This window comes from Hippocampus guttulatus, chromosome 12, assembly GCF_054856545.1.
Source record: "Hippocampus guttulatus isolate MCC_2025c chromosome 12, RoL_Hgut_1.0, whole genome shotgun sequence".
In the NCBI taxonomy this organism is placed as follows: domain Eukaryota; kingdom Metazoa; phylum Chordata; class Actinopteri; order Syngnathiformes; family Syngnathidae; genus Hippocampus; species Hippocampus guttulatus.
In genome coordinates this window covers 5,970,114-6,092,156 of record NC_141272.1, presented here as the reverse complement: position 1 = coordinate 6,092,156, position 122,043 = coordinate 5,970,114, and the positions used below count along the sequence as shown (strand labels likewise).

Below are 122,043 nucleotides of genomic sequence, written 5' to 3'. Positions count from 1 at the left end.
TTCTTTTCTTTGTATTTACAGTATGTGAACCATCCATTCTCACAGCTGAGCAGCTACCAGGCAACAAGGAGATAAAGCGTTTCTATTTTTTTTCTTTTGCATGTAGAATGTAAAATTGGGAAATTGGGAATTTCTCCATTGTGAGAAGAATAAAGGTTTTCTTATTCTTATTATTCTTAAAAGTTGTTTAAATATCAATGGTGATTGACTCAATATTCCAGGACAACATATTGGGATTTGAAAAAAATTATGTTTAGACCACATGTATCTCAAATGTTGTGGTTGTGCTGTTGTTGGATAAAACATCCACTATGACTCTCCTGCTTGCCGTGTATGTATAGTTTGTAGTTTGGATATAGAGATTCCAAGAGCGGAGATGAAAGTATGCATGCGGGGCGAAAGGAAGGAGTGAGAGAGGCAGCCGGAAAGTGAAAGATAGGAGAGCCCTTGCATAACAGGAAGTTAAGGAAGAGGTGAAGCCACACTGGAAGCGCAATTTTGGGAATATTGAACTCTCATCATTCTCTCACTGTGCATGTTGCACAGTGAGAAAATGATGAGAGTTCAAATGTTTACTTAAAATCCTCATTAGTTTTGATCAAATACTTTGCAAATAAACAACCATAACACATTTCCAAATGTTTGATAATAAAGTAATCAGCAGGTATATTCCTCCTCTCTCCGGAATAGAATTCTGTATAACACAATGCCATGCTGTTCCATCTCCAGGCTTTCGGTGGATTTTTTTCTCATCCATTTTTTCTGTCCCACCATCGTCAATCTATTACATTTTCCATTGTACTCCATCCACCCAACTCAGTATGCATGCACTAAACACTCGTCCTGTCACGAGGCTAAATACATTTTGAAACGCCACACCTGACTTCAACTTTTCCTTGACAAACTTTTTTATCGACCAAATTCAAATATCAGTGGGCCATTCGCCCACACCCCCACCCCACCCCACCACACCACCACCCTCTCACTCACTCACACACACACACACTCAAGCATACATAAGTCCACGCAGGGTAGCAGCTGTTGATAATTAAACATCTTCCTCCTGATGATTCTCACTGACATAAATGTTTGCTTCCTTTATTGGCAACAGTGCTTTGATTCTTTCAGAAAGGGACAAAAATGTCATAATAAAATTTTACCAAGGGTGACAAACATTCTTCATGATTTAGATTTTTTATCACTCACTTCATACCGGACACTAAGAGGTGCTTAGAAGACAGCGTAATGCCTCATTGAGAACTGGACTTTTCCATTTAACATGATGTCAGATTGTGATTGGATTCAGCTTTAAGGACTGGCTCATTTCAGGAAATAAGAAAACAATACATTTTTGTCTCTAATCATGTTCACAAAACTGCATTCCTGCTTTCATCATTCGTGCTGCACTTTTCTTTATGCCGGAGGAGCTGTCTAAAATGCTCAAAACAAATCTTGAAAATCGTGACCAAAGCACTCCCAGTTAGTTGTTATACATATAATACATGGAAAACACTTCTGCTCGCAATTCCCCGAGCATCCAACAGTCTCTGGCTAAAAAAAAAAAAAAAAAAAAGAAAGACCATTGCGAGATTGGAGCCACGTGCCTACTCACCTGACCTAGATTGTAGTAATTTTCTTTCCCAAGCTGAAGAGGCTCATCAATCAAGGGAACCTATTTTGAGGATATGCACGACATTAAGATGGCCATGATGACGTAGACGCGGAGGATCCCGGAAGAATCCCTTCAGGAGTACAAAAGGGAATGACAGAGAAGGTCACGAAAAGTGTGGGAGACTCCACGGGGCTTTCTTTGATGGAGGGAAAAAACTTCAAGGTATTAGTCATGACACCGGTGCGCAAACTTTTCCAACACCGCTGATACAACAAATGCTTTGCGTTACCTGACACGTTTGCCAAGGCAGAACTGAAAACGCTCATTTACCAGTAAAAAGAGACACTTACTTCGGCTTCCATGTACTCACTGACTCCATGCTGTATATTCAATTTGTCAAGCTAATCAGTTGATGAGCTTCCGCCTGCTTTGGTTGGGTTTGGGTTGCAATTGCCATGCCATGTTGATCCATTTATTGTATGTGCTACCCTATGCATATGGATGTCTATGATTGCATGAAAGGCTGCGAATGTGAATGCGAATGTGGGCATACTTGATTAGGTTTTCTCAATAAGATGCTTCTTTTAAATACGGTAGATTGGATTGGCTATGCCCTGTTATAAAAGAAGAACCTTGTAGCAGGGAAACCTTATGGGAGCCATTGTCTGTTTTCATGAAAAATCACCATTTCTGTTGCATTTTTTTTTTCTGCCGACGACCATTTCATTTTTCAGCAGTCAGACTAAAAAGATCATGTTTGCAGAAGTTTGTTTGAGTCCTCCCAAATCTCACTGTCACGAAAATAATTGACAGAACACCACTTCTTAATACATCTGTACTGTTCTTGGCCCCTGTTTCAAAAAAATACTAATAAATGTTGCATTTTTAAACTTGGGACAATACACTTGGAAAACACCCGTAGGGGAGGCCAGCACTAATTACCGGTATCACGTGGTGCTAAAATGACCCAGACACAATGAAATGTCGAGCTTTGTCATAAGTTATATGGCTCCTTCTTGTGACTGGCTCAGAGTCAGCACTTTCGATGAGCCAGAAGCTCTAAAAATTGCACAGTTCAATGAACAATGCGCTGTGATAATGTTTTGTGTTGACGTTTCATCAATGTTTACACGAGCAGACAAATTCAACCTGCTGCCTCTCATATTGCCTGCACTTCGCTGGCACTGTTTTGCACGCTATTTTACACCTGCCTTCGGATAGATGTGAGATTTTAATATAAAATAGCAGCCAATAAAATGTGTCTCAGGTTTCAGATTGCACGAGCTGAATTTACCAATTTGCATATACTGTGCTACTCTCGCAACATCCAAATTGAACTGCGTGGCAATTTATAGCATTTGGCAGACAGACGCCAGGTTGTGACTGATTTTTAGATCAGCTTCCCCATCTGTCAGCTTCTACTGTGGACCCACAACAGACATGCTTTGACCTATAATTATCATACTTATACCCCTGTTTGGAAATTGTGATTAGAGGATGAAGAAACAGAGGTGTCGGAGGACTACCCCATCCTTTGAGCGAAATGCAATTGACACCAAATAAATCATGGTCAGTACAGACCAGCCATAATTATAGTAATGCTGCTTAAGGATGTACAGAGAAAAGGAAACGGAGCAGCATTCAGGAAAACAAAATCAGAAGTGGGTGTCAAGACATGGCACGACTGCATGACCTTTCTCCACCGGATGGGTGAATGGACGATAAGATGACACCATTTGAATATGAATCACTTTATTAGTTCTACAATGTGATGGAAAACTAGTGTTATAAAGGTTACTTTTCATGTGAATTGACTCTGATGTCACATTTCATCATTGTTGGTTAACATATCGCAGTGATAGTTGAGAGGGAGTGATTTTTCCATAAGACTCAGGCTGAATGTCATGTCTCTGTGAGTCATGTTTCGTTTGCTATATGCACGTGCATTAAGAACCACGCACAGAGAAGGACTACCTCCAATAGATGAATATGGTGCTCTAACTCTGGATAAATATTCACACTTTGAATTGGCCTAGCAGCTCCAAAAGCAGCACTTTTGAGCTGCTTCAATGGAGCAAGGTTAACTGACTTCATGAAGGGAATAATTGAACATGTAAGCTCAATACTAAGACCCAGGAAGGGATACGGCTGGAAGCAAAAGTCAACCTTTCACTCACAGGAAACAATAGAGGAATGGGAAGAGGGCGAAAATGGAACTTGAGCTCGAAAAACATGCATTTGACTGATGGCAGCCAGGTAGAGTTGAAAGATGTGACCCGGCAGAAACCTCCATAGCTTCAGAGACTGGCACAACTTCACTAATGATGGGTGAAATGTTTTATCTTTTTTGCACCTCCCACATTGCAAACACTGTCTCTTCCTATCGGTCTTATCACGTTTCATTACTTTCTTCCCAGGCCCCTCATGCTCTCCGTTGTCAAATTCCGCCCCCAAACACACACACACACACACAATCTGTCCTCCCGTCCCTGTAATGCCTCTTTCCACCTAGTGTGGTCTTCCGTGCTGTCATGCCTCATATGACAGTCTCGGAAATGACTTAAAGATCCAACGTTGTCGGTCGAAAAGAATGATCTGTGAGAATGAGAGGGGATGAAGGAGTTCTGTCTTGGAGTTTTGCATGCACGAATAGAGATGACTGAATGATCCACTTAAAAAGTCCAAAGGACTGGCCAGGGCGGCCCGGTAGTCCAGTGGTTAGCACGTCGGCTTCACAGTGCAGAGGTACCGGGTTCAATTCCAGCTCCAGCCTCCCTGTGTGGAGTTTGCATGTTCTCCCCGGGCCTGCGTGGGTTTTCTCCGGGTGCTCCGGTTTCCTCCCACATTCCAAAAAAAACCATGCATGGCAGGCTGATTGGACGCTCTAAATTGTCCCTAGGTGTGAGTGTGGGTGTGAATGGTTGTTCGTCTCTGTGTGCCCTGCGATTGGCTGGCAACTGATTCAGGGTGTCCCCGCCTACTGCCCGAAGACGGCTGGGATAGGCTCCAGCACCCCCCCGCGACCCTAGTGAGGATCAAGCGGTTCGGAAAATGGATGGATGGATGGAAGGACTGGCCAAGTCTAATGCAAGGCAATGCCATGACTTCGACCCAGCTGTTGACAGCTTGGCATGCATAGACCATGTTACATGTATTTTAACAATAATAAAGCCGTTTGGTAAGTTCAATAGGTGTTCCGTCAGTGTATTCTACGGCCTATTGCAGTGTTGGAAGTATAATGTGCATAACATGTAACCGATAAGTACGGTGCTCTGAGTTTGCCATTGCGATAGCAAATTGGCAAATGTTCTCTTTTATCCACCGTCTCATCTTTTCTCTCGTGAGTACTTGAATTTTCATTTGGCACCGTATTGTTTGGCCGTGTACTTTCTTAGAGCAGGTTCTTTGCATCTTGAAATGCACGCCGAATGAACACAGCATCCCTCTCTCTCTTTCTACATCTCTTGCTCCCATTCCCACTTTCTCCGTGGGGAGTCTTTTATTATTTATTTCCACTCTTTTGTCCAGCTGCTCCGTGTTGTCGTGTAGTGCGTAGTCAGACAGAAAAATATAGCTATATCTGGTGCCGCCTACCCCCCCCCCCCCCGCCATCTCGCATGCACTATTTTAGTGGAAGGCAGGAGACAAAGCTGTATTCGCATTATCTTTGGGATCGACCGACATCAGATTTCTATTACAGAGGGCCGGATTAACCGAATGACCTCAGAAGCAGGTAAACAACAAAAGGAATTGCCTGAGGGATGTCCACCAATCAAATTACATCCATAAATACTAATGGAATTAAACAAAACTAGAGCAAAGTCTTTATTATTTCAATTAAAATGTGCAAAACGTAGCCGAATAAAGTCCAGTCAGGTCAGATGGGCTCTAGTTCACCCGCTACCCTTGTGAGAGGATAAGTGGTGCAAAGAACGGATGGATGGATGTGTCAACCATCCCAGCCATTGAAATGAGTAGGACATTTTTGGAGCGCTGAAATATTCAAAGATTTGCGTTCCAAGATTGGTGTTTGTCTAATTACATTTGAAATGACGCCTGTGTGAATAAACGCCACAGTTAGTTTTAACTATCAGGAGAAAAGAAGAGCTTGCTGGGCATCACAAGACAGGATGGTTAAATGCTCACCATGCTTGTTGTTTTCAATAATCAAGGGCTTCATTGTGTTTATAATTGAGATTTCTACTCGGTGAAGATGCAAAATGCATCCACACTTTAAACCTTTTTAAACAGCAACAAAATCTTACTTTAATGATACACTGAATTGACGGTGAATAATTTATTCAGGGCTCTTAACTCATTCAGTACCAGCCAATTCTGGACCAAATCTGGAAAGCCGTTTAAAAACGTCTTTGGGAGTGAATGAGTTAACTGACATGCCTTTAAAACCACAGTAAAAATTGGTCATTGTGACATGAAATGAATCCAAACACTTGTGTTGTAGTTCTCGAGATCGGTCTTGGTCTCTCTTTGGACACGTGACATATTTTGAGTTAAACATCTCTTCCGCTTCCCTTCCTCGGCGAGCCCTATCAAACTGCGCATAAAACCAGCAAGCATTCCAAAACCTTCTTCCGCCTTGCCATTAAGTCAAGTCGAATGTATTTATCTCGCCCTTAATTACAAAAGAGTCTGAACGGGCTTGACAAAGGGTTGACAAATACTGCGAGGAAAACAAAAAAAACCCAAAACATAATATAATATCATACTTAATACAACATCATAAATAATGGCTTTGGCATGCTGCCTTTTTGCATAACAGTTGTTGATCACTATTCGCACCGCCGGACACATTAACGTGCTCAAGGACTCTGTACATTATTTGCACAATCGACATTGTATCATAATGAATCCCCTACTGCTCACTTTCAACCGCATCATCTGCACAATTTTCATTGGATCATAATTAGTGCACTACTCATCACTTCATTATGTCCTTGACCCTCCGCATCATTTGCATAGCTGTCATTGTTCAGTCCTACCGCACAACTTGGTATTCTTTCATTGCTCAACACTCTGTACCTGTATGCATGTCATCTGCGTTTTAAATGTTCTGTGAAGTGCTTTGTTACAGCTGCGGCGGTTGTGAAAACTCTAGATAAATAAAGCTGTATTGTATTTCCTTTAGGCATAGCTCCATTTTGTGGATGCATAATGCACCCTCAGCTACGATTGTAGCTTCTATTCTAAGCTCCTTATAATGCGGTGCACCCTATATACTGTATGAAAACAATTTTAAAATCGGCCATTCAATGAAGGTGTGCCTTATAATGCGGAAAATACAGTAATCAATGCTTCATCTTTATCTTAGTATCCCATAACGCATAATATATCAGATATTGTTTGACGTAATAAAGATTCATAGTTGAAAAATACATTACAAAAGGACCTTGAAAAGAAATCGTAAATGAAATGGCAATTATGTGGAAAGAAAATTGCAATTACCGGTAGATTGTTTTTCATGACTGTGATATATAGAGGGGGCACCGTGAGCAGTCACAAATTTGCAAAACAGTGCACCACAAACTGGGATGTCAAATGCACTGTAATTTTTGATGAAAGTGTCACATACATGCCATTAAAACTTCTGCGAACCGCTTTGAATTGTCCAAAAAAAAAAAGTCTCCCATAAAATGCAAATTAATACCTCTCTCGGGTAAAAAAACAAGTAATATTGTAGATGTAATTACCCTCAGTTTACAGATGCTGTCATTCACACACAGATGTGAAAGAGTCGAATGTCATTAACCCATTTGAAGTACGGCATTGTAGCAGCACTAACTTAATAAGATTAAAGGCTGGAAATTTACCGGCTGCCACTTGCATCCTGTAAATGAGTTCTTCGTTAAAAATGACCTTCGAGTGTAAAGAGTTTCAATACCTGCGATTAACATTCCAATAGACACTAATGTTGTGCATCGTATTTATGTTCTGGGGAGCTATGGGTTTTTTAGCGAAGTTGCTCCCACTGTGCATTGGTTCTTGCCGCTCACGCCTTTCTATTATGCAAACATCATTATTTAATGGTGAAAAAAAGGATAATCTGTGATTTTTATCCTAAAAATGTGGATGCACAAAAAAAAAAGGCCTCTTCATTCCCTCCCTGCTATTGTGTGAGGTGATGTTAAGCCCCTTTTCCACTCGGCGATACAGTTGAATTATGTTTGCCTTGGTTTGGAACAGTAAATACTTATCAGGCCTGCGTCTCCACCATGTGTAGGCGGGATGCCGCTTCAGTATGTGCTACCAAAAATACTGTGTAATCATAGCAGCAACACTGAACTTGCCAATGGATTAAGAGCATGAATGTGTCATGGTGCAGTCGATACCGATATATTTCAGAAACAGGTGGAAGAAATTCATTTCATTTGTCCCTCGTTCATCATCTGACATTTTTCTTCACGTGGTATTCTTCACCAGTTTCATCAGTATTATTCCCCAGTAAATTCCTCCCACACTCTCTGTTGTTTGTCAGATCTTGCTTATTGCAGGATTATTAGGAGTTAGAATAGTTTTCCCGGCCCTGAACAGTCTTGACCGATACAGACAATGGCGTCACATACAGACGCCGCACAACCTGTGTGTGACGTAGGACCGGGAAGTCAATTCTTGACGCAGCTTGGCTGTCACTGGCGACTCTGACGGAGTGGGCTGGCCTGAAATACTGACGGAAACTCATTGACAGACTCACCGAACTGATGATGCTCATCTAAGATCCCTACTCACAGTAATGTGTGCAGGGAGATGAAGTTTATTCAAGCCGGTGTTGAGAGAGATTTGTTTTGATTCCAACCGCCTGCTTTTGGAGGGTCAGCCCAGTTTCTGTCAGTCCGCACCTCTATTGCGTAACCTTCTAGTGATAAGATTAAGATCTGACCGCACTCTTTTTCTGGCAGCTCCCATTCTAATGATCTGGTGAACTTGTTACTCATCTAAAACGTGTGTGCGCGCTGTGATTTGCTCGGGGCCTGACCAGGGTAAATCTTTCCTCTTGTCGGAGATACAGGTAAACCTAAATTGATCTGTCAACAAAATGAGGCAGATAAAGCAGGAATGTGCTCAGAAGATGGTCCAAATCTTCCTGCTCTGCCGTCGGTACAAAATGAATTGTTATTGAAGCACTTTGAGTCAGGAAATTCAGATGCCAAATAAGTCATTAATATTTTAAAATGCTTGCCAAAAATGCTTGATATAATGAATTTTAAAAACAGTCTCCACCAGTAGAGAGTCAGCAGGAGCAGCTTTAATTGTATATGGATGTCTTTTGTGTGTGTGTGTGTGTGTGTGTGTGTGTGTGTGTGTGTGTGTGTGTGTGTGTGCCGATGCAGAGGAAATGTTCAGGGAAAACTGATAAAAATGTATTTGGTGGTGTGTGAAGATGAAATAGAATGAACAAGAGAGTCAGCGATTGATGAATGTCATGTCTAATAAAAGATATATTAATTGGACGTATAAATAGATTGATTCGTTTCAAATTGTCTTGAGTGCGTGACTGTGCAGCACGTTAAAAAAAATAAGCGATGGGGGATTAGAAGGATGGCATATAATGTATGCAACCCACACTCCACACTACATTCACGCATGCTTCTTCCTGAAGCAGTGAATTCAGAATGTATTCGTATAAGAGTCTACCTGAAATACTTAATTGATTAGACATGCGTTTGGAGGGCTGCGAAAGCACCTCAGAATGAAAAATGAGCCATGTGATCAATAGAACAGACACAGGATTAAAACAAGGCATCTTAATGGATAAAGGTACAAAAAAAAATGAACCCCCCCCCCCACCACAAGAAAAAAACCCTCACATTTGCGATGACAAATCGATAAGCAGAACCATCAGAGAAGAAAACATGAAACACCGGTAAACAGTTACCCTGCAAAACTTCCCATTTCTAATGACATACTGACGTACCTCCATTCACAGCACTTCAGTCACAGTTTTCATTTTAAGGGCTGACTCTCGGCATATATGGAAGGGAGGGTTACACTAGCAGGTTACATTTTACAGGGCTAAAACGTTTGATTACATTAATACCTGTATGAATTTGTCAATATTAACATTTTTAGCACAATTTAGTCTCTCAAGTACCGGTACTTAAAATGTCCTCCATGAATAATGCAACATTTCTCAAACCTCTCCAGCACATTATAACCCACAACACGACCTGTCATCCTACTTTTGGATAATCCTGTTGCCTTTGGCACAACTGCGATTTAATTTCTAATGAAATACAAGTTATTTTGGCGGGTATTTTTCTAACTCCCGAAGTAAAGCGCCTGGCTCACTAAAACCCCTCATCTCCTTGTGTGGTTTTCATGATGTGGTTTCTAAAGCTAGCTGCTACGTGCACCACTTACGAAACAGTAAATTCGTATTAAAGATGAAAAAACATATTGCGGAGCCAAAATCCAAAGGTCATGTAAAGTATTCTAAATACAACGAAAATATAAATGCAAAACTTGATACGAAGCCACACTTTACATTGACAAAAGTCAGGAGCCATGATTTGTCTTGCCACAACTTTCATCTTTTCTCGCGCGCTAAATGAGGAACATGGCACAGAATCGCTTTGTAGACACCCTGGTTGCTCTTCTGGTCCACGTTGGAAGGGAAAACCTGTAGTGAAGGTTTGAAATTAGTGCTGTCAAACGATTAAAATATCTCAACTTAAATGTATAAATGTCATAGTTAACTCATAATTAATCACACATTTTTATCTATTCTAAATTTCCTTTGATTTCTTTTTGTCCTATTTTTTTCCCATTTTAATGCTGTCACCAACATGGAATCGTGGATCAGTTTTCTTTGTGCAAAATGCAAATATTTACTGAAACAACAATTTCGATTTTCAATTTTACGCTAACATTTTTCACTTGGAGCAGTTATTCAAACTTGGAGCAAATTTGATTACTTTAGAGCAATGTAACATCCGCTGTGAAGTGAAGCCGCATTAATTTCGCGATAAAAAAATCTATCCAGTTCAAATTTATTGAAATGAATGCCGATAATAACGCGTTAAACTGACAGCACTATTTGAAATAGATCTTTTTTGTTTAGTACAGCTCAAAAGTCAATGTGTTTCATGGCTCGCTAACAAGAGAGTCAAACTGTCTTGAGAGTGAGGCCTTGTTGACCTGTAATAAAACCACTTTTCATCGATGGTTCTTAATCTGACATCTCTTCGGAATCTGACCAAAACCTTTCATACCAAGCTTCATTCTCATCCTCCAGTCATCCACACGCTTCATCAGCTTTCTAATAGATTTTTACAAGTGAAAATCGACCTACCCTGAACAAATGAACTCAATTGAAATTCAACAAGTATATTCTATTCCATGCCGTTTGTTTGACCGCTGGCTTGTTGTTGTAGAATCTAACCAGTTTGTGACGTTTTGATTGATAATTCAGTCACGAGAATAAGGCTGAAAGGACATGAATCCACAGGCAGTACATTTCAATCAACTCCCCACTGCCATGTCTAATCTCATCCCTGATGAGAATGATGTAATCTTCCTCAATGATTATGATCAGAATGTTGAACTTTGATGAAATTTAAAAAAAAGAAAAAAAAACGGCCTTCTCTCTACTTTGGTAAAGTCATTGTATGTTGTATGTGTTGCTTTTAAATCATTTATTTAATTTATGTAGAGATTTATATATATATATTTATATATATATATATAATATACATACACACACACACTGTGGGTAAAGGCACCAAAATTATATATTTAAATTTAGGCAATGGCTGAGTCTACTTCTGGCTTCTATTTGAACAATTGAAGCAAAATCTTTTACGGGCATAGAGTTCTGTTTTCTAAACATCATATCCGCTCTCTCTCATCATCAATTGTCGTCCAATTTACTTATTTCAGTCAGTAGCGCTTTCAAAGTGCAATACGTGTGCTCAACTGATTAAAACTTAAAGTGAACTGTTTATCAGTTGAGCACATGGGTATGGAGAGAAAACACCACGGTTGGGATCGTTGCATGTGCATCACTTAAACGTGGGAGGAAATTAATTCATTGCCCCAAGTGTCCCCCTTCACATAGCACCTGTCATCAAGTTGCAGGATGCTTTTAGCTCACTCACCCACTGAACATCTGCACACCGAGATAAAGCAGACATTTAAGTTGGTGCTGTAGTTGAATTCAGCTACCGTGCAACATTACAGCTTCTCAGTTCTGTTAAGAAGAAACAGGAAAAGGAACCAGGTCGACAGAAAATCTCGGCTTGTCTGTCATCACCCTCTGCCAGTTAATTTGGACCGTGAAGATGAATGATGTCAAGATAATACATTTCCATGGCCCCAAACTATTATCCATTTGTTTTAGGAGAAAAATCACGTCAATTTAAGGCATAGGTGTCAAACTCAGGTCCTGGTGGGCCGCTGTCCTGCATGTTTTCCAAGTCTCCCTGTTGCAACACACCTGATTCAAATGATCAGATCATCAGCAAGCTCTGCGCAAGCCTGACATTGAACCTGCTCATTTGAATCAGGTGTGTTGCAACAGGGAGACTTGGAAAACATGCAGGACAGCGGCCCACCAGGACCTGAGCTTGACGCCTATGATTTAAGGTATTAAATCTCGATTCCTCCTCTTCATCCTGATCCCATTTAGTTAATTTGATCTTCCAAAACCCAATTCCAATGAAGTTGTCTATTGTGTAAAATGTAAATAAAAACGGAATACAATGATTTGTGAATACACTACAAAGTCAAGATTTTTTACTTTTTTTCCCCCCACGTATTCACCCATTTTGAATTTGATGCCTGCCACATTCAAAACAAGTTGAGACAGGCACATTTTTACCGCTGTGTTAAATCACCTTTTCTTTTAACAACACTCACTAAGTGTGTGGGAACTGTGGACGCGTATTTTTCCCCATTCTTGCTTGATGTACAGTTTACGTTTTATTTACACACACACACATGAGAGAGATAGAGAGAGAAGTATGTGTGTGTGTTTCAGCATAAGACGTGCTTTCACAGATGTTGAAGTTACCACGACAGGGGCACTAATCCCAAACCATCACAGATACTGGCTTTTGAACTTGCTGATAGCAATCCTTTTCCAAATCCATGATTTCCCAGAGCAATCTGAAATATGGGCTTGTCAGACCAGAGCACACATTTCCACTTTGTTTGAGTTCATCTCGGTTCTTGAACTAGAGCCCTGAGAAACAGGCGATGTTTATGGATGTTGTTGATGTGTAGCTTAATAGTGTTTTCTGGAAATGGTTTTCTTTTTTTGCACCATGGACTGGTTCAAATAAGTATAGGCCTGAAAACCATTCGCAGATGTGGGTGAGTGTTGGTGGTTTTGGCCTATAAAAAAACAAAACAATAACAAACAAACAAAAAAAAGTGATTATTATGACAGCATCTTGTCATTTTTGAATTGTAATTTTTTAAATAGACGCACAGTCTTGAAAAATGTATCCGGCCCCAGATGATTTTATTTTGTGCAACCACTTGATGATGTCACTTTGATTAAAATCAACAAAAAACTTTGTTCAGTGTATGTTTGGCTTGTTATAGGGTTGAAAAAGTCATTCTGCACGCATCAAATTATTTAGCTTATCACATACTGGTATGTGATAGCAAACATTACCAGTAGCCATTGTGCAAAAGGCCAAGTTACTCGGATGCGTTCGTTCATATCTGCTTATCTGATTCTGAAAAAGTTCTATCTATTGAATCATGCGGAGAAACTATTTTATTGAGCCTTGTTAATGGTCTGATTATACCGTATGTAACTTTGTCTGGTTGATTTCTATCTTCTGAAATAAACTCAGTCTGTGATGACAAGTAGAAAGTAGGTCACTTCATTAAATATTTGACTGATACCCAGATTGTGTTCGGGAAGTGAAGTTAAAATTTTACTTTCTAATAACATTCTGTGCACCTCCACTAGTCTTAACACTGCATTGTAATTATTTTTGCATTTGTGCAACAGGTATTTTTCTCCATCTCAGGGGGTTGTAATCGCACTGTCGATTGAAAATGACATCATAGTGGCTAAGGGCGCAGGAAATGGCCCGTCATGTTGAGCTCACTGCTTTCTGGTTTGGATCATGTGACATTTGTTCAGCCCTTAGGCACTGATATCGTTTTCAGTCGACAGCAAGCGGCGGTACAACGCAAAATGGCCACCCTCTGAGATAAATAAAAACATTTCTTTTCTCCTCAATTCATATTCCACAAACGCAATAACCAGACCATTAGGGGCGCATAGAACATTGGAAAGACTTTTTTTTAAAATTTGACTTCTCCTTGAATCTTTCTTTGCAGGTTTGTGCTTGAACAAATCAAATGATTCATTATAAGGATCATTCAAACCAAGGACATTGTAGAACCATGTTTAGAGTGTTAACTACAACTCTTTGTGTTTTATCTTTCATTCTCATTAAATACTTCGATGAAAAGTAACCGACAAAACCTGAAGCCTTTTGCGGCTGGTACCCAGTTCAGTGTTTGTCATATCACCCCCAAGAGCATTGATTTTTCACTGCACTGTGCTGTCACTGTCGTATTTACGTTTTTCTGCCTCCTCCATAGAAATTAACCTCATTCCGGACTTCCTGCCAACCCTTGTGGCGGCTAGCTTCCGTTTTCCCACGAGTATCATTATACACAATAAAGCATCCACCGTGGAGCACAGGTGTCAAACTCCAAGCCTGGTGTTTGCATTCCTCCATCCCCCAACTAATTTACCATCCTATTTTTCGTCCCATCTGCTGAATATTCAATATCTAATAACTGCCTTCACCTCGTTTTGTCAGATTATGCACATTAACCGCTGCCTATTTGGATTGTCAACATTGGTTTAGAAATGATACTTGATGACTGGAGGCAGTGCCGAGGGCAAAACGAAAGTACCCTTACTGTTAGTTTAAATACGGAAAAAAAGTTGGGGGGGGGGGGGATGAAGGAAATTAAAGGAGGCAAATGTGGCAGAGAGCTGATCTATTTTTGGCAGGCAGCCATAAACTTAAGAGCAGTGAGGAAAGGAGCAGATAGGAGCTGCGTATTGTCACATTGACGGTGTATTCAACTTGTGAAGAAAACAAAGGGGGGTGGGGGTGAGAAATGCAAAAGAGGCTGAGTGGAATTGATGAGGAGGGGAAGATAATAGGAGCAGAGGGGGAGGTAGCTGTTGTCGAGGCGATGTTCACAGTAGTCATTAGCACCTGTGAAGAAGATAATGAGGAACACACATGACTCGGCATCATGTTCAATCAAGATGGAATACCTACAGTGCCAACTTTGGCAAAGAAACGATAAATTGAGGTTCATATTTTATGACCAATCTTTGCATTGTGAGTTTGACTGCTCTTTCCGCCCCTTATTTCTTGTCTTGTCTTGCTTTTTCAGTCCCATTGAAGTATATCTGAAGTTGAAATTGTTTTTTTTTCTTCTTAATAGTAAGTAAGTTTTATATACTTTATGCTACTGTAATTGACTCAAACATTTGCGAGGGCAATACGATTCTCTATCTAAATGTTTCTTTGCAGCAGGGCATACGAACAAAAAACCAAAAAAAGAAAAAGAAAAAGGCAATCAGCCCCTAAATTGCAAAGTCCACCCATTTTTTTTATTAAAATATTCACACAAATTACATGTACAAAACTATAACATTTCAAATTGATTTATATACACATACAAAATATAAAGACCAAAGCAGAAAAAAAGGGCACACGTACTGTAAGGGAGGTGTGTTGGTAAGAGTGGAGACTTTTTGTGTGAGTCTCTTCAACAAGCGCTTAAAAGAATCAAGGTTGTTCCTCTGGAGCAAGATATTCTTCCAAATGATCTGTGATGATGATGATGATGAAGCGAGTGACCATGATTTCAATGGAGACAGACTTGAGGAGTACATATCAGAGACAGTACTTATTGATCATAAATTCCACCTGCACGAGGAGGATGAAAGAGATGCTCGTGACGGTCATGCATCAAAATGCTCAAATGGAAATCTCTCCCGGAGAAATCAAATGAAACTCATGATTAGACTTCAGATCATTCATTATGGGCGCACACGCCAATCTATGGGAACAATAATGATTTGATTTCCATGTTAATGGAGCCCAGGCCACCGAAAACAATGCCACATACAAATGGCAATCATAAACATTTGTCCCGCACTTGAAAAGATTCAACAGCAGTGAATGACAGTAGGGCTCGGGCTTAAAAAGAAAGATGATACAGCTTTCTTTCATTTTTTTTTTAAAACTGTGTTTTTATCTTCAGACATGACTGATGATTTGGGCCTGAAAAGAGAAAAATAAGATGAATTAATATTGCGCTTTCGTTTAATCCAGAGTACATTTTTTGCTCTCGCAAATTTTTTTTGAATAGTAATGTGAAAGATAACTTGACACATGTTTTGTGTGTGTACTGGGGTCTGTGTGTGCGTGTGTGTATATACACAAGAGACAGCATGGAAAAATGAACAAAGTCATATTCATCGATTGATTCATACAAACTAAGTGGACAAAATATGTACAACATCAACATTCCATTTACATCAGATGTATGTAAATGTCCGCGACAAACATAATTCGAAACTGTGTTTTTTGCATTTAGAAATTGATGTCTGCCATTAAATCAAGTTCCCTGACATCTATGTTCCGGACAGTGGTTAAATGTTACCCTCTGTGCAGCCCGGTGAACCTTCGCTGATTAGCATTCTTACCGTCGCCGCAAAAAGTCTGCATTGCATTGCTGCCATAACATTGCAGAGTTGCTTCGCTGCTCACAATCTCTTCAATCACGTCACAACGTTGGGATTCACATTTCCCATTGCTTTGAATCCTTTTCTAAGAGCTCGGTTCATCTTGACTCATCTCGTCTTGCCAGACAATATCTATGTTTTTTTTTTCCAGTAATCCTGACAGAATCTGTCTGGCTCTTTCATTACTTCTCAACATTTGGAGTCTGTATATTGTCTCCTTTTACGTGTCCAGTTTCTTTCTCACCCGAGATCTATCCTAAGGTTGTCTTTGCAATCTCTCCCTCTCACCGCTGACATCTTCATGTCTTTCTCGTTTTCAGCCTTACTGGCCTTTCCTGTGTCAGCAGCAGGGGGATGTTGTCAAGATGGTTTCATTTCCGAGCTATCTTGACATCATCACGCTTGACACCAGTCTAATTCTTGAAAGGTCTCACCGCGTCTTTGATAGGGCCCCCCAAAAATTGACACTAACAAGAAAAGGTAACCTAATTTCCCGATTGTCCAATTCAGCCTGGCATTTTACATTAGACTCAAACTCAGCTTTACTATATATGCTCTAAAATTGCCACAACAGTCGGAGGCTCGAGAACTCTAACGCTCCATTTTCAAATGCTGCACACTGCATGGCCATTTCATCCCGCTCATCAGCAAATGCAGTGCGTCTGCATAAATACTGACCTTCTAATTACAGAATCGCGGGGATCAGTAGTACGCCATAACATTGCACCTGAACAATAATAGAATTACCACTAAAATTGAAAATAAACTAAATGCTGACAACATTCACTCCAATCAGGTGTCTATAAAAAAAGAGAGAGAAGGTCTTTGAAATAGTTGCAGTGAGTAGGACGTGATGCAAACAGGTATTCCTCATAACAAATCCCAAAGGTGCTGAAATGTTTGCATGGTTAGAAAATACCGCCATTTAAAATTCAGCAGTTCAAATCAATTTATTTCTTAATACTGGCAGAAAATTTGCATTTCTTTCAAGGTCGCTTTTGGTCAGCGGTTTCAAACTCATGCCCTGGGGGGCATTTGCATTTTTGTTTCGTTTTCTTTTGCCCTGGGTCGTGTGTGTATGTTTGTGTGTGTGTGTGTTTTATCACTTCTAGATCAGGCTCATGACAGCTTTTGGTGAAATGTAATTCTGAAGTGATACCAAGAGGAAGGAAACGATATCCTGTCAGCCAGTCATGTTTTTTTAAACATTTATTTTAAACCTGCAATGAAAAGAAAGGTTGGGGCTTATTACAGCGAATTTCAAGAAAAACAAGCGATGGAATGTGATTTTATTTATTTATTTTTGGAGCACAGGGGGAGCCCGGCGTTTCTTGAACACACAGAGAAAGTTGATCAGATGACATGACTCAACAAGACATGCTGAGGAGTCTGCGAAAAGAGACGAGAGGGAGGGCTGGGCCACCAATTTTGTTCAGGTTCTGAAGAACCATGAAAGTTCTGAACTCTTGTTCATAAGGATTGACAAGATTAGATGAGTTGTATTTTTATTTACTTATTTTTCCTCGGACCAGAGAATCTCAAGCGACAACTTCATGAATTGAGTTTGAGAACCCTACTTGGGGGTTATTATAAATTCACAGCTTTGCGGATGTTCTTTTTGTCATGGTTTTGATTTTTGTTTTGTTGTTTCGGTTTCTGGACAGTCTTTTTTTTTTTTTTCTTCTGTGACTGGTCATTTGTTTTTCAGTGAAACTATTGACATACATAGTGTGGATATAGAGTCTAAAAATGGAACGCAAGACTATACATGGTGTAACAACATGTACAGTGCGTATTATGTCCGTATGCTTCCAGATCAGGATGTATCTCACATCCGAACATAACTAGGCACATTAGTCCTCACCTCAACAGAGCCACTCCGCTTTCTTCCAATTTCCGCAGCTTTATCTTACTCCTCGTTAATTATCCTTTGCTTCTTATTTCTTGTCCTCCTCCCCGTTTTTATAATCTTCTTCTTTCTTCCTCTCTTTCCTCAATTTCCATGAAATAAAGCTGCTTATCATGTTTAGCTTTCCTTCTATATTCTACTCCGCAGCAACATGGTTGAATCCATAAAGCCACGTTTCATGATAAGCTATCAGTGGAACATACCGTATGTACAGTGTAATACATTGATGTAGTACCAGGGGGCCATATCGATCTATAATGAGCAAGTTTGTGTACATACAGTCGTTTGTAGATGAACCTCAATCAATCTTTTGTAAACATGATTTCCATTTTCCCTGTTTTTGCCTTCCAACCGAACTTCCGGCATCGTTCGTGTCATTATGTTGAGGTGTGATATCAATTCAGGTTGGATCGTTGCTGATGGGCACATGCATGGAAAACGGTGTGTTCCACTGTGAGCCACAGAGCGCAATGTCATTTGCACATTTGTCCAAGCAAGAGCCGATGCAAGAGACTAAGGCACCTGTTTGTGGAAAAACTCACTCGTGTTTGCACAGCCACGGGATGCATCATGTCGTATGGTATTGCCAATCAGACCATATGCAGGGAGAGCACTCCCCGACATTTAGGTTGCGATAGCAATGCATGTCTCCGTTGCTCTCAACAACAACGGAGACGATAAGGGGGTGTTTTGTATGTTGTAGTTCACACTACTGCGTACGTAAGTCAAGTACGGAGGGCAGACAACGGTGGGAGCTCCCGACACAGTTTTGAAAGAAGGGCAAAGCTTCCAAAAAAATTCAACAATGACTGATTGATTACTAAATAAATTGTCAATGACTGCGATCGTCAACGTAATCAGGACAAGTCGCCCAATCTTGGGATTTCAATTTGAAATACAACCTGCCAAAGTGGCGAATGGGCGTTGCGCTGTCATCTACCACAGTTGAAATTCACCCGCATTTGATGGGTGTTCATATCAAGCCCTGATTGTGACTACCTCTGAATACCAAATGCCGTTTATGAGAAGCAAAAAGAATTGATGTTTATTTATGACAAAATAGTCACTGATTTTACTCAAGCACGTCCAAAGTCCGGTCCAGTGGCCAATTGCGGCCACTGGACTCTGGCATAAAGTTAATAATGTTGACCACAACATTGACCAAGCTATTTCATAATTCACTAGAAGACCCGTGGCCACGCTCGTAGGTGCTTTTTTTTCTCAGAGTGGGTTCTGCTTCTCCGAAGATAACACTCTCAGAGTCACGTTGGACGTCAGAGTGAATTTAGGAACATACCTGTTTCTCTTGCTGTATGACCCTCGTGTGAGTCTTTCCAGCCCATTTCCAAAATGGAGACTGCTGCAAAGAAAAGGAAAATTGATAGAGAGGACCGTCACTTCCAGGACTCGTAGAAATTGGCACGTTTTTTTCCCCACTGAAATACAAAACGACTGTGACTGTCTAATTCGCCAACAGGCTGCGGCTGTTTTCAAGGAATTCAATATCAAGAGGCACGACCAGATGAAATATGGAAACTATGACAAGGTGGCTGGAAACAAACACCGAGAACAATAAAAGTAACTGGAAGCTAGAACGACAGTTCTACACGGCAGTCATCGAATCAATCCTGTGTTCTTCCATCACGGTTTGGTTTGGGGCCGCCACAAAAAAGGACAAAATCCGACTTCAACGGACAGTTAGGACGGCGGAAAAAATCGTTGGCACCGCCCTACCCACTCTTGAGGACTTGCACACTGCAAGAATCAAGACAAGGGCACGGAAAATCCTCCTGGATCCCCCGCACCCTGCCCACCACCTTTTCCAGCTACTCCCCTCAGGCAGACGCTACAGATCCATGCGCACCAAATCCAGTAGACACTTAAACAGCTTCTTCCCTCTAGCCATTAACTCCTTAAACAGTCACTGACGTAGTCACTCTTCTTGTACTACAAATACTGCTACTGGTTACTCTAAAATGGTTCAATGATTTGTTGTTTACGATGATACTAATGCAGCGTGTTATACCGGAGACAAATTCCTTGTGTGTTCTACATACTTGGCCAATAAAGATGATTCTGATTCTGATTCTGATTCTGATGGTCGCCCCCCCCCAAACATTTTCACCCCACCAAATCTGACCCACTTTGCAAAAATTTTGGAGACCTCTGATTTAAACGAAGACAATGGAACATGGTAGTTCAATACATGAATGGTTTGTGTAAAAACAGCTCTGGTGTCTGAAATATAAATCTTAAATTGTTGTATTTGTTCAGATCCACTTTAATTGGAAAGTAATACAAAGGGGAAAAAATATTAAGTGTTTATTGAGCATACACTGTTTCAGAGGTCTTTTCACAAGACTCTGTTCTCGTACTGTGCGGCCATATCTGCTGTAGCCCGTCTTACCGTCAGTGTGTCACAATTTGTTTCTGTGACCACAAATATGCAGCCGGTACTTTTTGCACTGACACATTTACAAGAGAGGAGCTAGACTTTCAGCCTCAAATCCTCAGCTACTGTTGTGTGCGAGACAAAAATATATTCAAGAGTGAGACATCTGATGGACAAGAATCACGGAGACAGAGAAGAGAGTGTGAAATCCACATGAGTCAGACACCATAACAGCCAAACAATAGGGAGTAACGCATTTTTTTGCCACGTGTTGAGAAATTGTCAGGGAAGCGTAGTAACACAACACTTCGTTGAGCAAGAATGATTCCCTTTGTTGTCTATCTGACAGTAATTAGAGGGCATTTAAATAGCAACCGTCCAGTCACTGTCGCAGGACACAACGGCAAGTGTTGCCGTGTTTTGGAATGCGAGCCACAGGTGGTGCATGGACAGGGTGACTGTCAGTGGGTCACTGCATGAAACACAAATTAAGCCTGCGTCTTTGGGTGACACAACCTCTCAGTTGTACGCTTGGATTAATGGGCTGATTTGAATATTACTCACCTGGATTAAAGAGGACCCTGAAACAGGGGGGCAGGGGAGCTTTTGAGGTTTTACAGTTCCTTGAAGGTCCAATCCAGTGGAAATCGGCAGGGCCAGATCAAAATATTTTTGACTGGCACAAAAGATGTTCTGCTTGGCGTAGTCCTGTTGAGTTTGTGCCAGATTAGTGACAGGACAGTTCCCATACACATCCACGATACAGGCAAAGCTCCTCTTTTCTCTGAGAGTCAATTCTTCATTCTGGAAGTATGAATTGTCCGGAATGAACAACTGGATACACGGGCTGCGTCAAAGTTGAAATCCATCTGACAGCAGCACATCGGCCTTTCGCAAAGTTGCGTTTAGGGAGAAGGAATAAATGTTGATTTTGCATCTGTCAGTGCTCCTCATGTCAGTTGCAATCTGGGTTATTAATGTATGAGCAGTTTTTACATCCAAAATACCAGTGGTCAGCATATGTAAGTCGATCCGAGTTGAAGGGGATTCTCAACGCTGCCAGTCTACTTTCATCATCTGCTTGGTACTTGTCCAATCGGGGGGAGAAGATCATTTACAGGATATTCAATACGTATTTTATGTCAAGACATCATTTGTTGCCACCGTTTTCAGTTGTTGCTTTTTTTTTTTTTTTTTTGGAATCATCCAGTGTAGTCTGCAGCATTCGCTTTGACTCTATCTTGTATCTTCGCTTAAATAAGGTGGATTCAGCATTTATGAGTGCACAATGTGTTCCATTTGAACTGATAAAGACGATCCTGCCAAGAAGTGGACCTTGCAGGAAGTGGTCAATCACCATTGGCACAAGCACAACTATGGTAATCGAATCCAGAAATGACACAACAACGAGTACAGGAAACAAGATAAAGAGGACAGGGGTGGTTTCTTCTTCTTGGCTTTCTCTCATGTCTGCTCTTCATTTCAACGACTCAGAGCTGAAACTTCAGGGTCCTAGAAAACAGAGAAGAAAAGACAACCATGTGATTTGAAATCAGAAGTGAAGTCATCTGATTGTATAAAGATTGGGATCACAAGAGGACAAGGAATCTCAAAGGATGCCACAAGTACCTTGAAATGAAAATGTTTGGATTAAAGGGAATGGGAAGTCAAGGATTTGGAATACAGTAACAGAGCAAAGGTAGAGTTTGCTGAATTTGCGATACTTAGAATTTTGAGTCATTGTAGGATGTGGTCCATACAGAGAACTAAATGAGATATGATACACTTTAAACATTTGGTTCTTGTTCACTGAGGCCATGGTGGTCAAACTCATTTTTGTTGTAGGCCACGTTGGAGTTAAGTCTTCCCTCGGAGGGCACTTATGGCAGTGAAACTACACAAATGTTTAATCGTCTCATCGCATTACTACAGGTACACAAAAATGAATGGATTACTAGTTTTGAGATCCATCCATCCATCCATCCATTTTCCGAACCGCTTGATCCTCACTAGGGTCGCGGTGGGTGCTGGAGCCTATCCCAGCCGTCTTCGGGCAGTAGGCGGGGGACACCCTGAATCAGTTGCCAGCCAATCGCAGGGCACACAGAGACGAACAACCATCCACGCCCACACTCACACCTAGGGACAATTTAGAGCGTCCAATCAACCTGCCATGCATGTTGTTGGAATGTGGGAGGAAACCGGAGCACCCGGAGAAAACCCACGCAGGCCCGGGGAGAACATGCAAACTCCACACAGGGAGGCCAGAGCTGGAATCGAACCCGGTACCTCTGCACTGTGAAGCCGACGTGCTAACCACTGGACTACCGGGCCTCCAGTTTTGAGATCAGTTAACTATATTAATTTGTTCAGTTATTGCTCAAGGGAATGGCAACAGGGTCACTAAATAACTGCACCATCTCAAGGTTATTTATTACAGATGACAATTTCAACATTTTGGTATAGATTGTAGCAAGGCTCATGGAAGTTGACACGTATGATTTGCTTTCGCGGGCCACATATAATGACGTGGCGGGCCGGATCTGGCCCGAGTTTGACTTAAGGCATTTTCTCCTCATCGTATCATTTTTACGTGCCTGAATTTGCACACATCAACAAACGTTTCACCGTCCAGGCTTGATGAATGAACGCGGAAACACCAAGGATTCATTGACAAATGAGGCTAGCTTCAAACATGGCAACAGGGGGGCCTTTCCTGAGACTTTTGTTTAACACTAATAACAATGTGGGCAATGTGTGTGACAATGAGATGGATGGAAAGGGCAAATTTAATGCAGAGGGCAAGAAGTAATACAGGATTTAGGCATTAAGTAATAACGTGGCGCAAGGGAAAATGTTCAACAGGTAGAAGGTTGTGAACCGAAAACAGGAGCAATTAACAAAATGTTGGAAAGAAAGGCACCTGGGGAAGAGCAGGGGACAAAGCGGGAATGAACAGTCTAAAGAAAAGGCTGCAGGCAGAGGGAGCATGACAGGGGCAATTCATTCAGACATGACCCTCGAGTTTTATCTTTTTTGTTCATTTTGATTTGGGCAGGCTTGAAGGCATCTGACACCTTGCCTAAGATTACTCAAACTAAAATAATCTCATGAATCGCCGAGTCATTTCCGACCAAAATTACGATTTCAAGAAAAAAAAAATCCCTCACTTGAAATATTTTTGCAGCAAAAATAGTACTTGGATGATGAAATCACATTTAATTTTGACAAATGAAAAAAAAAATCTCGATACTCAAAAGACCTCGTCATTTAGAAGAGGAGAAACAGAAACATGTTAGTTAGCCTTATTCTGACATGCAATATAGTTCAGCCCGGTACTGTAAATTTTGTCTTGCCTGTCCATTTTCAAAAATTGAGATGATTAACTGCTTCATAGAATTTTTTGGCTTTTTGGCAACCCTCCGCAGACAATCATGTTACCTTAAACCAGGCATGTCCAGCTCCGGGCCTGGAGGGCCACTGTCCTGCCTGTTTTCCAGCTTTCCCGGCTGCAACACACCTGATTCAGATGATCAGCTCATCAGCCAGCTCTGAAGCAGCATTACAACGATCTTGATTATTGGAATCAGGTGTGTTGCTCCTGGGAGAGCTAGAAAACGGGCAGGACAGCGGCCCTTGAGGACCGACTTTGGACACGCCTGCCTTAAACGCAAGGTGGTAGGTGCATGGAACTCTGCCGAATGGGCGACAGAAAACCAACATTTTCCATGCAAATATTAGAACAGAGTGCGATAAGCCCCAACAAAATCTCCTCCAAGTGAGGAATGTTTACATGTGAATATCAGTCACATTCCAATAAGTGCGTGCAATTCTACATTATCAATATTCCACCGTTTCTTTATGACATTCTATGATTTAGGGTTTAAATTTATTAGTCACAGTTTTTCACATTATTTACCATCCTGACACAGCTATCACAACCATACATGGTGGCAATCAACTACATCGCCATTTACTCTGAACCGCAGAGGGATTTACACGCGGAGTGATAAGCTCAAAACCTGATCACATCGTATCTAAATTAGATGTGAAAAATACCCATTTGCAAAAGAGCAAGATACAAACTTTTGGGTCAGAGGCAGACAGTATACTACAACCATTGGATGTCAATCATTACTCTTTTGAGTCATCTCATTCTGAGCTCCAGGAGACTGTCAGATCTTAAAATTTCTCCACTCGCCCCTACGAGGCTGTCCTTCATCTGCTGGCAGAGGCATTGGAGACACGGAGAAGGAGAGAAAGAATCAGCAGCAGAGACAACAAACTAGAAAACAGTGAAACATCCAGACAGAGGGAAATCAAGAGTGAATAGCAGAGGGAGAATGAGAAACACAGCAGGAGGGGCATAGAGGGAGACGCATTCACCGACACAGATGGCAGGAAAGAATGAAGCCAGGCATGAGGCTCGATAGAAAAATAGTGATGGTATTTTAAGGCACGGAGGAAGGACAGGTTACAAGGTTATGGTGGGGCCACGGGGATAGCGCACATGGCTTTTCACAAATACTTAAACACATCCTTGTGTGGAAATGAACTGTTTTCCAATTTTGGCTAACCTTGTGGGAGGCTGCACTGTTGCCCTTGCTTAAGGCGGTTCAACCTCGCACATTATATCTCTCAAATGCATTCACGGTCCTGCAGGCTTTTGGGAACTGGCCCTGAGTTTTTATCTATTTATTTATTATTTTTTTCGGGTGCGCACACAGATTCACAGATTTCCACTCCACTTATAAGAACATTACATTGACCTCCCAGGGGGAACTTTTAACCCCTTTAACATGAGGGACTACACAGAGCAAGCTGTTCATTGGCCCCCCATTGGAGATTTGGTCAAAGGATTGCTGTCCGACAATTCAACACATTTAAATCATACTCTGAACAGATGTCCCATTGGGTTGACTGGTCTTAAATGCCAAACAATTAACTCAATTAATTGTGTGACAAAAAGCTTTTACTGTAATCTCTGATCCACACATTATAATATACAGGCAGATTTTAATGCTGATTTATAATACTGTGTGTACACACACACACACACACACACATACATATCCATCCATTTTCTAATCCGCTTATCCTCACGACGGTCGTGGGCATGCTGGTGCCTATCTCAGCTGTCTTCAGGCAGTAGGCGGGGGGCACCCTGAACAGGTTGCCAGGCAGATTTTTTCGGTTCATGGACCAAATCACCAATTATTTTACCAAAACAATCAAGGGACTTAACAGCATGAAATGAAGATTCTAAAGATAATTTTCCCTTTGTATTGAGTCAGTCAAAGTCCGACTCAGTCATTCAAGCTCTTGATAATAATTATCACAAGACCTACCTTAGAATAAAAAGAGAAAACAAGACACAATGCTTACGTTCCCTAAACAGCAAAACGATACCAATTTATGGAAACCAAAACTAACTAAAATACCACAATAGATGTATTCTCAATGCTAGCTCTCGTTTCTGACAACTGAGGCCCTGTAATGGGGTTTCACTTCTTATCTGTCACATGCTGTGTTCCTCAGCCACTCTCACTCTGAAGCTCCTTCTGATCAGATCAATGTTTCCTGTCTCTGCAATGCAGCAAGCAGTGAAATGTATCACAGGCTCATTTTATACCCCGAGAAACCTAAATGTCTCCCTTCAGACACATTTAAGCGCCATTCCTCCATATGGTTTGCCCTAGAAGTGCCAAAGAGTGAATGTGGCAGCAAAGCAAATCAAGGTACGCAAAGGGGCACCTGTCACTTGTTTGAGGTGCAGAAAATAATCAAATAATTATTGTACTCGTCTCCAGTGCGCAGACGGCTCACTGGATGTTAGTTAGAATGAAAGTATTCAGCCAAGTTTGCGTTAGAAGAGGCTGTGCAGTTACTCCATAAAATGGGATTAGGGTTTCTTTCTTTTTTTAACAATGGTCTTTTTTTTTTTTTTAATGACGAGACAATCTCATCACAGTGCGAACTCAATGAAACATCTTCCTGAAATTCTAGCCTAGCCTGATGTATTTGTTATGAACACCCAAGGCCAATTTACTTGTGCAGACTTCCCTGTGCATGGTTTCAAATGTGAAAAAGATAACAGTTTTAGGTTGCCATCCAATTAGTTAAAAAAAAAAAAGGGGGGGGCGGTGCATAATTTCTCATGATATAATCCCAGACCGCATGACTGTATATAAGGGTGTCTCGGTCAATTAACTGTTCTAATTGAGAGAGCTCATGAAGGTCAAAACTTTCCCTGAGCTCGATGGCTATAGCGTTATCTCCCCTCTGCCCTGTGTTAGTATCATCGGCTCAATGACACTTCATTTCCACCCACTCATAGAAGCTAATTGAATGACTAACCAGACCCTGATAGCAGATTTCAACTTCAGCTTTTGAAGCCTGACGTGTGAAATGGTGTGTCCGTTTATTCGTTCTAATTTCCTGAGCAGATTGCAGTTGCAGTGCAAGTCTACCGGAGCGAGTTGAGTTCAGTGAAATTCTGCTTTTGTGAATTTCTTTCTTTTTTTTTTTTTTTTCCCTAGAAGATACAAATGATCAAATTTACAGGAAGATACGCGCTGAGTGCTTATTTCAGATTTTGTTGTTTGAGGATGTGCATCCTGGGAATAAGTCAGTCATCATAAAAGTTTTATTAGCTTTAGAATAGCCTGTTCTCCCCATGATTAAGTTGCTTAATAGAATAGTAGTATTCGTCTTGCACAGGGCTGTTATCAAGGACACATTTTTAACGGTGGCCCAGAGGCAAGATGAGAGGTTTTTTTTTTTTCTTCTTCTTAACCTCTGACACAATCATTTGTGTTCTGCGATCCAAATTGACGCAGTTTAAGTTTGCAAAAAAAAACATTATAAGCTTTACAAAATGTGACTCAAACACTTCACAATCTTCATATCATGAAAATTAAACTTTCAATCGATGAAAGAGGTATAAGCGTGACCAACTGAACCATTATTGCATTGTATATCAGAATCTATCTGTGCAATTTTGGACTCATTCTGCTATGGCGGGTCACTTATGTTTCGCCAAAAACATTCATGTGGCTATGTTGACTTGCATACGAACTTCGGTGACATCCCACTTGTGATGTTGGCCGACATTTTGCAGCCATAATAGCGTGATTTTTGAGATCACACACTGATGTTGGACAAGCAGGCGATTGCCAGATGGAAAAGAGTGATTAGTCACCCCAGGGAACGGGTGTCCCTCCTCTCGAGTCCGGTGGCGCCGTGCTTGACACAACAGTCAACGTTGCGCATCGCACTTGGTGATGTATGGCTTGGACGCAGCTGCTCAACCATGGAAACCCATTCCATGAAGCCCCCTATGCGTTGCATAAGTCTTTTTACTGTCAAGTAAAAAGACTTCTAGAACTCTGTGGCAGAAAGTTGGCAACCTCTGCACACTATGCATCATTAGCCTTTAGTCATTTGTACGCCATGGAACATTTTCCTTTTGATGATATGCGACAACATACCGGCGATTTGAATATCTCAGTTTACGTGAGGCATGGCTGAGTCAAACATCTTGTCCAAGACCTTTTTTTCGTTCATGTGACTCACTGTCACAATCGTGCCTTTCCGCTCCGCTCTTTTAAATGAACATACTTCATTCATATCACAGTAAATGCGTTTCTTGTTGTCCTTGTTGCATGGCTGTTTTTAGTTTCACCAAAGCCAGCCAGCTTTTTAATCGCTATAGTTTAAATCCCACCACCACCGTTTTCAGCTAGCTACTATCTATCACTCATAGCAGATTTCCCTTTCGCATTGTTTGTGTGGCGTATTCCACATTGGTTACAGTGTTTCTGCTCCTATTATACATTATTACCCTGGAGAGGTTCACTTAGACTCTGACTGATTCTAAGGAAAATAGGCCACATTTATACAGCAATCACTTGAGGGAGCGGAACCCAAACCGAAATTGTCATCAAAACGCGCGCATAGACAGGCTGAAACTTGAGCAGCGTATTTGCCTCGTTATTTCCAGCGGTTACAGTAAAAAAGTAAATATTATTACTTTTGAATCAGTGTATAGTTTGTTTATTTCTTTCTCCAAATAAAATGGGGGGGGGGGGATAGACTCATTTTCTGATTTCGGATTTTGTGCTTTGAACATTTCACTACCTTTGGATATTGTCATCGGCCGCAAGTTGCTGAACTTGGCGTCTTGTGAGGAAGAAGGAAATGGCTGTACCTGATGCCAAGTATTATATAAAATGACGGCAAAAGTATTTTCCAAACCCATTTTTTTCCGTCATAGCCCCACTCGATAAATATTGGAGATTATTGGCGCACATAGAGTAAGGGACATTTTTTCTTCTTCGTTTTTGGGCTTGGTCTCTCATCGGGAAATGCTGCGACAGCTTCGAGATATTGCCTATATGGCGAGGTGCGGCATGTGGGTCATGACGTGACTTCGAGGTGACTCCACATGGCACACACACACACACACACACACACACCAACAAAACGGGGGTATAATACATGAGTACAGAAAAAAGAAAACCAACTGCTTTTGAAGGGCGCTGATTGTGAGTGGTGGAGGTCAGGAAGTGTTTTTTTTTAATTTTACACAGCTTTGTGTACTACTGCGCATGCGTACTTTTGCACCCACTGACGATTTCGTAGGTAGCATGAATTTAACATATAATAGAGAAGTATAATGTAATTCATAACAATCTAATTAATATGTAAACCACCTGGAGAATTTGCACAAAATAATTGATCAGGAAATGCTTGCTCTACCAAAGATTACAATCTATGACCGTGAATGTACTCATCAAATTGTGTCTTTCTTTCCTCGAAACTCCCTTCTTTCAATATGGCTTATGTCGATCATTCTCTTTCACACTCGCTCGGCTTCTACTATTCCCTTTGGCTTGCTAAGCATTTCACACTCTCAAAAATATCTTATTTTTGCCCCCACTCTCCATTTCTTCCTGTCAGACTCTTTCTCCTTTCTTTATCCTATATCCATTCTTTCCCTGTGAACTGCTTTTTGCCAATTTTGCCCGCAGCTGCTTGCCTCCCCTCGCGATGCTCCTTGTCCGTTGGCTCTCTACCTGCCAGTTCCTTGGGGGAAGTGGGTTCTTTGACGACAGATGGCGGTCTGTTTTTCATCTCAATGGCCACCCTGGAGGCGAAGCGGGCTTTGTTGGGTGAAAGCGACTCCTCACCGGCCGTAAAGTCAGTCCGTGTTTTTATGTTCCGCCCACCGGCGTCCTCCACAACCAATGCAACAGTGTCTCTCAGGGTGTTGCTCGGTGACAGGGCCCCAGAAGGACCCACCGCTTCTTCGTCCTGACTGTCGGTCACTTTTGATGCAGAGCGAGGCAGGACTTGGGCCTGACCTCCACCCCCTTGACCATTGCTCTGCTGTCTTGGCACGGTTGTAGAAATGGCTGATTTTCCATGAGCTGTCCCTTGCTGGCTATAAACCTTGTATCTTATCATCAGGATAATAATAAAAACCAAAACGGACGCCACGATAATTCCGCCGATGATGATGATCATAGTTCCTCCCAAGAAGTGACTGTGTAATGCCTGACACTGGCTGAATTCCGTGTCTGTCGTGAATGACAAGCAGCCCAGAGGACGTGTTGCAGTCAGCGAGGTGACAACATCGTCAAACACGGCAAGGACGCACAGGTCATAGCTTCTCCCGACAGCAAGGTCACGAACCAGGAAGTCATTAGTGCTGGAGGGAATCATCCTAGAAAAGCAGAGACATCACAGGAAAAACAAAAACATGAGCGTAAGGCACGAAACAAGCAGACGTCGTTGAACACCAACGGTATTTCAAAACAGCCTTTGTTGTTGAAACCCAATCATCACAGCTTCATTTAAAGTCTGTTTTCTCTGAGCTAAAAATTTCAATATAACAGAGTGAAAAATGTCTTGTCGATCGAGCTTGGCCCGGAACAAAAGTGATACATTCATCGCATACAGTACATTTTTTATAAAATACAATCTGCAATATGTATTCCTGGAATGCCGAATTATGGATGAACGTTTTACCCACATCATCATCTAACACAGGGTAGTTTTGCAAGAGGACCTCAAAGGAAGTGGAACAGTGTGAGGAAGAAAAAAAAATGCATTAATAATTTCAGCGATGTTGAAAACAAATAGATTGTTTTAAATCACGCCCGAAAAATAAGACATTAAGATAATGTTTACTTGAATTGGTTTCCTGTGTTCTGTATGTTTGCGGAAATAACAATCTTTTATTGTCTATGCAAGCCATTTTCTCCGGTAATCAAGTCGCCTGTGGCATCTAATAAATACGTAGACTGGAATTACTTTCCAGCCAGTGCATGAACTTCTCTCACTTTCATTCATCACCAGTTTCTAAATCAAAAAGAAACACAAATGGTATTTTAAAAGTTCTATTCACAATTTACTGACAACTCATGTCTGAAAATTGAACACCCATCAAGACTCCGACCCGTTCCAGTGGGCTTCTGACCAGCAAATTTGTAGCATTGTCTGTCCTGGTCTTTTGTCTCGTAATTGAGAACTGTACTGCAACTGTTTAATTGTCTGATTCATGAAGTTGACCTATTCAGTTCTTATTTCTGTCATTGTGGTTCTATGTGCCTCACTGTGCCATTTTAGAAACCTGCTTTGGGACTATGGCTGAAAACTAGCATTTCCGCTAATTCGGCGCTTTTAGACTGTTTATTCTTGTGTTGATTTATGTGCACTGTTCCAATAAAATAAATAAATATAAATATATTTCCTTTTAATACAAAATTCTTTGTGGGCATTTATAGCTCACGAGCCACTGATTAATCCACCATTTGCCAACACTCAGACAATGGATGCATATACGATATACGATTTTTGTAGCGCGCGTGTGTGCGAGTGTGTGTGTGTGTGTGTGTATGTGTGTGTGTATGCATATACAACAGGAGTGCAGTTGTTCTGAGTTGTCTGTGGTCACAAATGACATCAACAGATGCTAATCAGGCATCAGTGCTCTTACTCTGATCGCGCATCATTATTGTCTTGCAAGAAGAGCGACAGGTTCGTTATGCATCCTCGTTATTAACGCAGTATCACAGGGCCAAATCCTGTGTGCATTTTCCGGTGGAGAGAGTGACTGACATTTCCCTTCTGTCCATGAGCTTGACCTTTTCAGGCTATCTGCATTCAGTCAGGTTGGTTGATGGGAAGAAGCATTGTTAGTTAGTACTGTCCGTCAATCAACTGTAGGGCACTCAAAATGCTGACACGTGCACGCACACACACACACACACACACACCACATGTCATGCTGCTACATTCAGAGCCCCGGGTTGTGACTGTTGATCTAAAAAGAACGTCAAGTGAATATTTATATTAATGCACTCTGGCTGTTTTTAAAATATTAATGTGCCAATTATTCATCAAGCGCAAGCAGGCCAGGACAGCGAAGGGTAAAGGTGCGATGGCAAAGTCACCACAGCAGACAAACATTGTGCATTCAGCTCCACACGCTGCACCATTTGAGCAAAAATAAATGAATAAAACCTTGAAACCAGATGTCAGAAACCAGAAGAAAATGATTTTTGTTATTCTACATCATTAAATACTTTAAAAAAACTGGAACAAATAGCGCAAGATCATTGTCAGGTCAGTGTTGATTGTGCAGTATCCACAGAGATGCAAGCTTTACTGCAGAAAACATGAATCTTGTAATTAATAATTCAGTGTAGTCATCTTGACATGGAGGAATGTCCCCCTTCCTTTTGGGCTCTATCCAAAGCCCTGGAAGAAAAGTCTCAGCACTTGGAAACTAAGGAGGGACATTTTTGGAAAGTTATTTAGGGCGCAGCGAGCAAAACAACTCTTGGTGGTTGAGGGTACTGTATATAAATGACATGCAAAAAAGTTAATTTGGATATAAACCCTAGCCTGCCAAAAAGACTTGAGAAAACCAAAAAGACATAAACACATTAAAAAAAATGCTGGAGGAGAAAAATGCTACAAACAGAAACAAAGCGAAAGCACAAACTTACAAGTGAATGAAGTGCAGCATATTTTATTGCCATGAATTGTACAATGATGATATTTTATATGAAGTTAATGAATGAATCAGACAAACATTTCTTACTCCGCTGTGTTTTTCATGAGAAAAACACACACGTTGTGCTCTGCTTTTCTTCTTTGATAAATACACTGGGATGGAAATGCTGAAGAAGAAATGATCACACGTCTGCCTTGTTATTTATTGAACATCTTTGTCAGTGAACAAAAAACTACTCCTCTGCCCCAAAAAAAAATCGCTTAAAAGATTGTTGACTTTTTAATGATTTAAAAAAAAAAAAAAAAGCTATTAAATCTGGGGCAAAAAAAAGTGCTCGCCCAAAATTCTGACAACCCCTAATAAATAAATAAAAAATGTTGAATAAAATGAATGCATCCTGTTCCGGGCTGGCATGGAATTGGCTGGCATCAAACACATTTGGTAAATGTAACATTTTCTTCCCAAAATCCAAAGTCTTGAAAAATGCTTGCTCGCTTTGACGATGCAATATTAATGCTTGAATTGTCTGATTCTTTCATATGTGTTCCAATATTGATAATTGTGTGAACGGTAGCTTTTGTTTGAAGGTAATTCTCATATGACAGTTCAAAGTCTTTTCACTGCTTCAAAATAATGAGTGCAATGACAACCTTCCATTTTAGGAATCTAAATATGTAGATATTTATATACATTTTTTATTTTAAGGATGTCATGAAAAAAATAGCAAGAGGTCGAGCAGATTTTCATGACAATCCTATAATGAGGCAGGGGAATGGTTGTATGTGTCCTTTCTGGAGCAAGGAAATAACATCTCAACTCTGTGTTAGACTGTGGTCAAAAATGACATGAAGGCGGACAACGGGGGACAGAGACGGCTGCCATAAAAGCATATTTCATATTGCCTGGGTGGCAGGATGTAATGGAGATGGACAAATTGGATTAATTAAATTAAACTAATTTCCAAAATCTACAAATATCATCATGAGGGAAAAGGGCATAGCTAAATTTTCAACACTGCACATGTGAAGATAAGATAAGCAGGAATCAGGAAAAAAAAAGGAATACAGCCCTATGGTATATGATTTAGAAATGCATGACTCACACTTACCCTCACTGAGGGTAAGGACAAATTTGATTTGATTGTCGGAATGAGATCAAGTCAGCACTAATCCCTACTGTTAATAATGTCTTCAACAACAAGCCTTAACGTTTAACATTCACAGATGGATATATAAGTAATCCGGTCTAATAATAAGAGCGATACCGGATTTATAATGCCTTATCCTTGTGACTGAGTCACCCCCCCCCCTCTTGTGAAGGAAAAATAAAAAAAATCAAACACAGTATTTGGTTTAATGCTATCATGGAGGCAGCACGAGGATGGATTGTTATTGACTTCTGGGAAATGTTTGTATTAAAAAAATCATCACTCATTCACTTTTTTCACAATTTGAGGCAATGTGTATATATATATATACTGTACTGACAAAATGGATTAATGGTGAGGGGGCATGGTGGCCAGTGGTTAGAATGTCCGCCTCACCATGCAGAGGTGCAGGGTTTGATTCCGGCTCCGGCCTTCCAGTATGGAGTTTGCATGTGTGGGTTTTCTCTGGGTACTCTGGTTTCCTCCCACATTCCAAAAACATGCCTGGCAGGTTAATGGAACACTCTAACTTGTCCCATGGTGTGATTTTGAGTGTGAATGATTGTTCGTCTATGTGTGACCTGTGATTGTCTGGCAACCGGTTTAGGGTGTACCCCCGCCTACTGCCGCTCCAGCACACCCGTGACCCGTGTGAGGATATGTGCATTAAAAATGGATAGATGGATTAATGGTGAGTATACGTATATATCGTTGGTGTCAGGAGGAATCCATGTTCTTCCAAAATCAGCATTTTTCAGAAGACCCCAAAAATGACATTGTGTTTGGCAAATTCCACTATTTTCTGTGCAGTTCACAATTTTTCCACTTTGGTGGATGTCCGCACTCCACTGAGTGACCAATGGTTTGTTTGCTGCAGGGCATTACTACCAGGCTTCGTCAATGTTCTGCCCCCTTTCACTGTCATAAAGTGTGTCTGTGGGGAAATAAATAACGACGAGGATTCGAATTGCTCTCTCTTCCCTCTCCCTCAGTATTCCCTTCCATTCCTTACCCGAGCAAACAGAAACAGATAATCTGGTCAGAGATTATTGTGAGATTAGTTGGGTCTGAGGTAGGTTCTGTGTTCACACTGTCATGTGGCGAGAGCCAGAATGTGATGCATGAGAATTGGGAGGTTCGAGGGGGTTACAGTGACTGACTGTCGGATGACAAACGAACAGTTGGCCAGTTCAAGTCAACTACAAAGAAATAGACTGACAGATGAGACAAACACAATCACAAATGGGGGGGGGGGGGGGGGGGGCACAGAATGACATGCGGCCTGATCTGCACATGGCTGAGAGGTTGTTGAGCAGTCTGACTAATATTTATCTACAGACTGCAATTGAAAAAGCTCCTGCATTGGTTATCTATCATGTTTTCTATAACTCAAAGAGCTCTCTGTCATTTTTCAGGTTGTGCTTCATGTGAAAACGCAAGACACAAGCATTTAGCTTCCATTTCTTCTATGCATTTTTAAAGAGAATGCGCCATTTTGTAAAAACGGTATGTTTCATATTTAATGATTTGATTTTTTATGATGGCATACAAGACTCAACAAACCAACCATGCTAAACATTTAAGATGAGCTGAGACGAGGAGGCCAGGAAAACATTTGAAAGATTGTGCGGGATGATAAAATAAGATGCTGGTTTGGGAATGTGTGTGTGTTTGTGTGTGTGCGTGCGTGTTTGCACGCACATGTGTGTTTACGTCAACGTCACTCTCTTATGGTTTGGAAAGAAAGCCTCGATTGCTTCGAGTGTCTCAAGTGGAGTGAAAGCAATACATCAGCTGCTGATGCGAAATGAAATAAAAATGATGTAGGAGCTGTTAGAAGTGCATTGGTAGACAGCACCACAACAATTGATCAAGGCAAACTAAAAGTATATTTTTGGAACAAATGCATATTTTATTGAAGATGTGTCACAGAGATTGTCAGGTTTCCCGAGAGTTATTTCTTGCACTCCTGAAATTTGCATCGATTCCTGATACAAACTTGCAACCCACATAGTGAGTTGGAAAGTTGATACCTTGTTAAATATCAAAGTATTTTACTGACCAAAATGAACCAGCTTGGCATTAGATCAGTGAAAATGAGCCATTGACTCATCCAAAGCCTTCCAAATGACACCACAATGCGTCATATCCGCAATCGTCATTCCCCCATGTGCTCTAATTTCTAAAATGGTCTGAGTGCCTATGTAATGCGAAAAAAAAAATTCCACTTTGCTTCTACGTGACATTCAGTTTGTTTCAACCTTCTTTCTTGCTACAGCAGGTGCTCTGCTTCAAACAGCAGACAGGTTTAGCATATACAGTATTGGCTTATTAAGATACTGGTGTGCATTTATCACAAGGTCAAAAAAAAAAAATCACAAGATAAGAATCTTGGAGTCTTGCAGCTCTGCTTCAAGTGGATGTGTAAATGCACATCTGTTCCCTGCAAATTCTGCCCAGTTAGCTTTAAGGGTTGACAATGTGCCCAGGAATTACCAATAAATTTGTCACTGCTATGGTGGTGATTCCAGGGATGTTGTCGATTTGTGTTGGTTCGTGTGAGAAGTCTAATTTCCATGATAAATGCTTCAAGATTCAGAAAGAATTACACACACACAAGCGCGCGCACACGCACACACACGCGCGAAAGAACATCCCAACGTACACTAGCAGACAAAAACGCACACACGCGCGAAAGAACATCCCAACGTACACTAGCAGACAAAAATACAGAATGGTTCATTACTGAAAAGAGGCGAAGCACAAAACCTGCTATAAAGGGACTCATGGTCTTTTTTTTTCCAGTTGATTTCAGCCGCCAGTGGTCTCACAGAGGTTTTACATGGCTCCAAGTATATAATGGGCAGGGAGCACACATACACACACACACACACACACACATTTTGTGGCAGACATAACCACACAGGGGAAAATGTCAGTCTCTGTCAAGCAGAACAGTCTGACAGAATCAATTAGTAAGCTGGGATAATGGGGAATATGGCATTAAATTAAAGTGACAGTTTTCCCCATAGGCACAGTGCTCTCGAGGACATTAAACAACTAAACCAAGAGAGAGTGTGTGTGTGTGTGTGTGTGTGTGTGTGTGTGCGTGTGTGCGCGTGTGTGCGTGGATACACGATCTGGACGTGTTTACATTTTTCTGCGCGTGCATGTGTGAGATTCGGGATTTTAACTGACAGTGGCATGGATTACTCAAATCAAATCAGCACGCTCTAACCTTTGTCTCATTCTTGGAATTAAGATGTCATTATCGAAGCCAACCCAACCAAAACAATGCCGTGCATTATGCGATGTGTAACAATTGTGTTCAATCACCTGGCATTGTTGTGAAAACACTCCTGAACAACAATGGACAATGGTTGTTTTAGTTGCTCTTGCCTTTTCGCCCACACATACCTGTCATGTTTCGGTTTGTGACCAACAGGTGGCACTGTGGGGCTTTTCTCTGCAGCTGCACACCTGTTGGTCGTTAGATAATTAGCGGCTTTAAAAGGACTCCCAGCCCGAACACTCAGTGTCGGGTCATTGTTTGCTCTTGGCTTCTGTCATGTTTGTTTCAGTCATGTTTAGTTCATTGTTATGTTTTAGCTTCAGTCATGTTTTGGTCATGTTTTTGTTATGAGAGTTTTTAGTTTCTGCCATGGTGTTTGTTTTTTACTTTGGATTCGTTTTGTTTTAATGACTTTGTTTTGGATTTAGTTTTCTGTGTTTTATCAATACACTTCTTCAAATACACCCTGCTCCTCCCTCCTGCCTGCTTTTTGGGGTCCACCACCACCTTGCTACGTGACAATACCGTCCACATGACAACCCAACTTCTTGAAGAGATTTTGAAGACGTTAGGAAAAAAAATTACATATATATATATATATATATTTTAAATCTAGCAAACCCGCATTGCACAACTGCTTCAAATATGCTCTTAAATTTATTAACATTTTAACTGCGTTGTTTGATCTTGGCATTGTTGACACATAACATGACGTGCACTTTTCAAATATTTTTGGCTGCACCAATTGTCAATAATCTGAACATCTTCATAGCCTTGCTGCACGATTTCATCTCCCGAGGGATTTGTGAGATTTTAATACCAGTACCAAATCCCCGCGGTCTGGTACCGGACTGCAGACCGGCGGTTGGGGATTATTGCTATAAAGGAAATGATATCAGTCATGAATTTGTTGCATTTAGGTATCTTTTTGTGCCATCTTTATTACTCTGTTGGCTGTCAGCTTTCACACCAAATCAGCTTGCCATAAAACAAAGACTTTGTACCACTGCTTGGAATATACAGGTATAATGTTCACTATCAAGTTCTGATAAATGATTTACGGATCAAGATCAATTTATCCATCTGTGTCTGGAAGCTTCTTACAACAATCTGAATTACAGTGTACACAATTTGTCGTCAGAATATTCTCTTCCAAAACCAAAGTTTCATTTAAAAACATTGGAGCGGTTCATTGAGAACAGTGTATCTTGTATACTGCATGTGCACTATTTTTACTTCACCAGTGAACCAGGAGATTAGTGGGATTAATGTCACTGCGCTGGAACAAATTGTTTACGATAGCTTTTTGTGAATAGCTTTAACTCTGCAGTGGGAACACTTATCCATTTGCCTTTCTGGACAAATCAAACCCGAGTCCCCTATCCAATCCAGAGCTGAGCCAAATTATGGCAGGAATAAGATTTGAATGAGATTGATATTGGATATCAGTCCGATATCAGACTAAAAGAAAGTGATCGGTCTACATCCAAAATCTCTGATATTAGCACTCATATGCAAGCAGTCTATCGTATCGCTCCTGCTGATATCGTATCAGATTGATATCAGTATCAGACAGTAGTGTAGGTTGCCATATTGGTATTGTATCAGAGGTGACACCACTAACATGAATGGCCAAAAGGCCCGACTCAGAATCAGTTACCGGTAAAATAGTAATTGTGTAGGTTGCAATCTACTGCAGTGAATATGAGGTGTGTTTTGTGCAGCAATTTGCCTTAGCATAGATCTGAACCGATCGACAATGGAGTACATTGTTTGGTGTAAATTATTCTGTTTGTCAATTCTGCGTGTAGAGAATGGAGAACAAACATCTGCTCGTATCTCTGTCTGCCTCTTCTGGTATTCAACTCTACTTATAATGTAGACTGGCAGGGAGAAGGTATAAATTTATGAACGGAAACATTCCAGAAATCAAGCAATTGTAGAAGCTAATTTTTTTTCAGGAATTAAATGTGAATGTGAGGCACATAATGCTTTATTTATTTAATTATTTGCGAAAAATGATTTCACAAGCTTCCAGACTTATGTTGGCTTTAGCAAATCTGTAAATAATAATATAATCTCTCTGTAAATATTTGAAATCAATTGCATATATAAACAATGCAATGCTGCACCACTTGAATCCAAAAATCACACGCCACATAAATCCTGTCCCAATAGTCTGCCTGGTATGCAAATTCAGTTTTTTAAACAAACTGCAATCACAAAACCAGGTATTAATTTAACCCTGTTCAGCCATCAGGGTTGTTGAGAGATGGTGCAATGAGTGCCGGAGCATCCGGCTCTATCCCGTTAATGCCTAAAATATGTGTGTGAGCGTGAGTAAAAGCCTGTAGGTGGCCTTTCAACCTGATTGAAATGAAATCTTACCCATCTTTGACTTAAGTGAGTGTGTGACAGGGATACTCTAGTTTTCGTTACAGCATTTTTATTCAGTTTTCTGTATTGTTTTTTTTTTAAATTTAGTTTGTTTTAATTAGTTCTCATGGCAGGCTTGTGTTTTGTATTTTGTTTTTCCGGTGTTTCCCTGCAAGTGTTTTTTTGTTAATACGGTACATTTTGTTCAGTACTCCCTGGGTCCACTACCACCGCACACACACGACAGATTTGCTTAACAAACAGATCAGTTTGGAACCACAACTACTTTGTGGCCGCAAATTAGTATGCCGTGGCCACGAATTAGCAAATTGTTCTATAATGTGGGCACAATTCGTTTATCTTCCCCCGTATCATGTCAGGGGTTCTTTCTCTTATGTTTGGAAATAAGTCAGCAGCAAGCAGATCATTTCACCTCATACAAAGTATAGAGTGTAATGCGTTTTACAGTTATGATTTTTTTAGCTCGGGTGTTTCATATTCTTCTTCCTTGTGCCACTTTTAAATTGAAGCGACTGCCCCTCCAAAAAGGTCTCTGCACATTCCAGCCATCAAGTCCAGTGTCCCTGACCTTATAAACAGATTAGACTGTATAAGAGCCAGACAGGACAATTTTCTCCCTGCCTTAGGTTGTCAAAGTAGCGCGTCATGCCTATCTAATCACATGCCAAGAAAGTGTGCATGCAAAAAAGAACAGTTGTCAACAATATTGAACCGAAAAGAACGGTTAGCAATTCAAATTTCATTCATCCGGGTTATGAAAATCCACAGAAGGTGAATTGAAGGCCAAAGCAAGAAGTGAAGAGCATTTGATTCCATTTTTGTTGTGACTTCATCATTGAAATTTAAGTGCCATAATGGAATTAGACTGGAACCCTATCAAGTTTTGCTTTTGAAGCCTGGACACTTGATTGCTTAGATTTCACATTGTTGTGCATAAACCACACTCAGGACATCCAATACAGAAGACACGGTATCATAAAACAGATTGCAGCAGGGCCACCTTGATGCCTCAGTTGCAACCAACACTGAGGCACTGTCTGCTCCTCTACCTCAGTTGGTTTGTGGCCTCTGCATGTCCACTTCACTCAGTGAGTAATTTTTCCCGCAGCCCGCTTTAAGAAACACTAAGGCGCATTGCTAATTCGGCGACCTTGAAAAACCAGACGGCAGAAGTGAGTTTCTTGTAAATAGGAAAACTGTAACTTTTTGTTACCACATCACTCCCCTCACTTTAAATGCATGGATAAATCACATTAATAACGGTAATTTAAATTAAGAATAATCAAATAGCCAATCTGTATGATGATCACAGGGCAACGGTACTCACAGAACCTGGTGCTATAGCTCCTCGACCCCACAGCTGTGCAGCCAAATACGACTCCCCATTTCTCCAAACGAACGCATACTGTATTTGTATCTGTTCACACCTGTCGGTGTGTCATTTTTGTCAACAGGAGTGGACGCTCCCTAAACCAAATTTGGGTTATATTTTCAAAAGTATTTGCCAGATTTACTCCCCATTCATCAACGCAGTCGATCCGCAAATTGTCGTGGCTCATCAAGCGCAGGATGTAGAGGGCAGTTCCAAAGAGAGAAAGAGATGACCAAGAGAGACAGAGAGAGAAAGAAAGATGGGAATGGATTGATTTAAAATGAGGCGTGGAACGTGGGGGGAATGTGTTAAATAGACTTTAAGAGAGAATGTGGACTGAAATATCGAGCATTAGAGTGACAAAAAGATTGGAAATGGATGCAGTGGATGACATTTTGGGGAATGAGCTGCGCTGACAGTGTATTTAGTTCCAATGGTGGATTAAAGCCTAATTTTACATCAATCTAAGTGGGCCATAGGGGGAGAGAGTGAGGCTGAGGCCGACGCTTGTTCATGGCTTAAACGTCTTGTACAGGTCGCAAAGGCTGTTTGATTTCAAATTGTATTCGATATACAGTGCAGGTTTTGAAGAGCTCAAGAAAAGCACGTTTCATTCAATACTGTCAAGTAGTTTCAACGGGCATGTTTAAAATTCTACTTGGAATGCATCTCCAGTCATGCCGCTGTAACTCAATACAGTACATTTGTGGAATCATTTTCTGTTGCTGTGTATTACTTTACATTGCCTTTAAAGCATCATGCGTTATCATCAGTTGATACAAATAGTGTGGTTGGTATCATTTTTGTTCAAATCTTTACAGTCTTTAATTACTGAACCCTTCTAAACCATCGCGTATAAGGGCATTTTTGTTCTGTTTGTGTTTGGCTAATCTGGGTCAAGCAGGGTTTCGTTTATGGCCCAGTATGGCCCTGCAGTAAAATGAGAAAGTAGGATTAGAGACTGGCTAATCTTACATTTCCGAGCAATAGTGCTACAGCCTGGGATTTCACTGGCATATTTTTCAAGATATTGAGACAGAGTGACTGTCAGTTAATTGTATTAGCTGATTTAGTTACTTTAAATAGTAAATGTGAGCTTTCCACATGCACACGCTGGGAGATTAAGAAGTGCATTTCTAAAGTTAGAGATTCCTCACACTTTTCAGATTTGAGAGACGTGCATTAAAATCGGATTAATTTAAAAACACGATACCTTATACGAACGTGGTGGCGAAAAATACACGTGTTGAATAGTACAGAAATAAATGAACATGTGGATATAAACTGGAGTCCTAGAGAGTATATATATGATCACAATGTAGAAAAAGAGGTATAAGAGTTATAAATGCAATTATTCTTGGACTTTCACCATGATTTGAGTTATGTCCAATCAGAAGGCTTTTCTTGCATTTTTGTCTTTGGAGGGTGACTTCACAAGGGGATGAACATGTCATATTTAAATGCCATTGACCCATCCAGCCATCCATTTTCCGAACCGCTTTATCCTCACGTGGGTCGCGGGGGGTGCTGGAGCCTATCCCAGCTGTCTTCGGGCAGTAGGCGGGGGACACCCTGAACCGGCCGCCAGCCAATCGCAGTAAATGCCATTGATTTGAAGTGCAATAGGTGCAGTACATAACATTACTTCTAAAGTTAAATTGGTTGCATCATAATCCATTAATACAGTAAAAGCATTCATGAGACAGCTGGAGGAAGTGTGTTTTTTTTTTCAATATACATAGCCTTGCACACACACACACACACACATAGCCAGCTTCTTATCTAGACTTTCAGATTTATGGGTGTTTATTCTCCTTGAGAGGTAGTGACTGTATTCCACTGCATTACAAAAATGACCAGAACATGCATTGACACCATTAACAGAAAACAATGACAAGTAAAGAAATGAAAGTAACTTCCCAAAATAACGAAAAGAGAAAATCATTTCAAATTGCTTCCAGATGAGGGGATATCAATCTATTCTGGTGGGAGGGATGTGTGGGAGATGGTGTTTGATTGTGGGCTTGTTTCGCCTTCAGAGTCGAGCCAGACTCTCGTCTTATCAGTTGTATAAACATGCCCTTTGTTTTGGGATGGTGGCACACTTTGGGGAATTTTGGCAGTCAGTAATTTCATCCACTGCTTATTAAAATTAATCCCATCGCTTTGAAAAATATAGGTATTTACAAACGTATTAAAATAGACTTATAGTGCTGGAAAAGGCAGCAGGCAATAGATGAACGTGTTGAAACTTTGAGGTACCACTTGAGATATCACGGTATTTAATTTTTGGCGTTATTATCACTGCCTGTAGTATTTTTTTGTTTAGTTTTTTTTGAGCATTCACTAAAATTGTTTTCCTTTCAGAACTCAGGCAACGATTGAAGTCAAGATGAATGAAGCGTGGCGATTTTCATCTTGGGAAGTTGGTGCCTCGCTCATGTCTTAAAAGCTCATTTACTGGTCCGAGACCCTTTGTGAGGACTCTCAACAGCAGCTTCTCTCCATGGAGCTGAGCAAGAGTTTTTTTTCCTTCTTGCCCTTTTCCCATTACTCCCTCACCCTCGTTTCATCTTGGCTTTTGCCCTTCAACACTCCTTCACTCTTTCCCCAACTTCTTCTGCTTATATCCCACCTTCACTCGTGGACTTCACCCACTACTTTTGCATCTTCTTATCCCCGCAGCTCAGCACCTATATATTATGGAACTTATAAGGAATGGACGCACTGTGCCGTCCTGAAGTAAGCGCCACTTGTAATGATGGGGCAAGGGCCAAATGATTAAAAGATGTGTTTTCTTTTTTTTTTTTTGCAAATTTAACAAAAAGAAGCGCAAGAAGAATCATAGCATCTGGTGATCATCCTGTGGGTATATTTCCTTCAAGTCATTTTCTTTTCTTTTCTTTTTTTTTGAAATATATTTAATTGTTGTGGTGGATAGTGCTGGATGACAACTTTATCTAATGAATCTTGTTCTTTGCAGTTTAAGGCTTATAGTCAGTTTGCCGAATAAACTGTGAACAAGCCTTATGACAGCATGCCCGCGACACTTGTGGGTAATAATGGATGCATGGTTTTTTTTTTGTATTGCATTACAATATGATAAGAACACTGAGTTGGTTTAAGGAGCAACATTCATTTCTCTTGGTCTATGTGTATGATTTGGCTGTCTGTTTAACTTCATTCATTCATCTTCCGAACCGCTTCATCCTCATTAGGGTCGCGGGAGGTGCTGGAGCCTATCCCAGCTGTCTTCGGGCAGTAGGCGGGGGCCACTCCGAATTGGTTGCCAGCCAATCGCAGGGCACACAGAGACAAACAACCATGCACGCCCGCACTCACACCTAGGGACAATTTAGAGTGTTCAATCAGCCTGCCATGCATGTTTTTGGAATGTGGGAGGAAACCGGAGCACCCGGAGAAAACCCACGCAGGCCCGGGGAGAACATGCAAATTCCACACAGGGAGGCCGGAGCTGGAATCGAACCCGGTACCTCTGCACTGTGAAGTCGATGCGCTAACCAGCGGACTACCGGGCCGCCCAACTTAACTTCAACCCTTAGCAAAGACAGCCTAAATATATTAAAAAAAAAAAAAAAGACAATTGACACGCTACTGAAAGACTGGAAAAGGTAAAAGCTTTTAACAGACAAAATGAAACGTCGATGTAAAAACTCCCACTGATTGAAAACCCATAATGCTAACCCCATTAAAAGAAAACCATGACAATATAATTTGCGATTGTGCATAAAGGCTTCCATATGTGTATTTTTAGAGTGGTTCTTGGAATAAAAGACACAGAAAAGAAACCAGAGAATGGATTTGGAGCACAAGCGCATGAATAATAGAGCGATCAAACAAAGGGAGTGACAGTGAATGTTAAAAAAAGATAGAAAGGGACACAGAGAGAAGCAGTGCAACCAGTGCTAGGTTTCATATCTAAACCAACAGGAACAGAATCCATCTTTTCCATGACATACAACCCTTTTCTCAAAGCCCATTATCAATACTGTTGTATGCTACAAGTTAAAAAAAAATACATGAAAGAGGTCATACTTGCTTATGTTTTTTTGAGAGTTGTGGGAGGAGCTAAGAGAGATCATCTTTTATCCTTATTTACCATGCAAATCCTCTTTAATTCCTGATACCCATACTAATGTGTCATCTTCTCCTCCCCTTGTACGCTCTTTAAGATACATCATCTTCCCTTTCGTCCTCTCTCTATCTACTCTCTTTTTCTTCCTTTCCTTCTCTCCTCCATTTTTGGCACCCGCATGCGATGCTCAGATTCATGAACTATTTTCTAATCCATCCATGAGGGTGTGACGGCCGGGTAGTTAATGGACAGATGAGTAGGGAGCTGAAGGGTTACAGTAGCGGCGGTCATGTCACTGGATAATTCAACATCGATTTGGGACGATGATGAATACAGAGGCAAGGTGCAAAACAAGCGGATTATGCCTTTCTGCTGCGTTCAGCAATCCTCCAAGAGCAGAGAGGAAATGTGAATGCAGGACAAGGGAGATGAAAGACCAAACAGATGAGAAGCCATGAAACATGACTGAAAAGTATGGAAAGCCAACCGCCAAATGAAAGGAGTACACACAGGGAGAACAAGATGTGTGAGGTGGGAAAACTGTTTGAGAGGAAACGTCTTCTAGGCAGGGAGTGGAAGACACAATGAGCGCAGTAAAACACACACAGCGTGCAAAGTAGCCAAAAATACAACACTGTGTGTCCACGTTGGTTTGTGCATGTGTTCCTTATTTTGGCTTAGGTGAGCATGAAGTGAGTCATGCTGCTACATACCAGGAGAATTCAAGAAGTACATGTGATTTGTGTGTCTGTGTGAATGGATCTCAGTCGTCCTCATGAATCTGCAAAATGGACAAAATATCGGACTACCCATTTAACATGGCTAAATGTTTCCTGACAGTCTTTAAACATGAATGAAAATGGGCTGTAACTCATATCCCCCGCTCATTAATATAAGTCAAGAATACTACATGCAACTCCCTACTGTACACTGACAGAAACATTTTCTCTTCCCCCCCACACATACACGCAGACAAACCACAACGCACATCCTCTACTTCATCGCCAGCTCCAACGTTATCCCCTTAGAGACTAAGTTATCACCCACCAGCACACACGCATACACACTCACATACAGATGTCACTCGTTTTAATTAACATCACCACTTTGGGCAATGCAATGCGGGTGGATTTCATGGAAGACTGCTCTCAGCAGCGCCTGCAATGTGCACAATCTACCACCGGGAAGTAATGTGAGCAGTCCGGATGAAGCCCCTTGTGGTGTTGTCGGTAATAAGTTTTGAACATGCTTGCAAAGCAGATGAAAGAAGATACCTTGACCTATTTGATGCCGTGCCTGTTCAGTTTAAGAGTCATTAAGCTTTGGTCATTAATCAGGAAACTTTGCATTCTCTCCTATCAAAGAAGTTGCCAAAATAGAACATATCTGATACATTTCATTATATCGAACCCTACTTCATTAGGAGTTGGATTATAACTGGTTCATATTCATCATATAGAATTTATCATAACATAAGTACTCGTGCAGTAATAGGGGTTCATTTCACCTTCATCAATTCAGCTTCCTTTACTAATTTGTCGCGCCTCTACCTGTTTGGGAGTCGCTGTTGGTCATGGCTGTAACAACCTACAAGCATTTTTTTTTTTCATCTCAGACTGACATTTGCATGAATTGTGAAGAGTAACGGGTAGAGTGTTGCTGGATGCCACAAATGTGATGTGACTGATGTGACTGGACTACTCATCTCAAAATGTATACATTTATATTTTTATTCATATGTTCATATACTGGAGTGACACAGAGTTTAATAGGCCTTATTAAAATGTATCTGTTGATTTCAAACTCCGGTTTTAACTTCACAAATTGCATAAAAGACGACTCATGCAGTGGATTGCTGTCACTGGAGGCATTGAGAATATCATGGTTCAGCCTGTTAGTATGGCTTGTCACATTTCTTATTTACACTAGATTGGTGATACCACACGACCACACACACACACACACACACACACACACACACACACACACGTACACACACACGCACACACACAGCTCTATCTCTTTAAATGGAATGGATTTTTTTTTCAAGGAAGGAGAGTTAGAAAAAGCCTATCCACAAAATAACATTCTTTCAACAAACAGTTTACATGTCAATTTAGACAAATGCACAATGGTTATAGTAACGCTGTCCTTTTACAAACATTCTGAGAAAGAAGAGATTATATCATGACGTCTGACTGTATTTATTTCAGCAGACAAATAAACCACTGGACTCATGAGTAGTCTCTGTTTTGAACACCAAAATACGATATCCATGTTTTCATGTCCTCTCCCCTCCATGACACTTTTGTTCCCTGCCATCTTTTCATCATTCTGCTAATGGATATTGAGCAAAGACAGACTCCAAAAAGGCTTCCATCCTCTAATGCAGTGGTCCCCAACCAATGTTCCGCGGACTGGTACCGGGCCTCGGCCCGTTTGGGACCGAGCCGCACAGAGACAGACCTGCGAGCTGTGAGCAAAATTACTCCATCATACGTGACGTGGGAAATGTGCGCGACTCTAGCCAATCAGATGGCACCTTGGTTGGAAAGTTGAAATAAACAGAATCCACCAATAAATGAAAGAAGAAGCAGTAAACAGAAAATAAGAGTAAAATAATTGACCAAACGTACATTGAAACGCGGTTTTAGCAGTTTCATCAATTGCTATAAATGTGTACTCAGCTCAGTGAAATCAAGGCAATTTTTGCCTTGAGCCGCGGGTTGCCGACCCCCGCATTAAGACCTGATATGCCCAGACATTTAGACATGCAGACAGACTAACCTGTACACCAGTGTGTCATCCCCTGAGCTGTTGTACTGGACCTGGAACATCCTGACGCCTGATATAGTTGTTTGACTACTCCATCTAATGAGGGCAGAGTTTCCCGTCAGCTCCACCAAGGAAACCCTGCGATCTCCTGCTCGGGTCTCATTGTTTGGCATTAAGACTTTTGATGAGGTTAGAATGTCAGAAGGAGCAGGCTCTCTGGTCTCCGATGGGTCTCTGCTACGGCTTGTGCTGTTTGCCAGATGGGGCATTGGTGTAACGAGCAGTTCCACTCGTCCTGTTGATTCGCCCGCCGCGTTAGAGGCAATGCAGGTGAAGTTCCCTGCATCCTTCAGAGAGGTGACGTTGATCTCCAAGCTTCCATTTGGGAAAACCAATGTTCTGAAAGAAATCATGAAGAAATATTCAAATGTTTGTCCTCCTCCATGCGTAACGGTTTGTGAAGAAGGAGGGAACAAAAGTTCATCTTTCATTCATATTTGCAAGCAGCCAATCATTTCCAGACCTTCAAAAAAGAAAGGAGGGGCACATTACCCGTGACAGCCAGTCTTCACGGTTATTCAAAGCCTGACTTTTTAAAAGCAAGGTAAACCCTGTAATTTGCCCATGCCTCAGTCTATCTCAGCTAACATTTAGTGAAAAGCATTAATTAACATACTGAATACTGTTTAGTTTACAGGGCGCATCCTCTATGTCAGTGTTTTTCAAACACACGGCACACCTGAGATATTTTCAGGTGTGCTGTGGGAAATTATCCAATTGGTATGCGTGTGCGGTCTATCGCCTGGCAGAGTAATCATGCAGTTCTCTTCCATACCGGTAGGTAGCAGCAGTAGCTAGCGAATGGCCTTGTGCTTCGAGACAAGCGAAGTTTCTGGCGCTAGGCAATACAACGAAAGCTATCTTTCATTTGGATTTACTTTTACCAGAGATGCAATCGGAAATGAAGAAGAAATGAATGACTGCGGACCATCTATAACCTTATGAACCTCATGCAAATACCTTGTGCCATTCGAGATAAGTCGCCCTTCAGGACTGATCCAGTGGACGTCTGGTTCTGGATCCCCATTTGCTTTACATTTGAGACTGGCTGGCTGGCCCTCCATAGTCACAGTCTGAGGTGACTTGCGAGTTAACACTGGCGGATCACAAATAAATTCCTAATGGGGGAGAAAGCAGAGTATTTTAATCATATATTCTCCAATTTATTTTTGAATATTTAATTTATTTATTTACGGACTACAATCTCACCTCTTCAGATATTGTCCAGAAGTATTTGGCACTCAGGTCTGGTGGCGAAGCGCACGTCTCCAAGTCATCCTCTCGGGTCAGCCTCCTCAACCACAGAAGTTCACAATTGCAATGGAGAGGGTTTCCACCAAAACTCAAAACTAAGGATGACAAGGGGCTGCCTTTGGATTTTGCATAGACTGGGATTCTCAGGAACAGAGGGTCGGGAGGAATTTTTTTCAGTTTGTTGGATGTCATGTCCAGCCTGTAAAAATGGTTTGATGGTCAGAGATAAAGAGGACAGAGATCGTCACTGGTCCAAAGTAATTTATTCTTTCAATCCCGCCACAATATTTGCTATGAGAATGGGAACCTTAAAGTATCTTACTACTACATTTATACGTAGTGATTTTTTTTTTAATTATATTTTTTTTTACCTGGCAAGTTTGTGTAGATTGGTGAAAACTCCTTGGGGAACATTGTCAATGAGGTTATGATCCATATTTAAGGTATTGACATTTGTTAGGCGTCCAATTGTGTCCCAAGGAACTTGTGCAAGGTTATTGTAGCTGAGGTCCAAATCCTCTAGTGTGGACAGGAAGTCATCAAAAGCATGGGGAGATATGGAGTGAAGCTGGTTATTGGCCAAAATTAGATGGCGAAGGTTGGTGAGGCCGTTGAAATGATCATCCTAAAAGAGGCAAAAATAGATGATACAAAAAGTCTTCAATATGTTTTTATTTCAAACGTGTCCAAAAAAATAATACGCGCATGAATAGATTTATTAGAGTTTGTAAAGCCCTCAATTTGCATGTTCCTGCTTCGGGTTAGGTTTTAATGCTGCGCTTGAGTGGCACTTGACTCCAAAGGCTGTGGTCACTTCAGTTCAAACAAACTTGTTCAAAGTCGATCGAGCATTACTGGTAACTTTCTATTTTCTGAACACTGGCTTCAGTCCATTTGTAAGCAAAAATTGGATGGTTTAATTTGGCTCTCAAGTGCGAAAGCTGCATTGACCAGCATTTTAATGACACCAAGATCCATCCATCCATTCATCCATCCATCCATTTTCAATGCTATATGCGAAGATGTATGCACAATGAAAAAAAAATGTCAGCTGGTAAAAATAGCAAAATAAGCAGATTACCACAGAGGGCAGAATTCTGTTGTGAGACTCAAAAGTCATTTGGTCTGGATCAGACTACCTAACTTCAAGTGCAAGCACAGCCTAAGATTACTTCGTAGATCAACTTTTGACCTATTATGACCATTTTCACCTCTCTTCCCGAGCATTTGCACCCACTTTCAGCTCGTGATACACACTCCTCCAATATATCCTGAGCCAATGATCCCGATCAAATGCTTATAAATCCAATCCCAAAATTAGATTAACGAACTGTGAAGGAAACTAAAACAAGCACTCAACATGTATATGGACTGTTAATCTTGTTCAGTTATCGGTATAACTACCCAATTACATTTTTGTGTGCAACTTCAAGATTCCGAATCTAATATCTTAACTCAAACAAAATTAAGCCATCCATTGAGTTTACCTTAATAACGGTTAATCTATTCGAGTCTAAATGGAGCGCTCTTAATCGCCGCAGGTCACTGAAAGCTGAAGGAAGGATCTGACTGATGGTGTTTCTGGACAGCGTCAAGTGTAACAGGCTGGTCATGTTGGCAAAGTCCTTCCTTCTGACAGCTGGAAAATAGCAGACACAAAAATAGTGAATTTACAGCGCCTTAAAGTCATAAAAGAAAATAAATGGGTTTTTAATTGCTTGTTTACAATTAGTTTCGTCTCTGGAGTGCATTCCCTTCAAGTGTAAACAACCAAGTAAATATTTGGTTCTCCGGCAATTGACAAAATTTGTCTGTGTGGGAGGTGTTCTGAATTTCACCACATGCAGAGATTTTCTGATAATGACTTGGTAACTAGGCTGGTCAAAGATCTGCCACTTCTGAAACACTCTATCAAAGCCCAAAGGTCAGTAGTGCTGCGGTGAGTGTTGCTGAGATTACTGCTCTGACTATTTGCTTTTAATAAGAAACACATTGTTGTTCGGTGAAGTTGTCGCCGTAGTAGGGAGGCATGGGGGTAATCTTTGTGTACGTTAATGTCTCTACTGCAAGCATCTGCAAACTAAATTTCAGTCATGTTGTTTATTTTCAGTCGATAGTACGTCTGCAGCATTGTAAGCAATGACATCTGGTGATTCATTGTAAAGTGAAGGAAATAATGACTCTTGAAGTGGGTCAGCTTTTGACCATCCTGTTTGACACACACTTTCTGAGCTCCGCCCATCTACATGTATGTAGTGATGGATAGTGAGTGATACTTTCCAGTATGAAGCAAGAAAGATACTGAGCGTCATTTTAGTCACCAATGTCATCAGCTACTATCAAGGAACAGGCCAAACTACGTTTCTTTGGCTACTGTACTGCGTGTACTAAAACAATCAGTTGACTTTGTACACTCCTAATACAGCTACTGCTCATTATGCCGGTGTTTGAGCAACAATGCATCCCCTAATATAATGACTGAATTGTACGAATGAAATAATGTTGCCACACTACCTGTGATGAAGTTCTCTTGAAGCCGAAGCTCCACGGTACGTCGGTCGATAGCAAGAGGAACAAATAGCAAGCCTGTTTTCGAGCAGAGGATAGCGAGCGATGGCGACAGACTCTGGCACATACAACGTTTCGGACACTGTTGTCCCTTGCATGCTGCTGCCAGCAACAGCAAAGACAACCACAGCCGTTCCATGATCATCCACATGAAAAACGGGGACTGGAAGAAAGAATGAAATAAGGATACAACATTTTTATGTGCAGATCACTTCAGGAAATCCAACACATCTGTTTATAATGTACGGTGCTTCTCGCCCTTAAATTTGCAAAGGTGACCCTGACAATAGTGAGTGGTAGAGAAAGTGGATGGATGGACCTACAAATAGAATTTTAAAGCCGACAGTTCAGAATTTGAACTTCTTTTACTCCCCATTTAAGTCATAATGAAATAATTCCCCCAATCCATACTTACGAGGAAGTCAGGAAGTTGGTAACTCGGCATGACGAAGATCCTTGTCTTTTTTTATTTTTATTTTTTTTTTTGCTTCTGTGTGGCTTAACAATGCAGTTAATTGCAGAATGTGGCTGGATACAATGTAGGAGAATCCCCCAATAAGTCCCACCAACCCAATTTTGTTCAAACTCAGAGGTCTCTGATAACTAACGGAACACAGAGTAGACCAATGGATTGATGATTGGAAATGGGGCAGGTAGAAAAAAAGATTTGGCTCTTAGTTGTGAGAACACACAGTTGGAAAATGAGTGCACATGTGTGTGTGTGTGTGTGTGTGTGTGGGTGTGGGTGTTTTGGGGGTCTGCCTTATGGTGTGTATTGTGCTTCCCTAGAGTACTTTACATCCCACAATGGAGACAGATTACCCTGTCAGCCTCCACTGGTATTCACCACCGTGTCCTGTGTTGTGTGTGTGTGTGTGTGTGTGTGCGTGTGTGTGTGTGTGTCTTTAATTTCCCTGTATGTGAACTAAAGCATAAAAATACTCGTGTCGCTTAGCATGCACACACTGAGTGCCACCTCATACATGTATGCATAAATATGCAACGTACAGACCGCGTACTCCAACTTTCATCTAATTTATTTCAACATTTTTCGCCCCCCCCCGCCCAAAAAAAATCTAAATGTATAGTTTTTGACGATCACACTGCTGATTGCATTTTGCATTTCGTCAAATTAAATCAGTTGTTTGTTCCTCAATCTTCCATTCAATGTAATCCATTATGGGTAATGTGTTGGTGAAGATATGAAAAGGGATGCGGCAGTGAGCGAGTGAGCCAACATGGCAGCAACTAAATGAGTACCTGTTGTAGACATTGGCAAATTCAGAAAAAAAGGGATCCTACAGAAAGGGGTCGCTGTCAAAACCATTGGTGGAAAAAAAAAAAAACTTGGTGGAGGCCTGTATCTTAGCAACAGTCGATGACACATGGATGGTAACAGTGAGGAGGTGGGAAGAGTATGCGTTATGGTTGTGGGGGTGTTGTGACTGTGTATAAGGGGGGCTGTGAGAAAGCACAAGATTGGGTTGGAAATCTGATAAGTTGTGAGTCTGTGTTGTCGTCATAAGGTTATGGGGTGAACTGTTTCCTCATTGCAGAGTGCAACTCGTAAGTACACTCATGCCGGGTAAAGAATGCTGTTACGCTACATAGTAGGATTTATTTTTGTCCAAGGCCACTGGCCTCGCTCTTTCCAATCACAAAACACACACACACACACACATTCCGTCACACAACAAACATGCATTCCTTCTGTCCGCGTCTCATTGTTAAATTAAAAAAAAAAGAAAAGAAAACAACTGACACTTGTTTTTATTGAAACATTCTGCAATTGATGCAGAAGATTTCACCACGGACCACATTTTTGGATTAATGGAATGCATGTGGCAGTGAAAAGGTAAAGTTGACCGCATTTGGGAATTTCTCCATTGTGAGACAAATAAAGGTTTTCTTATCTTACCTTCGAACTGTATTTATTGCTGTCGCCATCCTTCATTTTTACTCGGCCGATACTGAAGCCCTCAGTGCCAGGTTTTCTTGTGACAGTACATACTAACACAGTATGTGGTCAATGTGTGAGGACAAAAGCTCACAGTTAGCTAGCTTCTTGTGCCGACTGTGCATTGTGCCAAGAATAAACGTACCTCATCGCTACATTGAAGCGCTAACTCGAAATAGAGTATACATACAGTAATGGCTCTATAGTTGTAGACATGCAAGTGTATAAACTGGTGGGTACTGATTTTTGTGCAAGCCTCGATGGGCTTGTTCGTGAATTTGGTTCATCTCTCGGCACCATACCGATTCTGATGGCATTTCCTTTGACGTGCGACCGGAGCACCTGACAGGTTGGTTCATATCTTGATTTTCTAGCTCTTTGTTGGCGGTGATTTCTGTTTGTATTTTGTGGGTCCATCGATTTTCTCAAAATAAACATTTGCGTTACGCATTTTATCTGTGTCAACATTTCTGGGATCCAAACATCATCTGGTTTGTTCACAAACCTCGTCACAGCTGATACAGTGATGATTAATAGCAGCATACCCCCAAATTTTATTAACTTTTTTCTGATTTTACTTAATGTGTTTCTTATGTTTTGAATTTGTAAAAAGCCATATTTTTGTTTTTCACTAATGAAGTGTTCGGTGAATGTGCATAAGGACTGGTTGGGTTCGGTACCTCTAACAAAGCTAAGAACCACTGGTCTACATAAAATGTGTATGAGAGTGTTTGCTTGTGTGTGCGTATTACACAGAAATACAAACCATTTAGTCCAGTCTATTGGGCCGGTTTTAAGTCACAGAATGTCACATTTTCCCAGAATTACTTTAATGGATGTTGGCACCTATTGCTTTGTTTGTTCATAGTTTTGGCTCAGGGAACTATTATGTTGAGTAAGGGGTCATGGTTCTTGCACATTTCCACTGCTATCCAAATCCCATACCAGCTGGGTGACCAAACTGACAGCCCTGAGATACACGCACACGCACACACACGCACGCACGCACGCACGCACGCACACACACACACGCACACAATGGTTCAAACAAATCCCCATGTAAACGCGCAGGGGCTGATAAACAGAGTTGTTCACACAACCCTTCACCTTGACTGTAAAAGACATCCAAACCAAACAAACATGATCTTGCACTACACTACTCTTGTTGTTTCACTCTGTACCTTCCAAAATAGTGGGTGACTTTTTGTGCGATTTCCATCCAACACTGTTGTCAGTGCATCATCTTTCTAAAATAGCCCTGCCAGTACAGTACATAATGAGGTGATGCCAGGACACTGCAACAATGCTTGCCAGTCCATGTTCTGTTGCCGAGGTCTCGATCCTTTTATCTTCTGTGAGCTACTTTTACACATGGTGAAAGTGCCACAGAGCAGCTCATGTTTAGCAATGTGTGTAAACATTATAAAGTTCTAAAGCATGTGAGTGAATATGCTACACATGCTTTATTTTTTGCACATATGACACATTCAAAAATGATACTATCGGTCTCATAATGTGTACTTTGAATTCCCCCAAAATATTGACTCCAATGATGAGTTTTTCAAGATAAGAGCTGTCATTCAAACTTTTTTTTCCTTGCTTTGATTTGCGAGCGCAGACTTGATATATGGCTGCTGTATGGTGGCATGAACTCCACTCAACTAACTTCATAGAACGCATCAATTATTGAATAATTCTCCCCCCCCGCCCCCAAAAAAGAGACATCAGTCTGTTTATTGCCACTCCCAGCTGGAGTTTACGATCAAACTAAACATAAAACAAAGAGAATTACACCTCGTGTCTGCTTGCTTGAATTCTAATGCTCAATAGGATCTATGTTGCAGTGTGATGATGGTTTCCAGCATAACCACAGTTGTCATTTGTTTGCACTATGAACCGAGGAGAAATGTCGAAGCTGTATTCACTGTCACTCCTGAAAATTCAAAAGAATTTGTAACTGCTTTTCGTTCCTGTATGAACTTTTTATTTGCAGTATTTTTCAAGAAATTGCGTCCTTGAGGTTTACAAACTAGTGACCGTGAAGCATACTGATGTCTATCTTTCAAAGATTATTTTCCTTATCACATAAATGCTCGAAAAGCGATGAATTAGCTATGAGGTTTTTGTGTACTGGGCTGTGTAATCTCCAACTTTCCATCCCTATGAACATTCACGCAAACTATCTGAGTATTCCTTGGAGCACGGAGAGCAAAATCACACGTGCACATGGTGGCCAAACCTGTATCACTGCTGTCCAAGAGCTGAGATCATAATAACTAAGTTACATGATGTAGAAAAAAAAGATATCAAACCACCTAAATATCAAAAGTGAAGATGTCATTGAATAGAAATTCGTACTATGAATAAAATGAGCACACAGGGGATCAAGCCTTTTGCGTTGCTCTTTGGAATGACCTCCCACTGAACGATTGGTAAGCTGCCCATCTTTAAAACTCATCTCAAAACTCATTTTTATTCATTGGCGTTTGACTCGGCATGAAACTTGATTTTTTGTTTGTTTGTTTTATTGTGTTTGTGCTTTGTTATTAATTGATTGTTTTATTGTTTGTTGATGTATGAATTCATTTTGCTCCATGTACATCACTTTGTATGCAGCGGTGGCTGTTTTAAAGTGCTCTCGATACACAGTTGAGTTGAATGGCCCCGCATTGACTTGAATTATTCAGAAAGTAAATCGGAATTTTGTAAGAATCACAATTTTTAAAATAAATGATGGCTTCAATTTTTGCTATTTCATAATACAAAATACACAAAGTGAAGAGTGACGATTTACATAAACGATATATGTTTCTAAAATGGGATAGGAATATTGGTACAGGGCCTGGGTCCTCCTTTGCTGGAGTTTGCATGTTCTTCCTTGTTATCACCAGCTTTTCCAGCATCCTCCCATGTTGTGTCTGCTCGATTAACTGTCGGCCAGTCTGGGGATGTACCCTATCTCCTGCCCAAATTTAGCTGGGAACACCGTTGACAACTGGTGCTCCAGAAAACGCACTTTGAAGGATGAGGAAAACACAATTTTTAACAACAATGAAAATACGTGACATTTTATGCAGATTTGGGTTCATCAGCATGTAGAAAAAATCGTTTTTCAGGTTATTATAGTCTGACCACTTGATTGTTTCAGTACAGGCCTACTTTTTCCACTCTTGGACAGCTAGCTGTACTTGATTGTCTCCTCTTGACCCTCTTGGGTCTGCGTATTCACCGAGTGTTTAAAAGGTTGAGGTGTGATTGATGTGTTTAATTTTGCATAGAGCAATTGTGAGCTCTTCAGTGATTATGGCGATTAGGGAGGAATGATAACATCTAAAAATGAAAAGGGGGTGTAATAAACGTAAAAGTGGATATAGAATATGGAAAAGGGCACCAGTGAAAAGGACAACCTGTAACGAGAGCATAGAGAACTCGAAAAGCGAAAGCCACAAGAGGGGGAAAACAGGTTAGATAACGATGCCGCTTGGCAGTCATCACGTTAAGATTTCTCCATTCAGGGACTCTGTTTGCAGGTGACGCTGTAGAGAATTGATCTCACACTCCATCCAAGTTAAAAGACCACATGATCATTCATTCTGTCACACAGACACATGCACAAAACAACACGTGCTTGGGCTTTGCTTGAAATGGATCCCAATGTAAAAGCGTACAGACAGTTGGCTCATGAGGTATTCAATGGCCTTCATATGCTAAAATGCTTTTATTGCCGTGAAAAAAAATGGATATGATGGTTTTCGGTGAGAATTATATGGCTTCTTTGGTCTACTTTTTTAAAAAAAATTTGCTGTTCATGTTGGGTAATTGAAAACCATTGAAGCGATTTACCTTTCTAATAACACGCAATGACATTTTTGTTTATCCAAACATGCGAGCATTCACGGAGGCAAGCTGCACGGCACTAGTTTAAATCCCATCATGTGGCTGTAGTCACTTCCATCACAACACATGGGAACAGAAATCGGGATAAAATGACCATTCCAGGATAGCACAAAACTGCCGAACGGCAAACAAAGATTAAGTACAAGAAATTATTTTGTGCATGTTTTCACAAAAATCCACTCACATTTAATATTGAGGTTCTGATTTGTCCTGCGTGATATTCTGCAAAATAAATAAATACATTTGGGTATATTTGGTTTTTATTTCTTCCGGATTTTTTTGTTTTGTTCACATTTAGCTGTATACTGAATGTTTATCATTATTTTCTGAAGAAGTGTTTGGTTTTGTCCAAAAAGAGAAAATTATATATAAAATTAATAATTATATAAAAACCAGTTTGAAGGACATGGTAAGACAATGTCCGTGAAAGGACACAAACAATCGAAATGCACGTTTCTTCTAAAATAAATGGTGATTAGATACCAAACCTTGATCAATCGACTTTAAATTGAATTATAAATAAATGATGTTCAAAGCGTATTTATCAGCAAAACTATCCATCCTGTATTTGTCTTTGGTGGGAATTTGACCGTCATGAACTTAATCTTTGAAATGTGCGGTGCAAACCATTGCTTGTTGTACTGTTGCAAGACAATCTGTTTACAAAGAATGTCTCATTTGCTTGAACGGTCCCACTCGAAAGCTGTGTAATGACATTTTGAAAGTGAAGCTATTTGGGGATGAAATCTGTGGTGTAACATCACTGACAGGCACATTTCTCATCCAAGCAGGTGTGCCTGTTTGATAAATATCTCCAAGTATATAATCATTGAGAGCAGGGCATCGAGTAAATTTAAACCACATTTGCATGCGAGTGTATGCATGTTATTATTATCACAAAATTCCGTTTTTATGTTGAAATATGATAGCTGCGCCAGAAGGAAAATGTCTTGGGCATAATTCCCCTTCAGTGAATATGCATGATATGGTAAGTGACACCCCAAGTATTGGCATGATTTTCGATGACATAACAAATGAGAACATGTTTTGGGTTCAAAAGTTAGGGATGGAAAAAGGGTACCATCGGAGTTATATCAAGTCAATTTAACTCAGCGAAACTTGTGCGGATGTGTTGTGAGTTGGTTCTGGATATGTGTGATTTTTTTTGATGGAACCATGGTGAGCTTGGTTCGATACAGAATCGGTATTCCAAGTAGGTCAATGTGCATTTTATTAGCTTCAGGCTTGAAACAATTTTGGCAAAAGGAAAGATAAATATATTTTGTCTTGCCATCAATAAATAGGCACCTTGAACACGAGCTTGATGACCAGAGAAAATTGAAAATGATTTTTTAAAAAAATCCATTTGAAAACAATCACGAGCACTTTGTAAAAGGTCAAAGCCCTTTTGAATTGGGTCGTAAGTTCTGTTGCGGAGACGTTGGTATTTAAGTGATATTCCTACTGGAACTACAACATTGATCCATATCTTGATGAAGAGTAAATCTTGGAGGAAAGTGCTGAGTAAGGTGAAAGTCACCGGTGTAATGGTTTTCTCGACTGACTTCCGCATAGGCAGCGTGGATCCATTTGCCACTCAGTAACAATATGAATGAAAGCTTTTCTGTCTTTATATGTGCCCTATGATTGACCACCAGTTCACGGTGTCGCCCGCATTTTGCTTGAAGTCATCCGACAAATGACTCGCGACCAATGCTCCTGATATCTCGAGATTTCATAGAATCCCGTCCAGGTTCAAGACACACAGTGCCAGATGTAACAAAGTGGAAACAGAACATGACAGAGCCTCCTCCATGCTTCATAGGATACAACAGTTGACGTACATTAAGCCATTAATACATGAGTTTGGCCAAGAGGGAAATAAAAAAACAGTGACAAGAACTTGTCTGTTAGGTTTACTTACCTCTATGAAGTGTGTTGTGCTTTAATTAGGGTCAACATGAAGAACATCTGTAGTCAGATGGGTACTGTAGGTTAGGATGGGCAGCCTGCGGGGAGGGAACCCAACCTGAATAAAAGAGCAAAGACACAATTGGTTATTTACAGTCGAAGGCTACTAATGTATGTTGGGAAGACACACTGACACATATGATTGGGGTGGAAGGCCGTCTCAAATGCTTGTGCTTAATGTACAACAGGGGTGCCCATTACGCCAATCGCAAATGACCAGTTGTTCGCCAAGAGTGTGTGGTTCGATCGCAGCCCACCCAGTTTTACGTTATTGATATAGCTGCCTGTCAATGGCCTATTATCCAATGTGAAATGTGTCACTTGATTGATGTAGCAAAACTAAAGCAAATTAGCAGTTGCCTGTTAGCCTCCAATTTATTTCACCTACTCTAAACTTAATAATGAAATATAAAAGTGATTAGAGGACCAAGTAAGCCCAGTGCTTCCAAAGAGAGTGAGAGGAGGATTTTTTTTTTCAGATGTTTCCAAAGTACGAGTGATGAGGCAATGCACTCGCGTATGCGCTCGCGGTCTCCTGGGCGCCTGTGCCTATTTTGCAATGTCATTTCCACACGATGTAAGTTTTCAATGCAATGCCACCTGAGGGCTCAAAGGTCACAGGGATTCGATGTTGGTGTTTGGCCTTGTCCCATACTTGCAGATATTTCTCCAAATTCTCTGGTCGTTAGATGATGAATTCACAAAATTTCTTTCAATCGTATGTTTAGAAATGTTGGACTATTTCTTCACACGGTTGTTGATAAAGTCAAGGAAAATAAATACTGCCTATGACTCACAAAAACCGATGACTACCCCACCCCTACCTGCCCCTAACACACACACACACACACACACACATTCACACTCCAGCACAAAAATGGTGTCACTATTCTTCTATCACAGGCTGGAAGGAAAACAAAAAACAAAATGCAGTTATTTAATTCCTCTCTTTTCAGGATGCAATACAATACAATACAATACATGCTGATTTATGTAGCGCTTTCACAACAGCGGCAGCTGTAACAAAGCACTTAACAAAACAGTTAACATGGTTAAGAGTAGGCTCAAAATTAAGCACCCTTTGACATATAAATACGTCAATTAGCGCATAGCCGTTCCCTCCCCATGACGTATTAATACGTCAATCACGTGTTTTCATGGGGGAGGGTGCAAGAGAGTCCGATGCAACTTCTCACCACAGGATTGGGTTGACGGCAATGTTAAATAGCAAAAAAATGGCCATCGGGTGGCAGTGGTGCAAAAATCAACCAGGATCACGCCGCAGAAGTAGTAGAAAGGGCGTACAGTGAAGGAGGGGCGTATGTGGATAGTGGATTGGAACATTAGCAACTCGCAACGATGGAGAAAAGGAAATAACTAACTAAAAATGATTTTTTTTTTCGGTATAAAAGTGTCCTCGAAACAAAACAACAAAGGAGATGGTGTTTGTGTGGAAGAGAAAATGACGCTTCGGTCACTAATCGAAAGCGGCACCCGTCAAACGAACGTCGGCCTGCACAAACATGGCGTGCTACACGCGGCCCGCATAGCTCACGCCGAGTTTCGAGTTCATCTGATGAAGATGAACTTGCTCCACGTCAGCGATCATCGCTTGGCAGAGCATTTTGTGCCTCCCGATGCCCCACATCGCCCACAAATCGTCTCCCCGGTGACTTCCAGCGATGACGGCAAAGAGGCTGCATTGCTTCGCATGGCCGACGCCGGGCACACGTCAGCGATTCGTTGGAATCATCTCGTAAAGACGACGGCGAAAACGATGAATTGGAGAGCGATTTGGATCCCGATATGTCGGACGAATATGTCCCTTCGGACATAACGGAAAGCAGCTGAGAGTCCTCGCCAGAGCCGCTGGAACGAGGAGGTAACTGCTGACTAGCTTGCAAGTTCCCATTCAAAACTTCATCACTTCTTATGCCTCCTCAGTCACTTTTATGTACCGCTACATTCCCCGCTAGACTATGAAGTTGCCAGTAACACTAATCATTTATGTACGGTTGATGCGTCTCGTAGATGTGGATGAAAATATGCGCTGACTTGCATGTCGCCATAGGTTTAAAAAAAAAAAAACAGGACACATTTGGTCCGCTCAGCTCTGCTAAAACCACTAGTGTTAAATTCATATTTCATTTCATTTCAAATTGGATGCTGAGCAACGTGGAATGAATGGTGTAAATAGCAGTGTGCGAGCATGTGTGTGTGTGTGTGTGTGTGTGTGAGAGATGTTGAAATGTAAGTGGAAAGCAACAATAAAAAAAATAGAAAAATAAAAGTGTGGTAATTGTACATACTTCTATACATTACAGATTGTCCAACCAGAAGCCAAAAGATGACGACTCCTCGCTTTGGTGGTGGAAAGAAAGGTAAATAAAATTATTGTACCTCACTCTGCAGCAAGATATATTTGCAACTTTTTATGTTTCTATAATTTATAGGTCGTGCATCTGGACGTGGTGGGGTGAATCGATGGTGACAAACTGGATGGAAGCCAAAAACCATCTTCTCCACAGCTGCACTTTTGTTCATAGTTCAATAGTTTTGTTGTGTGCAAATAAATTATTTTGCTACAAAAACATTATTTGTAATGTTCTTTTGTAGGAGGAACACATTATTGAGGTATTTGAGCTGCCACAAAAGCAAAAAATAGTGTAAAACTTGAAATGATGCTTGAAATGCATGCTTTTACAAAAAGCTCATTTTCTCTGGATTTCTGCAGAAAATCTGCCTTTTCCATAAAACTTAGCAGTTTTCTAATGCTGATTGCCAACGAACGGAGAAAGATAGAAACAAACTTTTTTTTCTGCTGAAAGAAGAGAGTCTCACCTTTCTTTTGACAGGTTGCATGTATATATAGCCATAGAACAGAATATTCTGTGGGCCTTGCAAATCAGTCGAAATTCAGTAAAATGTGAGGGATTGAGGGGGTTGCTCCAGCGAAAAGGGGTGGTATTGAATGAGTTAATTAACGTCCACCTACAGAACAAAATAATTTGCCTTCAATTTAGCCACTTTTACGTGGATATGTACGTGCTTTTGTGAACAAGGAACTCAACGACGACCCACTTCCTCAGCATAGGCTGAACAATAGCAAATCACAAGAGAAGTGGTACTTAAGAAACCAAAGCCAATCATGGGCTGGTCACACTAAAAGCCTGTGTCATGTTTCAAGGGACAACAGAGTGAGTGGGAGAGGAGGCAGCCGCAGAGTGGCAGAGTGACTGACTGAGGTAAGATGTTTGTGCAAAAACTCTGAGAAAAGGGTGGGTGTTACAAAACACACAATCCCCGCGGCTGCGTCTGTGCAACGCTGATTTGTCACGGCACTTTTAAGACCAGTACCCGCAAACCTTGATATGAACCAACCAGGTCTTTTGGGTTAAAACCCTGTGGGATGACCAGAAACCCAGGCACCCAGCCATAATAGTCACTCCCATTAGTATAGTCAGTCATGTCCATCAATATACCTCCTCCTGGAGTCCCTCCCATGTCCCACATAGACATAAACATCCTCTCCCACCAATGCATTTCAATGGGCATCAGTTACATGCAGATTTTTGCTATTCTGGGACTGTCCCGATACCCCATCCCTTCGAATAGCGGGGGTCCACTGTAAATTTGATTGGTGTAATATCACCCTTCACCACTAGACATTCCTGGTAAGAAAGTGTGTGGTACTATCTAGCCCCCCATTACTGCAGATGAAAAATTGTGGCCTGCTCCATCATTTAAGTTTCCCATCCTTGGTATAGAGGTAGGGGAATGGATGTCAGTTTTACCACTACTCCTCATATGCACCATTTTTAGGGAAATTGTTTGAATGGGGCTATTTCATATCTGCCCACCTGTAAAGGAATAGAGTCTTTCAAGAAAAGGTCTGAAAAATAGCTCCACTCGAGAATATGTTTGTGTGAAAATCATCAGACTTTTCCTCCAGTAAGTATCTTCAAAAGTCAGTCAAATTGCAAAGAATTGTTTTTTCCCACATGGACAGACAGGTTCATTTGAGGGTATTTTATTGCAAATGTACCTCACTGGAATTCTAATTCTGTTTCTTTGATCTGTGCAGCAAATGTAGACTAACCACATTGAAATTATGATAAGCAATTCCACTGTACTGATGGATAAAAAGGATTGACTAATTTGTGGAATGAGACCTGTTAGTCAGTCAGTAAAGGTCTCCTGAAAAGGCCCGAAAGTTGGCACTTATGCTGCAGTTCTGGACTTTAAAATAAAATGTCCGCAGTAATAATTCAGTCAAAATTAATGGGGATGTCTCTACTCCTCTCGTCTGTTCTCTCCTTAATTTACCGAGGTGGTTAAAAAGCTCCTCATAGCAAAGTTCTCAAAGTCCCTAACCTCAGCAAATTGTGAGCAGATCACAGTTCAAAACATGTACAGTACTCAACATTTGTATGCACACCCACACACAAAGACTTTGCAACAGTTCCTCTCATTTAAAACGGTTTACTTCATACTATTTCTCCACTTCATAACCACTGAGGGCATGTTCTCCCAGTAGCTTGTTGACATAACTGTCTGCATGCGCATCTTTTCATGGATATGTGTTTTTGTCATGCACTGTCTTGAATTGATAGGATGGGTTATGATAGGTCTTGAGGAGACGGCCAGACAACAGTTGACACTGACCTCTCTCTTGCCCCTGGACTTCCGTCTGAACACTTCCCTTCGCCTCTGCCTGTGTTCCAACTTCATTATTTGACTCACTCCTCTGACACAATTCGTGCTCCATTCTTATCCCAATCGTGAACGAGACCCCAAGATATCTACTTTGCAGGTTGAGTACCATTGCGTCAGGTTTGAAGTTTTTGATTGTCATGCCAAATTGAAGATTGAGGCTTGATTATGAATTTTCTACAGATGCAAAATAACTTAAACATCATTTCTTCTGCAAAATTGATATTTTTTGTTACTGTAAATGTTAAAGGACAATTGGTGTGTTTCAAAACATCCTCCAGTTACTGCCATAAAGTCCCCCAACCCAATACCTTTATTCTGTTGCATGCATAGTATGATTATGTGTTGAGATTTTATTGTATGTATTTTCCGCAATATAAGGCGCTTCCACTTTCAATGAATTTTAAAAGTGTTTTCATATAAAAGGCGAACCGCATTAGAAGGCGCGTAGAATAGAGGCTCCAATAGTGGCTGAGGTTGCATTATGCATCCACTAGATGGCGCTATGCTAAAGGAATACAATACGTACTTATTTCTATTGCGCTTTCACAACCGCTGCAGCTGTAACAAAGCGCTTTAAAGATTTAAAATACTACATCCAAAAAATCTGAATATTGACCTGTATAAAAGGCGCATCGGATTGATTATAAGGCGCACTGTCAGCTTTTGAGAAAATGGAATGCTTTTAGGTGCGTCTTATAGTGCAGAAAATATGGACGGTACTACTTCCACTTTGCGGCTTATATAGGCTGTTTAAAGGAAAAACAGCAGCTGATGCTCCATCATCCTCTTCTTATCATGTCCTACCGCCTGCCATTCCTTCTGTTTTATTTTGCAGAATGCCCTTCATTTGGTCATCTCTGCTTCCATCTGTTTCCTCCCCCTGCACTCGTCATTCTTTCACTCATCCCTCTCTATAAAACTGCCCTCCATCTCTAAGACACCCTTGCTTGTACACCCACTGTTCCAAATGTGTCCACCAATTGCTGTTTTACAATCAAAGACTTCATATCTCATTAATTTAATGGTCATCATCTATTTTTTCTGGGATGGCTTTAATACCGCTCTTCTTCCTTCCCCCTTTTGATTGCCTCCTCTGTCTGAGCCCCTCCTCTTTCCCCATATGCTTCTCATGGCTCTTCTCCATTAAATATTGGTCAGCAATCATCCATTCATCTGTTAGTCCACCTGATGCTTGTTTGCATGCATTGACAATAACTCGGCTTGGTGACTGAAACTACACAATATGGCCCTTAACAATGCTCCCTGTAATTTTCCATGCATCTGAGCATTCACACAAACTCACTTGAGCATTCATTAGGCAACATCACATGTGCACACGGGAGCCAAACCAGTATGGACTGCTACTGTTATAACTATGATAAGGCCAAATGGCTGAGTTGAGTGGCCTTTCAGATGTTCCAGCTTGAAGAGAATGTTGGGATCACTTACTGTGATACTGTGTAGATGACAGATTTTCAATTTGTTAAATTTGACCTTTCTGTCTCAGACATTTGGCTGAGTCGTTAGAGAAAAGATGAAGTAAAAAAAATACAATCTTTGACATTGCACACTTACAATGTGATATTTTAAAATCTATGTGTGTGATGTCACATAGGCATAGGATATTTTTCATCCATCCAGAATATCATTGTGTTTTGTTTTTTTCTTCGTCTATGAGAATGATCTAGTCAAAGATAATCAGTGGAAAACTCAAATTGAATTGGATTTCCACCAAGTTTGCTGCATAGAAATGTCCAAAAAGATTCAGTGGTACATGGTTGGATGTCAAGACACACACAAGGGGCCCCATTTCGTAGGGGACAAACTTGCGCATCTTCATTTTCATGGCGGGGCAAGTCTAGTTTACTGTGTTAGGGAAATTGGCTGACTGCGTTACGTCTTCTTGGCCACTCGGGCAGATCGAGCACCTGACAATTTGGTGACAGAAAGTCGACTAAACTTAAGACCGGGTGAAACCAAGTCTGCTATATATTCCAGTGTGAATCAAGCCATCTGAATTGTTGTATCAATTTGCTGAATGGATTTCTTAGTTATGATTTTTAATTTATTATTAAAAGCACACCCATTAAATACTGTTATCATCTGTCATGTATTTTTAAAAGATCCAACCTGACCATGCCACAACCGGTGTGTGTGTGTGTGTGTGTGTGTGTGTGTGTGTGTGTGTTGTCACAAATGCAAGTAACTAATGTCAAAGACAAAAAGGTTGAACAATGAAACAAACATAATTTGGCTTTACTGAGTGTAGTTGTGTTAAAGAATGATTTTTCTGTGTCTGCATGATAATTTGATTTAATTAGTCGCCTTAGAATTTCTAAGACGGTGGAGCTGCGCTTTTTTTTTCAGTATGGGAAGAGAGATTTGTTGTGTTATGGTGCATTAGCTGTTGTGTGGTGTGTCGGACAACAGCTACCAGCATGTATTAAAGGAACAGTGTGCTTTCTACTACCCGAAGTGGCCACAATTCCGACCCCTGGCAAAATGCAAAAGGTGAATAATAAAATAAATGCAACTCCCCAAAGAAAGAAACCATTAACCAAAGTGTTCAGCAGAAAAGAACAATTTTGACAAATATCGCATTGAAGCAATGATTAACGTTAAAACTACAATGACTCCAAAATGGAATTATGGCTGTGTTGTGAGTCAACTCAACAAGCGCAGAGTCACAGACGGTCGAGTGACCGCTCATAGAAGTTCAAGTGTGAGGGATTGAGAGTTAAGTGGTGGGTGGATGGAAATTTAACTCGTCTATCAGCTTGCAACAAAAAGGTACAAGACCTGCGATATGTTGTAGGTGCACCATCAGCCATATTTCAGGGATGGGACAACTAAAACTGAACATTTTTAGTGAGAACTGAAAGAATTAGAGCACCGAGTGAATGTTTTCATCCCATCCCCTCATCTTAATCAGAGGATACGCATTCACACAAACATCAACCCTTTCTCCTTTCCTTTGTGCCTGTTCCGTTGTCACCTTTCCATCTCTCTCTTAAGAACCCCGCATCTCCACTTGTTTCAGATTCCAACTGCCATTTCCTCATGGCCCCTATTTATGTTTTCCACGTGTTCTTTTTGTTACTCACAGTTCTTTCACGGGTGTATGACAATTCAATAACACAACCAGTGGCTCTCTGGTGTGGTTATCTTCAGAAGTAGAAAAGAGACAAAACACAAAAGTCTATTTGTGCAGTCCATGAGGATTTGGTGGGTGTGTTGAATGTGTGTGTTAACTAAATGCCAGTTGGCCTGTGGTGCCGCAAGCTGTCCTAATGAAGTGATCTTTTCAGCCCTCCAACGAATGGATGTGTCCACCAGGAATTAGAATAATTAGGTTAACCAAAGAGAAAACTCATCTATACAGCGAACATTCTGTTTGAAGACTCCTGTGATACCACAATCAAAACTACCGGTAATATAAGACATAGCTTGGAATTTCATCTATTGGTGGACCGTTTCGGCAGTACGTTGGCCAACTGGTGAGCACGCCAGCCTTGTCTCGTGTCCGACGAGGGAGGCGGAAGTAGTTTCCACGCTCTCGACCATCCAACCAACCATCGACCAATTGTGACTGCGTAAACAAGTTGCCACGTAGCTGTAGATGAGTCCAACGGTAATCAGCTCTTTTCACGACGATCTTACTACAGATCATCAGTGGAATTTTGCTTTTCTGGAGAGTAGGCCGCAGAGAAAAAAAATTGCAATTTTGGAATCAGTGTGCCAATTTTCATTTTAGTTAGCATAAAAATCGAACTCAACAAACGGAAGGTTTTTTTTCCCCAACTGTTCCCGAGTGTCACAGTCGATAGACTGTGACAATATTTAAATCTCTCGATATTCACGATGACCCTGCAGTATACTATCAGTAATGCAGCAGTCACTTCATATTTTTTTTCCAAAATATTATCCATATGGGTGGTTTGCCTCAATGACTTCAAGACAAGATTATTCACAGTTTTGCACCTTTGACAAAAGTATTAATGATGACGATTATCAGGCTCATCCCAACAACTCATGACAAACCTTTTGTAGCTCCACTGATTCACACTTGTCGGTATCACTAAAGAAAACTGCATCAAACACAATCATTGCTTGAGAGTTTGTTTGTCCGTTTGTTTGAAATATGAACAATTTAATCTCGTGCTTCTGATGATTGACCTAGCTAAACCCAGTGGATTTGTTTCATTGCACCCACTGGACATAATACATCCAAGCAGTAACCTAACACCAAAGTCGTTGTGAACATTAAAAAAAAAAAAGTCTGAAAACAATAATCTGAACCAAGATCTAACATCCTGCTACCAACATTGACAGCTGCTCTCCAAGGATTCTCCGCACTTGAACATCACCACAAGCTCTCAAGTACGTCTCACATTTGTACGCACCCCCCTCCCCCAGCGTACACTGCAAGTCACTTCCTTTTCTTCAAGGAAAGACAAAGCTGTAATTTAACTTCTATATCTGTCTGCAGGGGGTGTTTATTCCTGCACGATGTGTTTACTGTATCTCTGAAATGTGCAGATAAAGCACTTTCTCCGGAGTTTGTATCGTACAGTACAGTGATTTACATCACTTGAGAAGCTCAATGTACTCCATTGAGATAGGGTTTCCTCTTTAATTATTATTATTAAAAATTATTGTCATGAAATCGAAGCCATGATATTGCAACCAGACAACTGACATTTTACACAAAGGTTTTCATGTTTTGCTTTCCATGGTGGACATGTTGCTCTGTGTATTTACACAATGTGCAAGAAATGTATACTCTATGTCACTCCAATAGCTTTCAAAAACAAGGTGTCAGCATCTCCTCAACAACTACCTACATTTACTTTTGTCCCGAGGGACAGCCAAATTGTCACCTCCCGTTTTCCTAAGTTCTTAGGAGGAGCTAATGCTGTGCGCCGCCCCCTCCCCCCCAACAAAAAAAAATGTCGCCATCTAGGATGCAACAGCGGGGTAAATATTCCGTAATGATAATTTAGTGCTACAGATTGTGACAAAACTAATGTTATTTCACGCACATTTAGATTGATGTTTTGTTTTGATATTTTAATGTCATTTTAATCCCCCGTGTCTCCATCCGTGTCTTCAGTTTTGTTGTTCGGATGATTTCTGCTGATACGGGCTTGCTTTTCTCGTGCTGCATGTTTCATGAAGATCGATTGCTCTGCCATGTACTTGTGTAACAAGGGCTAATGATTTTTTTGTAAATGATTATTTGTCAGTGTGTTTTGCTAATTAGGTAGATAAGTGAGAGTGCAGAAGCGCATTCATAGGTGGAGATATATTGTGCAATACTGCAAACACTCTCGGTGATTTGGCAGGACTTGCATTCATAAGGGGTTGGAAGAAAACATTAACGGGATTATAAACCTGACAAACACAAAATAAATAGCCCACAAGCCATAAATCAATTTACTATATCACAGTATTAGTGTGAGATATGTAATGTTCCGATTACTATTTTACAGTTAGCACTGTTGTGCAGCCAATTAGAGGTCTACATTTCTCCTTAATATTATTCTGAAGCATACCTGTGTGTGTGTGTGTGTGTGTGTGTGTGTGTGTGTGTGTATATATATATCAGAATCAGAATCGCCTTTATTGTCATTGTATAGCATACAACAAAATTTGGGTGCCACTCCTTAGTGCATTTCGAAAATAAAATAAATACAAAACTCATATATGTAAATATATATATATATATATATATATATATATTAAGACAGGTATACTACATGGTTTATGTTCCATTCCTGCGACATCAATGTAACTCTGATTTATTTGCTGAAACGTGCTGAAGCTTATTATTATGCAAACACAATAGTGAAGTCATTACCAAAATCACATGTTTGATTAATTAGACCAATGACCATTTAAAACCTATGCTCATCAGACCGTCATAAATTGAAGACCCCCTCAAGTAAATGTCAAGTGAATTAATCACCTCATGGACAATGCTACTGGAAAAACTGTGATATTGCAATTTATTCTTCAAGCCCCTGGTATATCAAAAGTGTAAGTGGTCATTGTTTTTAATGGATTTTTACTTCACTGTAATGCGAAGAGGAGCCGAGGAGACTTTGGCTCATTGTATCTGCGCCAGAGAGCCCTGGTGTAGCCTAGCAGTGGGTTAGGTGGGTTGGTCAAGGTGGCCTGCCAGGCCTGTATAGCACTGAGAGAAACCCAGAAAAAATATATGTTACTTAGATTCTCTCTCTATTGTGGATTTACAGGTATTGCAGGTGGGTCTGTAACATATTTTATATTTAGAAACCAATTTGTGGTTTCAAGAGAGCAATATAAAGCTGTAGCCATGCATTATAGGTGGGTACAATGCAATCTGCACTAGCATTGTTGGATGACCTTGCAGGTGCCACTATAGGGCAAGAACTAGCTGGATAATTGTTGATTATTCATTCCTCTATTTTGCATTGATTCCAATTATTTTTCTTTCCTTATGCCACGTTCTTAAAATCAGCCATTTCACATCGTTGGAAGCAGGCTCATAAATTGCTGCAGTTTCAATAGAGCTTATTGTGTAAGTGTTTGTACATGCCCAGTTTTCTGTTTCTGAATGCTGCAGATGAGGATCACCCATAAGAGAAGTAATAAGATGAGGTAAGGAGCGCATTGGTCACTGCTCCCCATCTCTATTTGCTCATAGCACATATCCTTTCATCTCCTATCCCAGAAAGACTCCCTTTTTGTCTGGCTCCCCGTTCAGCCGCATCTCTCCTTCCATTCACAAAATGATGTGATAGGATTCATTAACCAACAGTGAGACGTTATATTGCATTGGAGCCCAAATGGATGCCCTCCATCAGCCATTCGTATACTTGTCCATATATTTTGTCTCAGGGCTACACTTTGAACACTGCTCTAATGAGCGAAACACAAAGTGAGCGTTGTTGTCTCTCACTCCCTCTCTCAAACACACACACACACACACACACAAAACACACATACACGTGATGCACAAAACATATACAGTTGAACCTCTTTTCAATGTACCCCATTTGCATTTTCACCCCTATAACATTCACATTTCAAAGTTTCACATAATTCACATAATTTCACATAATTCATTTTCCATTTGCCGATTTTGCTTCCAACGAACACCTTTACAACGTAAACTTCATTATAAGGACCAGATTTCCGCCATAAAATAATGAAAAGGCCTTCGTTGCAACAAAGTGTGAGAAGGTAACTGCCGCCACCGCGACCTTGCTTCGAAACAAAATGTACAGAGCGGGATTCCCCTTCGTTTGTGAACAACGCTGCTGATCGACTCGTACATTGTTGGACTTCCGGAGGCAAACAAAGAGACAGAACTAACACCTCAGATCTAATGGTGATTTGAAACATTTGGACGGTGTTGTTTTTTAAATCTGTCCATCTGTGCATCTCATGGGGGTCAAGCCCATGAAACCAAGTCATGCTCAATAACAGCCATATATGTCAAGGAACTGTGTGTGTGTGTGTGTGTGTGTGTGTGTGTGTGTGTGTGTGTGTGTGTGTGTGTGTGTGTGTGTGTGTGTGTGTGTGTGTGTGTGTGCATGTGCCCCCTTTACACGATACAAAAACATTTTCAAATAAAAGCATGGAAGGAAACCTTGTAGGTGTGAGGAAGATGGTAGGTGGGAAGTGTTTTCATGGTGATCCACATGGGGCTATGGTGGTGTAGGAAGTACTGACGAAAAACATTGAGAGAATGAGTGATACACAGCAGAGAGAGAATCTGGGGAGCAACTTTTTGGTACAAATCAGTTTTGTACAAACATACTGGAAGATGGACACAAATGAGGATGTCAGTGCAGGTTATTGAGCTCCAGAGCACAAGATACAGAGTGTTTTGGTGCACTTATTACACTGTCAGGTTTTCTCAGGATCACTTCAGAATCATCTGTCGTTAAACTGTGGAATATAGCAGCAACATTATCATTTCATTATTGACACTGTTAGATGTACCAGCTCATATGATTGTCTCAGGCCTCACAGCAAATGAACATGTAACAAAGCCGAAGTACTGTATTTCTGTGATGCATACTTTGTGGTGTATGTCGTCATTATGTCATATGATCAATATGTTTTCATTTAGTTTTGTTAACTTAAAGTCAAGGTTTAATTACAAATCCGCGCATGACCGCAGTCTCTATCCATCTGCACATGAGTCTTATTAACACTGCATAGGACCTAATTTTTAATCACAGCATATTGGAATATGTGTGCTTCTGTGACAGCATCGATGTGTGTGTGTGTGTGTGTGTGTGTGTGTGTGTGTGTGTGTGTGTGTGTGTGTGTGTGTATGTGCGTGTGTTTTAATAAAATTGTTTGAAGGAAGTTACGATCAATGACACTTCCTTCAATGATTTCAAGCATGTCTATCTCACCATGAATTTGTGCCTCACTCTATGGCACACATTTAAATCCGGAATTGTGTTTCTTAATTTAAAAAACAAACAAACAAACAAACAAACAACAACAACTCAATTGCACACAGTAATTTGGTTTTTGTTTGATTTTGAATGTGAAGGCATAAAAATGCTGTTGCAAACAAGAATTAAAAGGCTTTATGACCCCCCACAACAACCAATTAACAAACCTTCAGATTAAAGTGGTGATTAGTGACAACCCCCTACACACTTCCTCCCAATATGGTATTGCTCTCATCTTAAACATTGAAACTGATTTAGTTGATGGTTGGATTAGAAATTAAATTAACAAATGAATGAATTGGGGTTATTTGGGTTTCGTAAATCACTTCTTTGCTGGAACAATACTTGTTGACAGTAAATCTTACACCGAAAGAAAGCCTATTCATTTCCCTTTCGCAACACTGGTAAGGAACATGCATTTGTGGAATGAGCAGCTGAGCTGAGTAGGTGTGGAGCCCACAAAAATATTGCCAAATCGTTGCGAAAGTCAAAAAGATGATTTTGCTGTTCCCATTGAATTACGTTTTAAGATTCTGCCTGCGGCAGTTAGATCATACGATAAAGGTGTGCAGGAGACACAAATAATGCCATGCTGATTTCTGCGTTGATAAAGCAGCATCTTTTGGTGGAGGTAGTGTGATGTTTTGAGGCAACATACCCCCCAGTGGAAAAAAGAGCTTGTCATCATTGGAGGCAATCTCAGTGGAGAGAGATACCAAGATGAGATTCTTCAACCTGTGGCTTTGCAACCTCACCGGCACAAGATTTATTGCCAACAACCATTGTCACAACAAAGGAATAATCTTCCAAAAACAAGTTTCCTTACTTATTCACATCGTTACTTATTGTGCTGTGTTTTGTCTCATTTTAATTGATGCACACACAGTTCTGTCCAGTTAGTGTTGCGTAAAGCCCAAATATGGCACCATTTACGTAAGAGGGGTGCTCCAGCTCTCTCTTGGCTTTGCTAAGCTCCAACTGCACAAGGTCACTGGAATCACGGGTCACTCAATCAAGCAGCCTGTTTTACCTCTCATCCATCCGAAATCTGTTAAGTACATACTTAATCCGTACTGTACATGGCCTAAGGGAAAAAATGTTGGCCATAAAGTGATCTTCCTGCAGTGCATCTCGAACCTATTGGCAATGTGTGATTTTCAGTCTGCGATTTCAAAACAGTGCATTGAAAATGATGGAAAACCTTTGACCTAGTCAGGCATTGTGTGAATCCACTGAAATGGAAACCGGAGACTTCGACACACGCGAGTCCTACTCAATTCAGTGCAGTCTTTGGATGCTAATGCAAAACACCTTTAGTATTTCACCTCTGTATGACGTTATAGTGGCATATAATGTGTTGAAGACTGTAAACGTCTGTAATCTCAAGACGTATCAGCCTACAGACGGGCATGAACAAATATTGAAAGAACTCACAGCCTAAGTAATCTTTGTGGGTTTACTTTGGAACATGTTTCTGTGGATTAGTACGCACCCACAACGTTTGCACAAATCTGCATCACGTTGGCTCCTCCAATGTCACACAGAAGACAAATGCAAAACGAAAAGTGGCGTTACCAATTTGTTTATAAACAGTAAAACTGCCTCACTCTCATGGATCATATGCGGACAGAGAGAGAAGCGAAAGACAAGGAGCACGAGAAGACAGCTTAAAAGCCCAGCAGTTTAATGCGCCACTTATCATTGGTAATGTTATGAGTATGTTTGCAACCATCTCGATCGGCCATAAAACCACTTACCCCGGTATGTATACACGGCGGCGCAACTCTTTTCATCGAATGTGTGTCTTATGTGTGCGTGCACTTGGGCAAGTGTAATTGGCTCTCCACTAAGTCCTGCTAAGCCTGACATTATTGAGAGCTGACACTTTTGGATAAATCACTCCACAGCACAACACGGATACTTAGGGAGTAACTGAGAGATAAATGAACGGGAGAGGAAACGCTGAGTAAAAGCTCATAAAATCTTGGCCTTCATGGGAATAGATGTTAAAAATACTGAAGAGTGCCTATTACCATACTGCGGTGAGAGGAGGACAGTAGTGAGCATTAAGCCTTTACTTCCTGACGTGCTCTCTCATTTACCATAAAAGCAGTTGAATGTTACAAGATACTGTGGAATATAATCAACTTTATAGATTGTTGGCAATTGTGTTGTAATTACCGACTATTTTGATTATCCAGAACTTTGCAGGTCTAAGGTCATGTAGTCTTGACCCAGCATTAGATGTGTTGATTTAGCTAGGCTGTAATTTGATCACAATGTCAGTCAGTAGAGTGCAGACCTCCACCAAGACCAAACTAATACCAAAAGTGAAACACATTCTGGCATGTTGTACGTATTTGTGCTTGTTTGTCCATCCGTATGTTGGTCAGCAGGCTACAGACAAACTTCCACTTAAATGTTTGCATCTGCACGTTTGTTAAGCGCCTCATCAAAATGTCATGGCTTACTTCATAGAGATCGGCACATACAGAAATTCATCAAGTCGGATGTGGTGATACTCAGGAGGGCTTAGTCTGATTGAAAATGGCAAGAATCCAGACCAGCTCCAAGAAAAATCCATCCATTTTACCATCCACCTTTCCATTCCTTGCTCACTGTCACTCCTTTTCTAAAACATGAAGTGCATTGAGTGAATAAAGTCAGCCCAGGAAGCAGTCTAACGCTCAAAGAATTTACAAATGGGTTAAATCTTTGAACTGTGGACTGGCTCGTTCCGCAACACTTTTTTTTTTCTAACACTCAACCCTGAGGAGACTATTCTGACACTTGCCTTCTCACATTTCTTTTTAGGTGAGGTGTAAGGTCAGACAGCTTGGCGTGAAGGCTTTTGCGTCTGTCACCTCTCAGACACACTCACTCAATCTCATTTCCTGCAACTATCTGTTCTAAGAGTGCCTCACCACATAGTATATAGCAAATATGTGTTATGGTCGAAAGTGTATGTGTCATGATCATAAGAAAAGAAGATGGAGTTCATGAAGTGAATGACCAAGATGACAAGAGCCATGAAAAAACTCCCGCTGACATTCAACTCAGACCGCGCAGTAAGTCAGCGTCACTTAAGGCGCATTTCCTAGTTATATACCATCCATCCATTTTCCGAACCGCTTGATCCTCACTAGGGTCGCGGGGGGTGCTGGAGCCTATCCCAGCCGTCTTCGGGCAGTAGGCGGGGGACACCCTGAATCAGTTGCCAGCCAATCGCAGGGCACACAGAGACGAACAACCATCCACGCCCACACTCCCACCTAGGGACAATTTAGAGCGCCCAATCAACCTGCCATGCATGTTTTAGGAATGTGGGAGGAAACTGGAGCACCCGGAGAAAACCCACGCAGGCCCGGGGAGAACATGCAAACTCCACACAGGGAGGCCGGAGCTGGAATCGAACCCGGTACCTCTGCACTGTGAAGCCGACGTGCTAACCACTGTACTACCGGGCCGCCATAGTTATATACCTGTTTCAATTATTTTACCTTCATCTGTATTTTTAGGTTTTGGTTAGGGGTTAGGGGGTAGAGGTGAGGGGGTTAGGGTTAGGTGTAAGGGTTTGGGGTGAGGTTTAGGGTTTGGGGTTAGGGACTTAGGCTGGTTAGGGTTAGAGGTTAGGGGTAGGTGTTAGGGTTAAGGGGTTAGCATTTGGGGTTTAGGGTTAGGGTTAGGGTAGGGTTAGGGGTTAGGGTTCATGGTTAGGGTTCATGGTTAGGGTTTAGGGTTAGGGGTTAGGGGTTAGGGGTAGGGTTCGAGGTTAGGGTTAGAGTTAGGGTTAGGTTTTAGGGTTTGGGTTACAGTTAGGGTTGGATTAGGGTTAGTGTTAGGGTGAGGGGTACGGGACTTGGGTTAGGGGTTAGGGTTTGACCAATGAAAGGAGAAACACTGTGAAAATCTCCTTAAAATGCTCAAAAATGTCTGGCAGTTTTCTCCTCTGAAAATGGATGGCAGTAAATGAGTCTGGTACAACTTGAATAAACTTGCCTGATGAACTGTAACTCAGAGCCCAAGGTTCAATTGCAGCATGGTGCAATAAAACATATTGATGCTCTTGTCATCAAGGAAAACACATTGGAACATCTCATGACCCATTTTAGGTCTCCATCATAAGTGATGAATATCTCTCGCCAGATCGTGCAGTGTAATTTCAGGCTGTTTGTTCTTTGAGGAAGGCTTCTCAGGACAATGAAGCACAGAGACATCGAAAAATGGAGCAGAACCGGGCTTCATTATAAGTGTCGACACTATTTCAGAGCAACCATAGAATACAAGACATTAAAAAAAAGAAGAAATTTCCATATCAAGGGAGTTTGGACATTCACGTTTGCTCTACTGTACATTTTGAAAATTTCAGTCCTTATGTTGTATTATATTACGTTACAGAATAGGATCATAAAATAACAGTCACTCTGATGCAGTTTTCCTGTCTTCCTTTGTTTTTTTTTCTCTCAAGCTGTCTTGTATGCCTCTAATCACGTCCACCCGCCCACCACCTTTTTGTGTCGCTTGTATTTTCTTTAAAACAGTTGGCCGTGTGAACCATTACCAATGAAAGGAAGTCATACCTCAAACACTTTTTTTCTTTCTGTCTTATAGTCACTTTTCAAGCATACTTGTCATGCAGATAGGTCAAATTTCACATAATGACAAGGGAAAAGTTTGAGAAATGCATTTGCCTTTTAAATTCAGAGGGTGTGCTTAATTAACAAAATTTTCCATGTTCATTCTTTTATTCACCATGACGTATAAATCCGTCTTGAAAAACCACTGCGGCCGCCTACGCATGACGTATTCATGTTTTTTTTTTTTTGCGTTATACAAGTGTGCAGAAGGGTGTAACACAGCCTCTGACTCAGGATCAGGCTAATGGCAATGACCGAAGGTGTCACGATTAACGACAGAAGTGTGGAGGGGGGCCACCTAAACAGTATATTCAAGTTAAATAATAAATATTCCAAATATAATAACCCTTATTAGTCCCATGTTGAGAAATTTACATTGGTTCAGCTGCAATATCGTGGATACAGGAAATCCATACTGGAAAGATAACATGTTCAAGAAAACATTTGTAAGAGGTACAATGACAATAAAGAAGATTCTAATTCTGATTCTGATACATTGCAAAAATTAGAAATCTGAAATATTGTCTGTGCATGAACGATCTAATGTCATGATCCTTTCTTGTTTGTGTTTCAGTCACCGGCGGATTGGAGAGCGTTCCCTTCAGAGCCGCATATGTCCCAAATCATCATTGTTATCCAGCTGCCTTTAAATCCAATTTCTCATCAACATTATTTATTTTGAGTGCTGATTGTTAATTTTGACACTTGACTTCTTATTAATCGAAATGAATTGCTTTCTTTATTCCAGTTGAATATTTGTAAAGGCCAATTAATCCATGGGCACAGTCATTTGAATGAGTAATTGAAAACTAAACTGAAAGCCAGTTGTACTGTTTACATCAGGCATGTCCAGCTCCGGGCCTGGAGGGCCACTGTCCTGCCTGTTTCCCAGCTCTACGGGCTGCAACACACCTGATTCCGATGATCAGCTCATCAGCCAGCTCTGAAGCAGCATTAGAACGATCTTGATTATTGGAATCGGGTGTGTTGCTTCTGGGAGAGCTAGAAAACAGGCAGGACAGCGGCCCTTGAGGACCGACTTTGGACACCCCTGATTTACATTTTAAATATCAGCAGTACCGTATTATTTTTTTTCGTGCAATTCTGACTGGAGATTTGCACAATAAATGTTATCGTAATTTATGTTTTTAATGCAATGCTGTATATGTATTCACTTAGGCTTCTCGAATTCAGAATAAAACTAACCTAATCAGAAATGTATCTTTTTTGAATGTGTCAGTTTTTAAAAATATGCTTATCCTTATTTTTATATGGTGATATATATACCGTTACCCTGAAGGGATACACTTGATACCACAACATGAATTTTGAGACATATCGCCCGGCCCAACCCCTGATCTCACCGAATTCTAGTGTGCACACATTGAGAATCACAGATCAGGACTGTTGCCGTTTTAATCCCAAAGCAAAATTCAATCTTTTTCTCCCCCTCATCATTCTACCTGTCATGGCTTTTTTTTTTTTAATGTATTTATGTCTGTGCAAGTATATGGCTGGCATGGACGGACTAATCCCATGTTCATCGCATTCTCTGACACAGTGACCTGAGAGCCCTCGTCTCGCACATACTAATCCAGATGAGGCCATGTGCTGATTAAATTCAAGATCATATGACACAAAAATATGAAATATGCCATTGAGATGCATTTTTTCCATTATTTGTTCCTTTCTTGTGTTGCTCTTGTTGTGATTTACCATTAAGCCGTGTGTGAATGTGTGTGTGTGTGTGTATGTGTGTGTGAATTTAGTTTTAAACTGTTTAAACTGGAAAAGTGGGCAATGAATCATCCAAAATTCCTGTGGTACATCGATGAAGCAGCTGAGCTCGTTTTGATGTGCCACCACAATCACGGTAGAGGCAGTTCAGCACAAATCTTCGCTCTATGCCACCACTCAAATGGCTTCAACACAATAGCCACTTTACAGGGGACACAATATGTGGCTGTCTGAGCCACCAAGATGATGTGTCATCAGCTCACAGATGTCACACTAACAAACACACAGAGGGAAGTAGCCTTCATGGAGCTGATGACACAGAAAGTTATTTATAGCCTTGGTAAGAGGTAAAAGGGTCATGAGACAGTTACTCAAGATAAAGAAGCAGGAACAGTACGGCATCCTCGTAACTTGGGCTGCAACTAGGTCAAAATCTCATGGTATGATATCTTAATTAAGGGTACAGTACACTGTGGGATTATTGCGGCATTGTTTAAAAAAAAAAAAAAGCTTGTGGGAAAATACCACAGTGATAACCTTCAAAAAGATTTTAACAAGACAGGTGAAAATGTCCAATAATAACACATTGGTCCATACAGCGATTAAATCACAATGGCAAGCTATACATTAGGCATGCCAATCAAAACACAAACATGTGCAACAAATTATTTCAAAATACTGTATGTGCATCATGCAAAGAATTTTGTAAATATAGGAACCACTAGAAAAAGACTTGAGGGTATCAGAGCATCTTTGAAACAAACATGCTACCAAGTCCAGTCATTCTTATACTATATGGAAGTATAGCATTAGAAAAGGTAACAACGAAAACACATTTCCACCAGTTCAAATCTCCAAAATATGGCCAAAGTGGTTAAACAACCTTACCTGTCAGCAGCAATATTAGTGATTTTAAGTTATTTTTGTTTCAATGCACAGTGTTCTTTACAAAAATAAATAAATAAAATCAAAAGTTCTGAGACACGTGGCGGAACATTAAATCGCTCTTGTGCATGTTACGCAACAAGTAAGTTGGTTATTGCACTACTTTTTGGAAAACCCTTCAAATATCCATCCATCTCTCCATTTTTCTGATCCGCTTGGCCTCACAAGGGTCGCGGCGCATGCTGGAGCCCATCCCAGCCGTCTTCGCGGGGTGCACCCTGAACTGGTTGCCAGCCAATCGCAGGGCACACATCGACGAAAAGCCATGGCATGGGTGTCCTGACTTGGACTGGTGTTTCTCCACAGCAAACATGGCTGCCAGTTTGTTAAACACAAACAAGGGCCTGAGGCTGAAAAATCAATCGATATATTTTTATTGCTGTTGTTGCTGATGTAACTCTCCCTTCGACTCCATCGGCATTAATGGCCACTCATTTCGTGAAAGCATTTGCTGGTGAAAGATTTGAATAAGATTGGAATTGCTCTGCAACACTGACACGGAGTAGCACTTTTGTCCGTGGCATCATGTGCAGTTGATGTAAAATTCCTTTCCTTTAATTAGTTTAACTTCAAGTTTTGTCTGTACTTCCATTTACATTACGTTGCTCTAACTCTAGATTTATCCTTGTTCGACATTTATGTTGTTTAGCATTTCCCCAGTCTTCACATTTCGCTCCCGTAAACAGTAATTCAGTATCAGTGTTTATTCATAAAGCCGTTACTCCCAACAGTGCCAGTGAACTCACTTTTTGGAAAAGGGGTGAGTGATGAAATCCATCCACTTATGGCACTCAGACAAACTTTTTGTTTCTTGTCAATGTGGTGGAAAAAGGAGAGCCTATACATAGTGTTAGCCAGAGCTAAACTGATCAGAGCCCGAGTTTGATCATTTGTGAAATGAGTCGAAATTAAATGTGTGATTTAATGCAGGAAATGAGTAAATCGACTCAACCAGTGTAAAGCAGGATGTGACACCAAATGGCAAAAAGAACAAAAATACCTGTTAATGTGTAAATGGTCACTATCCAACAAGCAGATCCATTCCTCTTTTACTGCATACCCGAGGACGATTTTACACAACATAACTTTCGCAGAGTGCAGATCACTCCATGCTGCCACAGTAAAATCTACGAGTACTACTTCGGTCAACTGTGAATGGGCATGAAATGGATTCAAACCAGGGAGAAGAATAAAGCTGATGAAGTCAAATTGGTAGTGTGGAACACAAATGATGAGAGGTTAAGAAAAAAAAAAGGCGAGGGAGAACAGGGCTAAGTTGTTTATGAGCTGCCCAAGGAGAGGTCAGCTGTTACCAGTAGAGACACGTTAATCTGTCATTACTCTCTTCAGGCCTTTGGCACTGTCGCACTCATGAAGGAGCATGCGTGTGGCTGCAACAGCAGAAAGTCTGATTGGAATTCAGTTCAAGGGCTGGATGAAAGCTGAGTCACCATGACGACCTGGAACCAAGGAGCACAGCAGAATGGGGATGATACTTGGTCGAAAGGCAAAGGATGAAAAGGAAATGGGATATCCTCATTTGTATTTGGGCCACTGTTCCACCAGCAACTTAAACTGAAGTCACAGTGTAGAAGTAATCATCTTAATCATTTTAATTACACGCAAATACCCCCAAAACGCATTCTGCTTGGCTTCGCAAGTGAGTGACGCATTTCACCATTTGAATTAGACGCAATCAATTTGCTCTATTTTTACCAGTTAGCGCCACGCAAAAGCCACACAATCAACTTTTGAAGTTAAGAAAACCGCCAGGTCAAATTTTCTCTAAGCTCTCCAATTTGGGGGCAATATTAAAGCTTCTGTTCAGTGTGGAGACTGCTCCATCATAGTTTTTCAGTGAGACAGAAATATAGTCATCATCATTTCATTGTACTGTACAGATGAGGAAAAAGAGAACTTTTTCAGCTTTGTTTGACTCAATAATTCTATTTTCGTGACATTTTCTGCAATGACTGCAACAGAACATGTAGCCTCGTTTATATAAAGGGCACAAATGCTATTTGCTAGAAGAAAAATCTTCCAGTTTGGTGTGTGTCTCACAGCACTTGGGCGTTCAGTGAGACGTCACTCAAATGTCTCTCAATCACATATCAATCCAATGGCTGTTGTGATGACAGAAATTACAGCAATGTGATTGAAAGCCTCCGCCAGTCCATTTTCCCAAAATAGTAACCCTTTTTTTGACACATTCTATGTAACCAAGCATTAAAGGAATGTCCGGGATGGTGTTTCATAAGAATCAGATTTTGGGGAGAATGGATGGAGTTAGTGAGATAACGCTCATGAGCATGACTTCAACCTGAGAAAATATTGCCTCTGGTCAGAGCTGTAGCCAGAGCACAGGAAATAAAAATAGAAAAATGCTATATTTGCAAGTGAGCCATCACATTAATTATGTCTTTCATACCCCAAGCTTACATTCACTTGTTACATTTGTATTAACACAGTGTTCCATTAACCTACCATGCATGTTTTTGGAATGTGGGAGGAAACCAGAGTTCCCGGAGAAAAACCACGCAGCTAAACAGTCGACTACCGTGCGCTCAGAATATTAAGATTAGATAAGAAAAACCTTTATTTGTCTAACAATAGAGATATTTTATTATTATTATTATTATTATTATTACAAGAAAGGGGGTGTTGGTATTGACGATGACGATTACACTTATAAGCGCTTTTCAGATCACCCAGAGACACTTTACTGATAGACAAAAAGAATAAATAAATACAAAAAAACTGCATAAACCGTTCCGTGTTTAAGTGAACTGTACCTTATATATTGTTGAAGAATGATTTCCTGTTCTAAACAAACAAAGAATTCCATTGAACATGACGTATGCTTATTTAGGCGGCGATTGGCTGGCAACCAGTCCAGGGTGAGGTGTTGCAAGGAATTCAAAGAGTGTTGTTTCAGAAAGGTGCCAATAGAAGGCCCAAGGCGTCCACATAAAGATGGTAGAATAAGAACTGCACAGTGAGAGAGAGAGAGAGAGAGAGTTGAGCATGGCTTGTGTGTTTCATGAAGCAAGCAATAAAACAAAAACCCAATCACATAATCGTTTTTCACCGTGGCATATCCGAACTAATTAATCCGGACACAACACCGGGTCAGATGGGTTAGGCTCCAGGTCACCCGTCACTAGGATAATAAATGGAGGGATTGATAGAATTATGATCATAAACACACAAAATCTTAAAGTCATTATTGTGCTGCTCTATACTTGCAAGCCATTTGACTGATGATCTGAGAATTTCAAAAGCTGCAAACTAGAACGTTCCCTTTTTTTTTTTTTTTAACAGCTCCTTGACAGATATTTCCGGCTGTCAAGGAGACAGACACTCTCATAGCAGCAGTCTTTGACATGTCACTCAAGGGATATAATTCATTTTCTTTAAAGATGTAAAAATGGCTTCTCACCCTACCGTTGATGTTACCACTGTCCAGCATTCAAGCAAAAGTATATATAGTACATTATTTCAAGAGACAAGTATCGAGATCGTATATGGAGCTACTGCATTCGTTCGACACACATTGTGAATCAACTGAAAGAAGAGAACAGAATGTGCTGTTCCGGTGGAATAATGAAAGTTGACAGAACTCAAGTGGTACATTACATGCAGTAATGGTAAAACTGGATGACTGTTGCAGTGTCGAACAACAGTCCTCCTTCCACATCCACAGTGACAAATTAGTCTTTGTCAATCTTTCTAAATTCAGATGCAACCAAGACCCTCTCATATCAGGCGTGAGTGGATTGAACATTTCCCTCCATAATTCCATCATTTCATTTTGACTTGATTCAATTTCTGGGCAGGTTTATGTGGCCATAGCTCAAACTTTATGGGCCTCTTAAAGACCCATTTCTGTTTTATCACGTTTTCGGGGCTGCCTGTGCGTCTTAATATGCCGTAATTGGTGAACACGCAAAGTCAGACGTGATTTACAGGGACCAAGATAAGACTTTAGTGAGAGATATGAATGGCCGTGTGTTCAATATACAGTAAATATTCTCTAGTACGGACTCGTGTTTGCGCTGTCCAATTTGTCCAGATAACAGAAATTCCTCATTTGGGAAATGAGCATGGTACATGTCCTTTATGAACCTGCAAGTATGTTGACAAAATGCACGTGTAACAACATAATCAATAAAATACAAAAATATACTGTCCAAAAACTGTTTATATAACAAAAACTGCAATACAGGTGTATCCCAAAAAAATCACAACAGTAAAATACGTACAGTATTTTAATGTTTATTTTTTTCTGTCTTGGGAAAAAAATGTGTATTTTGGATTGTTTTGTTGGATGCATTCTTTGGTTTATGACAATGTTTGCCTGCGTGTCATACAGTTTTCTTGCTAGTTGCAAGTAACTGTCCCGTTGATCACCGATGTCTGGTAATTCTTGTGCATACTGAAGGATTTTTGTTGCCATTTGCATTGCTTCCTTGCTGGATGGTGGCTTGTCATGAGGAGTTGAATCGATGCCTTGTTTTTTAAAGTTTCGTAGATTTGCGTCTTTCCGACTCCAAGTGTCTGCTGGATCTTTTTAACTTTGTGTCCAGCCTCGCTCAAACGGATGCATTTCACTCGTTCCGCTCCAGTAGTTACAGTTCTTCTACGTTTCGATGCGATGATCTACACGACGTAAGTGAATAAAGTTAAAATCTTTCGCAATTACAGTAAAACGCACGCCAATAAAAAGTCGCTTACACGTCTTCGTTTTGAATCTGATGAATGAAAACGGCGAAGCGAACACGTTTCTTCGGTCATGTCGAGTGGGTGCTGCTTTTAAGCTAGTGCCGCGTTCTCCAGGACGTAAGTGAATAAAGTTAAAATCATTCACAATTACAGTAAAACGCACGGCAATAAAAACACGTCGTCGTTTAGAATCTGATGATCGAAAAACGCGAAGTGAAAAGTTATTTCAGCGTTGTGTATTTTCCGTCGCATCGGGTGGGCGTTGCGTGTATTTAAGCTCCCGCGGCATTACACCTCCATCCGGGTTACGGGTAGTGGAATTTCCGCTTACGCAAGTTCCGGTAACACGTAATATCGTAGTCAAAATGTTAATGCATAGGTTTTTATTCCGGGTGAAGGATATTCCTTTCCATAGAATTCCGGGGATGGGAATATTTACTGTAAATCAAACTCATGTGTAATTTAAGTCACAAGAATAGTACTAATTAACCTCAGGCTCAAGTATTGCTCCGGAACAACATAAACTGAATAAACAATTGAAAGTAATAGACTACTGCCTATGGAATAAAAAATCGTTTTTTTTTTTTTTTTTTTAACAATGTCTTATTTCTGAGCATTACCAGTAAAAACTGTATTATATTACAACACGTATTTTAATAGGGGCATTGGGAACAAAAATGCTTGCAATAGCTTAACGTTGTATTTGCAATTTGGGTGTTTTTGAAAGAAACATGAACTCAATGGAAATGATTTACTTTCGCAGGCCACATCAAAGGATATGGCAGGCCGTAACTGGCACCCGGGCCTTGAGTTTGACACGTGTGTCCAAAAGTTATTGGTCATTTGCCAACATTTCTGTGATTAACTGTCAACCAATCACATGGCCATCTTTCCCCTCTTCAGTCTATGTCACTTTGGGGCCTGTGTACCCACCACCCAAAACACAACGAGCAAAAACACAACTGTTGACAGATATACCATATGTATGCACAGTATTCCTCATGAGATAGACAAAAGAAAACAATAAGATGAATTCAACTCCGGTGTTACGGTACAAGAGATTTGTGGAATAATTTAACACTTTGGAAACTGACGCAATAGAGAGTAAACAATGAGAGGTTTTGGTCCCTCTTTTAGGGCTGCACCTGTTACGTTTTGAAATGTCACGACCATCTCAACTTCTAAAAGTTTGAACACATACCAGATGGTGTGGGGGATTTTCATCAGTTCTCCGTTCAATGAAAATGTAAAAGCTTGAAACATTTTTAAAATGATCTCTCAAGCGTTAACAATGGCCAATGTTTTTCACAGAGACGCCTGCTGCAAAGCGTTTTATCAACATTGTGCGAGTCCCCTATTACATTTTTTGATCGGGGACGATTCATTATTAATGCCTGCTATTTTCAGCAATGGCTTTTCACTCAAGGGATGGTTTGGAATGACTTATTCACGTGAGGTACGACCACTAAAAGTATCTTCCAAACATTGGTAACCGTCTAAGCATTTAACAATAGCTTTGTATAGATGCACTTTGCTTGAACATCTCATCGAAAGTGGTCTCAAACTCGGGGTGGCTGGCTTTTGAGAGCACAGAGAGCTTCCCTCCCCATATGTGCCCGGGTGGAGCATGTACAAATTCAAGAGTGTAGCTTGTCAGCTGAATTTAGTCACAAACAACATCTTTGCCAAGTTTGGAAAAAAATACAATATGGTGGCCTTAAAATACCAATAAGCGAATAAAGCATGCCAGCTGTCATCAGCAAGCCCAGTCGTGTTACAACGTATGTACAGTACAATGTTGACTATATTCTGTGATTTAGACAATGTCATGTGACTTCATAGGGATGTTTATAGTGTCTTTGTTGTGATGCAAATATTAAATATACACAATTAAAGATTTTTCATAGCATTTGAGAGCCATCATCATGACATCTGAAATCAAATTTGAGATGGCTATGATTTCAAACGAGATCTAAATTTTGCATCTTTCGGTGAGTGTGCGTGTATATGTGCAATAATGTCAGTCATTGGAATGGTGTAGGCTTGTCTAGGTTGAAAGGTCGAGGCCCGTTTTATAGACCAGCCCGCCCTGACTCAAACCATAAACCTCCATGGATTGTGGTTGAGTATGTGTGTGCGTTGTGCATTGTTGAAATGTCGCTGCAAAGTAAATAATCATCTTGTGAATTATTTATTATTTTAAACGTCACTGTTAAATATATCCAAAATACTCATGGGGATGACAACAAAATGCAAGCAACTTTATTAATAGATATTGTTACGCATCAGAGCTTTTGAGATTGCTGGGGTCATGTTTATGACTGAAACAACATGATGTCTACCATGCACGTCCGCAGAGCACTGATTTTGTCTGTCTGCCCCTTGATGCAATAGACCAAAATCACGTTTCACCACCTTTGCCACAAGTTAGACCAACTTTTCGCAAGTCCAAAATCTAGACTACTTTCTGTAACCAAATTTTCAGATGCACTGGTGGACAAGGCTGGAACGCCCAGTGAGGTGTAGCGCATCACCAAATTCACAAACACGCTGAACAATACCATTGCCAAGATCTGCTCTGTGTAACACAATTTTGTCTTGCAGCTGGAAAAAATTGTGTCGTGTTCCATAGTTTCACAGTTTGCATTGGTAAGCCATGACCTGATGTGTGAATTGAAGGAGAAGTAAGCTTGAACAGCATCTGTCTCATTCCAAAGCCAGGCAAAGAAAAAAATGTCACTTTGTCTTCTCATGATGCGACCTAATTATTTCTTATATAATGTTCTTAGTTCATGACTCACTCTCTTTGGGGGAAGAAGCCCAAAAAAATTATTATCATATTAACCTGCACAGTGACTGGTGAGTAGTGGACCCAGCAGCAATATTATCAACAAAGGGAAGGATTGAACTGCTTCCATTTTTTTTTACAGCATTATAATCAGATGGCCGCGCGTAACAGCTGGCCGCTCAATGACTTGGCAGCAAGTGACAGCAGCTGGGAGAAAGACTTCAACATCTTTAGATGCTGCACACATACCAACACACACACTGCCTGCCTCAAGCGTGTAAATAATGGACACTATTTACCTGTAGCTACATCCCATGAGCACACTAAACATGGTGGATGCTTTTAAAAATCTGTCAAAAACATGGGTTTAAAGTGTGCAAGGAAATAACACAAATCATCCATTAAAGTTATCTTATAAATGTTAGTTTTTAATGGCAGCTTTCCAAGCTTCACACTCCTGACCTTTGGCTAAGGAGAATAATTTGTACTTGACTATGAACTGATTTATTGGGTAGTTAACACATCAGTGGAGAACACTTCCAGGCTCTGAAGGGGCATCTTCATGCGCAATCAGAAATGTAGCAAAATGAGTGCAAGTCCCCTGCCAGATGTCTGACCTCATCCCGCCCCAATCCAGGGTGTTACTCATCAGAGCAAAGATGAGTTTTCTTGTCAACATTCTCTCCAAAGATATACTCTCAGAAACAGAATACTGAAAAGCTCAATCCGTGTGTCCATTTACTTTCGCTTATCCAGGGTCATGTTGCAGGGGAAGGTGCTTAAGCAGGGAAGCCGGACTGCCCTCTTCCGAGCCAATTCGTCCAGCTCTTCCTGGGGAATCCCAAGGCATTCCCAGGCCAGTCAGGGGACATAGCTTTTCGAGCATGTCCCAGTACGATGTGCCTGGAACACTTCACTGGGGAGTTGTCCAGGAGCCTAATGAGATGCCCGAGCCACCTCATCTGGCTCCTGTTGATTCCAAGGATGAATAGCTGAGCTTTTGTTTCTCTAAGGGAGAGCTCAGAACACCCAGTGGGAGAAACTGTTGTTCTTTCGGTCTCGACCGACAGCTTGTGGCCATGGGTGAGCTTTGGAACATGGATCGGCCGGTAAACATAGATCGTCTTTCGGCTCAAGACCAATAGGGAGTCTGCGTCACTGCACCTCAAGCCACCTGTCGATCTCCAGGATCTTACCTCAGTTGTGAACAAGACCCCAAGATATATGAACTCTTCCACTTTGGGCAAGATCTCATCCCGACCTGGAGAGAGCACTCGACCTTTTTCCGAATGAGGATCATCGTCTCGGATTTGGAGGTGCATATTTTCATCCCAATAGCTTCACACTCGGCTTCGAACCGCTCCAGTGAGGTTTGAAGATTAGGGCTTCATGAAGCCAACAATACCACATCATCTGCAGATGAAATTCTGTCCATCAGGGGAAATGCCCAGACGTTTGGTTCAATAAGTCGGATTTGTTTCCATTGAGTGTTGGCGTCCGCCAAGGCTGCCTTTTGCCCCCGAAAATAACAATCCGCAGATCAAGTTGCTTGTTCTTGGGCCCGCTTTGCTGCATGAGCATACAAAAGCTGTTTTAAAGCTGTGCAGTCTAAAATGAATTTTTAAGACAGTCAAGGTATTCCGGAGCGGAATGTGCTGAATGTCAAAAAGGTCTCAGCTGCGGGTAGCGGGTCCTTTGATAGTTTATAGACACAAGACACAAAGCTAAAAACACACAAGAATGTCTGAACAAGACATGTGTTTATTCTAAAGTGGATTTCTATCAAAGCAAGTCCTTCTGAACACAACCTGAAACATGCCGCCTCGTTGAGAGCTACAGAAATGATTTGATTTCAGTGATGGCTTCAAAAGATTATGTTGAAAAAGTGAAGGTCCAAAGCATTTTGGGGCAAGTCTTTGTTACTTTTGTCAGTTCTAAGGGATTGTAGGGACCACTGTGAGCTTTTCTTTCTTTAATTGAAGGGTAGCAATAATTAAGCCTCTCAGTCTATATTTATACATGTCAGAAAAAACTGGCACGACAGAGTTGAATGAGGGATAACGGCCCCTTGCCACAACTAACTGTACAAATACTATAGCGGCCATATACAGGTGGTTAAGAATGATCATGGTAGGACTTTTATAATGAGGCTGTTCATAACATCAGCTCTCATCATAAACAAAAAAAGTGGTTGAACTCAAAATTATTTTGTAAGAGTCTGCACAAAATCAGTCTGACTTTGTTTTAAAAAGCTAAATATGAATAATGAATACTGCTGAACCTGCGAACAAACAAAAATGCTTCAAATGCGTGTCACTGGACGAGCTGATCAAACTCTCTGTATGAGTCAAGTGAGTTTTACTGGACTCTCAATCAGGTGCTAAAAATATGCATGCAAGGTGTGAAATTTATGAGCAAATGAAGAGGTGCTGCTTCAGGCACGATGCAATGTCAGTTGCCATACTGATTCTTGCCTTGTCTCTCTCACAGAGACAGCCCTCTGCAGCTGTCAATCAAACCGACATCTAATATGCATCTGGCACGCATGCCTGTAAATTGGGGTGGGGGTTGCATGTTAGGAAACCTCCCATATTTCAGTGCAACTTGACAGAAGCAGAGTATATTCACTCAGTATGTGAGTGTGCGCATTCACATGTGCCTGACATCGATATTCAAAGGAAATCTAACCTACATTTTACTTTTGGTAAATGTTTTTGTAGCTTTTTTTTTTAAATAAAAGTTAGCTCGGAAAAGTAAGATATTTTAAGAAATTAGCATTATTTAATATATCTGACTGTTTGGGGGGATATTTATTAACTTTTCTGAACTGAATTCTACTTTTCCAGATTGCATTTATTAGGAATTATGTGTACTAAACATGAAAATACAAAATCTCTAATACCCTGCTCTTTGTTCTTCTGCTTTTTATTTTATAATGACCTGCTAAAAAAAAGTGGGAGCACAATGGGTCAGGTTGTTAGCACATCTGCCTCACGGCACAAAGCTTCTGGGTTCAAGTTTTCAGCTCAGGTCTAAAACTGGGTACTTTCCTCCGACATTGAAAAAGCATGGACGGTATTACAGTCTAAGCTGCTCTTAGATGGGAATGCGGGAGAGAGAAAAATAATAAAAAATGGATCTTGTGGAATTATTCTATTTGACTGCTCACTTGTGTTGTGTCCTGGGTAAAAACAGATCAATTCAGATATAACAAACTGACAAGCAATTCATTTGTATATAATTTGTCCCTACATCTCATGAGGGGAGGCTAAGTAGCTCAGCACATAAGAGAGTGACAGAACAGTCAATGTCCAGGTGCAAGGCTCAAAAGTTGTACCTCCATAGAGAAATAAGGAGACAATGAAAAACATGTTTGCAAGATGAACAAATTGCATTAATAAACATGTACACGTTATAGTTCAACCCCTCCCCCACCACCATTATTTTGTCTGTATTATAAACATAAAAACTACAATAAATAAATAAATCAAACTGGAATTATATAGTCTAATAGATTGTCCTTTGAAGCCTACTTACACAGCTGCGCACATACTGTATGCACAATGTACATAAAAGGACAGTGCACATGGCATCTAATTCTATACAGGGCTCCCCAGAAGGTATAAAGCATGACTAAACACACAAAGCAATCACATGACCGATGTCACATTGCTGGAGAGTGCACCAGATACCCAACTTTTAATGAAAGACATCCACAATGACAGCGCTGATGAGTGAGGTGACCGTGGCCCCCTGGCTTTAAAATGTTCTAACTGCCAATGTCAAGCACAAAGGTACAAGGTTAGGTTTTGATTGCCATTTATTAGTTAGTTAATTTGCAGAATCCTACACAAAGTGTCTGATTTAGTAAGACCCCCAAAAAGCGGGGGCTAAATTGCGTGTCCACTCAAACAGACTGCATGCGCTGTGGGTGGACATGTTGCACGTGATCTACTAAGGCCCGCCACACACTGAGCAAGGCACTGATGCGCGTAACTGGACAATCATGAACAAATTAAGTCAACGACTAACCATTGCAGATGTGGCGGCGAACACTAACAGGTTGAATTCTCAGCTTTGCTTTTCATTTTGCCGAGGCATCCTCCTCGCCACAATAACCGCAATCATCGTTAAGCACATCAGTGGCGGTGTCCACCTGTCTTTCAGACAACGATACAAAATCCCACATCATCATTTTTCTCAGGTTTGATCAATTTAATTGTTCAATGTATTTACCTACACCCCCCCCCCCCAGAATGCACATTTAATTTAAATTCAGCACATTTGGCAAACGCTAAGCTGTGTGCAACTAATTTGAAGGTCAGCCGCCAAATCTGTCTGCCTGAGCAATCAATATTGTGCCTCTTATTGCACAAGCAAACCTGTAATTAAAGAGGCGCATAAACTTTACCTATTCTAGGCACTTACTGTAGTCAGACATAAGCAAAGCTCTTTAAATGCAAGCACAACTTCAATATGTCTTTCAAGAAACATCTGCAAAACTGATTCAACTTGCATAATGTCATGATTCCATTCTGTTAAATGTCCAGCAGGTGGCAGAGGCGCACCTGTCACCCATCATCAACAGTCCACTTAAGACGCTCACACCGACACCGGATAATAGCCTTGCTCAAGTCATTGGCCAAGTGTTGTTTTCTAGAGGTTCGACGTTATTGTGCCATAGTTCTCTTGCCTCATTTTGTATTTTTCCATGCAAGTCGTATTCATTGTTTTTTATTGTAAAGATGTATAGGTTTGTCACGTTGTCCTTACGTGACAAGCTATTTCTATTTATCTTCTCCTTGCCTTTTGCAAGCGCTTTTTGTTCTCGTTTTTATTCTGGTTATTGTTCGCTTTGGATTCAGGAGTGGAGGCTGTGGTGTCCTTAGCGCTCCCCAGTTGACCAGAAACTCCTGCGGATTCTTCTCTTGTCGACTCACGCAAGCCAAGAAAAACTATGACGTCGGAAATCGAGAGTTACTGGCTATCATCCTCACATGACAAGAACAGAGACATTGGCTCGAAGGCACCAAGGAGCCATTCACGATGTACACTGACCATATAACCTTGCCTCGATTCGATCTGCTAAGTGACTCAGGGCCGTTATGTATGGGCACTGTTATTTATCCATTATAAGTTCACGTTAACTTAGCGCAACGGGTCCAAGTATACTAAACCTGACAGTCTATCTCGAATCTACGACCCTAATGAGGAGAGAGCTGATCCGGAAAACATCTTGACAGACCATTTCATTTTGGGGGCGTTGAGGTGGGAAATTGAGCAGAGGATTGAAGAGGCTCAAGAAGCAGTCGCAATTCCTATTGGGTGCCCGCCAGGGAAGTTTAGAGACAGCGTTACGGTGGGTGTGCTTACAACAATCCGAGTCATGGGCTACACGTTTCCCATGGGTAGAGTTTACACACAAAGCCCTCGTGCCTCTGCTACAGGCTGGTCTCCCTTAATAAATGTCCGCTTATGGATATCAACCACCTCTGTTCCCGTCGCAGGATTAGTCGGAATTCCCTCCGTTCAGCTTCACTTTCAGCGGACTCATAAGATATGCAGAGATACCAGAGGCGCTTTGTCATGCTCCGCATCCTGCAATATAGAAGACCGTCGACACCGCCCCACTCCTGAATATCAAGTAGGAAAGAAGGTTCGGCTCTCGAAGTGGGACTTGCATTTGGCCGGAACCACACGCAAGCTGGGACCAAGGTTCATGGGACCGTTTGAAGTGGAGGCCATAATAAATCCTGTGTTTATCAAGCTCCGGCTACTACCCTCCATGAAGGTCCATCCTGTTTTCCATGTCTCTCTACTGAAACCTATGCCATCCAGTCCTCTCTCTCCGTCTCCTCCTCCGCAGGTATTTTACTGAAACCTGCGAAGGCAGTCTTGATTCAATCTCAATACGACATCGGCTTTGGACTCAGAGTGCAGCACACTTAGAGACAAAATTCAGTTAAAATTATCCCCCAAATTAACAAAAAACGGATTAATTGTTTTCCCCAATACTCAATTGCGGACATTTAGTATTGTGCCTCTCCGTAATTCTAATACTTTTTAGGACTTGAGTGGAACTGTATTGACTGTCCAATGTGGAGTTTTGATACTGATATTTAGGATAGATTGGCTCCATACTCTAGTATGCTAGGTACGGTAGGATTCACAGTTTTACAGCAATTCAGTTGTTGGTTTGGGAGTGACTCTGAGCGTGTGCGTTTTACTCCTGCTGTGACTGAAAAGAGGCTGTCGACACTAATCAAACGGCTTTTGGCTCCTACTTTCTAATTACATAGGGCCACACCATCAACAGTAGAAGTTTCTGTCATACCCACTGTGAAAGTACAATTCGCAACAACGAACACCATTAAGACACTCTGTCGATAATGCGCAACATGATCGCTTACTACGGCCCTCTCATTAAAAAATTGTTGGATTTGCCTCGCCAGCATTCATTCTGAGACTTTCGTTTAAAAATTTCTACGAGCATACTGTAAATAAATGCATATGGGCATGCCATTAACCACAGTAAAGAGACTCCGAAGATGATAAAAGCAGTCACGGTGAAAGAGTACAAAGACAAACTACAATGTGGAGAAGTGAGAACCAGAAGAGAAAGTGTGTCGTACCCAAGTGGGGAAAAAAAATGAACGAGTGAACTGATTGAGAAGGGGAAGGAAAGAGTGGAGCCTTCATTCTTTATGTGGCACTGTTTCTCTCTGACGCTCACAATTGATGAGGAGAGATAGAGGGGTGAGCACACACTTCTTTTCAATCTATCTCAACTTGCTATCTGGCTTTGCTTGTCAGGTTTGCTATGTCACCACAGACCGCAGTGATTACAGAGGAGATGGAGAAAAAAAACCCTGTCCATTGGAGTTCCACATACTCTAAAACAGAAGTCGCTAAACCTCTTCTATGGAAGGTTCTAGTTTGTTAAACATGGTATTTAAAAAAAAAATGCAGCTGCCTGCATACCGTTCTGCTGTCCTCTCTAGTATTTTTCAGTGTCTGTATACATAACTACTTTTGACAAGTGCAACAACAGCAAAGCGCATGCAGTCACACCTCTTCTTGACTTCGGTGAATTTCCTTTCTCCGTTTGGAATGTTCACAGTCGTTTGATGTTGGAGCTGTTGATACTATGCCCGTTACTCTTTTTTCGAGTAACTGATCCCACCTAGTGAGTGCACTGTCATCCGTTGTCAAAAGTAAGATGTGCAATGCAGAACACAAGCTTGAAGCGGCTGGATTAAATGTTATTTTTGGACTAAGCCGTGGGCTACGCAGGCCGGCTGTTCTGATTCTGATATTACAATTAATTGTGCCTGGAAACTAAAAATATGTAAGAATTAAATGGTTTCTATGGATTAGCATAGTAAAGAGTGAGCGAATTCATTCATGCTGCTCCCGCTTGACCACCTGCTCAATACATCCCTGGAATGGAAATGGGATTCATGAACATTCGGGAAGCGATTCTGCAATCAAATGTAGCCATGCTCAGTGATGAAAACGGAATGGAATGACTTTACTCAGGCTAGCAGAGTGGGCACAAATGTTTACATGTAGCAGGTCAGTATCTCGACATCAACAAGTTTTTTTTATAATAATATATTTTTTTATAATTTAATAAGCAGTAGCATTTTCTACATACCGGTACCAATATATGTTGTTACTTTCTCAAGTTTTTTTTTTTTTTTTAACTCCGAAAATACATAAATGGTAAATTGACTGCCCTTTTATTTCGGGTGCATTCACTTTAGGCAATGTGTTAAGGTGAATTATTAATCCCAGTAAAAAGAAAAAAAAAATGTATCTATTCTAATTGGACCCACAATGTGGTGCAACTCTAAAACAAGTTTTGCCACAGTCTCCGTGTCATGCCTCTGAGCCATTTAGGGGTTGGTGTCTTTCTTTTTTCAGCGACCACTTCCTATTTATAGATTGTATTAATGTTTTGGTCCGCTGTGGGTTTTAAATCTATTCCTTCTCCTGCTGCCGCAATTCAACATTTTACTGCAGGCGGCTTCTGTAGAGGGCATCAGTAGTTATACTCTATTATTAGTAGTATGCGGCCTGGTAATCGACTGGTTAGTGCGTCGGCCTCACAGTGCAGAGGTGCAGGGTTCGATTCCCGCTCCGGCCTTCCTGTGTGAAGTTCACATGTTCTCCCCGTGCCTGCTTGGCTTTTCTCCGGGTACTCCGGTTTCCTCCCACATTCCTAAAACATGCGTAGCAGGTTAATGGAACACTCAAAATTGTCCCTACGTGTGAGTGTGAGCACGGATAATTGTTGGTCAATGTGTGCCCCGCGATTGGCTGGCAACCGGTTCAGGGTATCCTTCGTCTACACCCCGAAGTCAGCCGGGATAGGCTCCAGCACCCCCCGCGACTCTTGTGAGGATAAGCGAATCTGAAAATGGATGGATGGATGGAACTAGTAGTAATGATATCGCCAGAGTTGTGGTCTGTCATGATGACGAAAGACACATATTAAAGATTCTGTTTTTTTTTGTGTATTTTGGATGGAAGAAAGGCGCACATTTCTTTCCATCCAAAACTGTTGTTGTGTGATACTTAATGCACCTTGTAGAACACTAATTGTTTCAGATAAGGTAATTGCAACCACCTGGGAATGGCCAATTGTTGCTTGGACCTGATTGGCCTGAAGCTCAAGTGAACTCCCTTTAAAAGAGGAATGAGGAAGTCACTGGGGGCCGGACAACTTGGAGAGCAGTGCTACATGCGGGCTGCTCAAAACTGGTCAACTGTCACTCCTGAAAATAAAGAAAACTGGAAAATCTCCTTCCTGAATCCTGGCTGAATTGCCTTTTTATTCTTTTTTCACCTGGCCTGCTGTTTCGCCGCATAACATGGTCCCATTTGCTTGAGCTCCCTTGGCATTTAACTTGACATGAGTACCAAGAGTATTTTATTCCCTTGTCCATGTCATAGTTTTTATAAAATACTTTAACGGGTACCAGTATTTAGCAGCAATTCAGGTGTACAGTATGAGACAAAGGCATTAATTAGGCTTTGCAAAGAAAAGGAACTTTGATCTCTCTAGTACTCCAGCAGAACCCTCAACAGAACTGGATATGTACGGCAAGTGAACATATTAGATGCCAAAGCCCCATATATTTACATACACACCAGCTAAAGATTGTGTCAAAAATCTTTTAGCGTTCAGAAAAGATATCCTAATAGCAGCTTCTTCTCTTCCTGCTAAGGTGCAAAAAAATATATAAAAATAAAAATTTAAAAAAAGGCGGGTGGGTGGGCGATACAAAACTGTGATCCCCAGAGGTGCATTTTGGTAACTTACAGGATGCAGTGGTTTGGCTGAGCAGTGATGTATCAGCACAACACAGCACCTTTCTATGAGCGTGCTGCTTGGCATTCTGCACACCACTCACTCCCTTGTGCTCTCGGTCTCTCTTGGCATCCATCCTCGCTGCTTCTCTCCACCTTTCATTTTTTTTCCCCTCACGCTCAGCGCCATCTCTCACTCGCTCTTCCCTGGTGAGCTGGAGATGTGCCAGTGAGCCAGCATCTGTCATAGCGTGCGTGTAGACTCACAGACATGCATATCAGTGTCGACATTTTAACCCCTACTGCAGTGGACAACGCGTCGTTTACTTGAGAACATCGTGAAGATATCATCTGGATTTTACCAGACCAAACCATAAAACAACCAGTTGCCACGTCATAGTCTTCATTCTTTTTTTTTTCTTTTGGACTGCCCATCTTTTCTTCTTACTCTCACTTCTCGAATAACCATTCGCTTTTCGATTCTTTTCAGCCGATTTTATTCTGTATTGCATAAGGGATTCGAGAAGCTCAAATTTTATTTCATCTTGTGTTTTCTTCTCTTACTCTCCCTTTCTGTGTGTGGTGTTATCTTCAGCTCACCTTCAACTAACATCTTTTTTTTTCTTAATAAACTCAAATCCTTCACATCATCGCGCACTTCCTCCATCTCGCAAATGTCTGCTTTTGACTGCAGCTACATTAAATGCCATCCATCCCTGGCCATCCTTTTTTTGATTTTGTTTCAAATGTGTTAAAATGCTTGAGAGTGCTTGAGATGGGTTCCTGCAGACATGCGGAAAACGGTACATCACTTCCCTACAAATAATAAACAGTAATTTATATATATACTGTATATATATATATATATATATATGTATATATACGCACACACATACATACCAACGAGTCAAAACTTCTCACCTTGAACATTAGCCCTTGGAGGTTGAATTTTCTTTTCACAGTGTGTCACCTTTACTCTTTTCGCACAAATGTTCATGAGAACAGGCTTCATTCTCCCAAGGAGACGTACCAAATCATTTATGTACCCTGTTTAGAATTTCCTCTTCTCTTAGGCGTCCCGACGTTGACAGACAGGGACGGATTTTGCAATGAGCCAAATCGAGAACCCCCCCCCCCAAATACTTAAAAACTGGGTTGCTTTTAATTTATTAATGTTGCCAATGTAAATACTTGACACTCGACCCAAGTGGGCCAGAGGAATCTTTATTTTCCTGTTTGCGCACTATAATTAAAAATCCATTCGATCATTTTATAATTCTTTGTTGTTTCATTGTTGTGACATACAGTATGTATGGCAGACAAAATATTCAAAGCAGTTAAGAACGCTTCAGAACAAACTGCAAATGACGATCCACTGACTAGAACAACTATGAAAACACGTAATACCTCAGTCATTACCAAATCAAACCGGTGGGAACTGAAATGTGCATTTTCTCTTCAAACGGCAAAACTCAAACCGCAAACATCTTCTCCACTTATTGTCTCAGCATTTTGATGTTCCCCCAAATTCCATTCATACGTTTTCAATACCGCCTTATCCAGAGGTTGGTAAATGGCAGGCCGACTGTGCCGAGTGCACACACTCGCCGTGGCCCCTCCAAATGGTTTTTGAACATGATAAAAATGCTTCCTGTACTACGTCAGTTTTAATTGCTAACAGCAGAAAAATATCAGACAAGCAATTTGATATACAATGGTCGAATGCCAGGTTATACGTTCCTTGGATTTATAAGACATTTTACAGAAATATTTGTACTGTATCACACGCAATCCCAGTGATAGCGGCAATGCATGGACTAAGTAAGTAATCCCATCGTGTACAATTTACAGCACGGCACAGCCTTGAATCGCAAACAGTTGCACCAAAATACATCCGGGATAGGTTAAGCTGTTGAGAAAACAAGGACACTCCAAGTTTCGGAAGGCTGAAAACAATGTTTCCCATAACTTGATGAGTTAAGCGCATATTTTACATTAGAATCAACTCACAATCACCCCCCCCCCCAAAAAAAGACAAAACAAAATCACAAAAGGTATACTCGTGTGGTAGTGGCAGTGGAAAAGCATATTACTGTTCAGCCTTCCACTACATGTCGCTGGCATAGCTAGATGAGCAAAGGTTCTTATTTGGATTAAATACAGTAAGTTATTTTTGAACCAACTAATTGAAATGGGATCCTGTCCCACAGCCCACCTTGTGATCTCTTGAGAGAAACTATGATGCCATTTAAGTAGAAAGCAAATGCAGCAGGTAAAGCAAAACCGACGGGCTGACACAGCACAGCATGTATATCGTTGGCCGTGTTCAGCTCTAACTTCAGCTTTATTTGGTTTCCTATATTCTCGATCCGTCTCCTTGTGGCGCAGCAAGAGCCATTATCCAGCAGACCATTAGATAATATCAAAGAGTAGCTAAAGCACAGCATCGTTTTTATACAGTTGGCCCCTATAGCACTCTGCTGCGAGAGCTTTTAATGCAAGCTGCAATACTTGCCACTTGTTGATGTTACTCTCCTGTGTCTTTTTGGTAGCTTCCACTATTAACCCCCCCCCCCCCCCCTCCCAGCAACCCCCAACCCTCAATTCCATTTTATGATTATCCACCATGCTCCCTTGTTTTTGCCACTCACCTTCCCAGCAGTCCTGCCTCTCTGCTACCATTATGCCAACCATCCCTGCCCATAAACGGCCCCCCCACCCACCCCCTATCACCTGGACCATCTCGGCTCCCTTGTGCTTCTCTGTGTTCCATCTGCCCTCTTTCCTCCGACAACTCATTTTAAGTCAACCCTAGTCTCCTCTTCCCTCTGCACAGCCTGACACTTGTCCTCTTGGGCAGTCCGCCCCTTGTATAATTATGTGTATCATTGCTGTGTATCATTGCCCATCATTCCGTCTGAGCCGCTCTCTGCAAAACTCCATCTATCCATCCATTCAGTTTCTACACTGTTTATCCACATTCGGGTTTATCGCAGAAATAACTGGGTGACAGCTGGTAACCAGTCAATCGACATATTGGCATCCAACATTCACATTCACATGGACAATTTATTGTCATCCATTGACCGAACATGATTGTTTTTAAAAAGTGTGAAGACTCTGCAGTACTTGGAGAAAACCCCCTTAGACCATCCAAACTCCATACAAAGGCCGAAACCGAGATTCTAACCCAGAACCCCAGAACGGTGAGCCAGATGTGCTAACTACATGTCTGCAGTGCTGCACTCTGCTAAACTTAAAGAGTAAAAATTGGGAATACAGTGGTACCTCTACTTACGAATGTCTCTTCATACGAAATTTGCAAGTTACGAAACGTCTCAATTGGAAAAATATTGCCTCTTGTTACAAAAGACATTTCAAGATACGAAAGGTAAAAAAACTACAGTATGGCCGGCTACTCACTGCTCCGAGTTTCCCGAACGCACCATACTTATAGCTGCTCTGCCATTGGCTATTACCGAGAATCATCCTGGCATCCCATTGGCTAAGAGGGACTTCTCCTGTGTGCGTCTATGTGTGTTGATAGCTAGATATGTGTCGATGCAGCATCCTCGTTTTTCGCCCCTCGGGCCATGAGGTGTTCCGATAGTTTTACGTAGATGTGAATCACCCAGAAAAAGTGTTCACCAGTGGGGCGATCACGCACTATGCTGATGTTTGCCTTGGACATTTTCAAAGTTTTGTTAAAAGCCAACAAAAGAAAATGTCCTTGGATCTGTTCTTTACCAAACACCAGGCAAAAAACACTTCTGAGACATGGACTAAAGAGGGCAAAAGACGATGAGGATGCAGTTGAAAGTTAAATGACCATCATTTTTATTCTTTACTCTATTCTTTGTGTTTTGCATGTATTTGTTATATTTTGATGCTTTGGGAATCATTTGTCTGAATTTTTTGGAGGGCTTGGAACGAATTAGGGCATTTACATGGAAAATGCGTCTCTACTTACAAATTTTCTCGTTAAGAAATTTCTTCCAGAACAAATTAATTTGGTATTGAAGTCTGTATTCTGCCCATATTTAGTCATGCTGTATAACCTTCCCATGCCCACAGCATAGCTTGGCGTCCTTGTAACAATCATCTCCTAGAATTGGAATACTCTTGTATTATTCCTCTCTTCTTAGTTAGGTTTGATGGTTAAGGTGTTATTCCTCTCTGTTAGTTGTGTTTGTTCAGACACTTGAAAGAAACAATGTAGAATGCTGTTGAAGGTATTTCCTGCTCACTGTTTTTACAATCACCTTTAGTGCCCTCGAACCCCACCACTTTTAGGGCCCCCCCTCCACAGGACATGTTTAACATCAAAAGAGGAACTGTTATCTCAAGTATCTGTGTTCCTGCCATCACACCAAATGGTGGGTAGTGGTGGTCTGGTCTCACCTCACCTCACCACTCCCAACTTCTTCCAGCCACACCGGGTCAGATGACATGTTACTTTCTTTGTTTCCGGCATTTGCATGAGAGGCGTCTCCCCGCCTCTCATTATCATATTGTCTCTATATAATCTCATGAATGTGTTTCTTTTACGCTTCCTGATTCAAATCTGGACCCCTCAGGAGCCCGAATCGATTCGTAAACTGCAGAAAAAGAAAGTAAACCCTTCGAAGGAACTGTTCATCGCCTCCAGCCTTTATTTGGTTTACCAACATTCTCCTCGTCCGAAATTCAACGAACACGCGGGGAAGAGGAGGCCACTCTTCCCCCAACAGTATGTAGAGGTACCACTGTACCACCCTATCCCACGACCTCCTCCCACTTTCAACCATATGGAGTCTTACTTCCCACCTCTCTCTCCATTGTCCCATTTGCCTCCAGTCTTCAAATCGGATAGCATCACATCTCGACCGCGTAGGAGAGAACACCAGCGCCATTATCTCCCCATCGCCCCCCCGCCCCCTGGTTCTCTCATATGTGTGCATTACTCAGATGGAGAGTGGGGCAATTGCGCAATAATCAGATGGATCAAAGTAGAAAGGGAAACATTATACTGTTTACTGTACCTTTGCGTCTCCCTCGCGTCCTCGCTGGTGGTAGGGGTTATTTGTCCAGTTATCTCCACTCTTGTCAAACCAAGCACAGAATCCCTCTCAGGCAAAAATGCGCGAAATAATCCCACTCTTGGTCAGAACCATTCAACAATAGTCGGTGCCCACTTTTTTTTTTGGTGTGTGCGTGTAATTTTCGTTGTCTCTTTCTTCCCTGAACGCGGCTGACTTTTGAGGTTGTCGGGTCACGTGACGCGGTTCAGTCGTATCTAAATAAACGAGGTGCGGTGCCGGTGGCAGCCCACAGAAACCCAGCGTCCGCTCGAGATCCGCTGGGACGCAGTTGATGAGCTGAGAAAACGCCGCGAAATCGGCGCACCGCTGCGTTCGCGCTCATTTACTCTCCACACGAGCTCCCCGAGCCCCCTTCTTTCAATCAACCGTTTAAATGAAAATATCCAACCGCGTCTTACCCTGGAAACCACCCCTTGGTTAGCCAATGACAAAGCAATGACAACGGGAAAAGCTTGGAGATCGATTCCTTCATGAAGACAGCCGCGTGCTTGCTCGTCGCCTTTAGTGGCCCACTATTGGCGTCTCGTCGCTTCCAGATCTAAATGCATGGCTGCCCCGACAGCTGAGTTCTGCCATTTGCAGCTCTTTCAACACCTCCGATGGAATGATAACCTCCCGGTGGCCGTCAATAGATTAGGCTCCGCCACAAGGTTGTCCAGAGGGAGCTCTCCCAGGAGTCGTTGCCCCTCTTTCCGCCTCATAAGTGACTTTGTCGTGACCCGTTGTCTGCCCGCAGTGTTAAAAGACTTACAGAAAATGTTGAAGTTGCAGCCTGCAGAGTAATGAGTCACAAAGAATACTCCCAAAAATAAAATAAAAAAATCAATAAATAAATCCCCTTGTAAGCAGCAAAGAACCTTCGCGCGCGCGTTTATCCCTGATCAAATGGGATATGCTCCGACACTGTGAGCATCCTAGATGGCCCCGCCTGCAGTTACTTTCCCACAGTGCGGCTGTGGGCTTTGTCCCAACCCCAGTCTGTATCCTCCCCTCCGCGTCCGTCTGTCCATTCGCTGCTGCTGGCGGATTGCGCAATGATTAATTGATGCACGGCGTTTGCTTGAACGGCTGTTTTAGAACAATCTATCGAGTCAAAACAGGAGGACCATATCCAATGTCAAGCAGCAAATGTATAATGTGTGGCATTATGTTCATTTGACTCAAACTTTCGAAGTAGGGGAAAGGAGAATGCGTTAGAATTGACATGGTTGGTGATACGGTTTTAACGATACAGAATCGTAATGACTGCAAAATAGCCCAACCCCCCCCCCCCCAAAAAACAACAATCTGAAAATGGTGCAGCATAAAAATCATGTTTAGTGCGAGATTACATCAACTCCAAAGGGCATCGTAACAATTCTGGCACTTGTACCACTAGGGGCTGTAGATGAGCTATTTTCCTCCACTGTTTTTTTTTTTAAACGGCATACATAAAAAGGACATTTAGCTCTGATGAAAAGTAATTGATAGAAGTTACGCAAATTAAATTCCACAGTGAGACACATGCACAATAATAGCAGTGATTAGTGCAATCTCCAATACCCAGTCATAGATGTCTACGGATGCTGCATGTTTTGTTTTTTTTATCTTGCCCTTCAATTATCTGATTATAGCTAGACATTGGGCAATTTACATGGAAGGCAACATAATTCTAAGATTAAAGATGATAAAGCCACGAAGGTGATCCAAGATCAGAGGGAAAACAGACTAAATTAGACAAACATATTATGGTGAGTGAACAGCCTCATTATATCTCATGTGCCATTCAGTCAAACAAATACTTTATGCTGATGGATGATTGTGGTAAAATATCACATGCATTGCTGTGTATGATAAAATTGTAATTACCCTACAACAGCATTGCCCAAATTATTATTGGTCATAAACAACAAAATAGGTCAGAGTGTTGTTTTGATAGCTTCAGTTCACATTGTGGTTTAATTGGTCTGAACTCTTGAGGGAAAATTCATATCTGGTCATCTTCAGGTCTTTAAATACGTTTCTGACCTAAAAGTTTGTTCAGAAGAGATGGAAACAGACCCCTGAGTGGTTTTAAAGGTGACAATTCATTCAGGGATACATTGGCCAAATTTTACATACCGATATCTGTAGTCATGTGAACAAGTTTGACATCCAAAGTTAACCATTATTCATTCCGTGAGACTGTCTGATAGTAGGTTTGGACTAACTCAGGTGTCAGTTTCAGTTTTATTGACATCAACAGTAGTGTCGTAAACAGTTAATTGTACACAGACTGGCCAGCAGTAAATAACGTTTTAACATCCGTGTCTGAATAAGTGTTAACATCAATTTACTTATGATTACTATATGGTTTTTTTAAACGACATGAAAATAACAGTACTCACCCCATGCATAATATAGGATGGATGCCTATTGTTTTAATTCGATTCAGTCGAATGAGTGAAAAAATGAGTTTCCATGTGACAGGGTGACAAGTGCATGTGCAAAGGCAGAGACTGTGTGTGCCCGGGAGCCGAGTCTCTTCACATTAAGACGAAATAGATTTGACTGATTGTCGTCATCTTGGGCACATTGTCGGAGCAGCGGGCTCAAATGGAGCTCATTACTGTTTGGCTCGTTGGCTTCTGGTGGCTACGCAAATGCACAAGCCACAGCTAAGGGAAGAGTTAGTCCTTAAGATGCTCACTGAGCAGAAGTTTCACAAAGTCCTGTGTGACATTTCTCATAATGATGCTTCCATCTTTGTGCATGAACTCCACGTTGAACAACTTTAAGGACACTCGACATTGTGCTGTCCTGTAAGTGACTTCTTGAAAGCGATTAAGTCTGTTTCATAGAAAACAGCCCAAGAAAACGGCGCAAAACTTCTGTTTTGTTACTGTTAACAAACGAAGGGGCTGAAGTGTGTGTGGCGGGCGCTTTTCAATAAGAGCACATTTGACTGGAAGTCAGGAAAATACTTGGTAAAGGGAGGCGAATAAAGCATCCCTCCACCCCCCCCCCCCCAAAAAAACAACAACTCCAACCGCCAATTCAGAACTTTGGACAGCACCACAGCAGGATTCCACAACACAAGGCGGAAAAGCTTTATCCTCCCAGAAAAAGCCAAAAGCGCTTCTCAACATGCTCTCATCTATTCCTCTGTAATTCCCTTGCTACGTCCCTTATACACAGGCCCAGACACACAGGCGCACTCATGCATATCTGGGTTATTTCTCTTGCTGCACCTTTTTTCACATTACCACCGCTCACATGACGATTCGTCCATGCTTGCTTTTCCAACTAACCTTCCACCAATTGTACGCCTGTCATAATTCCGCCAGGTGGTGTGATGGTTGGTGCCCAAACATGGGGTAGGGATAGCGGATTATAATCAGGCGTAGGGAGAACATTTTCCACATGTATTCTTCCTCGGAAATGTCTTGATGTCAAGTAAAATGAGTTGCGGAGGAATACTCAACGCGTGAGCAGGCTGAGTGTCTTGTACAGCTGACAAAATAGTTGATGAAATTGTTATTTGTCAGAAATGACAGTTTTCAGGATCATTATACCTGAAAACACAAAAATAGTGTCAAAAAATGTACAGATTTCTATCTCAATGTTGTTTTAGGACATTTCTGTCGGAAAGAGTGTTGTTAAAGTTTTAGCAAAACTGCGTCCCTTTCAGATATTGCTTATCCATGCAGTACTTTAATGACATTCTTAATGAGTTAACCTAGAGAAAGGTTTTACTTTTGGGTTAAAAACAGCTTCCTTCAATTTCCAGTATCCCTCATCATACCCTTATTTTTTTAAATTTGCTTTGGTCCAGTAAACCCATCTGCACTGTGTCATACCAGCTCTCTAGTGCTAAGATAACCCGCCATCTCCAGTCAGTGTTCGGTTCCGGCCATCCTGTGTGGAGTTTGCATGCTCACCCTGTGCCTGCGTGGGTTTTCTCCGGGTGCTCTAGTTTCCTCCCACATTCCAAAAGCAAGACACATTAACCACCACACTTCTGCTCTGTCAATTGTCAATATAAATTCCTGAAATCCTGTATGTCTAGCCACGCTGAAAAAAATGGTATGTTAAATTATCAGGTGTTTTTTTTTCACAAATAAAATCATCTGGATCCATATATATATTTTTACATGGATGTATAGTCTATCCAGATACATTTTTAAGTAGATGTAGAGTCTATTTAAAAAGTGTGGATATAAGTATTTTAACAAGTATCCAGTAATAGCTGTCATACAGCATCCGTAATATGTATTTGCTCTGGAAACCCCTGTGACAATTTCACTCCGATTAAGTTGCTGCCCAACAGTTTCCAGGGCTCCAAAAATAGTCGTGCCTCCTAACATCTGATATTTTCGTTCCATTCACTGGAGCATGAGGAACTGAGTACTCTGGCAGAGCTGCCTTCCTTCCTGCACTGTATTACACAAGGCACTTTGCAGCACAGGAAAGATATGGCCCAAGACCACCGTGCAAAATAACACCTCAGCGCAGCATGACATTGAACTGTACCGCACAGTGTGAAAAACTATGCCACAGTTAAACACGGCGAGGACAACAGCTTTCGAGATGAAAGGGGAACAACTCCGAATGATCTTTCATAGACTGCTGCCCCACTGAGCTCTCGCTTAAAACGTGACATGTTAAAGCTTGCGACGGCATGGCACCAAACAGCACAATGCGTTTTTAGCATCAAGCCAATTGAAACGTGGTGGATTTTGCTCATTCCAGACACAGCACGGCTGCCAAATGATTTTGTTTTGGATTAACCAAGATTTACGAAAAACGGCTCGACAACAGCTCGACCTGTGATTGTCTTTGAGCTTGCTAAACATGAACCCCTGGGATTGATGTAGCTTTGAGCTAAATTCTATGCACACCCCTTCCCCCCTCTCCGTCCCTATTAGATCCTAACAAGGTGTCCTTTTTCAAGTTCTTATCCTCAAATACGAGGCAAGTACTTGTTTTCGGAATTACAAATCCCATTACATCCTCACAAGGTGTCCTTTTTCAAGTCCCGATCCTCACATATGTAGTGGACAATTTAGATTAATCTCAGAAGCATGTTTTTGGGGGGATGCAGAAAGCCACCGTCAAACACCGACAAAACCCATCCGAGCGCTGGAAGAATGTGCAAACTCCGCATAGAAATGTTCCAGTGTTGATGTAAACATGGATCTCCTGAGTCTGAGATCTCATCTAACAAACATGATGCAGTCAACAAACAAAAGATTATTTTCAGAAAGGCGGTGTGGTGTTCGACTGGTTAGCACGTCTGCCTCACAGTGCAGAGTTGCCGGGTTCAATTCCGGCTCCGGCCTCCCTGTGTGGAGTTTGCATGTTCTCCCCGGGCCTGCGTGGTTTTTCTCCGGGTACTCCGCTTTCCTCTCACATTCCAAAAACATGCATGGCAGGCAGATTGAACACTCAAAATTGTCCCTAGGTGTGAGTGTGGATGGTTGTTCGTCTCTGTGTGCCCTGCGATTGGCTAGCCACCATTCAGGGTGTCCCCCGCCTACCGCCCAAAGTTGGCTGGGATGGGCTCCAGCACGCCAGCAAGCCTGGTGAGGCTAAGCAGACTAGAAAATGGATGGATACTTTCAATAGTTTGCTGTGACTCTGTTTATATATTTGGCTGGTAGTAAGTCCATCAAGCCCAGTCTTGAAAACACTGCAACAGTACGGCATTAAAACCGAATTGCAAGATAATGGTGTCTGGTGACGGCTTTTTTTTTTTTGCCTTTTATATTCCATTCCATTCCATATTATATTCCATCCACAATTTTTTTTTCAAATATCTGGCACATTGACTAGATTAGGTTGTTCTAAATGTTACTACACCCTCGTCACTAGTCAGTCACAGGGCACATATTGAATGAAATATACTCTAATGCTGTTTAAAAAAAAGAAAATCATATACTGTAAGTATGGTTGATTTTTTTTTTCATTTATGGTCCACATGATTGTGCTTAGCTCAGACTGAGCAAACAAGGCTGTCAAAAATTGCCAACAGAAATCGGTCACACTGAGGAACTGAACGCACAATGTGCCAAGTATGTGAGATGCCCTTCCTACTCCAGAGAGCCCTTAGCCCTGCTGCGCTCACCTCTGTTCCGTGTTGAGGCGTTCTGTTTCATGCCAAGCCGGCTAACTACAGCCTTCTGCTCCGTTGGTGCAGAACGTCAACTGCATCTGCTACAGCGCGCTGCCGTCTTGTGTGTATTGAGTGGATGAATAAATACAAAGCTAAACCGAGCAGGAGAGGAAAGGCAATACGAATGTCGCAATGAGGCTGAAAATAATGTGGAAAAAAGATTCTGTCCACTATTTTACAGAAGGGAAAGTAAACTACAATACATGATAAGATAGAAGTGTGGAAAAAGATAACAGGATTTTTTTTCATCTTGATTTGTTATTATCCCAATTGAAACCATATTTCCTGTCAGAGTGATGGTTTTTTGTTGAAGCTTAATCAGAACTGACCTTGGCCGTTCCTTTGATGAGCTCATTTCTAATCCTAGCTAGCCTGGTGTCTCCTAAAGAAAACCTCAACGTCTTCATTTCCGCCACCTGCAGCTCCGCTTCCTGTCGTTTCTTCAGAGCCACCGTCTGCAATCCGTACATCATGGCCACCCTCACCACAGTCTTATAAACGTTGCGATTCATATTCACATTGCTGAAATCACAAATTGTGTGACATGAACGGCCTGATTTACGAAAAGTTTGCGCATGCAAACCGTGTGTAAACTTGATTGTTTTTGTAAACAGTTGTGAAAGCTGATCTAAAAACTGGGTGCACCAAGAATTGCGCCTAACATGTGAAAAAAAAAATCGCATCCCGAAAATACATTCTTTTTAAGTTAATGGTGAGTGTGAATGTGAGTTAAAATGGGTGCTTATATGTGATACATTGGTGAGAAGCAGAAAGGAAAATGGGTTGATTGGTGACTGGTATCTTCAGCAGGCGGCGCATGGATGGCCTGGTGGGCAGCCTTTTACCACAGCAGCTGGCCCCTTAAATATGTAGCATAGGGCCATTGCTTTTATGCGCATAAACGTCTTGAGCTGAGAGCAGGAAGTGCTCTAGTTGAGCTAAGTGCGCAAAACGTTCACACTGTACTCGTGGCCTTTGTTCCTGGGCCTTTGGCTATTTGCTGTTTAATATGCGAGATGGTGGCATTAAGGAGGTAAGCATGCTTTTGCTATCATTATTAATATGCACCATAAGGCTGCTGTTGCACAGCGCTCGAGCTGCGAGCTGTAGTGCCCTGGGAAATCCCTGCTGCTGACCTTTTGCTGACAGGATGAAACCTGACACGGACACACACATGGTAATGAGGGGCTGTGAAGAGAGCAAGAGGAAGAGTGAGAATAGCCATCTCGAGTCAAAGAGAAGAGTGTTGGAGTCGAGAGCGGTCGTATGAAAATGCAAACAGAGAGAGCTATAGGGGACCATGAAAGAAATGAGGAAATGATCAGATGGTATACGGTAACGAAAGAAACTGTATTTTATAACGTTGGGATCAACAACAAAGGTCATCTGGAGTGAACAGATGCCATTTCTGAACAGGACGTGACAGAAATGGAGACCGGCATACAGAAAGGAGAAATCCTGATGCAATGAGGACACAGAGGAATAGGGTTGCATGTGATGTGCCGAAAGTTGAAAAGGGCAGGTGTCTGCCAGAAAGAGAAAAAAAAAATGACAATGGTCTGAATAAAAACATAGAAGAGACCACAATGTGACTCAAGGAGGAGAAATACCAGTCGATAGAGAGCAGACAGGAGGGAGATGGAGGGGCAAAGGAGACAAAGACCAAAGACTATAATCGGAGCAGACCGTCACGATTCCCTCGCAGCAGTTTGAGTGAGGCTGCAATTTGTTGCTCTGGCAAGTCGCAATGAGCTTGTCTATGCATGCATTTGTGAGTTGTGAGTGGGCCTGAGGCAGACAGTTTGACACCCACCGGACTCAAAGGCTAAAACACAAATGAATGAGTCCACATCACAGACTGAAGGAGCAGATTGTTTCTCTTTATTCAGATTTGCTTTCTGTTTCAAAGATCATCCCGGTTTGGGAGAATGAGTCCGATGAGAGAACTTGAGAAACGAAAAAGGTCGAGAGAGAGGAAAGTAGAGGGCAATGAGAACAATGAGAAGATGTGCAAGGAGCAGGAACATGTAGAGGAAAATGAATGAGGCCAAAATAATGGCTGGCCTTGTTGAGCCAGGGAGGGGATGTGAATGGAAAGAAGCTTGTGTGAGGGAGAGGCGTGAATGAAACAAGGAGAAGAATGAAGACGGGAGCGCAAACCAGGGAGGATGAACGACTAATCGGGAGAGGGATGCTGAACGACTAATCGGGAGAGGGATGCAAAGACGAGAGGATGATGAAGGACACGGTGAGGGGGTGGGGCAATCATAGAGAAAAGTGGATAGAGGGAGGTGAGGATTGGAAAAATAGGGAATGAGATGGGGTAGTAAATGGAGAGGGGAAGAAAGGAAAAGCGGAAGAGTCGAGGAGAGAAGATAGGATTAGAGCGCTGGAAAGAGAAGAGGGGACGGAGCTCCATATGGGACAGGAGATGAGACCAAAATGAGTTCCATTTTTATCCAAAATAGAGTAATCCCCCCCCTACAAAACTGTTGAGATAAAGGATTTGAAATAACAAGTTTGGGTAAGTGGCTTTGACTTGCTAATGGAACACTGAGTGGAGTCCTGCGTAGTTCCGTATCCAAATCCTGTGATGTATAGATATCATCTTATCCATAGAATTATTTACAGGTGTAATCAAAATGCCTCCAAAATCTTTATGCATCCATTTTCCAATGCGCTTATCAACAAACAACGGTAGGTTATTGACATACTGTAGCTATGTATCCCAAATAAAAACGAAACAAAAACACCGCTGCTCTTTACATATTCTTTTATTCTTTCTATTCTGTTCTTTAAACACATTGCTATAAATCTCTCCAGATATGAGTTGAGTTTTTTTTTTTAGCCCAATTGAGATCACACTCATTTGGGGGTTTTCGCAACGCAATCCGGCCAGATCTCTGTGTAAACGAGGCGATTAATGGTGTCATAAGTCCTCCAAGCTTTTGGAACAATGTCCCCTTTGTCTGTTTTCTTTATTGCTGGATGAGCTTTTTGGAAGGATGAAAGAAACAAATCTTTAAATTTGCATCTCCCAACAGTTCCGCTGCTCTTTTGTGTTCAACTATATATAATGTGTTATTAAAATGCATACACTCAATAAAGCTATTGTTGTTAGACAGTATAATATACTTGCACTTCCTACAATGAAAAAAATATGACTATGAGGAAATGTCACTTGGGTCTCATTAAGGACCAGAAAGAAAAGAGAGAGGAAAAAAAATTGATGGTTAATTATACTGCGGTGATCATCAGGTCCTGAAAAACTGTGGCCCCCGCCCCCGATGGAAGATGGGAATGGGATTTTTCAGTACAGCATGACCAACTTGGCTGACATTACTATAGGATGTGAGTGACGAAAGGAAAAACAACTGCAGGAGGAGAAGGAGGAGAAAAATAAAGATCGAAATGAAGAGAAAGATGAGGTGAGGTGTGTCGGCGTGTGAAACAATCACACCTAGAATTACCGGTAAGTAACAACATCCATCCATCCATTTTCCGAACCGCTTGATCCTCACTAGGGTCGCAGGGGGTGCTGGAGCCTATCCCAGCCGTCTTCGGGCAGTAGGCGGGGGACACCCTGAATCAGTTGCCAGCCAATCGCAGGGCACACAGAGACGAACAACCATCCACGCCCACACTCCCACCTAGGGACAATTTAGAGCGTCCAATCAGCCTGCCATGCATGTTTTTGGAATGTGGGAGGAAACCGGAGCACCCGGAGAAAACCCACGCAGGCCCTGGGAGAACATGCAAACTCCACACAGGGAGGCCGGAGCTGGAATCGAACCCGGTACCTCTGCACTGTGAAGCCGACGTGCTAACCACTGGACTACCGGTCCGCCCAAGTAACAACAGACAAACAAAATAGAACATACGACCCTTGTTGTTCTTTAGCTTGATATCACTGAGTTATTTTTTGGTGATGGGTCAAAAAGAATCAAACAACATTAACAAGTGCTGTGCGGGCCTCTCAGATGCAGAGAAGAGTCATTCAAGGGATTTGAGGGAGAGTGATTCCCATATGAAATCACATGATGGAAAACATATCATGGAAGCGGAGTGGCAGCACAAAACAGCACACAAAGCACACACCCGGCTTGTTATTGAGGACATAGGTCTTTGAAGAATGCATTAGGGAACAGAAAAACAAAAATGGGAGTGATAATCTGCAGCCGAGTCGATACGAGGAAGCACTTCATGTCGTCGCTTTACCTCGGGATGCGATGCGGAGAGTTGAAGTCGGTTATCTCGCTTTGAGCCTACGACGTTTTCCACAAAAGCGGTGTACAGGTTTTAGTCTCCCAAGAAGCCCCTGGGTACACTTTCCACTCTCTCCACTCTTGAATGTATTACAGACCACTTTTTGATTTCTTGTACCTGTTTATTTTTTTTCGAACCCCTGTTTCTGTATCTTTGCCTTCTGTGCCTTTCCATGTTTCCACTACACTCAGCATGTCATCTTTTCCTTTCTAAAAGCTTCCACAGCTTTTTTTTTAACATGCAGATAGGAGTCGGATGATTGCTGCATTGCTTGATCATGGTGGATGTCTCCATTTATTTTCTCCACAAAGAATCAACACCAAATCAATACCAATAACGGTTACGGTAGTGCCAGCATTGTAGCTGGAATAGCACTCACTACAACGCAGGTCTATTTAGAATTAAAATGACAACAAATCCGAGGCCAACCAATTTGTTGAGGTTCTATTTGAGTACAGTAGGTACCGTAGGTTCTCCTTCTCAAATAAGTCTTCCATTTACGGACCAGATCACCCCTTTTCTAATGTATTATTATCAATGCGAATCATTCAAATGTTTTGCATTCATTTTTTTAATATTAAAGACCACATTCTACTTTGTTCCTCCACTGCATTATTACGTCTACAGCGGATGTGGCTGCTGTGGGGGGGAATTGAGTTGCTCGCTTTTACCTCACTTTTACTTCTGCGTGACCAAACCAAAGCCGGTATTACCCCACCACGTACCATGAACAGTAATTCAGTGATGGTCGGCCATGTAGCATGAAAGCACGGCTTTTGTAAAATGGATTTATGGGTGCTTAGCTGAAGGATGTTGACAACTGAGGTGATCATCTCCTTTTTTCTCAGATCCTCTGTGGAGCATTTCTTCATCCTGGTGATTTTACTCCAATGCCAACGCACACTTTTTCTGTACGGAATTGCTGCCCTGTGGAACGTATGGTACTGCCAGAAACGTGACTGGATGTAAACACATTTTGTCCAAACACAACATTATGATATGGTGTTATAAAATTGATAAAACTTAAAAGATGTGTTTAGGGTGGTGGGTTTTTGTTTTGTTTTTTGGTCATCTCATGTGATGAATAGAGTCATCTGCCTTTACGACCGACTCCACGGGCCTTATTTCCGTAGGTCTGGCACAGAGTGCAGTCTAACTGTGTGCACAGGTGGACTTTTCTTTCTTTTGGCATTTTTCATAGACGCACGCAGTTAGAGAAGGATATCTGTGCCGTTGTGGTTGCCAGCCGGTCGCAGGGCACACAAAGACAAACGACCATTGTATGGAAAATTTCGAGTGTTCAATGAACCTACCATGCATACATGGTTTTGGAATGTGGGAGCAAACTGGAGTACCTGGAGAAAACCCACGCCGGCGAGGGTAGACCATGACCTCTGACTGTGAGTGTGTGTTTGTAAAAAAAAAAAAGCAGCGGGAGCAAAACTGAGTTCGGTTGTACTTTATTGAAGTATTTAACAATGTACTCACATTTTTTTTTTTTTGATCGATCCTCACCCACAAATCCATCAAAGTCTTGTGTGTCGGTAAAACACGCCAGGTTCCCTCTCGTCATGGTCAGAGTCAGTCCTCCTCAGAAATGATGTCGGCTTTTGCGAAAGCTCGAACAAGACTGCAAGCAGACAAGTTTGCCCAGGCATCCACGAATTGTGGCGTAACTCGCCCAGTGCTGCCTCCCAGTCTTTGGAAAGCTGTGTTCGCCATCTGTCATCCATCATTCCCACGGCGCTTGCAACTTCACTTTGGATGCTCTGTTTACGCCAATGTCCAGCGGTTGGAGTTCCTTCGTCCAAAAAAACGACTTCTTTGTCTTGTTTGTACAACTTGTTTGTCCCCGTCTGTCCAGTGTGGTTCACCGGGATGTCGAAAGTGAGCGGCACCTCGTCCATGTTGGTGATGTGGTTGGGCTGGATGTGTTTGTCGGCAATCATTTTACTGCAGGAGGAGCGGAGGATGGCCACCTTTTCATTGTAATCCCCCAGGTTTTGTTACACCACGGTAGTCCTTGCCCGGATGGATAGTCGGCACCATTTCATCAAACGAAAGCACCAAGACGGACCTCCTTGAAAATGTTTGATTTTCATTTCTTCTGTAAGTGTGTTTGTCCTCAGTCAAATGGTCACGATAGAGACGCTTCTCCCGGCTATTCTTTGATCATTGCTCGAGTTGGTCTTCCAATCACAGCAGCTGATTCTGCCAGAGTGGGAATTTGCTGTGTTTGCAAAAATGGAGCTCTTCATGTGGGGAAGAAGAATTCCTTGCTGTAACTTCCACTTCGTCAGTGTGAGCTGAAACGCTCAAGCCTGGCTTTTATTGCCTCATTTTCTGGTTCTCTCTCACTTCCCAAAGCTGCACATTCTGAAGTAGAAGACAATTTAATTCGATTAAGGTGACAGACTAATTTCATTCAGTGCACTCATCATCAAGTTCTGTACTGTCTCCTCTAGCCAAAATCACGTGATGAGTGACTCACTCAACATCATGCTCTATATGTCATTTTGGAGAAACTAATTGACAAATCAGCTGGTCTGTCCAACCCCTTGTCGTCACCACTTTCGGCTCTACTTTTCTCACCCTGAAGCTAATATTGTTTTCTGTTTAGGGATGTCTTAGCGTTTCCATAACTGCTTCTGCTAAACCCGTAAAGGCACGTGTTGTTTCATACTATTCTCACAGGAATGTGGCCCGACATGCATGATAAAATTATGTTTTTTGATTCAGCTGTGTGAAGGGACCTTACAAAAAATCTTGATAACTGGAGTCAGTAGGTTTTTTTTGTTTTCCTTTTTCCTCTTTTAAAAACAGAGGTAGTTGCCAGATCCATACATAAAGCAAACTTAAAATGTGGGTGTTACCTGTTGAATCTGGCCTTGAGCGATTTCTCCCATTGCCTTAAGCAGCCCTTAAGCACTCTTCCCCTTACGTGTGTCAGAAGCTGGAGGAAATCAAGTGCGGGAAGGTACATCATTGCACTTGAATTTTGGATCTATTTACAACATCTACCACACGTGCTAAGATTGTAAGAGAGAATTTCTGTCAGATGTCACATGGATATCACAACGTTTTTATTGTTTTCTTTTTGTTATGTCATCTGCCAACATTTGTATGCACTTCTAGATTGGCAAGAAGGCTTAATTAGCTCTTAGGCTAAATCAATCACCTCACGACTGTCATGGATCTGTTTGTGATCAACAGGTGTCACTTCCTGCAACTACACACCTGTTGCTCTTTGTGCCATTAGTTTTCTGCCTTAACGACTCCAGACCACTCTGTCCCGGGTCATTGTTTCTGTTAGCGTTCGTGTTTTGCGTCTGCCATGGGTTTTTGTTTGTTACATTTGGTTCTTGTTGTCTTCAGGACTTTGTTTTGGATTTTGTTTTCTCAGTGTTTTATTCATACATTTTGTTTGCCTTTTTGGTTTCTTTCAACTAAATTGCTTTTGAGTGCAAGCCTGCCTCTCCATACTACTTCTCTGCATTTGGGCCCACCTGCGTGCCGAACTCCGACAAGAAACATCTGCGGGTCTCCTGATTGCTACCCCCCACACTAATGATGTTTTAGTGATTTGTATCTATCCTTACATCTTCTTTACCACTTACCCCCACTAGAGATGTGGGTATGCAGGATGATTTGACGGATGTGCAGGATGGATTCATTATTACAATTTGGGATCTTAGTGAAACATTGTCATGTTATTTTCACATGCAAAGCATCCACTAACAGCACACAAAACCTGTAAGAGTGAACACGCGACTTAGCACCTATTTGGGACCTTCGGAAACCATGCCTGAGGTAAACTGAAGCTGATCAGGAAGGAAATGGAATATTCTGATGTTAACATTTTACAGGAATAACACAGCAAAGAGAGACAATTTAACAATGTATCTGTTTTGCCTTGAAATGGCCTCAGGTTGATTATTGGTGCTAATGAGATGCTTGGTAATGTGTTTTTTAAAATGAGTTCGGTGTTTTGTGGTATTAAAAAAAATCCTGTTTTCAAGTAAGAAACATACTGAAAAATTGCAAAAACAATACTTCATTTCAATTCTCCAGACATGTCAAGTCAGTAAGATCCTGGCTCCAAATATTCATGTGCAATTCAGTGCGGGTGAGTGAAATGTCACTGCCCAGCCCACAGATTCCATTAAAGGGATTATGAAGATGCATGCAGCCACATTTACAGTCTTAGTGCTCAAGTTCACAACAATCTGACCGCTGCTATTATATCACGGAGTCAACAGTGCATGTCACCCAGCAGCCCACGCAAACGGTACATAATAAACACCACTGAATACTGTGTTACACAGCACTCTGGTGTCCTTTCGTAGAAATAGGCAGGTCACTGCTAATGCACTGCCGCTCGTGATTATTATTATTAAAACTGTGAGACTAGACGTCATGTCAAGGAAATATACAGTCCATAAAACTGAAATAGCATCAATAAAGTGTAGCCCAAATAATATCGTCCGATTTGACTGATATGAAATGTGTGATGATTTGAATCTAAATAAGAAATTGAAATGTACATACATTAAGAGTCTCAGAAGGGCACTGCACTTTTGGGGATTTTGGCTCAGGCATATGTAAAAAAACCTTATACCCTTAATATCAAACATGACCTATTTAAACCAGTTAATTCAATCCACAAAAATCTAACAGAAAGACTCAAATAATTACGATGTTTATTCATATCAATCACATGAGATGAATGCTCTCTCGTGATACAGTGAGAGCCTCCTGGTACACAGCAGAATAGAGCCAAAGGGATCAAATTATTTTTGAACCCCTCACATCTACAAGATAGAAACCTTGATGTAAAGCATAAATAAGCAAGAAAGAGCCAAACGGCTAAGCGAACTTTGTGTGCTCTTATTTTATTTTATTTTATTTTTTTTTTTTATCACCACTTATAACATTTTTCCCCCAAGAATAAATTTGGACTCTTACTCAATGACAGGCTATTATTATAGTCCTTTCCCCCGAAAATGCTTCGACCCTACCTTTGATTCTTGGAGCACAATTTCTGAAACTCAAAGAGTTTGCACAACTAAAAGCACAGACACCGCTTTGGACTGAATGTGTCATTTTGTGACACACTTTGAGAATTGTTCGAGCAATTCACTGCCCAGCGTGCTTTTTGCAGAAGTGTAAACACCACTGACTGCTTGACGCTCATTTTCCAAATAATCAGCACACGCCTCGCAAAACCATACGCATTTATCACATACTTACCGACGCTATTCGGCTAACAGGCCACACTGTCTTCGGAGAAAAGTGTTTTCGATCATGAGTTCGATTTGCAATCAGCCTGTGCACTATAAATAAGGCACAGGAAAGCTGTCACTGCTGTGGAATGCGATGGAAGGAGCAGGAAGAATGCAAAGAGTGAACATTTGAGCGAGAGGCCGAGGACAAGAAGTTGAAGGAGGAATGGGAAGTCAACAATAGAATTACTGATGACATCAGATTTACAATAGCGGAGCATGATTTGACCCGCAGGGACAACCCGTTGTAGATTGAGCTGTTTTCCCCTCGCTATCTTTCAGCGTGTCTCTCACCCTGAACGTTTACAGAATTATGACAAAAGAATGACCTCAAACTGACATTGCCTACCTTGTGCACAGAGAAAGGAAAAGCCAAATATGTTTTTCATTCATGCCACGTGCGCGCGCGCGCGTGTGTGTGTGTGTGTGTGCGCGCGTGTGTGAGATGTGACTCGAATCTGGAAATACTCATTTGTTGGATATTAATGGCCAAATACTTTTTTTATCAGTCAAGGTGGCTTTTTTCATAAACCAGAATCCTGATGAATCTGATGGTCAAACGAAGACAAAAATATTGTGAATAGGTTTTAACACAGTGGTGAATCTGTGTTTGAGTTACGATAAAGGTTGAACTTTGAAACACAGGCTGCATAAGATTCACTAGGTAAAGTAAATTCCATCCATCTATTTCCTGAACTAAAAAGTCAGTTACCGGTAAATGTTATGTGACTAAAGCAGAGGTATTTTAGTAGAAATGGAATTAGAGCTCTGCTTCATTTGAATGTGTTCGTGTGAATAAATAGTCCCGAGAATGTATTTTCTGGGGTAAGATTTCCTATCCGGTCTTCAGGGCTGTTGGCCAAGCAACACTTCACATGGTAAATGTTGAACTTAGTCTGAATAAATCTGCTACCAGTGTTATAAAATTGTCATTACAGTCACAACGTGTTGACGTATTAACTTGATTTGCATTGTTTTTCTGTTTCTGCAAGAGCAAACAATGAAAGAGTTCAGGGGGTCTAAAAGGACAAAATAGAAGCAATATGCGTTTGCATGCCTACTATGAATTAATGCTTTGTGTCGCATGTGTCCATTCTCTTGCCATAAAGTGAAGCTGTTTACAATAAAACTTAAGATTTTTCTTTCATTTAGGGTTGTGCACAACAATTTTAGAGGGGGATGCATATGCAGATAAAAGCCTTTATTTTTAAATAGTCACATACATCAATAATCCCCAACCTTTTTTTGAAGTACGGATCAGTGACTTGCACGGCAAAAAGTAAACAAAAGACATTTTTAATGGCAAAGTCAACAAAAAGAGATTGTTTTTACATGGGTTGGCCTTTATGACAATGCTCCATTTTCCGTTTCAACAACAAAGCCTCCTTCATATTGCATTGAAGCTGCGCTTTGACAATAAAGCTACAATAACTGGTGACCAGACTTTGTCATACATTATGCGTCGATTTTTCCAATTCTTGGTAGGAAAAAAAAAAGTAAATTGTTTCAAATGAATACGAACTTTGGAACATTGGTGTTGTAATGGTGTCACATTACCCAATGTGCTGCAGGTCCCACGCCTGGATGCAAAAAATGGGTGAGTTGTGTCTGGGAGGGCATCTGGCAAAAACTATATAGTATTGCAAAGGGTTCCTGGAAGTATGGATAAAAAAATATACAGTCCATGAATACTATATTCTTCTTCTTCTTCAAAAAAAAATGGGATTGAGTGAGTGTCATGCATTACTCTGACCATTCTTAAAACGCAAGTGAAATGTGGTGAGATGGATTTGTGAAATGGCTTCAGTCCTGGTGATTCAGTTTTTCTTTCAATTACATTTGGTTTTGTTTCCTCATGTGCTTTTGTCTTCCTCGTTGGGTTTTGTGTCCACCTGTTCTTGTCAACCAATCAGTTCCCTCAACACCTTGTGTCTTGTACAGGTGTTCCTTGTTGTCTCGTCAGTTTGATTGACAGAAACCAGGGCACTCAATACAGTCTTTGTCGGATCGTTGCGTTGCTGTCACCTTGTTTTGTTTTACTGTTGCGGGCTTTTGTTTGTTTGTTTGTTTTGTTAGTTACTTTGGTGTATTGGCATTTGTCAGGACTTTGTGTTTTGGATTTAGTCCTTCCAGTGTTCCTCTGTCAGGGATTTTTGTTGACACATTTTGTTCAGTACTCCTCGTTCTCCTGCTTCCCTGCTTTTTCCGGGTCCATTACAATCACGCTCGCGTGACTAGCTAGAAAATCACTGATTTGATTCTTGCCAACATTATTTTGACACACAAAAAAAAAGTCTCTTAGCGCTAATTCAATTGGAGTGATAATGAGCTCATGCCACACTTCGAAATGGTAACCCCAGTCTCACTTGATTTTTTTTTTTCTGGGATAACTGCTCTCTGTCAAGATTTAATGAAGGTAACCCCACTGGACAATGCATAATTGCAAAGTGCTTTGGCGATGAAAAGCACATGGCTTAAATGAAAGGGAACACGCTGATAATTTTGCAGCATGTTTCCCAACTACGGTGCCACTCCTTACCAAAGCAAAATGGAAAAAAAAATGACCGACATCTACTTACAGTATAGTGATAATTACCGTAGATCCATCCAACATTCTTATTGTAACAGCCCAAAAATATGATTAGCTGAGTTGTAGATTTGAAACTGGAAAGGCCAGTTGTCCTTTGGTTGAAATTAACAGTGTTACTTGTATGGAGAATTAATGTCACAGCTTAATCACATTATGCTTCCTTTTATTCACATGGTTCTATGACAAATATGTGGGGCTGACAGTAATGTTTTAGTCTTGCAGAGTTTCAGATTTTGAGCTTGCGGGTTAGCGGGCACGGCACTTTGTTGAATTACATTTGTGATTAGGGAAACGAATGCTTGCTGATTCTCCTCTGAGCGCAATCAAGCACGGCAAAGGACGCCACGGGAGGGAAAGACAGAAGGAGACATCAAAAAATTGTCTGGATGAGGTAGCGGAGGAGCATACATACTCTCATGGCTGGACTCAATCAGGTGACTACATTGCACATTTGGAAAATATAAAACAAACGCAAGGGAAGAGAAGAATGACTTGAAGGACAAAACCGCGTTTCTGCTGCTTCACTGCTTCAGCCGAATAAAGCGGCATTTGTGTCCTATCAAACTCTCACAAAGTGTTCTTTTCTCACCCAACACAAAACTTTCTCAGGGTATGCTGTGCGTGCTTCTATGTATTCACTTTCCTTCAGAATAATTTCCTGTGCAATAAAAGTGCAATGCCCACGGGCACAACTTTACTGGCGCTTTGTCAAAATATTTTAGACCCATACAAGCAGAGAAACGTTGTGCTACTAAATGACCAAAAATGTACCCTTATGCAATAGAGGCAATGGTTTACAGTTTAGAAAATGGGTGTGCGGCCGAAGATGAATTCTGTCGCCAGTAATAATGTAGGGGCATTGTCCATATCATTCGGGAGGACAGATAATAACCGAGAAATAGAATATAAAACAATAAGCCTTTATTAGTCCCACAACGGGGAATTTCAAGTTTTACAGCAGCAAAGTGGACAGTCGCAGCGCACAAGAATATTATGAAGAATCCAAAATCCAAAACCAGTTATGTGCATACTTAAAACATCCGGCAATGAGGTGAAGCAGAATGAGCGAATGCAACAGTACATGAACAGTAATATCTATGCATGCAGTTGTGAATGCGAAACTCTTCATGCCTAAATAGACACACGCATAATATATGCAATTGACACGTAATGTGGACAGGAGCAAGAATAGTCCGTAGCACTGCATATAGCCAAAATGTATGGATCATTGAAATGTTCTATGTATGAGCAGTAGAGACTTCAAGAAGAAAAAAAAAAACCCTGAAGTATTAATTGTCAACAGCGGAACGACAACTGGCTATGCAGCACACTAAGAAAAAGATCGGAACACCACACAGTACTAAGGCCGACTATGCGCTCTATATATGCGCAGGTGTGAATGTGAACAAGAGCAGAAAGACAGAGGAACAATGAAAAAAAAATTGTGCGCAAAAGCAAAGATTCTCAGCTTGAGGAACAATGAAAAACAGAGCATGGAAAAATATTGTTCAAAGAGAAATCAGAATGAAGTGAGACCAAAGAAAGGTGTGAAGAAATGGCATGTGGTAATAATCGTCTCTTACTTGATTCCTCTTTCGGCTGGCATCACACACACGACACCCTGTAGAATAATCAAACCCATGCGAGGCACCTGTCTACGCAACAGGGAACCTTTAGAGCACATCAGCCCCCAGGAACATGTTGCATCAATGTTACCTAGCAACAGGGCGATAGAAAGTCACACGTTAGATTTGAAGGTTCGATCATTGCAATGCAAGGACTCTGGCGAACATTTTTCGTGGAAGCCACATGAGTATTTCTGTCATAGTGGATCATTAAAAATGTTTGCTTGTCATCCTTCAACCAACATATGCGTTTAACGGTCCCGAT

At 41.3% G+C, this 122,043-nt stretch overlaps 1 protein-coding gene across 5 annotated transcripts; it reads right to left on the bottom strand.

Annotated features, from left to right (window-relative positions):
• Positions 1-15,208: 15,208 nt before the first annotated feature.
• Positions 15,209-102,798, bottom strand: LOC147197097 (leucine-rich repeat and fibronectin type III domain-containing protein 1-like protein). Of its 5 annotated transcripts, none has more exons than XM_086125569.1 (13): positions 101,823-102,798; positions 59,436-59,540; positions 51,604-51,820; positions 50,577-50,728; positions 49,461-49,714; positions 49,045-49,288; positions 48,796-48,953; positions 47,788-48,174; positions 29,749-30,398; positions 24,810-24,896; positions 21,236-22,183; positions 19,577-19,639; positions 15,209-15,906 (listed from the first exon to the last, which is right to left on the bottom strand). In XM_086125569.1, exons 3-10 carry the CDS (start codon positions 51,806-51,808, stop codon positions 24,847-24,849), a joined length of 2,100 nt encoding a protein of 699 aa, XP_085981695.1. In that variant the 5' UTR covers positions 51,809-51,820; positions 59,436-59,540; positions 101,823-102,798; the 3' UTR covers positions 15,209-15,906; positions 19,577-19,639; positions 21,236-22,183; positions 24,810-24,846. The 5 variants fall into 5 exon arrangements, with proteins under 5 accessions (XP_085981695.1, XP_085981696.1, XP_085981697.1 ...); XM_086125570.1 differs by having other exon boundaries at positions 19,577-19,636; XM_086125571.1 differs by lacking the exon at positions 24,810-24,896.
• Positions 102,799-122,043: the final 19,245 nt, after the last annotated feature.

Excerpts from the sequence above, each read along its gene's own strand:
- LOC147197097 (XM_086125567.1), bottom strand. The coding sequence starts at position 51,808 with ATGTGGATGATCATGGAACGGCTGTGGTTGTCTTTGCTGTTGCTGGCA. Across the intron at positions 50,729-51,603 it reads TCAAGAGAACTTCATCACAG|CTGTCAGAAGGAAGGACTTT; the intron begins GTAGTGTGGCAA and ends GCTATTTTCCAG. Across the intron at positions 49,715-50,576 it reads ATAGATTAACCGTTATTAAG|GATGATCATTTCAACGGCCT; the intron begins GTAAACTCAATG and ends TGCCTCTTTTAG.